Source organism: Galleria mellonella, unplaced genomic scaffold (assembly GCF_026898425.1).
Source record: "Galleria mellonella isolate WM207_F2 unplaced genomic scaffold, CSIRO_AGI_GalMel_v1 utg1386, whole genome shotgun sequence".
Classification (NCBI taxonomy): Eukaryota; Metazoa; Arthropoda; class Insecta; order Lepidoptera; family Pyralidae; genus Galleria; species Galleria mellonella.
In genome coordinates this window covers 819,006-963,184 of record NW_026441994.1, presented here as the reverse complement: position 1 = coordinate 963,184, position 144,179 = coordinate 819,006, and the positions used below count along the sequence as shown (strand labels likewise).

Below are 144,179 nucleotides of genomic sequence, written 5' to 3'. Positions count from 1 at the left end.
TATATTGGCGAGATAAATAGCATACAAATTCTTTCAACCGTTTATGCGTAAATGAGTAACGAATACCCGATTTCCGAATATTTAAGTTCCCATACAAGGGATTTCGGCATGCTAGCCACACTGTGGCCCTTTCTCCATGGTACTAGATTAATAATCAAGTGAGAAAACCCACATATTAAATTTTTACTACTACTACAGCTATATACATGCTGTGTGGTTCCGGCATAGAATGGGCCACCCCTTCCATCTTCCCTTATTTTTGTGAATTCATCACTGTTTTAATGGTCATCTATGTATCACCCTTCACTGTCAAAATGTCACCAACGCCTGTCGTATTCCGTTAGGAGTTACCATACCTTTTTCACCATCTATATATATATATATATATATATATATATATATATATATATATATATATATATATATATATCAGCTCTGCCAACGTATTAACGTTAAAGAAGCAGTTATGTAGGTACTATTTACCTGTGAAAGCATCGCGTTAAGTGCCGATTGTACATTTAAAATAAATGTTCAGTTGTTTTTAACAATAAGAGATAATTACAACGTTGCCATTACTTGGTTATAAACGCTCTAAATTTTGACAACTTCCCCAAATAAAACTCAGTGTGGTCTCACCACCTCCACCCCATCCGTCCCATTGTTTCCGGGCTGCGTCTACCGACGGCTTTACCTAATTTCCTATATCTTAACTATGTATAGAGGGTTGGTACAGATTTGCACACTTGCTTATGCATTACTAATCCCGTAAGGGTAGGTTGTCTCTTTTTAGTCGTACTGTTTGAAGGGGATGCCCGATCTGTTTACTACATGAAGATAATTCTTTACTATAGTTTATTATATGTAACACTTGTACTTAACGCAACTACTTTCAGTGCACTACATTGTAGACTTTTTTTAATATAAATGATAATACTTGTTTCCGCTAGATGGCAGTATAAAAATTTATCAAATTTCAACACAGAAGTTTTGTGTAATGATTTTTTGTACTAAATAAATATTTACCATAAAAAAAAACGACTTCACTTGTGGCAGAATCAGTTATTTTGATTAATTAACCTACTATACCGATTTTGATAACATTTCTATGGGACCAAACTGTGAGTATATCCTTTCTGATAAAAATAAATAATTTTCCAAATCGATTTACAACTGACAAAATTATGAGATAACAAACATATAAATAGTACATACTTGAGAACCTCCTTTTCAAAGTCGGTTAAAAAATATTTCTTGCAAAGCTTTTATTATTGAATAGTTATTATATATCCTGGTGCCTTGTAATACGGGTTCTTCGTATACCCAGTATAGGCACCAGTTCTCTACAACTTTGATGTATCTATGGTATTATTTTAAATGTTTCATTGTACTCAAAAAAGTTGTGAGATAAATAAATAAACGTTATTGTTAAAATAATTACATAAAGCAAAAAATAAAAACTTATAATATTTCATTTATTTTTAATTTTTTTTTCTACGAAATCCAATTCTTTTGTTTGTTTTTGATCCCTTCAGAAAAAAGCGTCTTTATAAAATAACATTTATTTTATACTTTAGCCAGGTAAATTAAAATTTCCCCGGAATAGTGAATAGTGGGATATTCAAAACAGATTAATCCGCTTATCCGTTGATGGGCGCTTCCAAACACACTTCAAATGATAATAAAATATTAAAGTAAGACACTTGGTTTTGTTTTAAATAAAACTATATATATGCAATCCCGATCATATTCCAATATGTTTAAACTAACCTTCTTATTCATAAAAACTAGAACGTACAAATCTGTTTTAATGATGAAATTTTGGGTCCTTAATACTAATTTTATTTAGACTATATATATATATATATATATATTTAGACCAGAGGGAGACTTTGTACAAAAGTCGATTGCTTGGGTACCTCTGTCCCATTCGTGTTTCTACCGTGAAGCAATTATGTTTGCATGGCTGTGTTTCAGTTTGAAGGGTGGGATACGACAGTGAATTTACAGGGTACAGAGGAATAACACCTGAGTCCTTAGAAATGGCAACACATGGGGGGTATCATGGGTGAAACAGTATACTCTGTTATGTCCTTGGTACTGCTCATGACTATAGGCGACGGTTACCACTTTCCATCAGGTGGGCCGTCAGCTTGTTTGCCATTCTAAGTTACATAAAAAAAATAACGAGTACATTTTTAATCTAACATGCAATAAGATCACGGTATGGTCAGAAACTAATTAAAGTTGGAAACAATTAGTGTGAACAAAGCTCGGGTTTGGCTCGCAAGGAACAAGGGTAGGTATTGGCAAGAGTGCCGGATTCACAATATTGTGTAACAATGTAAATATGTAGTGTAAGACAAGAACCGTTGTACAGTGTAGGGTGTGCAGCGGAAAATATATCTACAGTTTTTGTATAAATAGTAAAAAATAAATATAATATTTAAAACTCCCATGGAAACGGACGATAACGAGTCAAAAAAAGAAGAAAAAACTAATCTAGAAACAAGATTCAAGGTAGTACTTGTTTAGACACCGCGAGCGTACTAACGTTATCTCGGCAACACGAAACAAAGTAAAAGGGAGTTCACCATTAATACAGCAGAAATACAGCATCAAAACCACGAATGCAGTTTTTAGAATTTAAAAATCCTTGTACAAAAACATTCTTGTACTTTAATTGTGAATCCGTGGTTTGCATCTGCTTTTAGGGTTCCGTGAATCAGATATGCAGACGTCAATTGCAAAAAATATTTTAGAAATTATAAGTAATATATATATATATATATACACAACTTAGAATGGCAAATAAGCTGACAGTCCACCTGATGGAAAGTGGTAACCGTTGCCTATAGATATGAGCAATACCATGGACATAACAGAGTATACTGTTTCGCCCATGATACTCCCTATGCGTTGCCATTCCTGAGGACTCAGGTGTTATTCCTCTGTACCCAGTAAATTCACGCCATATTCCACCCTTCAAATCGAAACACAGCCATGCAAACACAACTGCTTCACGGTTGAAACACTAATGGAACAGAGGTGTAACTTGTAACCAAGCAAATTACTTTTGTACAAAGTCTCCCTTTGTTATCATTCTCTTAGTTGTATGTTTACACCGACAAACGATAATAGATAATCTTCCCTCTCTCTCCTATCTCTCTTCTCTCTCTCTCTCTCTCTCTCTCTCTCTCTCTCTCTCTCTCTCTCTCTCTCTCTCTCTCTCTCTCTCTCTCTCTCTCTCTCTCTCTCTCTCTCTCTCTCTCTCTCTCTCTCTCTCTCTCTCTCTCTCTCTCTCTCTCTCTCTCTCTCTCTCTCTCTCTCTCTCTCTCTCTCTCTCTCTCTCTCTCTCTCTCTCTCTCTCTCTCATTTTTTTTCCTAAATATCACCCGTGTTTTATTATATATTCGAAATAGTACGGAACTCTCTACGTCCAAACACACGTCTCACTTTTGGTCGTCTAGTTTTTTTTTATTTACTTTCCTCCCGAGCTCGCAAGTACATTATGTTAATCTGCGTACCTCAATTTGGCTCCCGAAGAAGCCACCTACATAATTGATGGAGTGAGCATTCTTCTGCAAATTCCTTGAATGAATTTGTTATAAGAGCGAAATGAGATTCGCTTATTACGAAATCTTGTTTATGTTACGATATTTACTCTATTATATTATTGTACTATATCAGATACTAGTGATCCGTCCTGACTTCGTACGAGTAGATAGAAAATAATCTATAGTCTATGTTATTCGTTGATAATTTTTTATTGTTGATTTTTTTTTAAATCGATTAAGTTGCTTCATCCATTATAGACAAGGAGACAAGACAGGGAGTTTATCCTCATGTCCTATAACCTCAATGGTCGCGTACTGCGCGGTTTTAGAGATGTTTCCTCCCACGAACACTCAGGTTGTGGAATGAGCTCCCTGCCGAGGTTTTCCCAAAAGACTACAGCATGGGGTTCTTCAAAAGGGGGGTAAAGAGGTTTCTTCAGGGTCGGCAACGCATGCGTAATACCTATGGTATTGCAGGTGTTCATAGGCTACGGTAACCACTTACCATCAGGTGGGCCGTATGCTTGTTTGCCATCTCAGTGGTATAAAAAAAGAGACAAGTAAAGAAAAACATATGTTTTTCCTCTTTATAATATTACTATAGACAAGTTGGGGAAAAGTTGCCTGGAGTTGTGAATAGAGTAGACAAAATCGGGGTTGAGTTATTATAGGAGTACATAATATAGTCGTGTGGGATGTTGTAACACATGATAATGGACAATAAGTTGAAGGAAGTTGTGCAATAATGAAAATATTTGTGGATTTGCTTGGGCGGTTTGAGGAAACTTAATAATATAATAAATTTAAAACATTGAGATATATATTTACGCTTAAATACCTCGTTTCCAATGAAATTTTGTATTTGGTTAATATGATTTAAATACGGGAAAAACTATGGGATATAGCTAGTTGGTTACGCATAGTAAAGCTTAAAAGTTGGTCCCAAGAGAATCTATGTTATAGAAAACATATTTTTTTTTTTAGATAAATATATGAGTATAATTTAACATATAAAATAATAAAAAATATAATAATAATAAATAATTAATATATAATATAATATTCATCCCTTGGAAATGGATATATATTTGCGGCGTTTGAAGTCTCTGGGTCCGTGGGGCCCCGAGGCCACGAATCTTTTCAAAGAGATTTCACGCCGGCTGGTCGAAACCTCTGGTGACCAGAAGGCTGGCCTATACTTTGGTCAACGCATTTCCATTGCTATTCAGCGTGGAAATGCAGCAAGTATCCTAGGCACCCTTCCAGCTGGCAGTGATCTCAATAAATTTTTTTCTTTAAATATATATTTTTTTTTATTTTTTAATTATTTATCTCTAATTATATATCTAGGTTATTTATACATCAATGTAATTAATATGTATCATTTACACTTTATATACATATAAATATGATATAAATGAAAGAGTTCACTATTATTAGTTAGGTGCCTTAGATGTGTTTATTGAATTTTGTCTATGAATCCAAATTACAGGTATATAATACAAATGTTTTATTTCTCCATGACCATTTCAAATACGTCGAACTTACTTCAACTTGTTACTCTTTATGTATGTTGTTTTCCTAAATTTGTTTCAATTGAGTGTTGCTAGCGCTATCTATTGATTGTCTAAAGCAACTAATAGCGCCATCTATTGACGGAATAAATATAATATACTTTATTTCGCAATGTTGGCGTTTAACGCCATCTACTGAAATGTTAGTAAGTTAGATATATTATTTTTAAAACAAATTTCTGAATGTTTCAACAGAGGGCAGTAGTAACATTATAAATATTAGATTTAAAAAATATATTTAATTACAATCAATTACAAAAGGTATATGTCTATCTATGATTCTTTTCATTATTATTACTATATGTTTTAGGTAAATTAATTTTACTAATCCTACTTGTCAAATATAATGAATTACATTCTATGAGTCTTTTTTTAGTAGTCATTACAGATTTTGAATATTTATCTTTAAAAAAAAAAACTCCAATATAAAATAAAAAATTATACAAAAAAAAAGGAATATGCTTCACCGTGACAGTGTTTGATCACTGCCGTGACCAGGATTCGAACCTGGGTTACTACGGCCACAACGTAGGGTCCTAACCACTAGACGATCACGGCTATTGAAGCTATGGTCATTCGTGCGAAATAATAGATCCCATTCTGTAGTATGCTTCAATAAATATATTTTAAATTTTTAAGTTAACTTAATAATTCTCTTTGCAATAATTATAGTTTATTCCCGTCTTAGTAATTAATATAGTATGAAATGGTCATATATATTGCAATTTTTTTTATATATTAGAAACACGTTCGAAGATATCAGATTTATATATTTACACGAAATATAATTATTTTCAAAAATTTAAAAAAACCAATAATGTATTTTTTTCTGCTATGTATGTATAATATATTTTTATCATCATCATCATATGGGCCGTTATTTTTGTCATATTAATTAGTAGTTTATTCAGTTATATCTGAATAACACACAAATGTGCATAATTTTACTGGAGAACATGAAATTAAATATCTGCAAAATAAAAAAAAATAAAACACATTATTACCATTAATATTGTTGTTAAAATTACAAAAATAATACGTCTAGTTTAATACGTTATTAATTTAATTAAGATATGTTCACGATTCAAATTGTTGATGGATTTACATTATTTTCAGCCGACTTCAAAAAAGGGGAAGGTTCTCAATTCGATTGTTTTATTTTTATGTTTATTACTCCATTACTTAGTCATTTATAGACCGATTAGGATTTTTTTTTTTATCAAAAAGAATATACTTATAGATTGATCCCATAATTTTTTTTTCCAAAATCACTTCTGTAGTTGGTAACGATCGAAGTTGGTGTTTTAACCGACTTCAAAAAAGACGGGGCGGTATATAACCCTTTCTTTTTTGAAGATAAAAAAGGAAGTCTTCTTTGCTTAAGCTATTTGTATTATACTTGAATCGAGACTGTGGTAAACCGTGTTGGTGGCAAATTTACTCAATATTTTCTTTGATTAATATTATGTATTATTCTTTATTTTGTCACTATTAGTTTTCCCAAATAAACAAAAAAAAAAGATACAAGGACAACCGAACCGAGCAGTCGCGTCAGCTTCATAATAAACACGCGTATAAATAATAATTATGCATATATTTTCATTCAAACATCCCTTTTGCATTGGTGACATAAATCAGCCGGTCGTTGTGCTGTGAAACCAGGACGCCAATCAAACAACCAGATTACACGTTTCGCCTAATAATGCAGACCATTCAGTGTGTACCATAATATATGCACGTTGATAGAAGTGCCTCCGATCACCCCTCACGCAAATTGCAGCGAACTGGACGCGTTCGCGAATCGAGTTCTATCGACGTAATAAAGAAGCGTGTAACTGACCGCGAGTTCGATGTTAAGTCACAATTACAAATTAAAAAAAAAAATATTAAACAAAATATAAATGAGGTTATCCAGTAGCTCCATGCGGTATCCATGACACCTCATGGAACCTATCAAAATATTAACGCTAAAAATAGTGGCCGTTGATGGCTCAACGCTAAGATAGAAATCCTTTGGTCATTTTTTTTTTATCTTTTATGTACTTACGCTAACCAATAAATGTTTTCGATACTATTACAGATAAAAATATAGGTAATAAAGGTGTGCTAGCTGACGCGACAAACATTGTCTGGCTTCCTACCGATTCATGGATTATTGATTTAGTATAATAACTATCCTGTGTCTTAACTTAAAGCAAACAGTGCACTTTATTTTTATTTTATCGTGAATAAATATAGTAATACGGGATTTTTTTTTTTTATATCTTATGATTATGTAAAAAAATTAAACATACAGGTTTAGTAAATAAAATCTTGCAACCTAGTTGTATTCGTGAATCAAATTCCTTCAGTATAATGTAAGAAACATGTAACTGACCGCGAGTACGATATGAATTGTCATTTATTAAATTAAATTAAATTAAATTAACGCTGGCATACTGAAATAACATAATAAAATAATATACGTAAAATTAGTATTAAGGATCCAACATTTACATGCCTATATATAGCAAAACATGTACTTATGTTTTTTATATGTAACACCTTGTATCTCATGTTTCAAGTAAATAATGAATAAATAAATGTATTTTTTATTGGTACATTGACAGTGTGTCATTTGCTGTAATTTAAATATTGTTCCAATATTAAAATCTCAAAACAAATATAAAAATCACTAAATAAATAAATTAATGTCCAAATGATGATTAATTGATTTTATATTATTATATTTAAGTTTTTTTATACAACTTAAAATGGTAAACAAGTTCACGGTCCACTTGATGGAAAGTGGTAACCGTCGCCTATAGACATAAGCAGTAAGTACCACGGACATAAGTTTTGATTTATTCATTATATTTTATTTTCTATTTTATTTTTAAAATTGCAAATCTTTATACAGAGACCTATTAAATGTGACATGTAAGAAAAAACATAATAACTGTTTGGGTCGACGTGATGAATCGTTCTTAACAAAACGGGAATTTATGTTATGTTAACCAGCCGAGGCGATTAATAACCTAGTCTAGGTTTTTTTAAATAAATATGTAAAATATACTATCTGCATAAATTTTGTTTTTTTATCTATTTTTTTTATTTCAGTTGTGGTGGAATGAGATGCATTTTAATTATAATTGGAAAAATATATATATATATATATATATATATATATATATATATATATATATATATATATATATATATATATATATATATATATATATATATATATAGACTTTATTTAAATATATATGGATTTTTCATAAAGTATTCTTACATATTTTAGGCATTTTCTAGGCGTATGAATTGCATTAAATGCATCTAATACTAATAGTGCACAAACAAACAAGAATTGCAAAAATTGGTGTTTCGAATATTGTTTATAAAATATGCTGGTTCTTGTTAAATATTTTTATTTATTAATTATATTAATAATATATAGTAAGTGAAAATGCCGTCTGTTGACTTGATGTAATATATTTGGACTTGTAACTACAAAACATATTAAGTCAAGTTTATAACTTTTATATGTATATTTTGTTTTTTATTAATTTGTTTACTTTTTTGTTGTTTTATAAAAAACTACAATTGTCAATGTATGTAAAAAGGTTTATTTTGAACAAATAATTAAATCGATAACATATTGCCCTCATAATTTACAGAAGAATATTCTTTGTATAGAATACTAATTTTTACCCGCGACTTTGTCCGTATGTCCGAGATATGTTCACTGATAGAGAGAAAAAGTAGCCTATCTATTTACATTTAGGACCTGCCTATTTACATAACTTACGTTGTGAGAGGTTATGAATTTGACCCTAACTGGCATCAAAATTTGTGTCAAGTTTCCCAACTCACGGGGAAATACAGTTAACAAACCTATTTACAGTTATGATCATTACACTGCGTTCTTATCTGGTTTTTTTTTCCTAAATTTGACTGATAATAGAGATTGTTTATATTACTTATTTTTAACCGACTTCAAAAAGAAGTAGGTTCTCAATTTAGTTGTATTTTTTTAAGTTTCTGATAACAAATGAAATATTAAAAGATATATATGTACTTATAAATTGGTTCAGAAATTTTATCAAAGTCGGTTCAATATTGTATTTTATAAATCAAAATAACTGATTTTGTCACAATTGTAATAGTTTTAGTTTTTTGTTTTTTGAAATAGTTTTTTATTAGTAGTTATTTTTTTTTGTGGAATACAGTATAATTACTTCTTTGTATTTATGACAGCCTATTTGAGTATCCACGTTCATATTACAGAGTTTCAAAATAGAATCTCAACTTTCAATCATTCCTTCAAAATCATATATATATATATATATATATATATATATATATATATATATATATATATATTTTTATTTATTTATTTATTTATTTATTTATTTTAAACCGATTGTCACATGTTTAGTACTTCAAAGGGTACGTAAAACGATACTCCAATTAGCCGCGTCAATGGCTTTCGTGTAGAAGAAACGGTGGCCTAGAAACTCTTGACAATAAACTCTGTTGCATTATAAGAAATTGTGGCCTCCATTTTGCATGGTCTAATAGATCTGTAGTAATATTATTTTAATGTATAGGTATTTAATACGTAAAATAGTAGGCATTGTGCAATGCAATAAAATATCGAGCGCTGAGTAAGTTGTTTGTAAACAATAGCTTGTGAAGTATTATCTGATAATAATTAGAGATTTCTAAAATGTCTTATGACTCGTATTTATTAATAGATAAAATATGTTATTCATAAAATTACGACTTGAAAATATGTACAATAACTGAAATTTACTATCGCCTTTTTATCGCTCTGTATGTCTTTAATTTATTATGTCTGAATATATTTTCTTTATGCAAATGAATGACTGAAAATCACATCATTGTCATCATCATTCCAGCCATTATCCGTCCGTCCATTGCCTTCCCCATAGAACTAATGGACGGTGTTGCCAGTAGTTGCCACGTTTGACACATATCAACATTGAATTCAATTTGGTTTTGAAAAAAATATAAACTCAAAACAATTAAAGGTTAAATCCAAATGAGGTTTATTTTTTGTCATTATTTATTACACGTATTGCATCTCCATATTTAGAAATAATGGTATGTCATCGTTCCTCCAATCAAACTGTTTATAATTACTCCTCTCCATGCAAAGGTTGCCTGGAAGAGATTGCTTTTAGCGATAAGGTCGCCCATTGTTTACTCATTGTGATTATTTCTTGTAATTGTTTATATTTATAATAAGTTTACTATTGAAATTTTTTGGAGGAAACAATAAAGAGTATCTATCTATCTATCTATCTATTGTCAAAATTGGGTTGGATTGAACAGTTAATGACTAGTATACGAGTAATGATGACGATTGTCAAAATTAGTTAAGAACTAGGGGTAAAATTAAAAAAAAATATTGGCGAAGATACATACATACATTCATACAAAAAGAAATGCAAAGGTATTTAAAATCATCACATTTTTTTAATTCGGTTGAAGGAAAAAAAAGAAACAAGGGTGTACAAAAAAATGTCGCATACCCATTTCTGCGCCGCGACAGCCGGCATTCATATATCATGATGTATTCAGAGAACGTCTTGTTTATTTCAGCCACATGTAAATGCAATCCTACATTGCTACATACAACACCTCGAGTTACAGCTTTATGGTGGGTAATAAAAAAAAAGTATGGACTCACGAATTTTATATTAAAGTTTTAAAAAATAGGTATTAAATAGTAAGTTTGAAATTATTTCTCAAATATATTACAGGATATTATATGACTAGCGGTCCGCCCCGGTTTTGCACGTATAGATAAATGGAAAGATATATTAGTGCTTTATATAAGTTTTAATATACAATTTTTGATTCCTTAAGTTTACCAGAGGGAGACTTTGTACAAAATTCGATTGCTAAGGTACCTCTGTCGCATTCGTGTTTCTACCGTGAAGCAGTTGTCTTTGCATGGCTGTGTTTCGATTTGAAGGGTGGGATATGGCGTGAATTTACAGGGTACAGAGGAATAACACCTGAGTCCTCAGGAATGGCAACGCATGGGGGGTATCATGGGCGAAACAGTATACTCTGTTATGTCCATGGAACTGCTCATGTCTATAGGCGACGGTTACCACTTTCCATCAGGTGGGCCGTCAGCTTGTTTGCAATTATAAGTTGTATAAAAAAAATGTTACATTATTGTAATTTTCGTTGGGTTTCGTTGGGTCTAATTCTTTTTTAAAATAATATATAGCCTAAATTACTCGCTGATAGATAATGTAGTTTCTTATATGTGAAATATTTTTTAATATTGTTCCAGTAGTTTTCGAGTTTATCCACTACAAACAAACATACAACATATAATATCTTTTTTCTTTATATATTAGAATATACTATAGAACTAATCATCATCATCATCATCATATTATGCTGAATTGCCTAAAATAGATAAAAGAATTGTCGTTACATTGTTCCCCTAAAATATCTTTATATATCGGTTTTCAATGTATGTACTAAATTAACGCTAAAAAAATGACGACCAAAATTCGGCCCGCGTCATAACTACCGCATCACTACCGTTTTAACCTCGAGCTCTCCCAGAGATGGAGTTATCTACTGTTTCGTGTTTTCTATGTTTAATAAATACAGCTGTTGAGTTGTCACAACTGACAACTGTTGTATTCGATCTCTGCCTTTGTTATTACATACAATTAGCTAGTCTTTTTTATGTTTTTTTTTTTTTTTATCTAAATATTTTAATTGGTCTCTTATGAAATAAAATTAATTTAGGTCTAGAATGTAAGTAATTTTTAAATGAAAAAAAAGTTTATATTTCCCGTAAACATTCTGCCTCTATGTCGGCGTTCAAATGTTTAACAATATAGAAAATTTACATATATATTCCACTTTTTGATGTTTCCTTTCATTAGTTATATAACCCCTTATATTAAATTTGTTACAGTAAACAGCATTCAAATGCCTATACCAGGGGTTCCTAAACATTTAAGATAACGGAATGACCACCAAATACCCTTTTATTTTATGGAACCCCATAACAAACGATTACAAATCAAGAACACTGTAATTTAAATATAAACAAAAGCTTTTATTAGAAATACTTTTAAAAGTATAACACTTTATAGTGTCCTTTAATTTTTAAAGTGAATAATGAAATAATTTCGCGGAGCCCTGGTGACTTTTTTTACGGAACCTAAATAATTATTATATACAATAATTGTCCAAATTTATGAATTATTTTAACAAAGTATGAGACCATGTTCATTAATATATAAGAACAAAAGCACCAAATGCATTGCAATAATTTAAATTAGGTAAAATTTACAAAATCCTTTCAAACGTTCTCAAGTATTCATCCATAAATGCAGATCAATTGTCATAAAATGTATTTACAATATAAAATTATGTTGTTTACTAACAGGATTTAAAATAAATGAATCCAACGTATGTATGTATGTACTCAATAGCTCGCCCGGAGCCCTGATTGCAAATGTTTGCACAATTTTTATATTTGCCATTCCACTGTGCAAACATTTTAGTGTGATGTTTGCTTTATATACGATTGTACATTCTATTTGTATTTATTGCGAATATGGATCTTTGATTGATTATCTACAGCGTATAATATTTATGGTATATTTTTAATAGTCTTAATTTTTTTTTATATATATATAAAAAATGAATGTTGTTCAATGGTGATTTTATTACACGTACTGCCATATTATATCTATTCGATCGATACGATCAATATAAAAGTATACTCTATGAGTTGCAAAATGATTGTACTTGACTAATATTAATAATTTTTTTTTTTTGCATTAATACGTTATCTGTATTATGATAGTGTTCTGTTTTTTTGTTTTTGGTGAGTGCATTGGTAAACCTGTAAAGCTCGCCAAAAATATGTGTATATATTATTAAATATACATATTCTAATATATATATATAAGAATAAGAAAAGAAAAATACATTCGAAATAAGATATTAATAAAAAAAATACTCAGTAATATTATTATTTTTTCTTTTTTGAAATAATGTTATTTAACACATAAATAATGTTATACAGATTAATTTAAATGAATGATTTCTGTAATTAAAGTATTTATTTTGGTGATGAGAATGTCATTTTTTTGTCATTTACTGGTTTGTTCATATTAACTAACTATACATTACAGGCTTCTGTCGTGGAAGAAACGGTTCATATTTTTAACTAGAATGTTTTTGGTTATCTGATAAACTGATATCCAAACTGTAATATAACACACAAATAGAACCCACAAATTTAGGGTAAAATTTTAAAATGATTTCGTTGCAATATTTACGAGTTTATTCCCATTATTCTTCGAGCAGCAACAATTCATTTCCCCCGACCCTTGGTTTATTTTTGTGATTTAGTAAATCAAATAAACTTAATTTCAACCGATACCTTTTATTTTCAACCTTATACCCTTATCCTAAGGATCTAAGAATTATTTAGATTTTTTTTTTATTTAAAGTCTAATAATATTTCAACATTTAAGTATAAGGGCGTTATAAAAGATATGTTTTTGGAAACAAGGAACGCGTCTATATATTTTGATGAGGCAACAGCGCTCTGTGCTGATGCCTTTGTAGATATAATGATGGGAATAAAGTATGAAATTTCTTTGTAGAAACCTACAAACACAGTCGCGTTGTAAAATGAATTGTCGGCGCGCGTCGTTCTCTTAGAGCGCAGTTTGACCACTAAGAGAAAATAGATTATGTTGCCTTCGATAAGAAGTGTTAAAGAAACGTGATAAGCCTAAACATAGAGATATATACATACATAGAGACGTATCACATATGACAACACTGAAGAAATTAAAAGTAGTTTAAATTCTTCATATTACCTAGTGATGATGATAATACAGCTCGTAAATTTTTTTTTATTTATTTTTTTATACAACTTAGAATGGCAAACAAGCTGACGGCCCACCTGATGGAAAGTGGTAACCGTCGCCTATAGACATGAGCAGTACCATGGACATAACAGAGTATACTGTCTCGCCTATGATACACCCCATGCGTTGCCATTCCTGAGGACTCGGGTGTTATTCCTCTGTACCCAGTAAATTCACGCCATAATACTACTCGTAAGTTCTCATTGTAACCAATACACGCCTGTGAATTATTGTATTTTACTATACACACTACATCGCATTTCTTTAATCACATTTATAACTGTCATTAAAGGCGCATTTTCTCCTTCTGTACTTTGATTGACACACCGTTTCTACTTGTCAAGCTCTGCAAATTCTGATATGACAATAACGAGAAAGGGTTCAACCCCCGGGTCAACAATAGCTTCATAATAATATTACCTTAGGCCAAAACGTTTAACTGTAATATTTTCTACATGAGAATGTTGTTTATAAGCTACTTTATCAAGATTAGCAACGCAATCTGAAGGTGTATTAGCTATTATCTGTAGTTATATCTATTCTTGTTCAAGGGTATTCGCCTTTGTCATGTCTATTGTAATATAAAGGTCAATAGTTTTAACTATCTTTGCGATTAAATCTGATCCAAAAGTGTTGTTTCATTGTCTCTACAATTGTCTCTGTTCTAAAGCAATAATTTGAAATTCATATTACCTTGCATACCCTTAAAAATTTGGGGGAAAGTGATTGTTAGTAATGGAGACTAAGAATCCCATTGCCAGCAATATACCCAACCAGGTCGACATCCTCGCGGTTCTCCCTGGAAACTGTCATGGTTAATTCCTGATTAATTCATCATGATGGACTAACTGGCCTGTTTTCATTCTCATCGATCACTCTTCACTGGTGCTCCGCCAGCGTATCCCGTTAGTGCGGGCGGGGTTACCATACCATTTTCATCCATCAAAAAAAACCCTTAAAAATTAGGAATCGAACCTATGTAAGAACCAATTTTAATTTTGAATTATTTAAATTTATTATAAAATAAATACTAATTAAAATTAATAAAGTTTTCTTATTATACCTTATAATAATTAAAAATACTTGTATAATTTCAAAATAACTACGAAAATTAAACAATCAACGGTTCCCATGAACTCGATGTGAAATTCTAAAAACACTCAAAATTATATTACTACTGTAACTTCAGTAACCGGTTTTGCAACACGGAAGCACCGTCTCACGACGATTATTCCAGTTTTTGAGAATATCTCTGGCCATGAAAGCTTCGACCCACAGCTGTCAGGTCAACTAAGTTTTCTATTCACCCGTGTGCCATTGTTGTTTCCACAGACTACGCCGTTGCAACTTCATTTTGTGCATAATTCTTTAAAACTATTGTTACAATTTCATCATTCTTGACGTGTTATGATGTGTGGCGATCACGGGAAACTATTTTGTCTCTTTAAAAAAAATGTTAGTTTGAAGTATATTATTTTCAAAAGCATTTGTGTTTACAGTCTTTACATTTAAATTTGTTTAAATTAAATATGTGTTTGATTTGTTTAAATGTAAAATAAAATGTGTAATACTATTTTTCTTTTGTATTGTTTGTCTATGGTCTGAAAATAGCAATGTTTTGTCAGTATGTACTAGTTTACTAGAGGGAGACTTTGTACAAAAGTCGTTTGCTTGGGTACGTCTGTCCCATTCGTGTTTCAACCGTGAAGCAGTTGTGTTTGCATGGCTGTGTTTCGGTTTGAAGGGTGGGATATGGCGTGAATTTACTGGGTACAGAGGAATAACACCTGAGATCTCGAGAATGGCAACGCATGGGGGGTATCATGGGCGAATCAGTATACTCTGTTATGTCTATGTTACTGCTCATGTATAGGCGACGGTTACCACTTTCCATCAGGTGGGCCGTCAGCTTGTTTGCCATTCTAAGTCGGAAAAAAAAAATTAAAAAAATTACTCTCTCTTACTCTTTGATCAGTATTGTCCTATTGTACAATTTCTTAAATTAGTTAAACGACCCGTAACCAAATTTTAGAAGCGCAAAATTATACTATACCCGTAGTTAACCATACGTTTTGTATGATTTATTGGGTACATATAATTGAAATGCGGCGTTACGGCTCATAAATTTCTTCAACACCTTTGATAGTGCACAGCTAGGAGTAAAATCGTCATTGATAACACGTTGTTCTATTGTCGATGTGCGTACGCGCATGCCGTGAAACTAACATTAACCATGTTAGAGACAGATTTATAGCATCTTTTGTTTTGAAATTTTTGTCTTTTTTTTTCTGTATGTAACTTGTATCTTTTTTTTTTAATAATTATGTTTGTTGTAATATAATTGTAAAGATCAGTGCTGTTATTTGTAAGTTTGTTTGGTACAATTATTGACAAACAAATAATTAATTGAAAATAAATTCGAATTTAATGTAATTATTTTCAAGTGATTTGCAAAAAAGGAGGTTCCACCACTTACCATCAGGTGGGCCATATGCTTGATTGCCACCTCAGTGGTATTAAAAAAAAGATTCTCAGTTTGTTTGTGTTTTTTTTATGTTTATTACCTAATAACTCAGTCGATTTGGAAAATATCTTTTTTATGAAATATTTTTAGATAAGTTTTAAATTTTTTCAATCCCGGTTCAGTAGTTTAATTAATAAATCAAAATAACTAATTTTGCCACAATTTATTTATCATTTCTTATCTACTTCTAGCTATACGAGGTAGATAGAGAGAACTAAGCGGAGACAAGAGAGATATTATAAGAAAGAAATTATTTTAATTGCATATAAAGTTTTATTTTGTACGTACTAGTGTTTCTAGTACAATTAATTTTAGGGTATTCTACTCTATGAAATATTATATACTTTGGAATATGGCCTATAGTATATTATAGTTTCGGCACATTCTTTATCTTTTGATATATTGCTTACATAAATCTGACTGGATATTGATTAAATTTAAAGTATTTACGATAAGTACTTACAGCCCCATTGCTAGCAATATATCCTGTCAGGTCGGGGTACCCCTGGAAACCATCATGGGTAATTATTTATGAATTTACCACTATGGGCCAATTGATCTGCTTTCATTCCCACCTATTATGCCTCACTGGTGTTCCGCCAACGCAAATTGATAGCGCAGGCGGGGTTGCCATTCCATTATCATCCTATTTAAAAAATAAACTTAAATTATCAGTAATACCTGAATTTAATCACAATATATTAATTGACTTGTACATATAATATAATGGAGTAAAATAAATTATTTTATTACAATTTTGAAGTAAAATTAAATTGAAATGAATTTAGTTTTGCATTAAACAGTCTTAAACTTATTACAAAAGTCACGTGGTACTATTTTGTCACTTTAAACGATGTAGGCATACAAATATTTAAAATAAAAAAAAAGGGAAAAATAAAATTATGATTCAATTTTGACAATTATATTTCATGTATATAAATGTATTAAATAAATGTTATAATGAAAAATTATCTAAGTTTGTATAGTTATTAAGCACACGTCACATAAGCATTATAGCGCTTCTACCTTTCACGATACGCCCTCCTTATACTGGGTGTCACCCTTGCCAAATATCCTCCAATGGCCGTGTCCTTAATGCAATCTTTATCTCCAGTCCCCTCGTGTCTCTGGTTGAATTACAAAAAAAAAAAAACGCATTCCAAGAGGGTTGCAGTTTTAATGTTAACAATTCTGCTCCGCTTGATTGGGGTCCAAAAATCTCTGGTCTTCTCTTAAATGAATTTGTGGGATTTCGGAAAACTGTTTTACTGATTTTTTTCTGTTTTTAAATCGATACAAACTGCCATATAAGATGTCGAAATTGATTGGGACTATAATGGGAGATATAATTGTATCCATAGAAGTATTTGAAACGTACTACATCATATCATACCATATTGTGTAATTCCCTAATTTTTTTTACTTAATTATCATGCAAATATATATAAAAAACTTAAGAATTTTTAGTACCACTTAAACCTTTTGGCCTTGTGTGTGGCACTTTACATTTTATTTTCAAATAATAAGTATTGATTAAGTAATTAATTTTGCATTTTGATAATTTCTAGTGTATTATTTTCAATATATATGGCACTTAATAATTTAATTTGTTTTAATATGTATCTTGTATTATTTTGTGTTTTATTTATAACATTAAACTTAGATGTGAGCGATCTTTCATGTTCAATATTTATATTATTAGTCATTTTTACATATGTATATGTTATATAAAATTAAATTGATCAATGGATTTTACTGTTTAATTCAAAGAATTACTTGAATGATATATCTAGAGTTTTAATGTGTGTGATCTTTCCTATCTCTATTATGTTTATATGTATTTTAACTGTTTGTATTTATAATAATTTTATTATTCTAGTCTTTTGGAGGAAACAATACAAACTATCTATCTGTCTATCTTAATTTATTATACCAACCAAGGCTTGCATTTTTGTCAATAATCTTTATCTAAAGCTTCTAAATAATATTAACCCCTTCTTTGTTATAAAAACAACAATACATTGTTTACTTTCTGGATACCTTGTTTTATTTTTTAATACATTCACACGAGTAACATGTAACTTGGCTCCTTCACCTTCAAGTGTTGGTTTACAATAGAATTGTCTGACTCAATTAGCTAAGTTTGAAACAGGATTTTTTAATGTCCACAGTCATTCAGTTTCAGTGTATTTAGACCATTGTATGTAATTTATAAAAAAAAAAAAATATTGCCCCCTAGTTTAAGATTTGCATCCTTTAGCATAATACATTGTTTGTTAAGCATGGAGACGTGTAAGGATTACATTTTAAATGCAGTTTAATTGGGCCCCTGCTGCTGCCAAAGAATTTGCACGCTTTTTTCTTAGCTGATGTCAATTTGGATACGTCATGCTGTGTGGCGAACTGTCGGTTTGAATGATTGGAAATGTTTGGCCATTTATCGCGGATTATTGTTGGATAATGGTTTATCTATGGTTTGACTCCGTATAAATTTGTTATAAGAGTTCTTTATATTCTATACAAATGTAGTATGCTATATTAATTGTTGAAATATTGTTCATTTCATTACCGTTATCTATCGACCGGGTTTACAGTTTGTTTAATTCTATAGTTGGTAAGTCGCCGTGTAATTAATGTAAATACAAATTATTATGTATCTCAAAAGATTTTCTTTCTAATATTTTATTTTATTTATTTATTTATTCATTAGTACAAATATGTGTACATGGTGGACTTAATGCTAGAAGCATTCTCTTCCAGTCAACCATAGGGAAGTGTCAGAATACTCAAATGCGGTACTACTAATTATTGATATACATACATACTAAATTACATATATAAACGAATAAATATATATGAATAACAAATATACTTACACATATATGATATATACTATATTATACACGAAATTGAGAAAAATATGAAGCACTTACTGCTCGGATAAAGTAAAAAAAATTATTTATTCTTCATATTTATAATGAGAAAATATTGTTGTTTAGACGATTCAAAAATACTTGGAATTTCATAATTTACATCATATATTATATATAATAAAGTCGAAGTATTTGTTTGATTTGAAATTGAAATTGAAAAATTTGCATTTGATAGGTACGAGAATTCCTTGAGAAAGGTTATTTAAGATCACGATATGAACACGAAAGAAGCCACGGGATACAGTAAGTAAAAATATATTTCACTGCAAAGGGTAATCAATAATACTACCATTGTATTTTTTTATAAAGAACGGAATACAGACTGAATATCGAGTCCCAAATCATTAATCTAAATTCCGCCAATCATTATTGTACAAAGTGACGCAAGTCACTCGAAATGTTCAATGATACGTGCATGTTTCGACACGTAGATATCATTAATATCATTCCACACCCCATAAAATCATTTTCTCGTGCCATTTGCAAGAAATTTGGCATATTCCAGTGTTAATTCTTGCGATGACTTTGTACAGTCGTGTATCTATAATTTTTCATTTCTCAGAAATATTTGGAACGTTACAATTTTAGTGTGGCAGTTTTTTTTTTCATTGTAAAAATTACAATTTTTTTTATTTTTTCGAAGTACGTAACTGTTATTTCTAAGTGTCTATTTTAAATAGTGGTTACGTTGCTTGCTTTATTGTTGCATTACAATTTTAATATAGCAGTATTTTTTTTATGGATGATAATGAAATAGCAACCCCGTAAGTGGCATTGGCATAACGGGGCACCAGTGAGCATGAAAAAGGATGAGTAAGCATGAAAAATAGGTCATCCCATCGTGTCGAATTCAACGATAAATTAGTTAGGATAGTTTCCAAGAGGAACCGCGTGGAGGTCGACCTGATATATTGCAGGTAATAGGGACTGACTTCTACAGACTCAGTTTCTAAATTCACAGATTGCAAAAAAATTGCTATTTTTTTATTTATGTAAACTTTATTAAGTATTATATATGTTTGTTGTTTCCGACAATTGTTTCGACTTCATCCAGAAGTCTTCTTCAAACCTTTATTTTACTAAGATCGTGAAAAAACGAACATAATTTTTAATAATAATATACAATTGTTATTTCTTATTAACTATTCTAGAAAATACCTATATTAATTTGTATTGTAGGTTACGTGAGAAAAGTATATAGATGTTATTCGATACTACGTGCTTTTGTTACGTGTTTTATAATTATTAGAATTTATTGTTTCTCGACTGTTTCAATAGAATACTGTAGCGATTTTGTCCGTAAATACTTCATATTATATATTTTGGGCGGCGGTAGTCACTTACCACCAGGTGAGCCGCATGCTTGTTTGCTCCCTGTGTTGTAAAAAAAATACTATGTGTTTTTAAATATTATTTCACTTAGATTTATCATTATCATTGCCATCATATGAGCCGTCAACTGTTTAATTTAAAATCTAAGCTTATACTCATCAAGGAGCTGCATGCTTGTTTGCCCCCCGTGTTGTAAAAAAAAATTAAAATACTGTACCCAAAAAACCAATTACAATACCAATATCGGAATAAACATTTGATTGGAAAAAGAATCATTTTAATGTGTAAAAAAAAAATTTAACGTAGATGGCGAAAATATAACGTGACCTACATACAAAAATACATGTGGCTCAGAATCGTTCTTTATGGCAGTCTATGGGATGAGTCTATGTTCATCAGTGGACAGATGACAGCTGATATAATGATTTATATCTAAAAGAAAATACTCTCAAATTACTCTTTTTTTAGACTAATAACTAAGTAAATGTAAAATATACATACTTTTTTACCAGAGAGAGACTTTGTACAAAGTCGATTGCTTGGGTACCTCTGTCCCATTCGTGTTTCAACCGTGATGCAGTTGTGTTTGCATAGCTGTGTTTTGGTTTGAAGGGTGGGATATGACGTGAATTTACTAGGTACAGAGGAATAACACCTGAGTCCTCAGGAATGGCAACGCATGGGGGTATCATAAGCGAACCAGTATACTCTGTTATGTCCGTGGCACTGCTCATGTCTATAGATGATGGTTACCACTTTCTATCAGGTGGACCGTCAGCTTGTTTGCCATTCTAAGTTATATAAAAAAAAAAGAAAAAAAAAAACTCCAAGCACTGTTATTCAATAGAAGTAAAGATATCGCGTAATACATACATATACAAAAATTTAAAACCTATTTAAAGACGTTATAAAAATACTTTAAAAAAAAAGTTTTATGGATCTCCTATTTTTAGGTTAATAATTGCATAAAAATTCTCAGCCGCTCCGATCTCGTACCTCAATAAAAATATACAAAAAGTACCGTTATTTAGTACATTAATCACGAGCTTTATCCGCTGCTATGTTATTACAAAACAGTTTATCCGGAGATAATTACACTGTCCCGTATATGAAGGCAGCCATATTTGAAATCATACTTGGACTCAGCCGTGCTGCGCTGGAACCTACAACGTTTTGTTTTTAATTTTAACTTGAAACCATTGAGTGTTACAGTACTTTATTGCTCAGTAGTTTTAGACCGAAGTTTGTGTTAATTTAAATAAAATAATATTTAGTGAAATCAGTAATAATAATGTAAGATTGTGTTGCACAAAAAAAATATTGCCACAATCATAGTCGGTTAACCAGATATTTTGATAGAATTTCTATTAAAACAATCTAAAAGTATATCCTTTCAAAGAAAGATTTTCCAAATCAAGTTATAACTGATGGAGTTATGAGATAACAAACATAAAAAAAATATAACCGAAATAATAACCTCCTTTTTTTTAATTGTCTGGAAAGAAGCGACTTCAATTGTGAGCATGTACGCACACATACACACATGTACACTTTAATAAACGACGAGGTGTTATTTAGATACACTATATTGTAAATGTTGGACTTTCAAAAAAGGAATTATACGTTACCGTATACAATAACATGTAAATCGTTAACGTTCTAAATTCAAATTGTTACGAAAATCTATATTTTGCTTTGTAACAAACAGCTTTTTGCTTTGCAAATTAAAACGACAGTTTCAGTCTTCTCAAAACTAAAATGAGACCAACTTTGTTTTGTAATCAAGTAACATAGTAGTATAAAAAACCAAACGACAACTTTTAAGAATTTTTTTTAAGAAACTTCTTTATTTTGAAAATAAAAATTTTGCTTGCTCCAGAACTATAGTTCTCTGAGTTCAACTATAGTTTCAAAATACGCGTGTAGGCGGTCATGCAGCGTGCCCATCCCCGACGCACAACATGCATGCATGAATATGCACTGACGCGTTGATTGCTCGGACCTGTCCCCGTATCGATCCTATCAAGGGCTTATCCGAGCGGATACAGGGCTATTCATGGGAGATTGAAAATGAAGTCTTCGGAAATTACCTACTAGGATTAGGCTTAATAGTAACTAAATATTATGGTATTTTGACCTGACTGTCCAAAATGGGAGTGTCATGTTTTCAGAGTGTGTTTTTTTATTCCATCATAACTTCTAAATGCCTGAACAGATTTAGATGTATGAGGTATCGGTAGAATCGGTTTTGGTTTGAAGGGTTTGGGATATGGCGTGAATTTACTGGGTACAGAAAAATAACACCTAAGTCCTCAGGAATGGCAACGCATGGGTGAAACAGTATACTCTGTTATGTCCATGGTACTGCTCATGTATATAGGCGACGGTTACCACTTTCCAGCAGGTGGGCCGTCAGCTTGTTTGCCATTCTAAGTTGTATACAAAATAAAAATTAAAAAAAAAATCCTTATATGGTTTCGAATGGTATTGGCTTTTTTTCATACACTTGTTCTTTTTTAACAGACGTGTCTTTCAATTTGCTGAGTAAAATGTATCTTATGTAACCTTCAAAAGCATATTCCTTTTTAAAAGGCCGGCCGCACACCTGTGGTATTGCGGATACTCCTGGGCGGCGGTAGTCACGTATCATCAAGTGAGCCACTACTTGAATTCCCCCTGTACTAAAAAAAAAATTGTATCGAAATACATACATTTTCATGATCAATTAATTTAAAACCATCTTAAAATATATTCAATTAATTTAAACTTAAAATTCAAATTATTACAAACCCTTTAACCAATAAATACGACGGGCACTTTAAAAAGTAATATATTCCAAACCGCCGTCGGATTTCCGGCTAATCGATCCCAGTACATGGGCGACGACCCCTGCCACCTTCGACCACACCGGCTGTGGTAGGTGGTCGCTGTACATTTAGCCACTTAGCGTGACAGTTTTAGCGGTCCAATGCATTAGGAAGCACACATATTACAGTTTAGGAAACATAAGTAGTGTAATTCCGAGTTATTTGTCTTGGGCCAATGTATAAGATTATAGCGGTATACTCGTATTGACGATTTTTTTTTTATAAATAATTTTATTCTATAGCAATGATAATGTTTACAATGCAGCACGTGATCACCATTGTGTGCGCCATTTTTAGGACGTTTTCTGAAGTTAGTTTTGAATTTGTGAGCCTCTATTCGGATATTTAAAATAATAGATTGAAAATTTCATCTTCCTTTATAGAAAGCATTTGGCTTCGATAATTATAGTTAGTTGTCGGAATGTGACATTTTTCTTTCTATCCTAGCATATTCCTTTTTAAAAGGCCGGCAGCACGCCTGTATTGGCTTTGGTGTTGTGAGTGTTCATGGGCGGTGGTAGTCACTTAACATCAGGTGAGCCGCATGCTCGTCTGTCCCCTGTGTTGGAAAAATAATATTCAATTGGTTTAGTAGTAGAGATTTAAAAAATGTAATAAATATACATCTACATGTATATATGCCCGGATTGTAGAGAAATGTAGGCTAGAATACAATCGATTCGTGTTATGGGTAGGCTAATTTTTCAACCTAATAGTAATTGAAATGTGACTTATTTTAATAATTAGATTAGCGACGAATGTTTTAGATACTCTGTCTCTTGTTTTTTTTTTATTTATTCTTTATCGACCACGTTAAATAGGTTAAGAAGTTTTAAATAAATGAATATATTCTACGCTTATACATTACTATGACCGTGTGGTCCCGGCATAGAATAGACTACCTCTTCCTATCCCGTGGGTGTCATAAGAGCCGACTAAGGGAGGGCGAGGGATGGGCAGTAGCGTCCCTCTTAAAACATCTATAAAGCCTGACCACGGTTGCCAATTCGCATGCCAAGCATGGCAACTACTGGCAAAACCCCCCAAAGGGGAGACTTATGTTCAACAGTGGACAGTTAATGGCTGACATGATGATGATGATGTTACGTTACAATAATAAATCGCTGCCGCTTATAACTTGTATACCGTCAAGAAAAGACTGAATCGTCGCCATATGTTACGAAACTGTTATTTAAATAACTCGCCCTACCATTTTTAAATTTGTTTTTAATTGATTGTTGTGACGTTACTAATTATGATTAATGATATATTTAAATTAATTGTTTTGTTATGATATTTTTTATTAGTGTTTTTTTTTCCGTACGCGACTTCATCCGCGATACCGGTTAAAAAATAGCCTATGTTCCTACTCTATGTCAAATACTACGTGTATACAAAATTACATGATGATTATTTTTTTTTGTGGTAAAAATAGATGGCAACCCCGTCTTTGCTTATGGTGTACGCTAGCGGGGCACCAGTGAAGGGTGATAGATGAGAATGAAAACAGGCCAGTTAGCCCATCATGATGAATTCATCAGGTAGTAACCATGATACTTTCCAGGAGAGTCCGCGTGGAGGTCGACCTGGTTGGCTATATTCTAATAATAGCTTACTAACAACCGTTAAAACATCAAGAGATAATAAAGATACAAAGTTACTTTTACATTTGTAATTTATAATATAAGTAAGGGCACTAAAATTGTGAATAAGACTAGTGTTTTACCTACTACTTCGTCTATTTAACCTGAACATATTATATTGATTGACCTTGATAAAAAATAACCTATCTTCTACAAGCCAAGTGTTCATCAAATTCGCTTAAGTAGTCAATACACTAATAATATATTACTTATAGTGCCCTAAGAGGAAACAAATTTACCAGAGGGAGACTGTGCAAAAGTCGATTGCTTGGGTAACTCTGTCCCATTCGTGTTTCAAACGTGAAGCAGTTGTGTTTGCATGGCTGTGTTTCGGTTTGAAGAGTGGGATATAGCGTGAATTTACATGGTACAGAGGAATAACACCTGAGTCCTCAGTAATGGCAACGCATGGGGGGTATCATGAGCGAAACAGTATACTCTGTTATGTCCATGGTACTGCTCATGTCTATAGGCGACGGTTATCACTTTCCATCAGGTGGGCCGTCAGCTTGTTTGCCATTCTAAGTTGTAGAAAAAATAAAAAATAAATAAATAAACAAACTCACTTTCACATTTATAACATTAGTTAAGAATTGTGTAACATATTCGAGGCCTGCAATTAGACAAGGTTATAGAAATCGAAGTGGAAACCGCAAAAACAAATGCAACTGAATTTGCATACTGCAACGCTCGTTACAGATGATAACAAAGCGAATTGTGGTGAAAAGGAAAGTCTAGACGTTTTCGCTTCTTCCATAATTATTATACTAGCTGCCACTCGGAAGAAAGTTTCCAGTGCGTATGAAATTATACCTAGTTTCACCGTAACCTCGGATATTAGGTGTAATAGCAGATTACAAAGGGTGCCGCCACAGTACAACACGTTTTTAACAGAAAAAAAAAACAATGGTTAGTAGTGGAATTAAACAAATGAATTCTAATTGATTAACTAGTGATATAAACTTCTATTATATTGATAATACTCAGTTCAGTAAAAAAAAAAAAAAGAAAAAAAAAAAACAATTATATTGTTAATATTATTCCGTTATTGTGTGTTCTAAATTTAAATATATGAAGTTTTCAAATCGATCCTTCGTGGTGTATTAAAATCGTTTTGAAATAAGAATAGTAAGATTACTACAAAATAATAATAATTATTGTAATGATAAAAGTCGTTATTTTTGCGGACCAAAGTATTGCAGGCGTTCATAGGCTACGGTAACAGGTGGGCTGTATACTTATTTGTTACCTCAGTGGTGTAAAAAAATCCCTTATAAAGTAGGCCTAGAAGATAAAATTTCTAACCTAAAACATTTTTGTATCTAATAAATTGTGTGACCCAATAACGCTGTGTACTGATAATTTTTGCCTCAAAATTAATATTAATAATGATTGTATTGTTAAAAGTTTCGTAAGCACTTACTAATATTACTACTTATTACTATTTATTATTATTTATTACTTATTGTTATTAATCGTGCTTTTTCGATCTAATTACAAGTAAGTTTACATTAAATCTAATGATGATTATAATGATATTATTGTAATGACTCGTCGTATCTTTCAATGATTGTGATTGCGGTGTTGGCGCTCATAATGTAATTCAAATAAACGATTAATCTTACTTGCCTTGTTTTCTTATCAACCTCTTCTGTTTTAAAATCGACTGTAGGTATTGTATTGTGTATGTTACGCCTTTTACGTTATTGGTTTTGAAAATTTTGTGATAACATTTGCAGGTATTGATAATATTACAGGTCATTTTGAAGGTCCCATACTCTTATAAAATTGCTACAAATTCCAGTAGCGAGGTACTCGATGTTTTTCTATTACTACCTATTGTATCTAATACTACCCATATTTCTACTATCCTAAAGAGGGTTGACGTCAGGCAGGCGGCCGGTCGTAAAACTAAATCAAAACCCTGGGGATTATGGATAGATACATTACGTTAACCCAAAAATTTATATAATTGGCTTAAGTGTAGGAAGATGATGACGACTCGGTATGTTTTTCTTTTCATGTAATTTTTTAATTCTTTTAAATTTCTTAAACTGTTCAAATAGCGTAATTTGTTTAAAGACCTCGTCTGAAACCATAAACTAATCACAGCCATGCGAAATCCCGTAATCGAATTACCGACAATCGTTGTTAACAACGCCCGAGTGATTCGCAACCAATAAATAATCGATGCCATCTCCGAGTCATTCGATCGTGTCTAATATTATTTTGAAGGGTAACGAAGAAATGTGGATCGTAAATTCAGTTTAGTTTTGGATCGTAAAGCAATCGAGCCCCGTTGTTAACGTTTACAATTGTAACGCGTGAGTGACAAAGAAGTTACTGAGTTTATGCATCACTTTCACTTAGGGCTTTTTTTTTTAAAGAATTTTTTTATGCAACTTAGAATGACAAACGAGCTGACGGCCCACCTGATGGAAAGTGGTAACTGTCGCCTATAGATATGAGCAGTACCATGGACATAACAAAGTTTACGGTTTCGCCCATGATACCCCCCATGCGTTGCCATTCTTGAGGATTCAGGTGTTATTCCTCTGTGCCCTGTAAATTGACTGCTATATTCCACCCTTCAAACCGAAACACAGCCATGCAAACACAACTGCTTCACGGTTGAAACACGAGTGGGACAGAGGTATCCAAGCAAACGACTTTTGTACAAAGTCTCCCTCAAAATTATGGATGATAATGGAATGGTAACCCCGTCTGCGCTAACGGGATATACATCTATGAAATAATTCTTGTAAGAGGCAGTTGCAGTTGTACCTATACATATATATATATATATATATATATATATATATATATATATATATATATATATATATATATATATATATATATATATATATATGTATATTTTACCAGTGAGTGATGATATACAAGAATGAAAAGGCAAGTGATGAATACACCTGGAATTCAGCACGATGGTTTCCAAGACGGACCACGTGGAGGTCGACTTGTCAGGGTATATTGCTAACAATGGGAATTGGAGTTCGCATTATTAACACTCCCTTTCCCCCCTCTTTCACTTAGAGTGGAATTGAAAGTTGAACAAAGACATTTTGCACGTGAATGGTCAACAAACGGGCCACTCTCGAAAATACTTAAAAAATTTGAGATATGAGTATAGTTTTTATTAGTATTAGGATTTTCAGCATTGACGTCAGTATCGTTGAATCTAAGTCAACGACCCCTCGTAGTGTCCATAAATTTCGCTACAGATCTTTCCAGACTAATTTATTGTCTACAATTCAGCTTGTTGAATTGTCTATGTATATATTTTTTTTATTTTATCACGACATGTGACCACTTATTTCTGAGTAAACACAGAGACATCATCATCATCATCATATCAGCTTTTAAATGTCCACTGCTGAACATAAGCCTCCCCCTTGGGGGGTTTTGCCAGTAGTTGTTACGCTTGGCAGGCGGATTGGTAACCGCATTTAGGCTTTGATGTTTTAAGAAGGACGCTGCTGCCAATCCCTCGGCCTTTCTTAGTCGCCTCTTACGACACCCACGGGAAAGGAGGGGGTGGCCTATTGTATGCCGGGATCACACGGCAAACTTCATTTAACTTTAATATGTTAATCTTAATTTAATTGAAATAGTTGAGTAAAAAGTGATGTAATTGTTCAGAAGTCCACAGTGATTGATTTTGCTAAGTGAAAACCTATGTCGGGCTTTCAACCCTCATCAGGTTGCGCGAATGAATAAATTCTGTAGACGCTTATTTTGGGAACATTTAGGTCATATCGTGCCCAACAAGTAGGAGGTGTCCTAATTCCATATTTAATCTGTAAATTGTATGAAATCGGCTACATACCATTTTATACACCGTTATATTGTATCTAAAAAATATAAGGTTTTTTTCGCAACTCAAAAGTCAATGGAAAAATTGGCAGAGATCAAGTAAAAGTAAGCACTTTAAATTGAAATTAGAATCAAGCTCGAATATACGAATCGGCTCAAAATTTTAGATAAATCAATGTACATCATTGGTGGGAAGGGATTGTTAGCAATGGAGTTTGACAACCCCATTGCTAGCAATATGCCTTATTAGGTCGACCTCCACGTGGTTCCCCCTGGAAATCATCGTGAACAATTCTTGTTAAATTCGTCACGATGGACTAACTGACCTACTTCATCGTCATCTATCATTCTTCACTGGTGCTCCGCCGGTGTACACCGATAGCGCGGGTGGGGTTACCATTCCATTATCATCCATTAAAAAAATATACATCATCATCATCATCATCATCATCATCTGCCAATTTAGGATATAATCTATTCATATACAAATTTTCCTTCAAATCTATTCAAAAGTTTTTGCATGAGAGAGTAACAAACAACCACTCATCCATTCGTCATAATATTAATATGATTAATACTCGTATGTATGTATATTGAGTAGCGAAATAAAAATTACATTTTCATTTATTAATTAGTTTTTTTTTTTATTTCAAATTAATAATAAGAATCTATTAATTATTTAAATACACAAAAAACTAAAGAAAGAAAAGAAGTCCTGTCGTTACGCACTTAAGTGGGTAATGTAATTACAAGTTTTTTTTTTTTTTTATACAACTTAGAATGGCAAACAAGCTGACGGCCCACCTGATGGAAAGTGGTAACCGTCGCCTATAGTCATGAGCAGTATCATGGACACAACAGAGTATACTCTTTCGCCGATAATGCCTCCCATGCATTGCCATTCCTGAGGACTCGAGTGTTATTCCTCTGTACCCTGTATAGTCACTGCCATATCCCACCCTTCAAACCGAAACACAGCCATGCAAACACAACTGCCTCACGGTAGAAACACGAATAGATTCACAAGTGTATTCCGTTAATTATTTTCTGTATTTGTAATAATTGCTTACTAAGAACTACGATGCGTTCCCACAACTCTCTACTCAGCAATCATGAGTCGCGCTTTCGCTGATCATCATACCTTTGCCTAGTACCTACTAAAACGACAATAGTAATGACAAAGAGGCAAATATAAACATAGATATATATAAGCAAATAGAACAGAATGGAAATTATCTTTATTATCTATTGTATATTTTTTTATTCAACACATACTCGTAATAGCAAAAAAGCTGACTTAAACTGATTTATGTATCTTTGTTTAAATTATTATACAAGTAATAACATAATCATTATGTAGTTTATTTATATTATATAATAATGCTTTTACAATATTCTTATATATATTATGAGTGTGGAAGTGAGTGTGTTTATATCTCACCACTTAGCACTTTTAGGTTAACCTTTTTTTTAAGGTTTTAGTTATTATAATCATCCTTATTTAACCATATAAAAAGAATCTTAGCGTTTATAAGGGCAATAGCCAAAACAATAAGATTTTTCTGTGTCTATATCTCTATCTTTATGTTTTACATAATTATATTCCTGAAGGTCTAACTTCTGTATGTAACAACAGTTTGGTTATAACTTGGATCAGTTTACAATAGTTTGTATTAACAAGTTATACTAAAGAATATATCAGAACAATATTGGAACCATTATGTCGCTACTGTTGCAATTCGAGAACATCTCAATATATATATATATATATATATATATATATATATATATATATATATATATATATATATATATATATATATATATATATATATATATATATATATATATATATATATATATATAATATATATATATATATATATATATATATATATATATATATATATGTATAATATATATATATATATATATATATATATATATATATATATATATATAGATTGTAACTGCAACAGTAGCGACATAATGGTTCCAATATTGTTCTGATAAATGCTTTTTAGTATAACTTGTTAATACAAACTATTGTAAACTGATCCAAGTTATAACCAAACTGTTGTTTCATGACTGCATATTGTCACTGGCAATAGATTGGATCGATTTTAATATTAAAATCAAGAGTAGATATGCTGGTATAAACATATACCACCAGAGGGAGACTTTGTACAAAAGTCGATTGCTTGGGTACCTCTGTCCCATTCGTGTTTCAACCGTAAAGCAGTTGTGTTTGCATAGCTGTGTTTCGGTTTGAAAGGTGGGATATGGCAGTGACTTTACAGGGCATAGAGGAATAACACTTGAGTCCTCAGGAATGGCAACGCATGGGGGGTGTCATGGGCGAAACAGTATACTCTGTTATGTCCATGGTACTGCTCATGTCTATAGGCGACGGTTACCACTTTCCATCAGGTGGGCCGTCAGCTTGTTTGCCATTCTAAGTTGTATAAAAAATATATATACATTTTAATCCGCTGTCTAGAAGTATATATGGTATATTTCATTAGTTTTCCTAAATCTTAGATCCAAGTGTGCGAAGCAGCGGGCAAGAAACTTGTGCCAAATACATTTCGATTTAGGAAACACAGCATCAAAATCTTTAAGCTATTCAAATGAAACACAACTCATTCGACATCTGCAAATAGAATCTAACGAGCTCATATCACTTTTTCTTGGCACAGAACCCAAATATATAGCGGTCAAGGATAAATACTGTCAGAAGTGTAAAAAGTACTATTGCATCTGTAATGCTGTTTACCAACTCAATGCAATACAAATGTGTCAACAAATTATGCTAAATCCAATGTGCTAAATAATACTTGCAAATCCAACTGACTTTGTACGAAATGTACTTTTATTAAGAATTGTGCATAACAAATCCTGTGTAGAAGTATATGTAAATGAAAATATGTTGCTTGGTTTAGAAAAAGTAAGCGGAGAAATAGATGCAGGCAGTGACTGCTATACTGTTTAAAGATTTAAGAGTGTTCTAATTTTAAACTGAAAATTGTTACCAACCACCAACATTATTAATGTTGGTACCAATTTGTGCATAAAACATTTAAAAATATAAGTATTAATAACGAAGTAGGTATTACATAACCACTTTAAAACATTATCTTTCGAGAAACTTACACATTAAAGAGACATTTTTAAGAGAGCATACCAAATCTAATGTTTATGGTAATGATCGTGTTACGAAAGTTAAAATATAATCATTCGAGTCGGTAATCGCTCGTTATCTAGTCAACCACAAAACTGTCACCTTCATAATGCAACTCTTTTAATTTAAAGTTTGTATGCAAACGTTGCTACACTGTCATTAACAATACGTCGCTGGAAACCAGTGTAACTTGGTCTTGGCCTACACAGAAGTGGATAGGCAATGCAAGTACCTTTATCATCACCATCATCATATCAGCCTTTAACTGTCCACTGCTGAAGATAAGCCTCTATTATAGGGGGGTTTTGCCAGTAATAGCCATGCTTGGTAGGCTGATTGGCAACCGCAGTTAGGCTTTGGAGATGTTTTAAGAGGGACGCTGTTGCCTATTCCTCGCCCTCCCTTAGTCGCCTCTTAGTACATCCACAGAAAGTGTGGCTTATTCTATGCCGCAACCACATAGCCAGTATTTTTTTCTGATCTAGTTTGCTTTTGGCCGTGGATGGAAATACCTTAATTTATATGAATACTAAACGTGCTACTTCTTCTACCTCGAATCGATGATTAAGGAGTCTACTGTTTTTAATGGCTGATAATGGAATGATCATCTGCTTTACCGGTATACCGTCAACGTATACGTTGACGGAGCGTTAGTGACTGATGATAGGTGAGGATGAAGTCAGTTGGCCCACCGTGACGACTTCAACAAGATGACGGTTTTCAGAAAGACTTCGTGGAGGTCGATCTGACAGGCAATATATGCTAGGAATGGGACGAAAGGGTCTGCTTTTGGTACACGGAAAAAAGTGCAGTATCGACATATGCTGACAAAATGCCTGTGATAATGAAGTGAGGCCAGTTGGCCTATTGTGACAAATTTATCAGGAATAAGCACAGTGATTTCCAGGGGAGACCAAAAGAAAGTCATCCTGGTATGTATTAGAGTTAGTATCCGTTAGCGAAGTGTAATTGGCTCTGAATATTTAGGGGAAATGACATTCCCTAAGACAAAACCTGATAGATGTCTAAAACTTTATTTATTTAGCTGAACATAAATATACTCTTCATCCCCATATAGGGCTAAAAGTTGAGATGCAAATTAAAATTTTGCTTAACAAACATAAATAGCTATTTGACAAAAATATTATAAGCAAATCACGGAAGTAATTCCTGTCTTTTTGTACACTTTGCTTTAATTTTTTATTGTATTATTTAACTCGTTGCATAAAATATTGTATGTGGAAATGTTTTATAATAAAATCGGCTTAAGTTTGTGTTGCTTCACTTTAAAATTACAATACATTATCGAATAAATCGATTACAACCACAAACGAGCTTTAGAATTTGTACATGGCCCGTTCAAAAAGCAGTCGTAAAAGTTTTATGTACTTCAAAAGATGAGTCGTAAAATATTTTCTTTGGGTAACAATCATTTGAGAAGTTATTTATACGTTTCTTATTACTATTTAACAGCTGACTGGCCTTGTCGCAATTCTCTCTCACATTTTACCACGCCACAACATTAATGGATGTTTGATGGGTTGTCTTGAATGGTTTGTAGTGATGTTTAACAAATCGTTTCTGTTTCAGGTAATGTCGTGCGACCTCCGAGGTTGATGGTAAAGAGGTCATGGTTAATCTTCAACTTGGTCAGTAATTATTTAATAGAGAGATGATAATTTAATCGATTAACCAAACAGAACGTGCAATGTAACAAATATTGAGTCATGCCATTCGTCAACGTCTGAGAATATTTAGTTTCTGCACTTTATTGATTCGTGATAATATGTGTAAAACGGTGTTTTTGTAAATGGAATAATGTTTAGAAAAATGAGTAAGATGAGAGTAATGATGAATTAAATTTACAAGCAATATAATCAATAGAGAAATAGTAACATACTTAATAATTGCAGACTAAATTAAAATGAGAAGCAATCGAGTTATAAAAAAATCATTATATTTGTTTTTTCGATATAGAATTCTGTTATAAATTGTCCCATTAGCACTACAAAGTATTATAAATTTACTTTTAATTTCCCATGAAGAGTATAATAGGTACTATCAGTTGTGTCCATGGTACTCTTCGTGTATAGATGACGGTTATCACTTTCCATCAAGTGAGACGTTAGCTTGTTTGCCATTCTAAGCATCATAAAAAATAATATTACTAAAATCATAACTGTAAATTGTGTAAGTACGAGCAAAATAAACTGTCAAAGAATGCTTATTACATGTGGTTAAACTTACATAGTGTTTGCTATTTTAAATTGCATACAAAGAAGTGGTTGTCAGATTATTTATCAATATGAAAATTGTGTTCCACAAAAAAAAACTACAGTTGGGACAAAACCACTTATTTTGATTTAAAACTAAACTGCTAAACCTGTAAGTATATCCTTTACTTTTTACTGACGGAGTAATGAAGTAACAAACATAAAAATATACAACCGAATTGAAAATCTCCCTCTTTTTGAAATCAATACCTATAAAATTCTAAAACATATTAGACCTTAGAATTTAAACAAATTGCAATATTAGTTCAAGGCAATTGAGTGCAAAATCAACATTGTAATGCCAACAGTTACAACCTACACGGCGTACCACAAGGCTTCATTCTAGGTCCTGTGTTTAAATTAGACATTAATATGGTCTCTTTATCTTTAATGTAATGTTGGAAAGAGACGCTGTGTGTTTACATATTTTGTGTAGGACTGCATGTGGGTGCTGAGCGTGGCTCGGAGCGTTTTTAAGAGAAATTGTAGGAAATGTCTGTGTATTTAGTTAATAAAAAGGTCATTCTCTGGGGATTTAGAAGTGTGGGGCGTATGTTGCGCGTGGGACGGCTATTCAATAGAACTCAAACTTTAGTTCACTACTAATTGAAGGTATGCAGTGGATAAAGAGACTAGTTTTTGAGGATGTTTTATATCAACCTTACTTGAGAACGGTTGAACCGATTTGTCCGTTTCATCAATATTGGCCACCCCTTCCTTTCCCGGGGGTGTCGTAAGAAGCCACTAAGGGAGTTTATGGTGAAGGAATGGGTAGCAACGTCCCTCTTAAAACATCACCAAAAGCCCAACAGTACAGTTGCTAACCCGCCTGCCAAGCGTGGCAACTACTGGCAAAACTCCCCAAGTGGGAGGCTTCTGTTCAGCAGTGGATACTTAAAGGCTGATATGATGATGATGATGATGGTGATGATATAAGATGCAGAAGGAACTTTTTTGTTTGAATCAATAAACATATCCTGGTAACGCACACGAAGTCGCGAGTAAAAACTAGTAGCCAATAAACTACGGTAATGATTCTGCCCATTGATTAACAAGATGTTTCATAAAATATTCCATGCAACCAATTTATTAATGCCATCTTACCATCCGTGTTTAAATAGATATATCCTTAAGGAATACCAAGAGTAGTTATCATGTACTTCGTAAGGATGCCATAACCGGTTCTATTCCCGGTTTAGCTCAGACAGTGGGCGACGCGACGGCGTCCCTATAATGGAGTTAACAAACAAGCAGATAATTAAATTGTAATAGACATTCTGAGAATGCTGTGTTGCTGTTCGTGAAATGACTTTATTTTTTAACCGACTTCATAAAAGTGAAAGCTTTCAGTTTGACTTATTTTTTGTGTGTCTTACTCGAATCATTGACAATTCAGAACCAATTGTAATGATTCTTTTTTAATTGGAAGATTTTACTTGTTACTTCCATGTTTACTTTATAATTTTCTATTATTATCTATATCTTGTTTGAATCGAAGCATTTGGCATTGGCCTAATGGGAAACAGGCGTAACAGATATTTGTGTATGTATGTATGTACTATGTAATATAATATGTATATGTATTAACTTTCTCTTCTTTTTTCTGAAGTACAAAATTTTTTCCTAATCTAAAACTTTACTAGAAATGCGTATGTACGTGTGTACATTGAACATTATGTAAGTAACGAAATAAGATTCTCTATTTGTTTGTCTGTGCACGCATTACTTAAAAACCTGAAAGGATTTAAATAATAACATTTAATTATACAACTATATAAGCTGTAGCAATTTCTGTTTTATATTTATATATGTGTTTTGTTGTTTCTGTATTTATACAAAGTTTACTTGTGTAGTACACGGCAACTAGTATAAAATGAGCCGTTATGTTCTTAACAATTATGTTCTAAGCATATTACCATACTCTTATATTAAATGGAAAATATTGGAGTCCGACAGTTCAAAGTACAATAGTTGTATGTTATGCAAAATGTGAACCACATCGTGCTCGATGTCATGATATAAAATTGCACGACTCTCATCGAGATGTGGGAATAGAGCGATGAAGCGCTGCACGTTCTAAATTTAAATATATATATATTGTAGTAGTTTCTAAGCTAAATTAAATTTTAAAATCACTAAAATTTAATGTAAGCATTCTACAGAACAACCAGAGAGCCTACCATGAAATGTTTTCCGAAATTTCGGAGCCGAAAGAAACAAATTGAATGTTAAAATTATATTAATACTTGCCGTTTAAAAATATTTAAAATATGAAAATATTATTCCTTGGGACTTTTATCGTAGGATTTATGACGAACGAAATGTTAAGCTCCACTTATGGGCCCGATTTAGGTGTGAACAAAAACACAAAATTGAGTCCGAAACTTCGGAATTTCATTTCATGGTAAGCCCCCAGGTTATAATGAGCCGTTAATAATATACAATTTTGTTCTAAAACAAATAATATTTGTATATAGCACAGCGATAATTGGATGTACAAAATGTGCTCAATGTTGTGATCATGATATTATATTGCACGACTCTCATCGGGATCTGGAAATAAAGCGATGAAGCGCTACATGTTCTAAATTTGAAACAATAGAAATATTTTTTTGTAATTTTTATTTTACCTTTTAAATTTAGAACAATAAATATTTTGTGCTTACTATAAAAGTGGTATCTGTAGTAATACTGTATAAAAACCTGTATACCACAGTATAAAAAACCTACTTTTGCTATTAATTATGTTGTGATATAAATTAAATACAAAGTGCCTCATAAAAATCAAGATTATAAACCTATATTTAATTCGTTTTTAATACCAATATCCCAAAACCGAGTTGGCAATATGCCGGCCATATAGCTTGAGATTCATCTATCAATGGAGAGAAAAAGACTTGCGTTGCACAGCTGCTGGATAGAGCAATAACTTTAGGTATGTTGCAGAGAATCAGTGGATGCAGGTGACTCAAGACTGTTTACTTAGTGACTTATAACAGTCTTTGGGGAAGATCTGTATGGATAATGACGACTTTAATGATAATTACTAAACCTTGTGTTGTAAAGTTATATAGATAGATGTTTGTTTTCTTTCACGCAAAGATTACTAATCAGATTTGAATGAAATTTAGTGCACGCATAAGCTATATCCTAACTTAAGACATAGGATGCTTTATACATTAATTCACCTTTTAACGATGTCGCTTAATACCGTGAACAATTAAAGCGATGTATTCGCTTTATTTACAGAAAAGGAGCGTGGAATATGAAGTTGGTATGATCTCGAGGTTAATGTCGAGGGCCTGCATAAGTCACAGACATGAAACTATGTTTTATGAACATTCCGTACACGTATATTTTATTTATACCTATATTCATCATCATCATTATATTAACCTTTGACTGTTCACTGCTGAACATAAGCCTTGAGAGGTTTTGCCAGTAGTTGCCACGCTTAGCAGGCGGATTGGTCCACAGTCAGGCTTTAGAGATATTTTAAGAGGGACGCTACTGCCCATCCCTCGCCTTCCCTTGGTCGCCTCTTACGACACTTACGGGATAGGAAGGGGTGACCTATTATATGCCGGGAGCATACGGCCGTAGTAATGTATAAGCGTAGAATATATTTATTTTTAAAACATCTGGTATTTACGATTGGGGTGTTTTGCCAGTAGGTACCACGCTAACATGTGGTGGCGAATTCATTAGGAATTTTTTTTTTTTTGGTGCAATTAAATACATTGGTAACCTCGCCTGCGCTAACGGGATACGCTGGTGGAGCACCAGTGAAGGGTGATAGATGAGAATGAAAACAGGCCAGTTAGCTTATCATGATGAATTCATCAGGAATTAACCATGATAGTTTCAGGGAGAACCGCGAGGAGGTCGACCTAGTTGGGTATATTGCTAGCAATGGGATTTTTAGTCTCCATTACTAACAATCCCTTTCCTCCCATCATTAGGAATTGAACACGATAATTTCCAAGGGGGGCAACGTGGAAATCAACCTGATAGAATCAGGAGCGAAGGGATTGTTAGTAATGGGGAGGTTAGTCCGCATTGCTATCAATATACCCTATCAGGTTGACCTCCACGCGGTTCCCCCTGGAAACTAACGTGTATAATTTATCGTTGAATTTGTCACGATGGGCTAATGGATCTGCTTTTTCATCCTCATCTATCAAATCTTACTGGTATCCCGTCAGTGTATACACATAGAGCAGGTGGGGCAAAGCAAAAGCGACAGCACGCATTCTGAATCCTCTGTATCATTAGACGAGATGAAGTAAGGAGACGAGGCCCGTAGACCAGATCACCATAATTTAATCTGAATAATACAAGAGATTCACAGAGTGCAAAAAAAAACTGATAGAGACCGTCCCATTCCATGTTTCTTGAAAATATTTAAGTTCCTTCACTTTAACTGATCAAAATTACTCTGTTAAAGGAATGCAAAATTTTCAATTTCAACTTGTATGACAAATGTTAAAAATGGTCTGCCTCTAGATTCTAAATAGGTATACAAAATGGCATGCGTGTGCATTAAAATATAAAAATATGCTCGAATAGGAGCGATGAAGGACATTTATTTTTGCAGCCGTATGTCACGCCCACCAATAACCTAGACACAGTTCAGATAAGGTTTCAGTCTAGCATATAATCAGCATTCATATAGCTAGATCGTAGTTTTTTTTTAATGGATGATAATGGAACGGTAACCCCGTCTGCGCTATCGATATAGGCTGGTGGGACACCAGTGAGGGATGATAGGTGAAAAATAAAATACAGATCAGTTAGCCCATCGTAATGAATACGTCTGGATTTCGGCGCTATGGTTTTCAAGGGGAATCACGTGGAGATAGATCTGGCAGGGTATATTGCTAGTAATGAGACTGATTGTCCACATTACTGATAATCCCTCCTCTCCCCCTCCCTAACCAGATCTTGTATCAGGAAGAAATATGTTAGTATAGACATATCGACCCCACGCGGTTTCCCCTAGAAACTATCGTGGTTTATTCTTGTGGAATTTGTCACGATGAGATATCTGACTTTCATCTTCATTTATCATCCTTCACTGGTGCCCCACTAGTGTATGCTGATACCACTGGTGTGGGTTACCATTCCATTACCAGGTGGGGTACCTGGAATCAGAGTTTAATTTTATTTTACAAATAGAGCAGTAAATAACTAAAATATTATAAGACTAAAAATTATAGGCGCCGTCAGAATTGTAAATGAACGACCATTCTGTTAATGAATGTGATTCAGTTTGATAAAGCTCTTCTTAAATTGTCATAGATGAATTTTTATTTTTCATAATGTGTCAGTATTATTCGCATCCTTAGGCTTTTATTTAATTAGTAGCAGGAAAATATTAAGTTTGATTTTATTTTTACTTTATTACGCTTAATCCAGTGCCAACGTTTAGAGATTAGTAACATTGTAGATACAAAACCATAGCGTCTAAATTACGCAGTTATCATAACTTTTAAATCAATGACAATTAATAGAAACCTGACTTTACAGCTTTTCAAATATTTCTTTAAAAAATATGGCGAGAAAAACTACAAAAAATTGAGATTTACTCTTGCGGTGCCTAGAGTTATCAAGTAATTATTTGTCGCTCAAATTTTTTTTATTTTTAGTATAATAATAATAATAATAATATCCGTATTATACTAAAAATAAAAAAAATAATTGTAAAAAAAAGTATTATAAAAGAATGTTACTTATTTGAATTTCATTCTATAGATCGGTAATCCAATCATCTCTTAATATATAATAGTTTATAATCAATGACTCGCAAGTGGGGCACAGCTTTCAAATAAGAGGGACTCTATAATTGCCTTAGAACTTGCTTAACTATTGGCTATTCCAATTTCCAATCCTGTCTGAAACCCAATATCATAAATATTTATTAGTTTAATCAAATATTTATAAACAATTCACAAACAAGATTACTTATAATGATCTTAATACGATTAACCTTGCTCACGGTTATCAAACGGTAAATCTATTCGTCCTCAAACCATTGTGCATACGGTAAGTAAACTTTGATAACAGCGATAACATTCGCGACTAGGGGAGCCGTGCCTTCCCCTCGCCGGCAAAGGCAGTTCACGTCTCACTCCGGCCGAGTTCGTACGTATCGGCTGAGACGACGCGGCATCGGCGCCGCGGCCACCACACGACGTTTTAATATCATAAACAGTGAACCAATCCTTACACAGCAACAGGACTATGATACGTATTACGAATACTAATTAGGACCTGCACAGAACAATAGTTGTGACACAAAATCTAAACAAAACAATAGAATCGAGATTCCGGTCAGTGCCGACGGAAGTGAAGTATTAGAAGCTGGAGAAAATTTGGAAACAAAAATTTGCAAGTGATTATTCAATAGTGCATCGTATTGTTCGAGATCCACGACCTTGTAATGTTAATCGCCCATAAAATTACGATTGGTCATAGTTTATTACATAGCGCAGGTGAATCGGATAGTGGCAATGATCCAAATGACGATAATCAAGACGATATAAAACTTTTGAGTGATGTAAACGTTGGAAATGAAACAACTTTTCCGTTTGGATGTGATGGCACTTCTGTTCAAGAAACTCAAACAAATCAACTGAGTTACATGGGAAAGTAATTGTCTTTTTTTAAACTTGGAATTGGTAATGACAATGTTGGCAGTGAAGAATTTCTTTATGCCAGAGAAGAGGGTGGATTCCCCGAGGTTCTCTCGAATGCCGGAGGCTTTAATGAGATCGATTCGGAGGAGGTCCCTGAGGGTGAAGAGGACGAAATCGCTTGTACTCGTCAACGAGAAACGGAAGTCCGGTGAGTGGTAGTGTATGACCTCATAATAAAAAATAATATCAAATTAGCAGTAACGATAATATCTTGTATATACCTGTCTGCCCTATATGAGCTGTCCACTGCTGATGCATTTTATATGTTATTAATAGTTCTATCCTGATTATCTGCGCACATATTATGCTACTTTTATGTCGGTACATATTGATTTATTAGAATCTCTTATCTGGTTTTTCTTGTATTGAGTACTGCAGTTATTAAATACTATAACTGTAGTTAATATGATTATACACTACGAGTTTATATTCATACCGCAATTTTCATTTACATTATCTAATGAAATCTATCGAAATCTTTTTGTTTGAAAAATATTTAACAAATTGCCTCATGAATTAGTCGGTTCAGAATTATGAAGTCTTGAGTAGCCATTTACCCAAATTAATGCTAGGGAATTTAAATATATATGTTACATGTTTATTACAATTGTGAAATAATATTGAATTAGTACTGCAATACATGCATATTGTATGAATTCATTGTCAAATCAAGGGCAACTCTCTGTAAGAATTAATGAACCGTAAATTATCTTTTAGTCAACAAAAACATATTACGTACTCATTTTGGTGGAAGGTGGCGCATATTTTTCCCATTTGTCATTCATTGTTGATAAATTATTATCAAAAAGCTCAGTTTGGTAGAGTTCCCTAAACGAGATCTAGGGTATTAGCATAAAAATGTAACAAGATAAGTGAAAAAAAGTAATATATTTATCAAAATCTTTAGATCGCAATCTTTAGTTTGTATTTGGTTGGCATGGTTATGTCAGATAAGCACTTACACATCATTGTAACGATGATTGATGGTCTGTAGTCATCTAATGTTAAATGTGACTAGGTACTTTTACATTACATCGCAGAAAAAAATGTCAGGCCGGTTTGACCTGTCGACTATTTCTGTACTTTATGGCAAGAAGTAAATCATTCTGTCATTAGATTCTCGAATAGATAAGTTGCAAAATAATATTGATTTTTCAATTTCGTAATCTTTCAACGATTTTATGTTTATGTATATTGAAAATTTGATCGATGTTCTGCTTTTAACCAACTTCTGAATAATATCTACTAATGTTCAGACTTCTAAAATGAAATGCTTAGTTGGTCTGCAGTTTTTTGTATGTTTGTTACTTAGGGGTACATTACGCAATATCTTTGCGGATTTAGAACTTTTTTTTATCGATTTCTTGTAATCGATGGAATTAATTCCATGTTGTTTACATATTATTTTAGTCACGATTGAAACAGCTCTTTGCGGAGCAATAACCTGCATGTTCAATTAAACATTTCAATACAATTAAAATTTTGTCCACGATACTGTAATGTTATTTTGTTCTAGTATTGCACAACGTAAGGTTGTTTCTGCTGACATCTATGTAATTGATGTGCCGATGATGTAACGAAGTCATTGAATTGTGAGAGAAAATCGGTAATTTACTTCAACTCTAATGTGCTTATTGTGATTTAGAAATCATCAATGCATTATGCATTGCACGTGAACACTAATCGACTACCTATCTACGTAAGTTATGCAGCTTATTTGCTTTTATAGCGACCAGCTCTTCCGTGATATGTTAATACGAAATAGCCGCTAGTGACTTCATCTACGTAATTGGAGTTTCAGAGTTTAGTTTTGCGTTTCTGATTTTTAAATACATTTAGATGTCTGGGATAAAAAGTTTGGTATATTGTAAATTAACCTATTTATAATATTAATATACGTACATTGCCAAGACTTCAACGAAATGGGTACACGTGTTATGACTCGGTGATCTAACAACTGGTGGTAGAGACTCTCGAGAAAGAGAGAGAATCTTGAACTCATTCCTCACTCCCCATATTATACACCAAAACCCAATTCCTACCGGTACTCCAATGAATGCGACCGTATACCTAAAAAGTACTCCTTTCTTCCATGGGAACACACAATCTCGTGATTTCGCTTCGAGGACGTTAGTTTTCTCCAATATTATAAAATGATTGTAAAGCAATATATAGTATTTCATGCATCAATAATGTACAAAATTGTTTAACCTCCGCAAAGGGGAATTATTACAAATTAGATCTTTCTTTATTAGAAGATAATGGAATTGCAACACCATCCACGCTAACGGTATACGCTGGCGGGGCACTATTGAAGGATGACAAGTGACAATGAAATAGCAAGTCAGCTAGCCTATCGTGATGAATACACCTGTGATTCAGCACGATAGGTTGAAGAAAGGACCACATGGACGTCGACCTGACAGGGTATATTGCTAGCAATGGGACTGGTAGTACGCATTACTAACAATCAATTTTCTCCAAAATTAGAATCAAATCTGATAAAGCAGGGGGGCGGGATTGATAGCAATGGGGAGGTAAGTCCCCATTGATATCAATATAACCTATCAGGTCGACCTCCACGCGGTTCCCCCTGGAAACCATCATGACTAATTTATCGTTGAATTCGTCACGATGGGCTAACTGACCTGCCTTTTCATCCTCAGCAATCATCCTTCACTGGTGCCCCGCCAGTGTATATCGTTAGCGCAGGCGGGGTTATCAATCCATTATCATCTATTAAAAAAAAACCTGATAAAGCAAATCTTTGCTCAATCTATAATCTTATAAAGTATTTTTCGACAAATTATTTATTTGAGTAAATGTTCTGGCTTTATTACATTCATTGTAACGAAGAAGTATGCAATACCTGAGTATCTCATTAACATTACTTGATACTTGTTAAGGAGTTTAAAGGTAATTAGTACGCGTTTATTCAGCGATTTCCTGGATTGAATGCTTAATGGTTTCTAATTTCGTATTGCTTTTATCATGATGACCTTTATTATGTATTAGTCGACTTGTTTACTTAACAATTGTTTTATTAATAAAGTCCATAGTTATAGTTTATAAATAGATAACGCCACTTTTTTAATTGTGGAAATTATTTTTTGGTATTAAAATATTTTATAATAGAAAAGAGGATACTGACTGATCCATATATGAACGTACAGCAGAAACCGTGGGATTTAGAATTTTAAAATTTTGCAGATAGGTATTTTGTATAGCGTAAGCGAATAATAAGAAAGGAATTTGAAAATTCTAACTTTAAAGGAACAAAACGGAGATAAAAAATTTGTATGGAATTTCGTTAGTTTAGATGTTAGACACATGAAATTCTTGAAATTGGCTCACGATTCAAAACAAAACCTGCGAGAAATCTAATATCACTCGCAAGCGAAATCGCGGGCAGAAGCTAGTATGTCATATTAATCCGTTAATCTTTTTACAAATATTATAGATAATAACTACTTTTATAGGCTCATATTTTGCCGTAAACAAACGAAAAGTACTCGGCTAAATAATTTAAGATTGTGTTCCACAAGAAAGCGTACTTTAGTTGTGATAAAACTAGATATTTTGATTTCAAAACTAAACTGCTGAATTGATTTTCTATGGGACTAATCTGTAAATATAACCTTTTAGATAAAAAAAAAATCAAATCGATTTATAAATGACCATGAAACTGAACCTCCTTCTTTTTGAAGTCGGTTGAAATGTAGAATTGTGTTACGATAGAAAACACTTTTTTTTATATAACTTAGAATGGCAAACAAATGCCCCACCTGATGGAAAGTGGTAACCGTCGCCTATAGACATGAGCAGTACCATGGACATAACAGAGTACACTGTTTCGCCCATGATACCCCCCATGCGTTGCCATTTCTGAGAACTCAGGTGTTATTCCTCTGTGCCCTGTAAATTTTACTTTTTTCGTTTTTAATCTAGCTGTATGCATTTTTAAATATTTTTCATTAAACCATCGTTAATAGAATGTTTCATTACGTGTGTTTACATTTGATTTAATGTAGCATGAAAAAGGGTCTTACTGTCATGGTAAATAGTAAAATCTTTATAATTGCGCCATCTAATCATTGTATATGTCTAGGTAATCTCAATGAAGTAGTTCCAACTTCGTTATAACTAACTAAGGAAAATACATGTGTAATTGCATTTCTGATTAGAATAAAGCGTTCCATACATGGGATTCAGTTTTATATGTGTTTCACCAGACTGCTTTTCGACTTCGCCTTCTTAGGTTGTCATATTCAATTAAGAAACCGGTCGTGACTTTAATGTTGTTGCCAGTAGAAGCTACTTAGATTTCCTTTTAAATGTTTTTGTTCTTAATACTATGAAATAGTTTAAATTGAGAGATGTAATTATGTATTCAACTAATGAGTTGATACTATTGTTTCTGCACACCCCAATGGGATACAGGCGTGACAGATTTGTATTTATTTTTATTTATTTATTTTATTTACACATTAACACTTAAATAATATAATTAATTAGATACAATCTCTCTTTAAAAAAAATAATATAAATTATACATGTTACATATGACAAAACAACATAATGATGAAGATTACACAATTATATAATAACATTACTATTTTACTTTGAAATTATAATGAAAATAAAAACATATAAAAAAAAACAAAATGAATGTAGCAGTGTTTGTGCAAAGGACTTACTCAATATATGTCGCAGTTTCAAATCTGAAACTACGACCTGTATAGGTATGAATCGATTACAAGGTGCATTATTTTTAGGCGAATTTTTTTTTTTTTTTGAGTGATTACTCAATTCAATTTATTTATTGCATTCTACAATATTATTTTGAAATATCTTAATAATTAATAAAGTATATTGTAGACCCTTTCGGGCATAAAAATTAGAAATGAAATTAAATGGATCAGCGATGTATTTGTACATGTTACAGTATATTTGTATATATTAATATTATGTTTTTTTTATACGTTTATTACTTCATAACTTCGTTAGTTCTAAACCGATTTGGATTTTTTTTTAATCTAAATGGTATACGTATAATTTGGTCAAAAAGAAATTTTATCTAAATCGTTTCAGTCGTTTAGTTTTTATATCAAAATTACTTGTTTTGTTACAATGTTGACTTTTTTTGTGGACCACAATCTTTAATTATTTGTTTAAAATATATTAAACAACATTGTTTTTGGTATAAAAATGCTGTGAAATCTAAAATGCAGACGCCGTGCACTACAGTAAATGATTAATAGAGTTTATGATTCACACATGGTGTTTGTTGACTACGTTCGTAGCATTAATCCCGAGTTCAATGTGAACTGACATAGTTCCCATGGAATAAAACATATTTGACGGATATATATATTTTTTTAATATAAACTTTTAGCAAGTGGGTGTGTAGAGTTTTTTTTTTTAATGGTTGAAAATGGAATGTTAACCCTGTCTGCGCTATCGGTATACACTGGCAGGGCACCAGTGAGAGGTGACAGGTGAGGATGAGAGCAGGTCGGTTAGCCCATTGTGAAGAATTCCACTAGAATCAATCACGATGGTTTCCAGGGGAACCTTGTGGAGGTCGACCTGATAGGGTACATTGCTAGCAATGGAGGTGTTAGAACCCCTATTACTAACAATCCCTTTCCCCCCCGAGTGTGTAGAGTACGAATATACAGTGAACCTAACAACGTGTTACAGCTGATTTTCATAGGTCATTGCTCTGTCTGGTAGGTACAGTACTCTGCTATAAAAGAGCCTTAATTTATTCCCTTCTCATACACTCAGCTCGCCGAGCTTAAAATTAGTTAATGAAGCTTTAATTTTATGTTCCAGTGGCTTTCAACCTGCGTGTGTGCTCATCGTTTCTAATTTTACATATTGGTTAATTTATGCGCTAACGCTAAAGACTGCTAATGGGGACAGGTAGCCCCATTGTTAGCAATGTACCCCGTTAGATCTATCTACACGTGGTCTTACAGGAAACCATCGTGGTTGCACCTAGTAAATTCGTCATGATGAGTCAACTGTGCTGACTATATCTTTAAGGGGGAGAAAGATTGTTAGTAATGGAAACTTTAATGTTCATTGCTAGCAATATAACCTGTCAGGTCGACCTCCACGCGGTGCCCCCTGTAAACGAAGATTAATTATTGTCACATTCTTCGCGATGAACCCATTGATCTGACTTCGTCCTAGCCTTTATCATCTCTCACTGGTGCTGCGCCAGTGTATGCCGATAGCGCAGGTGGAGTTACTATTTTATTACAGTCCATTAAAAAATCTCCATTCTCATAATTTCATTCTTAATTAGTGCCCTGTTTTGTTCATATTTTTTTAATATGAAAGTGGAATGCTGCGCTGTCGATATACACTGGCGCTGTACCAGTGAGGGATGATAAAGGCTAGGACGAAGTCAGATCAATGGGTTCATCGCGAAGAATGTGACAATAATTAATCTTCGTTTACAGGGGGCACCGCGTGGAGGTCGACATGACAGGTTATATTGGTAGCTACTGGTAGATATTAGACCTCATTACTAATGAACCCTTCCCCCCCACCCCTCGCCAATTTAAACGTGTGGACTGAGCCCAAACCTCTAAATTTTCAAATTCATATTTGGATCGTTTAAAAATTGTTGTCCCTTGCTTCGTGCTTCAGACGACATGTTCTTATAATAAAACAAAACGGTTCTTTACGACTTTTTTTATACTTTATGCTGCGGTTTAATTTATTTTTTTATAATAAGTCAAATAATTTTAAACCAATTAACTAATTAATTAATCTAGGGGTTTCGATTGTTAACTCTCAAAGCACGCGACACAATAAAATTTAAAATTACACATTTTTAAACTAACCGCCCACTATTCACCCCTGTTCTACGTAATTTTTTTTTATCGTCTAATTATGTTTTGCACCTGGTCGGCGCGTGCCACTAAATGTCACACTTTACGTTACAATAACCAATCATACCTGACCTCTCACTGTATACGATTTGTTTCACACAACGGATCTAACAACACTGGACATTTATTAATATTTTTTTAAAGCATTCCTAGAAAAAGTTGGCAACCTCTAATTAATTTAAGGGGTAGTTAATTCCTGTTAAAGTATTTCCGTTAAGGGCGTTCATACCAAAGTCGGTCTGTAAATATTCAAAAACAATTAAATAAACAAATAGCGTATTAAATTTATAGTCAGTGTTGAAGATAGACGAAACAGTTAATGTCATCATTTTTGAAGTCTTAATAGTTTCAGTAATATTATAAATGTATAAATTACGCTTAAAAATTTACGAACGAAAATCGCGCGAATGGCTAAACAGTTTTCAATGACATTTAGTACACAGATGAATTATATTTTAGATGTGTAAATAGGTATGTATTTGTAAATATATTTACTAGAGGGAGACTTTGTACAAAAGTCGATTGCTTGGGTACCTCTATCCCATTCGTGTTTCAACCGTGAAGCAGTTGTGTTTGCGTGGCTGTGTTTCGGTTTGAAGAGTGGGATATGGTGTGAATTTACTGGGTACAGAGGAATAACACCTGAGTCCTCAGGAATGGTAACGCATGGGGGTATCATGGGCGAAACAGTATACTCTGTTATGTCCATGGCACTGCTCATGTCTATAGGCGACGGTTACCATTTTCCATCAGGTGGGCCGTCAGATTGTTTGCCATTCTAAGTTGTATAAAAAATTTTTTTATCCCAATTTATGCGAGCAAAATCGCAATTAGAAACTAGTATTATTGTATATTAATATCTATTTACAAGTCAAGCGTATCGAATCAATCCCAATTCGCGACAGTTCATTGAACATCGACGACCTGGAAAATGTATGGAGGTACGCTTCATAATCAAGGTCAGCGCTTCAAATGTTACTAGGTCCTTTTAAAAGAATATAAAGTTCTATATTATACAAATATGTATTAATATCTACTTTTTTTTTTATACAACTTAGAATGGCAAACAAGCTGATGGTCCACCTGATGGAAAGTGATAACCGTCGCCTATAGACATGAGCTATTTACAAGTCAAGCGTATCGAATCATAATACTCCCAACCCAAAGTAGCGGACATGTCTTCATGTATAGCTTTTGTTCATTGAATCATCTATTTTCAAAAATAGGCGACTTACGGTATCACGTGTAAACGAAATGTACTGTGAATAAACTGAACTGGTATTGTTGCTAAATAATGTAACTACAAAATGAGGGTAGTTATAAAAAAAACCAATGACGTTAACCATGTTAGGCTAAGAACTTTTCAAATGACCCTCGTAATATTAGTAAGGATGTGAAATTGAGATTGTTTGTTACCTTATAACACCTTAATAGCTTAACCATTCGCTATGAAATTTGGTACACACGTACTATATGGGATGGAGAGGGATATAGGATATACTTTTTGTCTCTGTCAGTAAACGTGTGTGTGACAGGGTCACACGAACTTAGTCACGGATTAAAACTTGTCAACTATATTTTCAGTGTTGCATGTATAATAATCTATTTACAAAAGCAATGGATTTAGTACTGGTTGGTTGTCGCTTTAATAGCATTAAGAAAAAATAAATACCTGTTTGTTCATCATATATATATATATATATATATATATATATATATATATATATATATATATATATTTCATCTCCATAATCTCCAATTATTTAATAAATATCATTTAATAAAATAATAATAGAAATGGAGAAAGGAAACTAAATTTGAACATAGAATTAAAAACATCGTCATCATCACATCAACCTTTAAATGTTCACTGCTGAACATAAGCTTCCCCCTTGGGGGAGTTTTGCCAGTAGTCGCCACGTTTGGCAGGCGGATTAGTAATCTAGTTAGGCTTTAGAGATGTTTTAAGAGGGACTCTGCTGCCCATCCCTTGCCCTCCTTTAATCGACTTTTGTAATACCCATGGGAAAGGAAGGGGCGACCTATTCTATACCGAGAGCACACAGCCAAACGGATTTCTTTAGTCCAACAAAAACATGTAGATTTTAATGCAAGATGGCAAATTCCATCACTTTACCAGAAAGTGGTTACCATCACAAGTACCTATGCCATATATGTGATAAAGCAATTTACATACAGCATTATATTTTCCATTGTCATTTGTTTTTTACGGCTTACATAATGTTTGTACAAGGAGAAAAACAAGTTTTTCTCTTATCTGATTTTTATGTACATTGAAAATGTTAATTTGTGGATACCATTTCATTGCTCGTTTAATAACAACCTTATTTCAATAGCATTAAAAATTTTAGTTAGACGCAGGAACACTTTTTAACACACAAACAAAATATAAATGAATTTAGAACCTCCAACTTTCGGGAGTCACTTAAAAATTATTCAAATACGTCAGTTTAAAAATAGGCAAAGTCTTAAAATTGTACTTATTGCTGAAACATGTTCGGACTTATTAGCGCTATCAAAAAAGCTGTCAGAGAATTTTGACCTCGTGGGAATTTGGAGATGATGCGCTCGCGAGATTCGCGACGCGAGGCGGTCCAATTCTATTTTTAAATTTTTATCGCTGGCCATGAATATGTGCGAGGAATTTGGTTGATGTTTAAAAATTTAAATAATTCGTACTGTGCAATTATATTTAACGCTGCATATGAGTAACAAACATCCAAACTCTAAAACTTTTACATTTATTTTTTTTATATTTGTGATTAAAATACAGCCAACACCTATTAAATCTTAAAACAAAAACCTTTTCACCTATATAAAGAAGGCTATGCCTATGTACTTTAGACATTTTTGTATTCGTTCTAAGTTAATCTTGCTATTTTGTTGACGGTCCACGTATTGCACATTGGACTAGGTCCAAATATACCAACTTCATGCGGATTAAAATGAATCATAATAATAAGTATTTTGGCGTAATTTGTGAATACAGTTAAGTAAAACCCATGATGTTAGGTAAAATATTATATTTAGGTCTCAGTAGGTACTTAGTTTTACCTCCTTATTCATAAAAACCTCAAACCTCTCATTATACTTATATTGCTGTTGAACTGTTTTGTCCTCCTTATGGCGATTTATTTATTATAAGTAGTTAAAATATAAATAAATGATTGTGACAGATAGATAGTATATCCATGGTTTCATTGTTGTCGTTCCAAAAGATTACAACATAAACTTATTATAAATACTCTCTACCGCTATTCTACGGCGTCGTTTTGTTTATAGTACATTTTTCTATGGTGTATATTACATTTTTTTTCATTGCTCTGCACCTATTTAATCTTTGACGAAAAGTACTATAACTCTGCCCAGGAGTATGAAGAATAAATATACCAAGTTCATGCGTTAAAATGAATCATAATAATAAGTTTTTGTTTCTATAATACAGTTAACATACAGATGTTAGACAAAAATTTTAATGATTAAAGCATTATATTTAGGCATCAGTAGGTCTATTTTACATTCATAAAAACCTCAAACCTCATAACCTATAGTTATTTTTGTTTCTTTCTTTTATTTAGTATATTATTAAAATGAAATAAATAGAAGATAGACCTCTCTACAGATTTATTATAAATATAAAAGATTTTTTAACATTTCCCTTCACTGCTTTGCTTCTATTGATCGTAGCTTGATAAAAAGTATATTTTCAAAAATAATATAATTGATAAAAGAATTTTTAAAATCGGTTGACTAGTTTTTGTGTTTACAGTTATCAATTACAAACAAACAATCAGTTATTTTTCATTATTTATTAGTTCAATAGTTATTTTGGAAATATATTTCATGTACAGATTTGACCTCTCTACAGATTTATTATAAGTATAGATAAACAATTACAAGAAATAATCACAATGAGAAAACAATGGGCGACCTTATCGCTAAGAGCGATCTCTTCCACGCAACCTTTATATTTTAATATACAGTCAGAATTTAATAGATATCTTGTAAACTTGACAAATACAACATCTTATATATATATATATATATATATATATATATATATATATATATATATATATCAATTTTTTTTTTTTTTTTATTCTAAATTATTATAATTTTTTTTTAATGGTTATACAGGTATTATTCTCAAATAATGGTTTTTTCTGAAAAAATGTTTTATTAACTTCTGAGTAATTATTATTGACAATGTTGCTGTAATTTTCAATAGTAGGTATTTGTTTGTTTAATTTTGTTTATATTTGTTTAATTTAGTATTGTCTAATTTTGTGTTTCGTTTACTTGTATTTTATTTTGTGCAAATTCTAGTGGCTACCAAATTACTATTTAAGTATATAATTATGTATTGTTTTAGTTGTTTGTTTGCCTTAAATAAATAAATAAATAAATAAAAAATCTTATCTATAATGTTTCTGGCAAATCAATATCATGTCATTTCATGTACACTACTTCTACTGAATTCCCAATTTAAAAGATAGTTAAAAACAGTGACAAAATAAAATAGGTTTTTAGAAGTTTTAAGTTTTTATGAATTTTAATCATTTGATAAGCAGTGATATGGACTTTGGCAAAATAACATTTAACCCTTCTTTGCATAATGGTGGAAATTTCCATCATAACACTTATTACCAAAAATTATATAAAAAAAACAAGTTCACTTTAAGTTGATCATTGTCTGGATACCTTTTTAATGTCCATTGCAGAAAAAAAACTTAGCTGTCAAATTTATTTTTTTAACTATTTTTCCTTTAATTTTGAACATTAATTATATCACCTCTATTTATTTCACCAATAAGAAAATCATGCAAAGAAGGGTTAATTCAGTAAAATACTTAGTTTTCGCTCTATATAATAAAACGAGTTACTTAGATATTCCCCCTATATTGTATTAGATAACCTTCCCATCACATAAACCATACTATCGAAAATTGCAAAAGTTTCGCGAGCCTTTGCAAAGTCCATAATAAATTCATTTAATGTCTGCTCGTAAGGTTGCGCTGTTATTGATAAGCAGAAGCGATTTTTAGACACGACAGAAACTAAACATCAAAAGAAACATTTTATTCTCTTTTATTAAGAAAGTGTAAAACGTTATATTCTATTTTTTAAAGGCTGTGTTTTGATAGTAATATTACAGCGATTAAAATTGGTCTTTTTTAATGTAATAAAATTTTAAATTATCTATTATTGTTTAATTCTCGACTATGTTTGCGGTTTATTGGTTTGCCCGCATGCTAGTGACGTCATGGCCATTCATAGTTTTATTATATGCATACAATATGACGTCAAAAGTGATTCAAGAATACGAATGAGAAATTTATAAGTACAACGATACGATATGACGCCATGAATTATTTTTCGTCGTTAGTACCTAATCAGAAACAATTGTTTGATGGCATTATTATGTAATGTATTGAAGACGCCTCATTTATGTTGTAAACAATGGACGGGATAATGAAATGGGATCTATGGAATGGGTATGATGACTGCGTTTCGCGACATTCGTACGTCACAGAATTAACATACGATCAACAATTGAAAAAAGGAAAACGATGAAATATGTGATTTATTACATTACAATTTATTTACTACAACTTATTACATTCTAATATTTATTCACGATTTCGTATGCGTAGATTTTGGAATTAGGTAATAAAATAATTTTAACACCAGATTTTAAGTTAGGCTGTCAGGGATAGAACTGTCATTATATTTTGTTATAATATATATATTACTGCTATTATATCCCTTTCAGACCTGAACGATACGGGCGTGAGTTGTAACTTTAAAAAATTCTAAAACCGCGCGCAATTCATTTTTACGCACGAAGCTGAAATAACATGATAGTGAGATTCTAAACCAGCCAATAAGAAATCATTTTAGCGGTTAGGTGGTGCAGTAGTCTCGTGCGTGCCGGCAATATAGCTTGGCTCCAAAACACGAAAATATATTTAATCTGAAAGAAAAAAAATCTTGGGTCTGAAAGGAATATGTTATTCATAAAAATAAAATAAGAGTCTACTCATAGTAGATTATTTAAATAGATTGTATTAGAACAGAAATTATGTGCTCATAAATAACTTAATTTATATCTCATAATAACTTAACAGCTAGTCGCGCCAGGTTAGTGTAGTATTTAGGAAGCTCGAAATGTTTGTCCTTTTTCGATCCATATTTCTTTAGTGAAATGTTTAATGTTATTGTTAGAACACTGCCTTAAAACGATCCTAACGATTTCTCTTTCATCTTGTAGAGATACTTGAATAATTATATATATATATATATATATATATACATATATATATATATATATATATCCGCCATCGCTATCTCTTGTGACAAAGTACTCGGGCCGTCCCAAGACGGCAACCGCGGCGATTTATTAGGGTCAAGGAAAACCTTATGTTATTGAAAAGGTTCCGTACTATATTTTTCAGTCGACACGTGTTTACGTATTGATATGACACTCACGGGATTCCTTCTTGGACCGAAGAAACCCGCTATGTGTATTTGATATTGTATGGAGACATACAGGAAGCCACAAAAGTAGCAGATTGTTTTATTGTATACTTTATTTCGACGTAATAGAGTTTATGATGATTTGCCGTCTACTTATAAGATTAATCGTAATCAGCTTAATAAAAATAGGTATATAAAAACACAATTGTAGATGTCTGTTTGTTCAATCTGGTTTAACGAAGGTTATATATATATATATATATATATATATATATATATATATATATATGTACTAGCTTTTACCCACGATTTCGACTACGTGACCGGGATATGTTATTGACCGTAATAAAAAGTATGTCCCATATAGTGCGTGTATATGGTAGCTACTAAATTTCATAGTGAGTGATGTTCAGCCGTTAAGACGCTATAAGATAACAAACAAACAAACTCACATTTATAATATTATTAAGGATTCCTTCATAATACACTTGTAAAAATATTATTTACTTATCAAATATTGCGTGTTAATATACATGTTTTTATATAGATTTTGCTTCGTAATAGTATCAATCAATATTTTATTGTATTAAAAACTAGATTGAAATAATTACGAATCAATCGAAGTTTCAAATAATCTTCAAAAAAGACCTGGCCATTTATAAACTTGTTACTGTGACCATTAGCCATTCATCCGTGAAATATTTAAAAAGAAAAAGCTGCCATCCTAACGGGTCCAAGACGACGTTCCATTTAAAAAAAAAAAAAAAAAACTTTAAACGCAAGCGTTAAAGCAAAAGCAACGTAGTTTGAAAATGGAACGCCCAGAATAAGAGACATAGAACCAATCGAGAAAGCCATTTGCCACAGGCTTTAGTTGACGTCTGACCTATTTCGAGGGGAGGACTTTTCAGTGCAATTTCCGTTGTCGTTAGCCCCGTGAACGTTAAGTAAAGAAAATATTGAATCTAACCGCAGCACTAGGTTAGTAGGTTATCAGAAAAAGTACTAGATAGTCTTATAATCTAGTTTATAAATTCTGTTGCAGGCATTTTTCTCGTCTATTGTGTCGCCGGATTCTTTCCACACGGACGACATTTTTACAATTGAATCGTATCTATTCTATTGAAATGAAATATGAAATACACAACCGCTAGATCATAAAAAGAAATATTATACTGATACTAAAAATATTTAGGTTTATGTTTATTTATTCTCAACCGGTTTCAATAAAAAAAGGTGGTTCTCATTTTACTTGTATTTTTTTATATTTGTTACCTAATAATTTGGTCATTTATATACTAATTTGGAAAATTATTTTCTTATCTAAAAGTATGTACTTTCAGATATCTATGGATTTATATAAACAATTTATTAAAATCAAATTATTAGTTTAGTTTTTAAATCGAAATATCTAGTTTTGGGAATATAAATCCTTATTTATATATATATATATATATATATATATATATATATTTACTTGATAGAGCTCATGTACTAGATATATAGATATCGTGTATGTAAATCGAGCAGATTGTGCTACAATCCTTCTTTGCAAAATAAATTAAGGTTACTTTGCTTCAGCGGAGTCTAAGATTTTTTTGGTATTTTAAACTTTGCATTGTAAAGACCTGGCATAAAGATATCTAGATAGAGTAATTTACATAGAGTAACTAAGATAGGAAAAGTCAAATCGTACTATTTACATCTTTTTTTTTATACAACTTAGAATGGCAAACAAGCTGACGGCCCACCTGATGGAAAGTGGTAACCGTCGCTTATAGACATGAGGAGTACCATGAACAAAACAGAGTATACTGTTTCGCCCATGATACTCCCTATGCGTTGCCATTTCTGAGAACTCAGGTGTTATTCCTCTGTACCCTATAAATTTACGCCATATCCCACCCTTCAAACCGAAACACAGCCATGCAAATACAACTGTTTTACGGTTGAAACACGAATGGGACAGAGGTACCCAAGCAAACGACTTTTGTACAAAGTCTCCCTCTGGTATCTCGTTCATAGTTTCGTAGTAATAATCACTTGAGAAAATTCTCGAATAACGAATGGCTCTTACATTGAATTTTACAATATCAACATAAGCATCAATAGTACAAGCAATGCACCATCTTGGTACATTATCATTTATAAAGTAATAGCATTGCGCGTACTCTGGACAGTTTAAAGACAAATAAATTGCAACGGATGCTGCGAATGTTAAGAGGAAGTCAGGGCTGCCAACCGCGAGATATAAATAATAATTATTGCCTGTTACAACCAGCCCTATATTTATCATATTAGCTACAAGAATGAATATATTTTATGATGTTGCCACGCTTGACAAGCGCGTTGGCAACCGCAGTTAGGTTTTGGTGACGTTGAAGAAGAAAGAAGGACGCTGCTGCCTATCCCTCGCCCATAAAATTCTCTTAGTCGCCTATTACAATACCCACGGGAAAGGTGGTCCATTCTATGCCTAGATCCCATGGCTAGAATGTACATAATATGTATTATTTACTTGTTAGATTAAAAAATAAAAGCAATTTACCTGATATCTAGGAAATAAGGAAAACTAATATATCTTCCTCTAAATGCATCGTTTATAATCGTATACTGCACATTATTTGCTTATTTTTCTATTAACTACATTAATTCTATATTTACAATAAGGAAATTTAAATGGTAATTGGATTATACAGGGAATTCCCAATATTGTATGCATTGCCTGTAGCTGAAATTTGTCACGTAAACTTATTCTGAGATTTCATTGAAACGTACTTCTTTTATATCGTTTATTTTCCTGTAAAAATAGATAAAAACATACTTCGAATCAAATCTATATCAGTTCTTTAGTTATTGAATCAAAAAAAAAAAAGATAATTTCGTATTAATATATATTATAAATAATTATTATAATACTAAATATATTATTATATTTTTCATATAAACTCTTACTCCCTTATTTTTAAAAATCTCTTATGGACCTTTTTTAACTATTAAAGTGATTTGACACTTCAAACTGAGAAGTTAATTAAGTAGTTAGTATAATGGCAAAATACTACATTAGCTTAATTAAGTTTTACAGTTTTTTTTTTTTATGAAAAAGCAATTATTCTCTAATTTTTTTAAACAGTGGCAACCCTATAAAAGCGGCCCGCCGATAAATCAAGCGAGATATCGACCTCAACACATAACAACTGTAATAAACGGCTATGTACCGACATACAGTACAATAGTGGTGTATTATTTTTGCATTTTTATTAAAATATCGATAAATAATCGCTAAGATTACCACTTGCATATCTCTAAAGATTTATCTACGACAGTTTTAATAATTTTGGTATAATTTCTCTCTGATTGTTATTATAAAGTACTCTTGACTGGTGTAATTGTCAGTATTTACAATATGAACTCTTTTTTAATTACTGCATAATAAATTGAAAGTTAAGTTACTTTCCATTTTGATATTGTATAAAAAAAGACATTTCATTTTAGTAATTTCCAACTTGTTACGCAGCTGATTAACATATCTCTTACTCCATACTGTTTAAAACTATATTATTTATAGAAATTAAAAAATACAGCTCAAATGACTTCTACAAGTAGATATATTTGCTGGCGAGTATGGAGGACAAATCAAAAGATGGGAGGACGATTTACCTAAAGGATGGAGAAAGTCAGCCAGGGATAGAGGAAAGTGGAAGCAATTGGGGGAGGCCTATGTCGACAGACAACCTGACCAACATAATGGTTGCTAGTAAGCTAGCTTAGTAATAAGTAGTATGTAAGTTAAAATAAAATTGTGGTCAGAGAATAAAGGCTTTATTATTATTATTATTACACTTGCAAGCATACAACACATCTGCTCATAGTTTTATTTATTGCAGATTTTTTTATTTATTTTTATTTATTTTAATACTTTATTGTACACATTAGTTATAAAAATATGACAGAGGTAAACAAAAGTACAAAAGCGAGCTTAGCTTATTTATTTCATTATGCAATTTAGAATAGCAAACAAGCTGACAGCCCACCTGTTGGAAAGTGGTAACCGTCGCCTATAGACATGAGCAGTACCATGGACGTAACAGAGTCTAAAGTTTCGCCCATGATACCCCCCATGCATTGCTATTCCTGAGGACTCGGGTGTTATTCCTCTGTACCCTGTAAATTCACTGCCATATGCCACCTTTCAAACCGAAACCCATGTAAACATAACTGCTTCACGGTAGAAACACGAATGGAATAGAAGTGCTCAAGCGAACAACTTTTATACAAAGTCTCCCTTTGCTATTAATGAAAATAAATAAATAATTTTATTATTATAGGCGCGAGCAAATTAAAAATATATGGTATTTAACGTCCATTTGCATTGGGGATATAATAAAAAAAATTTGATGTCGATCAATCCGACTCGATACATTTACACCAATTGGTACAGCATTCCTCTTCATTGCTTACATTGGCATATGCCTACAATACTAATTATAATTCTTACGTAATACATATAAAGACCAAAATTGAACGACTGTTGCAAACTGCCGCCCCGAATTTAACTTAGTGGCTTTCGTTTTGTTACATTGTATGCAATAATTACTCATTTTATAATTTCACTCACAAAGAGCTGATTAAAATGAAGTTGCGAAAAAAATTTTTTTTTACTTTACACGTCAATTCAAAGCCACAATCCTATATCCATAAATGATTTTAATTTGGTTTCTTGATTTTCATGTTTGCATTATTATATGTTTTATAATATTAATAAATAATATAAAATTAAATAGAAATATACCATTTGTATAATTTAATATTGTTGTTAAACCTCATTGAAGTATACTATATCATATCAGCCGTTAATCGTCCACTGCTGAACATAGGCGTTCCTCTATTGGGGGGTTTGCCAGTAGCTGCCACGCTTGGCAGGCGGGTTAGCAACCGCAATTACGCCTTGGAGATGTTTTAGAAGAACGCTGCTGTTCATCCCTGAACCATTAAATTCCCTTAGTCCTCTTAAGATACTCACGGGAAAGTAAAGGTTGACTCATTCTATGTCGAGACCATACGATGAAATTGAAGTAGTCTTAAAATTTTAAAATAGTTTTTTAAGGGTGAATACAAATTTATAGTTTATATTGCAAATTACTATATAAAAAAAAAAAAACGGAATGTACAAGTTGCAATTTTGTATTATTAATTTAAGACAAAAATACACATTCCATGGTTACGGTGCGCGAGCGCACGTGGCTACACCTCAGTCAATCGCAGGAAACGGAAGTCATTGTTAGGCCGCGCCACCGGCGGAATCGTAATTTGCACGATTCAAAAGCACACGTGCTCTCGTTATCGATATATGCAGTTATTAATATTCGCAACACTATTTGTGAGCGTAATCCTATTAGGTATTTAAGTTAATATATTTACAGGCTGATTTCAAAATCATTAGCAGCTGTTCAAAGGGTGATCTACGAGAGAAAATAATAATTTTTCACTAACGGACATTTACTGAATTTAAGATTATGTTCCACTGAAAACCCGATATCAATTAGAAAAAAAATTGATGTAACAAATCTGTAAATATATATTTTCAATAATAAAAAATTTCAAATCGATTTAGTACGGACGCTTAGGACGAGAAGGAACGAGAAAGAATGGAGTTATAAGGTAACAAACATAAAAATATCAACCGAATTGCGAACATCGAAAGTTTCACTACTAGAACATTCTCTTAAAAATATAGCACATCTATTTAGTTATATTTAATAACTTGTAAACTTTCACAGTTAGTCAACAACTAAATGCTGAAACTTAATAAGCAACAGGAGTTTGCAATAAAATCCTTACGTGCCTACCGTCCATAGGATTTAACGACACAAGTGTTAAACGTTTCCTGCGCCTGCGCACAACCGGTTCTCGTTAACCGGTAGTTACCAAGAGCAGTTACTATGCAAGTTTAACCAAATGTAATAAGCATTCTTTGACAGTTTCTTTTGCTCGTACTTACACAATTTACGGTTATGATTTTAATCATATTATTTTTTTATGATACTTAGAATGACAAACAAGCTGACGGCCCACCTGATGGAAAGTGATAACTGTCGTTTATACACATGAATGGCACCACAGATAAGTTAAATTGAAATAACAAAAATATTTAAATAAATAAATATCTGATATTAAAAAAAAATTAAATTAAAGTCTAATCAGAATCACTTTATTAATTAAGGGGCGATTAATCAAGTTAAAAAAATATACGATTAAATTCGATTTAATTGTTATAGTTTATTACGTAGAGTTTTTTTATAGTGTGGTATTCCTAATTGACATCTACTTAATCAAATTACTGAAAATTCTTGTATATTTATAATCTATAAGGGTGTTATTTAAAAGTTTATTTATTTAATAAAATAACCTTTTATACCTCTTTTTCTGTCAGTTGTTTATTTCTTTATTTTATTAACTAAAAATTAATGTTAGTATAAATTCCATTTAAACTTTATATTAAAACTCAATTTACATCACAAATGTTAAGATATTGCATTAAAACATTTAAGACCCTATAATAAGAGTACTTAATTAATTCACAACAACAAATAAAAAAAAATCATAACATATCATTAGTGCGTGCGCAGTGCTCCCCGTGGCTTTAAAAAAATGGGCGTTGCCATGGTAACTGAAACGACTGACTAAATGACTTAATAATGATCGAGAAAACCGAACAAAATCATGCGTCGTAAAACGTGTGATTAGCTATTAAAATATACCAAATAAGGCGGTAAGGGATCCGGGATAGGAATAGGGATAGGAAACGAATCACCGGGATATCGATAAAATAAATTTTAATGCGATTATTATTGAATCCTTAATGTTGATCCTGTGTTAGACGTTAATATCGAGAGGCAATCCCAATAATGAGGGTTGGATTGTGTGAAAGATAATAATAACGCGTTGGTGGAAAGTGAACATGGAAACCGTTATTAAAGATGGACAGAAGAGAAGTTTATGCTACTTCGACCGCAAATAATGTGGATTAAAGAAAGGTCATTGAACTACCATTGAATATTGAACTTTTAAGAATACAAAATAAATTGTTATAAATTGTTCGATTTAAGTAAAAATGTTTAAGTTTTGATATAACTGTGTTACAATGTCAGAAATATTGGTGTTTTATTTTACTTCTTAAATGTGTCAAATACAATAAGTAAATTAAATATCAGGATATTGTAATAATCTATTCTTATAGGTGAATATATTATCAGTTTCTTGCATAAAGTATTGAGAATAATAAATACTCATTAATACTTGTATAACAATTGAATTTTAATCATCACATTAAATACAAACAACAGATTACAACAATCTTTTGTCTAATCTATTTTTATTCTTATACTATAAATCTATTTTTTTTTTATTCAAAACAATTGAAAGTCATCGTCATTAAAATGCATTATTGTAGTAAATTGACCTTCAGAATTATCAACAATTATTTTAATTGATTAACCCAGACGATTAATTTGAATTTCACCTTGCGATAAACGCATATTTCAAGATATTTGTCGTATATTTAAAGAAATTACCATTTTTGAAATATTTTGTTACAACTAGTAAATTATTATTTTGTCAACGTACCGAAATTTGCTGTTAACAAGTGTTGCAGGTGTAATAGTGTCCCTATAATAGCAAAAATTACGGGTTAAAATAAATTCTACAAAGACGCTAAGATCAGTTTTTATGAACTCGAAAATTAAGGCGCACCATTATTGGAGTTTTGGAAGTCGTAAGGTGGATTACCTTCGAAGAGTCTTTTTGCATCAGAAGAGAAAGATTTTGATTAGTTTTCTGTTTTTTCTTCTGTACCCTCCAATTTCTTTCTTTCAAGTTTCTTTACATTTACTGCATCTTCCAATATTTATTATTTCAGCATTTTTTTTTTAAATACAGATGTTTTTCAAAATTGTAACACAGGTCTTTTCAAAACCTACTGCAGGCATCAGTCTCCCATAAAACTGGTCTCACATATTTAATTATATCTCAAGTTGTTACTTTTTACTACCTTTTGTGAAGATAAAATAGACCATACGTTCATTAAAAAAAGCGCATTTTTAATGACACTTCTCTTTCGACTTCGACATCAAAATGTAAATAATTTGTCAATTTAGTGTTAACGATTGTCACTTTCCACGAAATGGGTGGTCACTAAAAAAATTTTTAATAAATATTAATTTATTTTTAAATTTAATGATGAACTCCGATCAGTGAATATCGACTACGGATCATCACTAACCAAGATTAGGGTTTCGTTCCGTTCACCGGCGTACAATGCTCATGATCTTCGCGAAGGGAACTCACAAAGGAGTTCTTGCGAATGGCAGATGTTTTGCAGGTAAATCAGAGCAGCAGATGCGTGTAGACAATGTATCCGACGAATACGGCCTCTTTTGTTGGCATTTAATTAAATTATTGTCCTGCCAAGTTTGAAAAACACTTGAAGATGGTATAAGATGTCAGTCAAGTCTTAGGGTTTTGTTATTGCTGTATTTGCGTTTTTAACGGGCTTCAAATCGAAGTATGTTTATGTGTTATGGGATATCTTCGGCAATCGTGAATCGACTTCAATATTTTTTGTCATTATAAATAAAAAAAATTTTTTTTTTCTTTAAAATAGTACTGTAGTTCTAAAATTTAAACTTGATTAAAACATATTTCTATTTTATAAACTGTATTGTAATTCTAGAAAATGTGATTAAATGGAGCAAAATTTTTGCAAGTTTAAAAAGTAATGTGCAATTTTTTTCTGAATCATGAAAGCGGATCCGTAAATTGGGCCATGCCAAAAATATAAATTGAGTGCACAAACACGTGCACGTAAATATCCTCAAAGAGAACGTCTTTACCTAATTTTTTTCCTTAATTTAAAAAAATAAAGCAAGTAGAATGTGTTCCGCAAAAAAGTGACTTCTTGTCAAAATTAATGTTGTTAATATTAAAACGCACTAAAGAACGACGAGTTCTTTTATATATATTAGATTTAAAATATTTGAATTTAGTATATAAAATTTTGTAGAGAAAATGGTTGCTTTAACAGTTATAAAATGGATTTGAGGCGTAAATTCTATCGATTGTAAAAATAAATATCGATCGAGATTGTATTAGTTTAGGTGTATACTTATGTTTGGAACTAGATGGCACTGTGTAATACGTCCAATAGTATTCATTTCTAGTTCGCCTTGTTCCACGAGCACAAGACAGATTTATTTCAACCGTAAGCAGCGACAACCGTCGCAGTCTCATTTCACGCTCCGCAGCGCATTACGCAAAACATGCCAGTGTTTTTTGTCCAACCCTTTTTCTATCACGATTTCAAATACACAAGTTTCCCCTCGCATAAATTTAATATTGTGGGAGGACGCACATTGCGCTTCTTGTTTTTAGAAACAAATGATGCGGCGGTTTTGATGGCATTTGGACAAGGTTTCATAAAGTTATGATCTGCCTATTAATAACACAGCCTGTCTATTAATAAGCAATTACTGCTGCTGCGTTTGTATGATATGGATGCTTTCCGCACCAGAATGGTTAGTTGTGCACATGTGTGACATGAAGATCTTGACTTACTCTTTAGATTATTTCATATATTACTCCTTAAATTGGAATATATATATAAACACAACCATTTAATAACAGAAATTACCTACATCATTTTACTGAACTAAGTGTTATTTTTGCGAAAGTCCATGTCACTGGTTATTTGATTAGAGTTATTTTGTTTAATTCCGCTACTATTAGTATGTGTGCGACTGCAAACATTCGAAGATTGACAACCAGAAGTTCTACAATATTAGCCATGAATATCCGACTGCCATTTCGTCCACGCGCGTTTTGCGACACGTGTTTAGTAAACGTCACCACTAAACGTCTAGATACTTCTGGACGTTTAGTGGTGATGAATAGTCTGAGATTGGTGGATAATATGGAAAGTTGTAGAACTTCTAGTAGGTAACAATGATAGTAGTCAATCTTCGAGTATTAGAATCGCATTTGACGGTAGCGAAATTAAACAAAATAATTTTGATCAAATAACCATTACTTACTTTGGTTATCACACATCAGACAGACGTACCCCTGCAGACTTCAAAGCCAGATGACTTTGTGCAAAGTCATAGAATAAATAACTACTATACTGTGAATTAGAAGCGTCTCCCTCCCGTAAAGCTAGGCTACGAGTAATTATAATGTGTGAGTTATTAACATAAGCTGAAATGGGGTAATCTGTCTAGGTACTACAGAAACATATATAGAACAAGACTTGAAATTTTAACTATATCATATCTCATTTTGCGCTTCAATAAATTTCATTTGAAATGGTAACACCAATAAATTTTATTTAAAATATCTCACACGAAACGTGCTCTCGTTACTGTAAGCTAAATATTTTACTCAGTTAATAATTTCATACTACCCACACCCAATAGTCGTAAATGCCAAAAATTTAAATATGGAAACGTTTCTAATTTAGAGAAATAAAAGCGAAATCGCGTGTTAAACTAATTACGGTATAGCCAGGGTCGATAGGCTATTTCGTGTTTTGATTCGAGGAGCGGTCCGGCTAGAGTGATGTCAACTAGTATTTTAGTAACATTTCGTGTATATTAATTGGCCTTGGTTTAACAATCACTATTTTATATACAATGTGAACTACGCGACAAGCATATATGTTACGTCTAAACGAAGAAACTTCCATATAGAAGAAATTGCTGTATTTCGGTAGGTTTCGATTCGTGGATATGATAGGACTGGCAATGTATGTGGACCACAGCCAGCATTAGAGTCAATGAACACATTAAGATTTTTAAAACCCCTTATACTCTCCCCCTTTACCAGAGGGAGACTTTGTACAAAAGTCGATTGCTTGGGTGCCTCTGTCCCATTCATGTTTCAACCGTGAAGCAGTTGTGTTTGCATGGCTGTGTTTCGGTTTGAAGGGTGGGATATGACGTGAATTTACTGGGTACAGAGGAATAACACCTGAGTCCTCAGGAATGGCAACGCATGGGGGGTATCATGAGCGACACAGTATACTCTGTTATATCCATGGTACTGCTCATGCCTATAGGCGACGGTTACCACTTTCCATCAGGTGGGCCGTCAGCTTGTTTGCCATTCTAAGTTGTATAAAAAAAAAACTTTATAGCATACATATGCCATTGTATTATTTTAATACTTATGAAAAATTCGTGTCACGAATATTATTCTAATATCTGAAACCCGTTAGTAATGAGATCGAACAACCCCTTTGCTAACAATACACCCTATCAAGTTGACCTCTACGTGGTTCCCCCTGGAAACCATCATGGTTAATTCTTGTGGAATTCGTCACGATGGGCCAACTGACCTGCCTTTTCATTCTCACCTATCATCCCCTCACTGGTGCCCCGCCAGCGTATACCGATAGCGCCAGCGGAGATGCCATTCCATTATTATCCATTAAAAAAATTTGAAACCTCTCAGTTTTAATGAAATTTTGTAATTAAATATTGTTGGCTCCAATTATGAGGTACAGGAATGTTTTTATCCCGATAAAAAGAAATTGGTCCTTCAGATGGCGGTAGGGAGCAAGCTTTGTAAGGTCATCTAATATTTTACCAATTTTGACGTACAATATTCATCCTATTCTTATGTTAAACTTGTTGAGCTATAGCCAAGTAATGTAGGCAAATCTTTACATGTTTTGTAAATCTGTACGATTTGGAAACGGTAAAGGTAATGAACACCGACTTTAGATGCTGACTGTACCATGGATATCATAATATATAGAGAGATGAGCAGCAGCGTCCCTCTTAAAAAATCTCTAAAACCCGTAACTGCGATTGCCAACTTGCCTGCCAAGCGTGACAACTGCTGGCAAAACTTTTAGGGAAGGCTTATGTTCAGCAGTGGACAGTTACCGGCTGAAAATAATAAAAATAGATTCTGTAATTTCCATCTTTGATTGATCTCTCAATTCTCTTCATCTCTGATGCAACGCTTGCTACTTCCTATCAGGTAGGCTGTTAGCGTGTTTGCCTTTGCCGTTTCCAAGTCGTATTAGAAAACGTATGTACCTTACTCCCAATATAACAAATTGTAAACATTTATATAAAAATTAATAATAAATATTTAAGTAAATGAAATATTAATTAATCTCTGTCAATGTTTTTTTATGATATTTATTTATTCAAATAAATAAATTGATTGTAGAAATAAAAATATCAGAAAGATTTCTAAGTTTTACTAGATTGTGTAATCGATTGTAAGATTAGCGTGTCCAATCTCCCGATTTGTTTTATCGCCACGACAGGTGGATATCGACAATCGATAAGTGCAGCTGCGCAGCGGAAATACTTTATTTTTAAAATATTTATTGTTGTGTTGTGTTTTTTTTTTTATTTTATTTGCACATTTTAGGGAATTATAGTGCAATATTACTATCAAAAATCTATTATAATAAGAATAAACACTTTCATTGTTTTCATCATCGTCATCATATCAGCTGTTAACTATCCACTGTTGAACATAGGCCAACCCCATAAGGGGGATTTTGCTAGTATTTGCCACGTTCAGCAAGCAGATAGGCAATCCCAGTTAAGCTTTGGTGATGCTTTAATAAGGACACTGCTGCTCAACCCCCAACCATTAAGTTTCTTTAGTCGCCTCTCACGACACTAACGTGAAAGGAAGTGGTGGCTACATTCTATACCGGGACCACCGGGTTTAAACCCGGTGCTTATATTATATAAATAAACACCCATGTAAATCCCATAATCAAAAAAAATAGGTTTTTACGTATTTTTTTGAAAATATGCTTTGAATACCAATAAATTATTTTTATAAATTGTATTGATCAATTCTACAATATTAAATAAAACGTTAACTAATAATATTTCAGGAAATTTTAAAAATCTATATATAATAAAATGAAAGTAATTAATTTTCAGTGTTTTCATGTTGCAGTTGATCAACATGTTGGCCTTTTGCTTCCCGTAGATACTTTAAAATTTCTTCATAACACCTCGTTCGCACACATGGCCGTATATATTTAAATTCTTGAGCCACTAACAGTCCGAAATACTCATTTCTTTTATCCTCTTCTCCATAAATTAAGCATTTAGAACAGTTTGTTTCTTCTTTCAGTAAATTTTCTTTTACTTTATCCTCGTTTTTTTTATTTGTTGCGACGACGCTGGGTAAATCATCTGGACACTGGGTCTCACTATCGCCAAATATATTTGGAGATCGGCTTCGGCTACGGCTTTGCAGACATTTTTTTCTTTCTACAATTTTAAATTAAATTTATTAGAATAAATGCTTCGAACACACGCGATCTAAGTACCTTTTGTGTTTATTATACCTTACCTACCTAGGTATAAAAAGAGTACTTAAGTAGATTTTCTTTTATTAACTGTTTTATACGAAGATCTTGATCTCTCAAATTAGCATCCATTTTACTTCCAGTGATTATCAACTAAATTAATAATCCACAAAGTATTAAATAACGTTTTTATGAAATATTTAGCACAAAAACAATACCCTTTAAATATCGATCGTCAGTAACTGTGGCTGACTTACCTATATTCTAGCAAGCAGGACTGCCAGATGTGAAGGGGAAATCCCCAATAAATTGTTGCATGTGACTGATGATGTGAGCATGTTCGTTTCATAATAAAAATGTTGCCAGGTAACCAAAAAGTCGTATGTTTTGTGCGAATTACGATCATAATCTTTACGATCGTACATTAAAAAATAGACAAATAATAGTATGAGTACGATTTAAATCGTATATCTGTCAACCCTGCTAGCAAGACAGCGACAAAATCACGTTGCATAACAATGTAGCCCAAGCTTATATCTTATGAAATATACGGAAGAGATACGGACTTAGAAAAAACAGAAATGTTGTTCTTTGTGGAAGTCATTGATGAAATTCTATGTATTTTAGCCCGCAAACTTTCTTCAAACAAAAACAGCGCCATCTAGTATCGAGTTCTGTAATTATCTCTTTGTTTATGGATTTGAAGTAAGACCGCCACGCATGCAATACATTATGACTGGGGATTCCCCTATTCGTCGACGCTGAATATGAGGCGACGACAATCACTGTCAAACGTGTTCACTATTACTCTGACTCTGGTAACGTGACTTCCTGGTAACGTGTTAGGTAGGAAAAGCAGTAAAAAAGTGCATATTAAGGGAGCAGATTTGAAATAATATTTATACTTAACAAGAAATAATTAAAGGTAAGTGGATTTTTGAATGATACAATTATATCATGATCACTTAACAATTTTAACTTAAAATTAGATGTATTATTACAAGCTTTTATTTAGCTTGCGTTATGTAAATAAAAGTATGTAGGTATGTTCGTATGTTGATGCAATTATCCTCAATCCTCAACCGACTGGGATAAAATTTTCCATACACGTTTATTTTGGATGATAGTGCATAGTTAGCTGAGAGTCGTCATTGGATAATAATGGTGGATAGCCTAAGATGTGTACTAGATATTTATTTTTAACATAATATGCGTAAGTACCTAATCGAATTAAAGAAGTTGCTGAGAAAAATACAGAACAATACGATAATAAACTAGCGTCTGCGTTTAATCCTCCGATCCAGGAGATGTAATTTTACAAAGGTTTTTTGTATTTATTTTATTATTTTTTTAATAAATTTATTGTAAATAACAAGAAATAATCATTGTAAAAAAATAGGCACTCTATTGTTGAATTTTCGTCAGACCAACTAATCATCGTTCATTTTTTTAGGTTCAATGGGGAGACCTAAAGATTTACGCATATGGGAGCACTACCGTACTTTACCAAACAAGTCTGTTTCTTGCAAGCTTTGTAATAAGGTCTACAAATTCAGTAATGCTGCCAAAATGCTTCAACATCTTATCACTTGTCCAAAATCTCCAGAAACATTAAAAGACTCTATGAAACTTATAAAAGATAGCTCGTCCAAAACCAAAATGTCTGGACTGTCAGAGATAGAGACAAATGATTCTTTTATAAGCCCCTCGTCGTCTGCTAACACTACAATAAATGCTGAGTTTCAAGACACCGATGATCATATAAAAACAGAATTAGCGAGAGCTATATTTGTAACAGGGACGCCATTATCGATGGTGCAACATCCTTTATGGATACAATTTTTCGAAAAATTGCAACCAAAATTTAAAATACCTTCACGTAAAGCTTTAGCGACAAAATACTTAGATAAAATATATAGAGAAATGCGTTTTGAGTTAAATGAGGAACTAAATGCTTGTAGTTACTTACACCTTCAGTGCGATGGCTGGTCTAATTTAAGAAATGAAGGAATAATAAACTTTCTTATATCAAAACCTCAACCTGCATACGTTAAAAGTTTGAATACAGAAAGTAATCCTCACACTAGTGAATACCTTAGCCAAGAAGTTGAAAAAGTAATGAAAGTGTATGGAGCAAATAAGTTTCTTGTACTTATTGGCGATAACGCTAGAAATATACAAAAGGCATTCGAATTAACAAAACTCAAATATCCACATGTTGTTCATCTCGGTTGCTGTGCACATATCCTTAACTTGTTGTGCCAAGATATTGTAAAGATACAAGAAGTAACTGTGTTTATTATGCAAGCCATAAATATAATAAAAACTGTTAAAAGGAGTCAACGATTAAGTTCATTGTTGATAAAATCAAGGCAGGGTGAAGATTCTACACAAACACTAAAATTGCCTTGTGCTACAAGATGGGGAAGTCATGTTACTTCGTTAAAAAGTTTGAAAGCAAATAAGATAGCTTTGCAAATATTAACAGTTAGAGAAGATGTGGTAATTTCAAGAGATATTAAAGATTTAATTCTAAGTGATGATTTCTGGACGAAGACAGGGGTAATGTATAAGTATTTTGGAACCAGTCACTGAAAGCATATTTTACTTAGAGAGCGACCAGAATCGTTTGCATCGCACATACATTACATTTAGAGATGTACAAGCTAAGATACGTTTTGCATTAAATGAGATTTCGACATTGAGCGAAGAAAGCAAACAGCAGATTCTAACATCAGTATCTTCAAGATGCAATATGGCAATGAGGCCAATACATTTTGCAGCATATATTCTAGACATCGAAGGGGCATTCGACAAGACTCTTTGCCAGTATAAGTCGAACTTAGCTCAATGGAGGAAATAACACTTAGAGAATGGATATCTAAATTTAAACAACAGCTTAAGTTTGTCAAATGTAATACCACACGATTTGGCGTGTTATAAAGCTAAAGAAAACTTTTGGGAATATTTGTAAATGGAACTCATTAGATAACGATTGAGCCCCTAATATGGTGGAAATAGGTATTTTTTCCACTGAGTTAAGCAAAGTACTCTTCGTGATTCTATCAGCTCCCTTTACATAATCGAGAGATGAGCGTTCCTTTAATCTCTGGCTACATACAAAAACAAAATTAATCATGTTCAACTGAAAGAACTGAAAAAATTTCATTCATTTGTTATAACTGGAATCTTAAACATAAAGCTGAATGCGAGGACATTCAGTTTAATGAAGAAAATACCTTAGTTTCTTTCATTGAGCAAGTAAATGAACATAACAGTTTAGACGAAATAGAGCCTATCGAACCTATACAATTCATCGCTTGTAATAACTCTGAATCTGACAGTGATTGACTGTAGTTTTACATTTTAATTTCATCTCTTTCTTAATAAACTCAAAATCAAATTAAAAGTTTTTTATTCTGTAGGCTGCATAAGAATCTTGTCTATGTCCAGTAGAGTGGACGTCTTGCGGCGGAGATGACGATGATGAAGTACAAAATCATAAACAGCTTTCAAAAATTTGGGTGTTTATGTCAGCGGCTGCATGAAAACAGCTCCTAAACCCAAAACACCCGTTTTTTACCCACCAGACTTTAAACCCACCCAGGTGGATTGCCCATCTCTAGTGGTGGCCCATTCTATACCGGGACCACACGGCAATTTCATTCCTTTATATTATATAAATAAATAGTACAATGTAAATTAATTAAATAAATCATAAGTTCACGAAGTTTTCGACTTCTGCTTTGAATACCTTTCTTAATCACTATAATGATAAGTACATTCTAAGCAATTACGATAAGTGCATTCTAAGAAATTTTAATTAGTGAATCCGTGAAGTAGCTGTGTTTGCATGGCTGTGAACGGTTCAAGGCTGGGATATGGCCTGAATTTACTGGGTAAACATGAATAACACGCTTGGTCCTCAGCTCAATTTTCCAATGCGAATGTGTTGCGAAACAGTATACTCTGTTATGTCCATGGTACTGCTCGTGAATAAATGGTTATAGCATTAGATTCTTTCCATCAGCGGGCCGTCAAAAACATGTTTGCCAACAAGACAAAAACAAACTACATAATTATTAATTCACTGGAAGAAATTCTTCCAATAATATTCATCCTCCTGGATAAGCTTGGCATATATTGATATTTATATTAAAAGTGAATGTAAAAAATTATTTAAATAAATAAACAGGTTTAGAGAAACGGCGTGTCAGAATCGAGCCCATTGTATTTTGTCATGATTCTAAATGCAGTTTTTGTCGAGCTAGCTAGCTGAGATATATAGATAGATACATTTATTTGCCAGAGCATTGTTTTTACAGATCTTGATTTTTATTGTGAAGTTACAAACGTTCGCCTTATAGTTTAACGACTATCAAAACATTGATGGATAGGTACATGTTAAAAACCTGACTAAACAATGTATTTTGGGACAATAACGGGTCATTGTCCATTAAACAAACATCTATACACAATGGTGTCGTAAGACAATTTATGTCGAACTTAATGATCGAGAAATGGCAGCTCACGTCCCTCTTAGAATGTGAGGCTGTCGTTCCTAACTCTTTGCCATGCCATAGGGGTGAAAAGGGATTGTTAGTAATGGAGAACTAAGAATCTTATTGCGCAATATACGGAACCAGGTCGGCTCCACGCGGTTTCCACGAAATTATCATGGTGAATGGCCCAAATGAATTCATCATGATGGAAAATGGAGTCCCTTTCATTTTCATTCTCATCTATCACCCTTCACTGGTGCTCCGCCAGCGTATCCTGTTAGCGCACGCGGAGTTACCATACTATTTTCACCCATAAAAAAAGACCCCTCTGCCATGCGTGGCATGTACTGGCAAACCCCATCTATGGGAGGGCCTATGTTCGCCAGTGGGCAGTTAACAGCTGATATGAATAAATAAATGTACTTTTATGTATTGAAATATGAACGCTAACAACCTAAAATGATAACAGCAGACTTGAAAATAGCTATCACTTTACATTAATTTAAATCAGAACGTATGCTCAAGCGTTTATTAACGCAAATAGCGAGATAAAGTTGTAAATTAACCGAGTTGAAAGCGCAAGTGCTGACAATATAGCGTATTTATCACTGTTCCTGCCTGATTTGACAGAGACATGGCGCCGAGCGTGAGTCAAGTTAGGCGGTGCAAGGCATAAACTGTTCCTTCCTTTCTTAACTATCAAATTTTGTGATTATTTCGTTCTGAATTAATCACGATTGGCCAACTGATGACTTGCTTTCATACTCACCTATCAACCCTTACTGCCCCGCCAGTGTAAATGTAAGCACAAGTGGGATTACTATTCCATTACCATCCATTTCATCCATAAAACATCCAGTTAGTGGAGGAAAGTTGAAGATAGCCTCTGTAGTCTATATATATATATATATATATATATATATATACATATATTATACAACTTAGAATGGCAAACAAACTGACGGCCCACCTGATGAAAAGTGGTAACCATCGCCTATAGACACGAGCAGTACCATGGACATAACAAAGTATACTGTTTCGCCCATCATACCCCCCATGCGTTGCCATTCCTGAGGACTCAGATGTAATTCCTCTGCACCCAGTAAATTCACGCCATATCCCACCCTTCGTACCGAAACAGAGCCATGTAAACACAACTGCTTTACGGTTGAAACACGAATGGGATAGAGGTACCCAAGCAATCGACATTTGTACAGTCTCCCTCTGTTAACTAGTATTGTGTGCTCCCTACTAGAAAGTATCCTGGTTAGTTCTTAATGAATTCGTCACGATGTGCGACGGGATAGATGATCTGCTATATTCTCAGCCTTAACCTTACTTAAACTATCAGTATATGCTGGCGAGATATCAGCAAGGAGTGATAGGTGACGATGAAGACAGTTCAGTTGGTTCGCAACAATATCACTGGAAACGAACCATCATAGTTTCCAGAGAGGATCACGTGGATGTCGACCGGACAGGGATATTGTTAGTAACAGGGCAGCTAAAACCCATTGCAATCCTTTCCTCCACGAGGGTGTAGATAAAACCTATCTTTTGATTCCAGAATTTTCTTAAAATTCCCTTCTTCTTCTTCACTTCTAGTAAAAGAAGACCAGCTCTGTCTAATTTGGGACTTTTTCTTCAATTTATAAAATGATAAACAGACTACCGGTCCACCAGATGGAAAGTGATAACCATCACCTATAGAATCTAAAAGAGTCGCCATTGTTACCCTTGGCACTGTGCATATATCCAGTCTATTTATTTATTTGTACAATAATTAAGTACGAGTCATTCTTGTCTCTTTATATCATTAACTATCCATTTAAGTCCTTCCGTCTGTAACCTAAGCCGGAAATTAGTAAATAAATCCCTTTAAAGGAATCTTCTCACTTGACAACTTTGTATGTATTTAGTGCAAATACACTCATTATCGCATATGCAATCTATTTTAAAGCATTCCGGTTGTTATACTGTTCGCATGCCATTATAAGACTTATTAGTATCGTAATGAGGTCTTATATTGAGTGATGGTGAGTTTTCTTCTAAGAAACATGTTCTCAGCCGTAATGGATACAACAAATTGCAATATTCTACATTTATCTTACACGTCACGTAATGACGTCATTTGGTGTCTATTTTTAATATAACTGTATTTGACTAAATGCCATATAATTTTTGTTTTATTTTATTTTATGCGACTTAGAACTTTCAGCGATGTGTAGCGAAATGTAGAAATAAAACCCTTATACAACCCATGATGCCCCGGAATTTGGCTTTATACAAACGTTTTTTAAAATATGAATGTCTTGCAATTTTATAGGAATTAAGCTTGACTCAATTGACTGGGAGTTTTAAGTTTTGTTTTTTTTTTTTGTGAATGTTGATGGAATGGTAACCCCTCATGCGCTATCGATATACATTGGCGAGGGACCAGTAATGAATATGAGGCTGAAGACAATCAGTTTTTTTATTGGATGACTATGAAAGGTGGGTGGGGGAGGGAAGGAATTGATAGTAATGTGGACTATCGGTCACATTGCTAGCAATATACCCTGTCAGATCGACCTCCACGTGGTTCCCCTTGGAATCCGCCGTGCTGAATTCTAGGTGTATTCGTAAATAAAGGCTAACTGACCTATTGTAATTATATCCGCATTGCAACAAATCAACGCCAAACATTGACATCTTGTTGTTTAGACAAAAGCCATTTTTAAATAGGTCTTCACGAGGCCGTTTGTCCGCAAGGCTGAGTATTGTCTAAGTTATTACAAAATACTTGCAATAGACGAAAATGGACATGTCAAAGTCACTTAAATCCCACTGTTTTATTACTAAGTAAGTTTTAGTTAAGCCTCTTCAAAGAGGTCGTCTTTTCTGAATACTGGCAAATTTGAACCTAATTTGATAATTATTTTTTATTTTTTTTCATGATACTTAATATGCAAATCTGACAGCCCACCCTCGTCTCTGTATCTAGTCGGGAGGGGGGGGGGGCTTCAAACCCCTCCATTTTCCTCATTCATATTCTATATACGCTTATTTTACTCTAATTAAAATTTGACTTACAAGATTTTAACTAAAATAAAAAGCTTATTTTAGATCAACATCTTTAGGAACACCGATATGTATGTATTAGTTACTAGATAAATATATTTTTGCGTTTAATCTATCTCAGATTAAAGCCTATTTATCGTCATAACTATGATATAACCTCCACACGTCCAGTCTTCCACGTGTGGACCGAAACTGGACGTGGCCATTGTTGCTTCTGGCTGTTTATCCATTTGACATTTGCCTATTGAAACTGCCAGTATTGGAAGGCTTTTGTTTGATTTGTGTATTCCGTTCAAAAGAATGATATGTGATCAAAGAATGAATGGGCAGACACGTGTCTCTATTTAAGAGTAGATCTTGAAACGACATATTGGCATATTTGCGTTTGAAAAAAAAGGTTCTCGATTCGCCCTTAATTTTTTTTCTGTGTGCATGACATATGTGTGTTTTCTTTTGGAAGATATAAAGAATATCTATCTATCTTTGTCAATTTGTCAATTATACACCGATTATAAAGATTTTTTATTATAGATAGAGTTGACTCATGTTGGTCTTGTATTTAATTTGTTATGTTGTTTTAATGTGTTTTTTTTTTTTACGTAGCATAATTCATTTATTTTAGGAAATAATAATAAATTACTCTTTTTTTAAAGCTCATTCTTTGCCGGGACCACACAGGAATAGAGTATGTAATAGAGTTTAATTATGAAAGTGGATAAAGCTAGAGATAATCACGTAGACAGAGACCATTAGGTCTGTCTACATAATTATCTGTAACTTTAACTACTTTAATAACTAAACTCTATCTAACTAATGTTTTATCTGGGTTATTAATAAATATATAACAAGGCAGGAATCCTTATAAGTTTCAATCACGCGACAATGTCAAGTTCACGTCTCGTGTCATGTTTCAATTAGCATCAGGTTTATGGAATTCACGTACGAAATTAAATTCAGGCATCTTATTTATTTTCACGGTATTTTCCTTTACGAGGGGAGGTTTTTCAGTAGTGGACAGTTAGTGGCCCATATATATATACATACGTAGATAAAAGAAAGAAAAAAGAAAAAAAATATTATTCTTTGCTTAATTTCACATTAAAAAAAACACATAATAAAAAAAGCATTTAACAATAAACAAAAAATAATGAAAAGAATAAGCACTAAAATGGTGTCACTTAGCTATATGCCATGTTTTTTTTCAAACATGACGCTGAGCTTAAGAGAGGATGCTGATTGACTGATTGGCCCATATAACATTGATAAGCCGAAACAGCTGGATTCTGAAGTTTTGCATTGGCAATTGAGGTTCTCTATGTAGCCTAGGTAACAGTAAGAAAGGAATTTTTAAAATTCAACCCCTAAGGGTGTAAAATAGGAGTTGAGAATTTGTATGAAATTTCGTCAGTTAAGAAGTTAGATACGTGTAATTTTAGATTTGACCTCTTGGTTTAAAACTAAAATTATTATGCGTATTGCCTTTTGAAGGATTCGCCCCTAAAGGGGTGAAATAGGGGATGAAAGTTCGTATTTTATAAATTTCCTTTATATATATATATATATATATATAATCATTACATCAGCTGTTTACTGTCCATGGCTGAACATAGGCCTCCCCCTACATGTTTGTGTGTGTGGAGGTTTTGTGACTAGTTGCCACGCTTGGCAGGTGGGTTGGCAACTTAAAACTAAAATGAATATGTGTATTGCCTTTTGAAAAATTCGCCCCTAAAGGGATGAAATAGGGGATGAAACTTCGTATTGGCGAAAGCAAATCCGCGTGCTGAGCTAAAGCTAGTGTTATATAATTGTATATAGATACATAAGACTGGACGCGCCGTAATCAACGCTAGGTATAATGTTACGACATGGCCGGGAGGGTCTACGTAATGCTTTTAGGGTTTCTGTTACATCACAAATACATTAGTGTGTTTAATTTATCAGAGATTTGGTTTCGTATCAAAATTTCGGATTCACTGAGTGTATTTTGATATTGTAACAATATTGTTTCTATTTACTATCTGTGTTCACGCTTGGTCTATTAAGGCGTAAGTACGGATCACAATAATATTATTATTTTAAAGACTTATGTTTTTCGACTGTATTTTCATCATTTTCCAAAACAGTATACTCTGTTATGTCTATGGTACTGTTCATGTCTATAGACGACGGTTACCACTTTCCATCAGGTGGGCCGTCAGCTTGTTTGCCATATATTATATAAAAAATACGAACGTCACTTCAATATTGTGCAATAAAGTGTTAAATAAATAAATAAGAAATAAATAAATTAGCGATTGTAACACGTAATATATATACGTAAAAATAAAACTGGCATCTACAAGACGTTTAAAATAAAAAAAAAAAAAACATATGAATCTCGATATGTTCAATATAAGTAAAACTGCAAAGCAATCTCTTTGATGCACGCCCCCTCACAAATAACAGTATTTTGTTACAAATAGGACAAAGTCCATTTGTTCCAAAAAGGTTAAACGTAAAAAAGAACATAATATGAAGTGTCGGCCATCTGTCCCATAAGTTGACTTATTCAAAATGTACCGCAAAAATAATAAGTCTTGCGGTACAGTGGAGTGGACACATGCTGTGTTCAGGCCTGTAATTATTTTATCATAGGATCATTTTAAATTTGTTTCGATTTATTTGATAGTAACTAGCGACATCTATCTGTCAATGATTCGACGATCTTGTTGCTAGCGATATCAAGACACCACGCCGGCATACACAGACCATCAGTGTATGCCGGCTAAAGAACCCAGCGACCCGGAGGTCGTCGCCTCCGAAGTAGAATCCGGGGTAATGGGGTACACTCCGAGGCCCCTACCTCGCCCGCGCCCACACTTCTGGCGGGCAAAGAGAAGACCGTGTTGTTGTTATATCATTATTCTGATGGTAGTAATAAACACTATAATGGTTTCTTTGTACCATTTTGGTACGGAATCTTAAAAAGGGGTAAGGTGTAACCGACGGTCACCATAGCCTACTCCGTCAGGTGAACAGTCGGTTTGTCGTTCCAAGTTAAAATAAAAATCCTACTTTTCATTATGAATATAATTTGAAATTGGGTTCTATAAAAAGAAACCGACTTTAGTTGTGGCAAAATCGGTTACCTCGATTTAAAATCTAAACTGCTAATTTTGATGAAAACTTCATAAGACCAATCTGTAAGTTGCCGTGTGGTCTTGCCATAGAATATTCCCATTCGTGTTTCTACCGTGAAGCAGTTGTGTTTGCATGGCTGTGTTTCGGTTTGAAGGGTGGGATATGGCGTGAATTTACAGGGTACAGAGGAATAACACCTGAGTCCTCAGGAATGGCAACGCGTGGGGTGTATCATGGGCGAAACAGTATACTCTGTTATGTCCATGGTACTGCTCATGTCTATAGGCGACGGTTACCACTTTTCATCAGGTAGGCCGTCAGCTTGTTTGCCATTCTATGTTGTATAAAAGAAATAAAAAAAAAGAATAGACCACCCGTTCTTTTCCCGTGGAGATCGTAAGAATGGACTAAGCGAGAGATTGGCAACAGCGTCCCTCTTAAAACATCCCTAAAATCCTAACTGCGGTTGCCAACCCGCCTGCCAAGCGTGGCAACTACTAGCAAAACCCCCCAAGGGGGAGGCTTATGCTCAGCAGTGGACAGTTAAAGGCTAATATAATAATGAATCTGTAAGTAAGTATATCCTTTCAGATAAAAAAAAAATTCAAATCGATTTAAAACTATCGGAGTTATGACTCATAACTTATGAGGTTTGTTACCTATATACGAATAAAAAAATATACATAAATGAATTGAAAACTTTTTTTTTAAATAGGTAATAAATGCGAAAATTTGTAAAAGTGGATATTAATTTTTTTCACTCAAAAACTACTGAATGAATTTAAATTAAATTTTGGTACATATATGGATATTTTAACTTAGAACATAAGATATACAATATTATATACTGATTTACACGAGCGAAACCGCGGGATGTATCTAGTACAAATATAAATATTAGATGCTAGTCGCCCTCTAAAATGAAAAAGCTTAAAAGTAATAAAGTATTATATCTACTTCCTACATTATTTGTGCTGTCTGGCGGGTACGTAATCCGAAGTTATGAAAGACTGTTTGAGATGTCACAAAAGTTATAACACCTGCATCTTACGACCGATTCTGCTAGAGCCACGATGTGTTATTTTAAAAGCGTTCATACCAAAGTTTAGCTTAATGTAGCAATGTTGGAATTATTAGACAATTATCAAATTTATCGTGTTTTCTTCATACTTTAATCTCGAATCCTTCAGAAAAGACACTTAGAAAGTCAACATAGTGCGGTCAATCGTTGAGAGTAAATCATTCTTTTCGGTTGATCATATTCATGGATTATATATATATATATATATATACATAGACAATATATATGTATATAAAAAACAATTTTCAATATTTTTTTAATGTAAATTAATGTAATATTTGATAATTACCAGTTTAACTTACGTGTAATGAGATCGAGAGAAAGCTCGAATAGTTTCGGGATCAATTCGTGATCCTTAATCTAGAGTGACTGTAACGCTCATGGCCATCGGTGAACTAAAGTATAATAGCTCTTAATAAAATTTTTATTACATTAACATTTTATTTCCCATTAGAGAACTTTTTTAAGGAACCAAAAGAAATATTGTTAAAAGTTGTCAGAAATGGCAACGCATGAGAGGTATTATGGGCGAAACAGTTTAGTCTGTTATGTCCATGGTACTGCTAATGTCTATAGGCGACGGTTACCACTTTCCATCAGGTGGGCCGTCAGCTTGTTTGCTATTCTAAGTTGTATAAAAAAAAATATATACAAAATTAATGTCAAATATGAAGTGGATATTGCTTTTATTTCGAAAAACATAAAATTCAAACCCCCTCACTGCTGACAATCGTGAATACGATAAAACAGTTATTTAACACCTTTACGACGCCACGAAGTGAGCGCCCACGGGCGGGACATTTCGACCCATGAATTTTAAAACCCTTATGACCAAAAAGACCCCAAAGTTTACACTTGATTTATAACTCTCCGAATAGTAATAAAGTTAATTTATTACGGGAACGGGCCGGTAATGATTACGGGTGAATGCTAACTCGTTGGACACATCGGTAAACTTATGTCGTATTAAAATGATTTCTTGTAATCTTGCAGTACAAGATTGTTAATTAATTTACATGTTTTTACAATTTTTTTATTATTTACTTGAAAAGAGGAGGCTCTTGACCTTATTTTCAGGCAGACAAATACACAAATATATAAAAGAGAATAACATATTATTTTTAAATGACTTCGAAATGGTGGTAGTTTTTTATTCAACCGGTAATAAATTTTTTTAGGACTTCAACAGGGGGAGGTTCTTTCAATTATATTCATTTTTCATACATTTTCATTAATTCATTCAATTTCAGTATGTAATTATTTTTAACAATATAAATGGGGGATTTTTTTTAATTTAACTATATTTTCAAGCGACATACAAAACGAGGATATTTCTCGTTTAATATATAATTTTTCGGAAAAATCGAGACAAAAAGAAAGAAAGAAGCAGTAGAACAAAGGTTCTTGAGTGGAGATCCCGTACGGGCAATCGCCCTGCTAGATCACTAGATGAAATGATGACCGCAAAAGTATTGCAAGAACTCAACGTATGCAGGTGGCTCAAGACCGTTCCATCTGACAGTTTATGAGGGAGGCTTCCCCATACCCTACCATCTTTAGAAGTGGACAGATAACGTCATGTTGAGGATGAGACAATTTTTTTTTATTCTTTGTCCGAATAAAAAATTTACCCAGAACTTCGTTTATTACGAAGTTTTAAGTTTCGGCGTAATAGAGGAGGTCGTAAATACAATTTTAATGTTATTTAGGTAACAAATAGTTAATAGGAAATATTAAATAGTGCGGATATACCATAAACAACTTTCACTGCTATCCCGTTACTTCCTTGTCTATGGTTAGAGAAACTGGTTTGTCATAATATTGTTGCGATGAGGCGTGAATGCAACGCGATTGCCTATTGCAAGACTTGTTATTAAATAAAATGATGTAAAAAATTGCTGTTACCAATTTTTTTAAATATTATAGTGTCACGTAAAAATTACTACACGAAATTGGATGCAGTTCTTCAGTTATAGTCCTGAAGGTCTAACTTAAAAACTGGTTTATTTTTGTCTCAAGAAGTGCTCATTGATTTTTTTATACAACTTAGAATGGCAAAGAAGCTGACGGCCCACCTGATGGAAAGTGGTAACCGCCGCCTACAGACATGAGCAGTACCATGGACATAACAGAGTATACTCTTTTGCCAATGATACTCCCCATGCATTGCCATGCCTGAGGATTCAAGTGTTATTCCTCTGTACCCTGTAAATTCACTGCCATATCCCACCCTTCAAACCGAAACACAGACATGCAAACACAACTGCTTCACGGTAGAAACACGAATGGACAAAGGTGTCCAAGAAAAAAATTTTTGTACAAAGTCTCCATCTGGTGGTGAATCTTCTATTTCTGAAATGCACACGTACGAAGTAGCGAGCAATACGCTAGTACATTATAGATAATGTTATAAATAAGTATATGATAATGAAATGACACATTATTAAAGTATTTATTTGTCGCCTGGACCTTTACGGTAGATAAATATAACAGTGCACATAAAGTGCATAAAATTATGCATTGTTATTAATATTATAAACTAGTTGTTCGCCTTGGATTTATACAGGTGTACTAATTAAAAATCATCTGTCTCACTCACTCACTTTTCTATGAAGACATGTTTAAAGCTTATTTTTTTCATTTCCATATTATTTTTCAAACATGTTTTTCCCAGTCGATATAAAGATTTTTCTAAGTAGTTACAGACGTTGTAAAGTGATGCACTTATTATTCTGTAGTAATTCGGCAGCTGATTTTAAATTATATAAATATAAGAACGAGTTCGTTTTTTTTTATCTCTTCTAATATTTTTGTCCCTCTTCGAACCTTAAAACAGCGCAACCAATCGACATTAATGGTGACATATGTATTTTATCCCGACCATTTGTAACGAATTTGTAAACAAAATCGTAGATTAATGACATTTTTTTATTTATTTGATATTGACATCGTCATTATATTCATATATAATTTAGTAGAAAAATCTGAAGTTTTATTCCTGTTGCGCCATCTATGATTTCGTTACTAAACTGTTACTTTCTTTTTCTACTGGTCTCTAGATGTCGCTATGTGTACTCGAAAATTAAAATTGTTACGAATATGAGTAATTGATAATATCAATTAATTAATAATTCACTTTTTCATCTTACAGATTCATTCGTAAACAGTCAAGAATGGACGGCGGCGAGAGGAGTGACAGAGCTCAGGGTCGGTGTGCTGGGATCTCCAGACAGTGGGAAATCTGCTTTAGTACACCGGTATTTGACTGGAGCTTATATGCAGGAGGAGAGTCCAGAAGGTATAAAAATATTAATAATATATATAAGTATTAATATTTTTATAATAATGATTTTCATTATTATTATATCGTAAATATACTACATAATTCAGCGCCATCTAGTGATTGATCATGCAATTATTATATAATTATAAAAGTTATAATAGATGGCAGCACTAACCATCTCATGCTTTACCTTTGTTTTCGAAATGTGCTTAAATTGTTTTCCTAATAACAGTATAGATGGCGCTTATTGTATTTTTCCTAAGTTCATTGATCTTGCAGGGGTGTACATATGAAATCAGTTGTATGTACATAACTTATATGTATCTCCCTCCTGCGGGTTGTGCGTAGGACTTGTTGCTAACCCAGTCAACCCACACTACAAATTGTACTAGTTTATACACAAATCAATATTAATATCACAACATAGTTGAACACAGTCGTGCGTAGATTAGAGGTGAATACCTTTAAACGTATTGTTAATTAGATGGAGTGATAGGGTTGTACTATAGGTAGATTTAAGTGAAATGCTCATGACCTAAGCGTTTACTATGTAGACTCAAAATATCTAAGTCCAAATCCAAAAGAATTTGGATGATACCAGAATTTTAATTAAAATAACGGGTCAACTCTAATAAGTTTAATAAAATTAATCTGTAAAAAGGTTACCCGCCTCTGGAGTAAAATGGTAAATTATGCTAAATAATTGTCACAGGATAATTTATTAATTAATGGGATGAATAATGGGAACTAATCCATCCAGTTTGTTAGCAATATATTCCTGGTAAATTCGTCATGATGTGCTGATTGACCTGATTTCATCCTAACCTAAGTATCTTACTGGTACCCCGCCAACGTATACCGACAATGCGAGTTGGGATTACCATTTCATTATCATCATCCGTGTATGATGAAGTGATAATACAATGTGTCATCACATCTTTCCATCCCCAGGATTTTACTGGTGACTAAGGTTTTTTTTGTAATGGATGATAATGGAATGATAACTCCGCCCGTGATATCGGTACACACGGACGGGGCACCAGTGAGGGATGATAGGATATAATGAAAAAGGATCATGTCAGTTAACCCATCGTGATGAATACACCTGGAATTCAGCACGATGGTTTCTATGGGGAACCGCATGGAGATCAACCTGACAGGGTATATTGCTAGCAATGGGACTGGTAGCTCGCATTACTAACAATCCTTCCCCCCCCCCGTGCTCCTTATATTAGGATTTCGGGGAGACTTCAATTATCATTATTTTTAATTATCGCCCATTGTTTTCTCATTGTGATTATTTCTTGTAATTGTTTATATTTATAATAAGTTTACTATTGTAATGTTATGGAGGAAACAATAAAGAGTATCTTTTTTTTTATATAACTTAGAATGGCAAACAAGCCGACGGCCCACCTGATGGAAAGTGGTAACCGTCGCCTATTGACATGAGCAGTACTATGGACATAACAGAGTATACTGTTTCGCCCATGATACCCCCCATGCGTTGACCTCAGACTCAGACTAAGGACTCAGGTGTTATTCCTCTGTACCCAGTAAATTCACGCTAAATATATATGTATATATATATATATATATATGTGTATATATGGTATATGGAATGATGATTATGAAGATGAGATAAAGAAGGCTATTGGACAGTGATGAGGTCTTCGTTTTCAGGTGGTCGCTTCAAAAAAGAAGTAATCATCGACGGACACAGCTATCTTCTGCTTATCCGAGACGAGGGCGGGCCCCCAGAGATGCAGGTTAGTGTTGCCAAATAAGTGATTTTATTATGAAATTATTTATTTTATTTATTTTTATTTTTACTTTCAATAGAGTAGATATAAGTTTATAACGAAATTGTGGACATATCCCTTGAAGGGATTTCTTACAGGCAAACTTGTAGACCTGAAAGGAAAAAGTATCAATAGAAATTAATGCTTATGATTAATGATGACGAGGAAAAATATTACTAAAATGTGTACTGAGTTTATTTTTATTAAAAAAAAAAATTCATTGTAAACCCTGATAAAGTAGGGACTACAATATGGAGTACTTCAAAAAGGGTATTTAAAGGTTTCTATATGGTTGACAACGCGCACGTGACACCCCTAGTGTTGTAGGCTTTAGGCTAAGCTATAAGCCCGTCTGATGGTATATGACCGTTTACCATCAGACGGGCTGTGTACTTGTTTACCACCTTTGTGGTATAAGAAAAGGTAATTATTTTTTTATGCAATAACAATGACAAACAAGCTGACGGCCCTGATGGAAAGTGGTAACCGTCGCCTATAGACATAAGCAGAACCATGGACATAACAGAGTATACTGTTTCACCCATGATATCCGCCATGCGTTGTCATTCCTGAGAACTCAGGTGTTATTTCACTGTACCCTGTAAATTCACTGCCATATCCCATCCTTCAAACCGGAACACAGCCATGCAAACACAACTGCTTCACGGTAGAAACACGAATGGTATAGAAGTGCCCAAACAAATTACTTATTATTATTTTTTTTTATTAAATTCTAATATTATGTGTGGATATCATAATAAAAACTATATAAACGGAGACGGCGAAATACCTAGAATTATGGAACAAAACATCACATGAAATATACACAAAAATATGAGTACAATCGAATTGTGATTGCTTTCTATTTGTAGTTGTTAAAATTAATGTTAAATTTTATTTAGTCAATTAATCGTTATGATATATTATTTTTAAGACATATATATATATATATATATATATATATATATATATATATATATATATATATATATATATATATATATAGACGTCATTAAAATGTATGTATGTATGTAATGCTCTTTTCCACTCAGGATTTGCTGGAAGACAACTTTTACAGAGTTAAAATCGTCAGTTGTACATGTTTATAATAATAATAATAAACTCTTTCTTGCGCACACAAGAGATGTATACAAGAAGGCAATATATGCACATTGTGTATAAAGGATCTATTTATACAGAATGTGCATATACAAAAAGCGGTAGGGTTTCCACGCACTTTAGAAACTCAATTTTATTCAATAGCGTGTGGAGACAAGGAAATAATTGGAAATCGATTTAATCAATAATTCAACAGTACAATATTCAAGATTAGGGTAGTCGCGTGTCGACAACGATTCGAATAATACAAAGCGTCGATCTCAAACTTCAGATAGGGAGATACTTAATCGAAAATCCTCTGACCTACTGTACTAATGCTAATGCTATTAAATATTACTTTATTGTACATCATCATCATCATCATATCTGTCACGCCTGTCTCCCATTAGGGTAGGCAGAAACAATGGAACGCCAAATGCTTCGATTCAAACAACCCTCTTTCGCTTCTTCCACATTCATCAATCTTGTCATACACGCTCGTCGGTTACGGGTACTTTTAATTTGGCCCTTCTTCAGCACGTCGCCTTTTTGTACTTATACAAAAATTACATTGTTATAATTTATATTAAATGAAGATGTACAACAGGCGTTAAATATACTACTACATATACTAGCGACCCGCCCCGGTTTCGCACGGTTGCCATACTGATACTAAATAGCGCTGCCGGCCCATTAGAAACCTCTAAAATTATCAGTGTTTCTCTACTATATTATTCATGTGTTATACATATAAACCTTCCTCTTAAATCACTCTATCTATTAAAAAAACCGCATTAAAATTCGTTGCGCAGTTTTAAAGATTTAAGCATACATAGGGACGGACAGACAGCGACAGCGACTTTGTTTTATATAATACTATGTAGTGATGGTGATGATATAAAATTTTTAAACTTTATTAATTTTTAAAAATTATTGCATTAAATTATAATTCTTTCCATACGAAATATAATTGGAAGATTGTTTACCACAAAAAAAAAAAACCTACTATAATTGTAACAAAGCAAGTTATTTTGGTCTAAAAGTTAAATTACCGAACCGATTTTAATGAAGTTTATATAGGACCAATATGTAAGTATGTCGTTTCAGATAAAAAACAGAATTTTTCAAATTGGTTTTCAACTGACGGAGTTATGTGGCAACAAACATAAATGAAAATACAACCGAATCGAGAATTCTCCTTTGTTTTGAAATCGAAAGGGTCGAAAAGAAATGCCCTAAAAAATATTTTGTAATGCGTTTTCATTTTGTTTTACGATACGGTTTTATAGTGCCGTAACGTTGTACGGGTGTAAAGAGTGAAGTTACAATACTATGGAGTGAACAATGAAACCGTACCCATTAGTAGGTGGTAGGGTTGTTTACAAACTTAACAATGGGTAACTATATATGTTAAACATTACATGTTTAATATATGTAGATGTAACCACCGATTTTGATAATTTTTTCAAATCGATAAAGTGTACCCTCGTGCTTGTATTATACAAGTAGGTACTATATTAATTTTGCCATCGTAATATCTTTTTTTACCTTTGTCATAACTATTTTCCTTTGATCATAAATCTGTATGTATCTAGCCTGGAAATAAATCTTAATATATCCATGGTACCGCTCATGTCTATAGGCGACGGTTACCACTTTCCATTAGGTGGGCCTTCAGCTTGTGCTTCAGCTCCCATGGACATAACAGAGTATACTGTTTCGCCCATGATACCCTCCATGCGTTGCTATTCCTGAGGACTCAGGTGTTATTCTTCCGTACCCAGTAAATTCATGCCATATCCCACCCTTTAAACCGAAACACAGCCATGCAAACACAACTGCTTCACGGTAGAAACACGAATGGAACAGAGGTACACAAGCAATCGACTTTTGTACAGTCACTGGTTGTGTTTCACCAATCACTATGGTTTCCAGGGGGAAACGCGAGGAGGTCGACCTAATAGAGTATATTGTTAGTAAAAGGGTTACTAATTCTCAGTACTAACAATCCCTTCCCCCCTATAGGATGGATTTAGGCCATTTTTATCCCGGTTAGTACACATATCACGGTCATGCGGACGAAGTCGCGGCTAAAAGCTAGTACTTCCATAATTTTACTATAATAAAACATTATAGTAATTAATAATTACGTGAATCTTATAACAGTCCCTTCATTACGTAAAAACCATTTATTATCTAAGCAGTGAAGCCAAAGTTATTTAGAATCGTGTAGTTACATAATGACAGTCATCGGTGTCACACATATTGAATTGAAAGTGACATACCTAAGAGAAAATGCTTCGACACACGACGGACTTTTTGTCCGCCGACAAAATTTCTCTTCGTTCTTCCTATCCCTTTATTATTTCCTTCTTATCCCTTTCAGACCTGAACGATACGGGCGTGAGTTGGAACTTTAAAAAATTCTAAAACCGCGCGCAATTCATTTTTACGCACGAAGCTGAAATAACATGATAGTGAGATTCTAAACCAGCCAATAAGAAATCATTTTAGCGGTTAGGTGGTGCAGTAGTCTCGTGCGTGCCAGCAAGATGGCTTGGCTCCAAAACACGAAAATATATTTAATCTGAAAGAAAAAAAAATCTCGGGTCTGAAAGGGGTAAGCCGCTTCATCAGCGTATCAGCCTTTAACTGTCCACTACTGCCTTTTTTATAATCTATAGCTAAAGAAATATTTTTTGTAAGTATATTTTTTTAAATTTTAGGCCCAGTAATTTCGGTGATGAGGGAAACGAGGGAACGGTCAAATATCGCCAGTTTTTTTAAATAACTTTAAAACTATTTTTAATTTTAAAATACATATGTGTACCAAATTTCAACTTGAGCAAAAAATGCTGTGGTAGGGTATTTTTTTTATGGGTGAAAATGGTATGGTAACCCCGCCTGCGCTAACGGGATACGCTAGCGGAGCATCAATGAAGGGTGATAGATGAGATTGAAAACAGGTCAGTTAGCCCATCATGATGAATTCATCAGGAATTAACCATGATAGTTTCCGGGGAGAACCGCGAGGAGGTCGGCCTGGTTGGGTATATTGCTAGCAATGGGATTCTCAGTCTCTATTACTAACAATCCCTTTCCCCCCTGTGGTAGGGTATTAGGGTTCCCTTTTTTTCTTTTGCGGTACGGAACCCTAAAAATGGACCCAGTAAGTAGCGGTAAGAAGCAAAACAATGTTTGCCGGGTCAGCTAGACAATGGACTAAAATATATACTCGATATATATTCAAACAGATGATAGGATAATAAATGTGACGCATGTCACGCATTCATATGGGTATATTCACATAAAACAGAGTTTAACCCGAAAAGTTCGATTATGTCAGAGTTTCTCAAACTTGTGACTTTACACCTTATTAGACTTTCTAGTTTACGGCCTAAACCTCTTAAAAAAAGGCCTTTTCAAATATATAACAATTAAAGAGAGAAAAGTAATAGAACATATGTGATAAATGTTATTTCTATTATTTAGTTAATTTTGTGTATATAGCAAATATTCGAAGAAATTTTGCTCAAGAGTCTATTCCTGTATTTCATCTTTGACATGATAAAGTGCGAAATACTCACTCTCACATATGATTTTTTTTACATAAGATTCAGTAATAGAAATTTTGTCATTTTTTTTTTGGATAATAGGCAAATATATTTGGACCAGAATTCCGCAACTTCCACAGCACATTTGGTCGCCTTGTTAAGGTCCTCGTCCGTGCAAGATGAAAACAAGCTGACGCTCCCCAGGAGATATAACCCCATTTCACCAAGTTTTACCTGATGGAAAAATGATTATCAAATGCAACTCGCCACCCGGGAGCGGGTGGTCAGCTGGTCGAACAAAATCTGGGGAAGCAGGATGTATAATACCATTAACTGGTAACTGTTAAGCTCGCCATTGTGCATTTGCTTACCTCTGTCATATTTTTTATGTATTATTAGGTGTACAATTAAGTAGGCATCGGTAATATTCGTACCGCTTTGATATCTATATATTGGGTCTCTGGAAATTGATGGTGGAAAAAAGGTCATCACCTATTTCGATATCGCCTGTACCAATCAGATATCTCTATTCGTGGTAATCGTATGCTTCATTTTAAGATTATATATTGGACAATCGATATATAACTTATATATTATCGTATATATCTTTTATTGGGCGTGTATATGTAATCTTTGTCAGATCAGTATTCTACGTATGACGATTGGGCATTGCAATATATAGATATTGCTGTAAATTACCCATCGTTTACGGTTTGAATTCGTGTTTCAACAGTGAAACAGTTGTGTTTGCATGACTGTGTTTCAAGTGAATATTGACAGAATACAGAGGAATAACACCTGAGTTCCAGGAATGGCAACGCATGGGGGGTATCATGGGCGAAACAGTATACTCTGTTATATTCATGGTACTGCTCATGTATGGGTGGACCGTCAGCTTGTTTGCCATTCTAAGTTGTATAAAAAAAAAATGGTTATAATAAATTATAAATAAATTGTGTACTCCAAGTGGTAAGCGTACTTCACTTTGACAACCCCTGAACAACATAATACCTAACAAAATGCAACGCGAGTGCCCGTTAAAGAGATGCACTGTAAATATCGTAAAAAAAGCTAAGTGATCCGTAAATTTGGTACGATACGCTCGTAAAACGACCGCATGTTAGCGTAAATAACGTAAAACGTATGCTTCAATGAATACGTATGTCTATTAAAACGTGAAATCCCATAATCCCCTTTTATATCACCAATCGATAGGCGCGTCCTATTTTCGTTTATTCTTTGTTTCGAAACAAAACAATCTTGGTGGTGTAATAAAATTGTAACTGGCCGATGTGTTCACATGGGTGATGTTTGAGAAAAACTAATGTGAACTGACTAACTTAACTAATCATGTATTTCACTGATCTAAAATATATGCCGCTGGGGGTATCAAGGGGTTGTTAGCAATGGAGTTTGACAGCCCCATTGCTAGCAATATATATCATCACCATCTTCCTATCCTTATCCCAATTATTATTTGTGGTCGGTGTAATATGATTTTATCCATATTACTAAAGGATTTGGTTTATAGTTTTACGACCGGCCGCATGCCTGACGTTAACCCTCTTTGGGAATGCATTTGTTGGTGGTTTCCGCCACTTACGGTTTAGAGGAAAGGATTGAGGAAAAAGGGAAGGGAACGTTGGAAATGCGTACAGGAAATTAATAAATGACAGGGATAAGGGACCTATGTGGGAAAGGAAGGGAGGGGGGGACACTGCAGTTGCGGAAAAGACTGAGACACTGCAGCGGCTCTGGGGGGCCGGGCTCGCATACCGTTTGCCCTTAATCTAGAATCGAACAGATTTCTAGAGAACACCAAGACAATATTGACAAGACAATATTAAAATAGGGTGTATTGTTAGCAATGGTGCTGTTAAATCTAATTACTAAGAATCCCTTTCCCCCCACATACATAGGGTCAGTTGCAGTTATGTTAAAGCGATGGATAAGATTGCCTCAGAACCGTGATAAATAGAGCGATAAAAAGTAGGTGTACGGGGCGGATGTGGGCTGGTTAGATAGATATGTTGAAGCAATTGACTTGTATAAATGCAAACATTTGGCGACCCAAATGGATTCCCCCAACACACATAGCGGAGGGCGTTTCTCGAATTTCTAAAATGTCTCTCTACGTTGATCTATTTACAATAAAACAAGTCTATCAGTGCTCTAACAGCAAATTACATTTAGATAATCCTTGCTTAGTTTTTGACTAGAAATAGTACTGTGTTATTTGTTTGTGGTGTTTATTTACTTATTTATTTATTCATTAGTACAAATATGTGTACATGGCGGACTTAATGCTGAAAGCATTCTCTTGCAGTCAACCATAGGGAAGTGGGGGGAAAGGGATTGTTAGTAATGGAGACTGAGAATCCCATTGCTAGCAATATACCCAACTAGGTCGACCTCCTCGCGGTTCCCCCTGGAAACTATCATGGTTAATTCCTAATGAATTCATCACGATGGACTAACTGGCCTGTTTTCATTCTCATCCAGCGTATCCCGTTAGCGCAGGCGGGGTTACCATACCATTTTTACCTATAAAAAAAAAACCATAGGGAAGTGTCAGTATACTCGATACTAGTAATTATTGATATACATACATACTAAAATTACATATATAAACGAATAAATATATATAAATAACAAATACACTTACACATATATGTATTTGTTTAATAATAATAATAAATTCATCTAAATAGCGACAAATACAGCGATAGTTTAAGAAAACGTACTAATAATTTATCCTGAGAACATTTAATATTCCATACCTATAGTTTAATATTATCACCTGTTCTTTGTCTTTTTCTAAATGTCTCCTACCCAAAGGTTGTTTGAAAGAGATTGCTTAGCGATAAGGCCGCCTTTTATATCACTTCTCATTATTATTCACTATATTTTTTTTAATTAATGCAATAAAATGTAAAATAAATAAATATTACCAATACATTATTATAATGTCCGCATGCTGTTGTAAGCGGGAATGATTCCAATTCAGTTTAATTTGCAACATGTTGCTGCAATGCTGTGTGTGTGTGGTTGTGTGTGTGTGCATGCGTGAATGCGTGCATGCGTGTGTGCGTGCATGCGTGTGTGCGTGCGTGCTTACGATACAATACCATCATCATCATCATATCAGCCGTTAACTGTCCAGTGATGAACATAGGCCTTCCATAGGAAGGTTTTGCCAGTAGTTGCTACGCTTGGTGTGCGGTTTTGATACAATCCAACATAATAAGGAGATATTGTGTATTATGCGTATAATTTTATTCTATTTAGGAGCCCAGTTCTAAAACCACAACTACTGTACCCATTTAAAATTTTAATATTAATATTTGTACTGTGACTTATGAAACTATAGTTATGTTTTTACGAAATAAATTAGATTTCATCTCATTTAATTATACCTAATGCGTCAGTTATAATTTATCTGCCAAATTTCTCTGCCAATTGTACATGAACCAAATGTAATTTTAAATGACATTTAAAAGACTTTAAACTCCGTTAACGAATCAAATCTCTAACCGTATTACTAGATATTATACCAGTAACAAAAATTAAACAATCGTAAATTGTAGTTTGTATTAAATCAAAGTGCCTCTAACGTTTTCCAATTAACAGACTTTTATTGAAAAACAGAGGAAGCTAAATTGAAGAAAAAGGAAAATAGGCCCCGCTTGCTTTTATAGGTTTAACACAAAAGAAATAAGGGAGAAAATGAATAAAAGGAAAACAAATAGTCCCAGACAGAAATGGAATAACAAAGTTGTTATGAGGTTCCGCCTCCGATGTAATAAACTCATATTCGACATTTATACTAAAACAATAAAATTGTTATAATTTTTTTATTTATTTAAACTTTAATGTAGAGTATAAATGTATATATGCATATAGCGGACTTCCTAATCATTCATTAAAAAATAGACGGGTTGGCAACCACAGTTAAGTCTTTGGTGATGTTTTAAGAGGGACGCTGTTGCCCATTCCTCGACTTTTTGTAATTATATATCCCAAAGGGATTTCATCGACAGGGAATTCAACCTCACTCGCTAGACACTGATTGGTCACGTACAGTGCGGTTGCAGAGAAGTTTTCACCCACGAATGTTTAGACTTTTTTTTTATACAACTTAGAATGGCAAACAAGCTAACGATCCACCTGATGAAAAGTGGTAACCGTCGCCTCTAGACATGAGCAATACCATGGACATAACAGAGTATACTGTTTCGCCCATGATACCCCCCATGCGTTGCCGTTCCTGAGGACTCAGGTGTTATTCCTCTGTACCCAGTAAATTCACGCCATATCCCACCCTTCAAACCGAAACACAGCCATGCAAACACAACTGCTTTACGGTTGTGAATGGGACAGAGGTACCCAAGCAATCGACTTTTGTACAAAGTCTCCCTCTGGTTTAGGCTGTGGAATGAGCTCTCTGCTTATGTTTTGTCTAGAGACTACAGTATGTGGTTCTTCAAAAAGATTCTATTAAGGTTTCTTCCAGGTAGGCGAACTACATGTAACACACCTAATGTTGCAGATGTCCGTAAATACAATGATCGTTTATCTGTGGCTGGGCTATATAAGCATATGGTCTTTGTGGTATTAAAAAAAGAAGAAAAAAATAACATGATTTGGAAAACGACATTTTTATATTAAATTCAAGCGTGTTTTTTTATATTAAAGTTGACCACAATCAAACGCAAATATGTTGAATCCCCCATATAGTGTTATCTTATCTGTGCCCAAACTCAAACCCAAACATCACTTTCGAGACATGTTTCTTTTTTTTGCCACAGAGGTAGCAAACGCCTGCAATACAAGGGGCATTACGTGCGCATTGTCAACCCAGAAAAAAAACTCTTTACCCCTTTTTTTGAAGACTTGCATGCGGTAGTCTCTTCTGGTAAATAGTTAAATTTAATGGATTTCGACTTTTGTATATACTACCATATATAGATATTTTACTGAACTAGGCGTTATCTTGCGATATGGACTTATATCACTGGTTTTTTCATTAGAATTATTTTGATTAATTCCGCTACCATTAGTATGGACACCCAAACTTCCAAACCGTAATGTGTGTGAACAAAATGGCAGTCGAATATTGATAACCAACATGGAAGATTGTAGAAATTTTTGGTAGTAATAGTGGTGGTCAATCTTCAAGTTTTGGCAGTCACAAACACACTAATGGTAGCGGAATTAAAAAAAAAATTCTAACCAAATAACCAGTAATATGGACTTCCACAAAATAACACCTAGTTCAGTAAAATACTTTTGCCATCAGATGGGCCGTTGGTATATTTGTTAAACTGTGATATAGATATTTATTTGTTTATTTTTTAGTTTTGGTAATGTGTGCAATGTGAGTTTAATGCTAAAAGCAAAATACTCTTTCAGTCAATCTTAGGGAAGGTATAGAAAACTCGAATGCAGAACTAGCATTAATTGATATACATACTTACAGTTATTAGATCGTCTATCTTACTTACTCGTACCCTATGCCCCTAATACTGCACTCTACTCCCAAACAATGCACTCAATATAACAGGCATCCCGCCACCCGTCTCAAACAGCGACGACGGGATGCCTGAATAAATGTACGTGGAAATTAAAAAAAGTAATGCAAAACAAAGACTATGCCTCCTCATTACAACAGCCGCCCTTCGATTATCGATTGACAGAAATCTGAATCCTCGATTAATCCGAGCACAGCTTGTCAAGCGGTCGTCGAACCCACTTATAAATTAATTAAGACGACAATAGTTCCAGGATCTGCTGTGCTAACAGAGAGCAGACTCGTTCATATTTCCAACTCAATTTGTTAGTTCCATGCAAATAAGGTGCAAGGAACGCTAACAAATCTGTTTACAGATAGGAAAATAAAAAGAAAATGGCCGTGCGAGTCGGACTCGCGTAATGAAGGCTCAATGTTTTTTTTTTAAATATCTTCCATGACAGATTTTTTTAAATATATCTCATCTCAGACTTCACGTACAGTATGGTTTCAGATAAATTTTCTTCCACGAACGCTTAGGCTGTAAAATGGGTACCGAGGTCTTTCCTAGATACTATAGAATGGGGTATTTCAAAAAGGGTATATCAAGCACACACGCATACACGCACACGTACATGTGCACACACACATTCAGAACATTAGATTATAATCTATTATTACATAATTCCTTTTACCAGGGGGGGGGGGAATTGTTAGTAATGCGGACTAGCAGTCCCAATGCTAGCAATATACCCTTTCAGGTCGACCTCCACGTGGTCCCCCCTGGAAACCAAGTGTATTCATTACGATGGGCTAACTGACCTGCGTTTTCATTCTCGCTTATCATCCCTCACTGGTGCCTCGCCAGCGTATACCGTTAGTGCAGTCGGGGTTACCAGACCATTATCATCCATTAAAAAAAAATCCTTTTACCAAAGGGAGATTTTGTACAAAAGTCGTTTGCTTGGGAGAGGCAGAGGTATCTGTCCCATTCGTGTTTCAACCGTGGAGCACTTGTATTTGCATGGCTGTGTTTCAATTTGAACCGTAGAATATGGCGTGAATTTACAGAGTACAGAGGAATAACACCTGATTCCTCAGGAATGGCAACGCATGGGGGGTATCATGGGCGAAAGAGTATACTCTGTTATGTCCATGGTACTGCTTATGTCTACAGGCGACGGTTACCACTTTCCATCAGGTGGGCTGTCAGCTCGTTTGCCATTCTAAGTTGTATAAAAAAAGATATTTGTAATATCTGATATATATATATTGGAATCTTCTGGACATAGATGGACACCCATTGCGATATCGCTCATACTACTCGTAGTTGGATATCTATATTCCTTACAACCCGGTTTTTCTTTTCGATATCATATATTGGATAACCGATAATTGGAATATGTCTGTTATTGGGCCAATATATGTTTTTTTTTTTTTTTTATACAACTTAGAATGGCAATCTATACGGCCCAACCTGATGGAAAGTTTCTTTATAGATATCATATATTGGACATAATCGATAATTGTTTCGTCCAATATATCCATGCGTTGTCATTCCTGCGGACTTAGTTGTTATTCCTCTGTACCCAGTAAATTCACGCCATATCCTACCCTTGAAACCGAAACACAGCCATGTAATTACGAGATATATTTACTAGACACAAAGCTAAAGTCCAGAACGCTTGTTTTCTGTTGCAACCTCTAAAGTTACCTATCTACCTATTTACAACTATTACAAGCTTGTGCAATGGTCGAGTTCAGTAAATTTGATCCCAGTTCCAATCAGACGTTGAAAGTTTAATTGAAATAGGTATTCCAGTCGGCAACAGTATAACGAGTTTTTGTAGATGCAGTTGTTTTCAAGTATTTAGTATTGCTGGCAAATTACCTGTTGAAAACATAACTAATTCGTAAAAGTTTTATGACTTCTGATTCTTACACACGTGAACTTCGCTCTAATGTAACTCTTTCTCTTTTTCTCTGTCTCTCTCTCGTTCTCTTTCTCTCTCTATTCCATTACATCACTCTGCTTTGCTTTCTAACTCCTTTAATTATGAAGCTTCTGGAATGCACTACCCTTTGATATAAGACAAGTGTCTAACAAATTTGCTTTTTACAAAAGAGCCCATGATCCTCTTATGAAGAATGTGTGAAAGTAGTTCGTTATCATCACCTCTGATCTCTATCATTCATTTATTTTATTGGTATTATTATGTATTATAATAATATATGCTTGTACATGTATGTATGTTTCATGATATATATCTGTATATGTTAATAATATTTCATCATCATGATGATGATCCATGTCAGCTCTTAACTGTCCACTGCTGAACATAAGCCTCCCCCCTTGGGGGTTTTTTGCCAGTTGTTGCCACGCTTGGCGGATCGATTGGCAACCGCAGTCATGCTTTAGAGATGTTTTAAGAAGGACACTGCTGCCCATCCCTCAACCAGTAAGTTACTTTAATCGTGTCTTACGACACCCACGGGAAAGGAAGGGGTGGCTCATTCTATGCCAGGACCACACGGCTACACGGTCAGATCAATTACTAATTATTATTTGAACTCGAAATAGAGCTGAAAAGAAATAACTAAAAGAAATAAATGTAAGTCTCGTAATTATCTACTTCGTGGTAACCTAAAGAAGCTTTTATTGTAATAGTATCTGAGCACTTTATACTTTGGCAAGATCATTTTAAGGATAATTTATTCTGCTACTTACGTTGCTAACCGACTAGGTCCTTTATACCTACCTGTCTTTCTACGAAATAGGTTTTATATCTCAACACAATATTATTTCTTTTTCCATATTTATTTACGTAATTACCACGAATTGCTTTTCATGAAGGGACTGTATGATATTAATTTAAAATTACAGAGTAATTTATATGATCACACAAAAACGTATCACTGAGAGAATTAGTAGGTGGGAGTGCTTTGATCCATCTCCTGTGGCCACGAGCCGACCAATTTCCCGCCGCCCTGGCGAGGGATTAGATTAAACCCCTACATGACGTCACCGCATTAGGCCAGATTGCCCTGCGACCCGCGAACGGATTGTCCCGATATAAAACGCTAAATATACTCCATCTACTTGGTGACGCGTGCGTGTAGTGACGTCACTTTTATTCGATCACCACCCATGCGATTTTTAAATTGTAGCAATCTTGAAACGTTAGCCATTTGAATTTGGAATATTTAATATTCCTCTCTCCATTCTTTCTTACTAATATAACTAACGTTTTTAGTTCGTTTTTTTGTGCTACTAGGAGAACAACGGATTTTTAGTTCCATTTGTTCTACTAGTTGAACTAAATCGTAAAACAATACGGATATAATCTTTTTTTTTTTTTTGCGTAAGGAAAATTCAATAAGTTGCGATGATTTTTATTACATGAAAAGCTGATTTTTTAAAGCCTAATGCAATAAAATTAATAATACAAATCATTGTGTAAGTATGTCTTTGTTTCTTGTATTTACTTGTCCTCAACAGCACTGAACAAGTTACAATCAATTTTAGAATGATTAGAATGATCGAAGCATGAATTTAAAATTTCACAATTTTAGGGCCGAGAATCGAACTTAGAGCCGCAGTCAAACGTTGTCCAACTGAGGTCTAACTGTTTATCGATTATATAGATTTTGTAAATAAATATATATTTATGTATAAATATTATTTTTTTTTAAAGAAAAATACATTATTTTTACTCTGTTGTGCCAATTCGCCAATTTTCTAAGTCGAATTCGTTACTTCGCGCTCATGAAACATTCAAGATGCGGTTAGAGACTTGAAAACTTTTGCCGATATTAAAAAAGTATTACTACGGTTTTCTATATTGAATACCGATATTTGTGAAAGAGTAAAAATACTTTTACTTATGGCAACACTATAAAATAATGGCGCGAAAATTATTTACAGAATATGCACCTAGTATGGGCAGTTGGGGATAGAATACATCATAATAGTCGTACCAGAGGGAGACTTTGTACAAAAGTCGATTGCTTGGGTACCTCTGTCCCATTTGTGTTTCTACCATGAAGCAGTTGTGTTTGCATGGCTGTGTTTCAGTTTGAGGGGTGGGATATGGCGTGAATTTACTGGGTACAGAGGAATAACACCTGAGTCCTCAGGAATGGCAACGCATGGGGGGTATCATGGGCAAAAGAGTATACTCTGTTATGTCCATGGTACTGCTCATGTCTATAGACGACGGTTATCACTTTCCATCAGGTAAGCCGTCAGCTTGTTTGCTATTCTAAGTTGTATAAAAAAACCTATTTGATGATTTATTTTAGGCTGTATGATTTTTATCTTTGGCTTTTACATTTTTGGTAAAAAATACTGCAATAATGTATATATGGTTCGGTTTATAGAAAAATAGAAAACAATTTTTTTCTTAAATTCGTGTAATAAATACCTTTGCCCGATTTTTTGTTCGCGCATAAAAACGAATCAAACCAAACTAGACTATTTTAATACTTCACACACAAGAATTTAGCTCCTGTATACAAAACTATTGTAGTAATTATTTAAAGGTTTAAAGTTCCCAACCTGCAACAAATTTATTAAAAATAATTAATTGCCATCTTAAATGTATTTTATCAATCTAATTATTTACACGTTTTATAGTTTAAGGATGTTTAAAACAGAGTCTCTGTTTGTATAAATTAGTAAAAGTAGGCCTTATCTACTCGTAATTAGGTGTACTTACTTCGTCATAGACCAAATATATAGTAATACCACAGTATAAACAACTAGTCCTTACGCTGTGGTGATACCATAAGAATATACCACAGTGTAAGGAGCTAGTTTTTATAATGTGGTAATATAGTTACATCTATGCACGAGTAATGAATTATTACACGTGTAAAGACTTATTCCTAAATTTATTCCGCTTCGTTTAAGCCGTAATTCCACCCAAGTATTCCACGCTGAGTATTCGCTCCTCGGGTTAGAACCGCAGGGACATTGTTCTTGACAGATTTTTAATGAGAGTACAATTTACTCTCAACAGCACAAAGACTCTAAATCATAAATATATAAAACAATCCCAGATACACAAACAAAGAAAACTACATTGAAAACAGACCGCATTTCACATAATTTGCACTCATTTTTAATCATCCGGTGAAGTTTTTTTTTTTATACAACTTAGAATGGCAAACAAGCTGACGGCCCACCTGATGGAAAGTGGTAACCGTCGCCTATAGGCATGAGCAGTACCATGGACGTAACAGAGTATACAGTTTCGCCCATGATACCCCCCATGCGTTGCCATTCCTGATGACTCAGGTGTTATTCCTCTGTACCCAGTAAATTCACGCCATATCCCACCCTTCAAATCGAAACACAGCTATGCAAACACAACTGCTTCACGGTTGAAACACGAATGGGACAGAGGTACCCAAGCAATCGACTTTTAAACAGTCTCCCTCTGGTGTTTGAATTTAAAGATGTCAAAATATTCTTATTTTGCAAAATGCACTATCTAAATTTATAGTGTGTTAATATTTTCGTAAATACTTATTATACATATAATGTTACGTTATTGCATAAATAAATAAATACATTTACGTGTATTCTTATCAACATTGCTCGACTAGTTTTTTCTTTTTTTTTTTATAGGCATTCGGTCGCCATTTTTACGACCATTTTTACCAGAGTCATATACTATAAGAGGATCGTAACTCGATAATTATTATTTTTCCAGAAGAAACATAGAAAGCACAGCACAATCATAAAAAAAAAAAAACAATTACGCATTGTTCCATCCCGTATTTATATATACTCAAACTATAGTTCTCCAATTTAAGCTAAATGTTAAGAACAAGGAATTACATAGAAGGAGTGATAAAATTGTCAATTCATAGCAGGCTAGTGTTATAGAAAATGTTATACGGCTGTATAACCCTACCAAATTCAGATACAACCTGATTGTATACTTTCTACATAAACTATGTCAAATATACAATTTAACCTAGTAATGTAAAATTTGTCTATGACATATAATTGACATATCAAACATTTTCTATAAACTAGTCTGCTATGAATTGAGAAAAATAACAACTGATGGTGTATCTTTCGTCCTCTTTTTACTAATTATATTTGCATAAGAGGAAAGGAGGAAACCATATCATTTACAGTTTTTATTTTATCATTCCTTCTATGTAATTCCTTGTTCTTAGGCTAAATGTTCACCGTCCTGTAGTTGTCTATGGTAAGTATTCTACTTCATTCATGCCTTGTTATATTTGTTTTTTAAATATTCGGCTTAATTTTATTTCTACCTTTTTATTTCAAAATTAAAATTGAATTCAACGATCAATCAATCAACATAAACTACTGGCAAAACCCCCAAGAGGGAGACTTGGAGATTTTGCCAGTAGTTGCCACGCTTGGCAGGCAGATTGGCAACCACAATTAGGCTTTGAAGATGTTTTAAGAGAGACGATGCTGCCTATTCCCTGCCCTTCTTTAGTCGCCTCTTACAACACCCACGGGAAAGGAATGGGTGGCCTATTCTATACCGGGACCATTTGACAATTAGTCATTTTGTAAGCATCTATTTAATAAGACGCTATATCGTTCTGTTTATCAATGTGAAATAGTTTGTTAAAATCGTAATCTCATTGCCATAGTTGAGTAAAAATGGCGTCATTCACCACTATTTAATGCGTGTGTCATTAGCCATAAAACGCGCGACTGTGGCGTCCCCTTTCGAGCGTCCTGTTCTTTGTGAACCGTAATTGTTCCTCTCCGACCTACTTACGTGCATCTGAACCTTCTAAATATTCCCAACTTGGAATTTCATTTAACTTGATGCAAACAAAGCTTTATTGTGCAATCCCTTTTTCTTTTTAATTATAAACAAGCTCCAGAGTATAAGGTATACCTACAGAGTATAAAAACACCAAGCTATCTGCTCCATTTATTAAGTTTCTATTCACTTTTTTGACTAAAAAAGCGTTATAAGTCTTCCAACGTAGAATAATCTTTAATTATAGGATAGTTTTCAGATATAATACAATTTGTTTACTTTTTATTCCACTTTTAAAGAATTTAAAAAATATATATACTGATATAAAGTACAAATGGCGGTCTTATTGATAAAAAAAATATATCTTCTATCTCTTTTAGATGACCAGCTTTGGGTAGAGAAAATAAAGACGGTAGCTATTTAATTTTCAACCGACTTCAAAAAACAAAGACGTTTACAATTCGTTTAGTTTTTCCTTTAAGTCTATTATCTCATAACTCCATTGTTTATAAACCGACATGGAAAATTCTTTTCATTTGAAAGGATAAACTTTCAGATTGGTCTCTCATATTAATGTTATCGAATTCAGCAGTTTAGTTTTTAAGTACAAATTTTTTTTTTATACCACTGAGGTGGCAAACAAGCATACGGCCCACCTGATGATAAGCGGTTACCGTAGCCTATGAACACCTGCAATACCTATATTACGCGTGCTTTGCCGACCCTGAAGAAACCTCTTTATACCCCCCTTTTGAAGAACCCCAATTTGGTTCTGCTACGTTTATAGTCGGTTTTTTTTTTTGTGCAATAAAATCTTAAATCATGTGTTAGTAGGTACATTTATAATTTTTATTAAAATACAATTAACTTTTTCATACTATTATTAGTTATTATTATATCTAATTCTTAAAATATGATATGTGATATATAATACTAATATTATATTCACACATAAATGTATAAAAAAAATATAAATATATCTAATATATAAAATTATCGTGTCGCGGTGTTTGTTACCAAACTCCTCCGAAACGGCTTTACTGATTTTTATGAAAATTTGTGTGCATATCGGGTAGGTCTGAGAATCGGCCAACATCTATTTTTTTATACCCCTTAATAATAAGGGTGACTCACCCCTAAATATTTTTTTTATTTTTTTGACATTTTTTTTTATTTTTATTTTATTATGATTTAGCATTGAAAAATACACGCAAATTCAAATTTCCACGCTTTTACGATCAACCGCTGTTTTTTAATCGCAATTTTTATATGTCGCAATATGGTTGCAAGATGACAATCGAATATAATAATTGTAGTACGATAAATATTTATGTATAGTTCTAGAAATAATGTATATGGTAAAACAACGTTTGCCGAGTCAGCTAGTATATTTATGTATAAATGCATATACACTGTAGTACTTGTAGGAGATTGAACCCTAAACTAGATCAAAGATCTGCATCTCAGGAATCCAAGGAAGTAAGGTAGGTATATTAATAGTTAAACTCTCTCTCTCTCTTCTATTTTCAAACCTAGCTTTCTTCATTATTATAATTTACAAGTACCTTTTTGAAATTATAATAAAAGCTTGGTTTTACCTTTGCTTCCCCTAAAAAAGCTCAGGGCTAATTTGTTAGAGAGCTTATAAATTATAGATGAATTTTATTTCACTTTCAAAAGATTCCACAAAGAAAATACAATACATAATTGATGTTGATATATTGTAATATATATATATATATATATATATATATAATATGGTATATACTATAAATATTAGAAATTTTATCATAATCAGTACAATAGTTTATTTTTATACTAGAATAAAAACCTGCCTTTGACAAAATACAAGTTGGTTTTTTTTTTGTGGAACACAATGTATAATTTTCATTTTGTTATATTTATTCCGAGGCTCGAAGAACCGGCAATCGATGCGGGAAAAAAAGGTTCTCGAGTGGCGACCGCGTGGGCGAACGCAGTTTAGGCCGACCCCCCACTAGATGGAGTGACGACCTGAAATCCATTGCAGCGAGTCAGTGGATACAGGTCGCTCAGGACCATTCTTTATGGCAGTCTATGGGGGAGGCTTATGTCCAGCAGTGGACGGATAATGGCTGTAATGATGATGATGATGATGATGACTGACGGCCCACTTGATGGTAAGTGGTAACCGTCGCCTATAGACATGAGCAGTACCATGGACATAACAGAGTATACGATTTCGCCTATGATACCCTCCATTCGTTGCTATTCCTGAGGACTAAGGTGTTATTCCTCTATTGTTTTTCTTATTTTAATTACACTGTATAACTTGTATTTATTTTTACCTAGATATACGTATACCTACTAGAATTATTAATTACTCAATAGAATAGATTATCAGTGAAAACATAACTAAAACTTTTTAATTGAATATCTTTGACAAAAATAGACAGATTACCTTTCAGATTAGACACAAGATAATATCTACGGTTAGCTGACAATGCCATGTAATCTGATGGAAAGATAAATAATGTATGTACTTGTTTGCAGTCTATTACAAACACATTTTGTATTATCTAAGTAATGTACATGTACTCGTATGTTGCCAAAGATAAAGTTTGTATTTAATTCGCTCTATTTATTTCCTCGATTTCGAACATAAAAAAGTCAACTTACTAAAAATGCTAATAATTATTGTCCTACTTAATATTTCATCAAAAACAGAGTAAAGTGATCTAAAACCTAGGTATTAAATTAATAAAAATACGAGTAGAATTACTAACTACATCAGATAAGGCTGCATGGGCTTGGTTTCCTTTGCCTATCCAGCAAAAAAGGATAAAAATTATTCATTCATTATCTTTTTAACATAAAAAAAATTTCGAACATAAAAAAGTCAACTTACTAAAAATGCTAATAATTATTGTCCTACTTAAATTTTCATCAAAAACAGAGTCAAGAGATCTAAAATGTAGGTATTAAATTAATAAAAAATAAAATTACTATCTACATCAGACTAGGCTGTATGGGCTTGGTTTTCTTTGCCTATCCAGCAAAAAAGGATAAAAATCATTCATTCAATACCTTTTTAGGTAATGAATGAATGATTGTGCTGTCAAATTTCGACATTTTAGGGTGGTATATGCAATGGATAGGGTAAAAGGCATTGTCGCCGGACATGGCTAGGGCGGTCGCGTGTGGCGCCATTCGTCGTGGCACTATTTAATTATTAATGTCTACTTGTGGAATTATTATGTACATTGTTTATGTATGTTGATTTACTATTATTAATCAATAAATTATGTATATCTTATGTGCCTAGTTACGCTATAACATGTTTTCATCTTCCGTGATATTTATTAGTTAAGCATATGAATTAATATGATGCAGATATAGCGTGGTCACGTGGTCGTATCACTCTGCAGGATAAGGGTCTTATTATAAGCGTTTTGCAGATAAAATCTTGTAAATTGGTACTAAAATAATTTAAAATTGTGTAGCACGATAAAATCGACTTCCTTTGTGGCAAATCTATTTATTTTGATTTAAAAAGGTAAACTACTGAACTTATTTTATAAATAAAAAAATTACAAATAATTTTTCAAATCGGTTTACAACTGGCGGAGTTATGTGGTATCCTTCCTAAAGTCTCCTTTTTAAAGTCGATTGAAAACAAAAACAAGTAAAATTCATTTGATTCTCTATATACTCGTAGACTGATGTATGAAACATTACGCAAAAAATTATAAATTGTAACAGCATTATGTAATTACCTACTGTAATTATGTACGATAATATTAAATCCAGATGAAAATTGTAGCGGGGTGAAACCCCCCCTCGCCCCGCCCCAACGTTGCCAGTGAAATCGAAGGTATAAAGTTACATAAATTGAATATGCAAAAGTTAATTTAACAGCACTGACATCGATAATTCGAACTTTGTTATGTAAACGATATAATGTTCTATATTTATGTTATTCGTTTTACATCTCTACTAAATTTATATCGGAATATGAAATAAACTTAAAGCGCTCATTATTAATTGACTTATAATGCTTCTATATAAATTACTAAGTAAGATTTATGGGTTTTGTTTTAAAGTTTTAATTTGCAAAAATAATATTAAGTATACAAAGTAGCTGTGATTCATCATCATATTCAATATTTCTTTTAAAAATTACTTGAAAATATGTATGTTGTTTACACACAATTTATTCCGACCAGTACCGGAAATTGGTTTTGCTTCTACTTTATAAGTCTTTTATCAGGTGACGAAAATTATGTATATCAACCAATAAAATTAAATACTGTTAATTCAATTCAAACGAATAAATAATACAGTGTCAACAGTTCAGATTACAATATTAGTTGATTTATGAACACTTAATTACGAACGTATTTTTATTGAACATTACGTTATATTTACCTAGAATTGAAGTAATTTTTTTTATACAACTTAGAATGGCAAACAAGCTGACGGCTCATCTGATGGAAAGTGGTAACCGTCGCCTATAAACATAAGCAGTACCATTGACAATAGAATATACTGTTTCACCCATGACACACCTCATGCGTTGCTATTCCTGAGGACTCAGGTGTTATTCCTCTGTACCTTGTAAATTCACGCCATATCCCACCCTTTAAAACGAAACACAGCCATGCAAATACAACTGCTTTACGATTGAAACACGAATGGGACAGAGGTACCCAAGTAAACGACTTTTGTACAAAGTCTCCATCTGGTGAATAATAAATAAGAAGAAAATTATTTTATTTACTTCATTTTGCTACTGGTTTTGTCCGTATAAAATGAATATGTTTACTAACTAGGGTAAGAAGCAGCCTATGGCCTTCACCATCTCATATAGTACGTCGATATTATAGTGGTTAGTGAAGCTGCTAAGGCGCTAAGAGATAGAAAATAAACTAAACATTTTTTCAAATTTACAAAATTAGTAAGGATAAAGATTTATTAAAAAATACACAAATATGGCATGCTATAAAATTCTCATAACTGATTGTTCAATTAGTTCTTTATTTTATTAAAGAGACCTTGTAGTATCAAAATATTTTTTATATATTTATAATAAGGTTTGACTTTTATTATACCATTTTGATATGACAAAACTACTTGACATACTATAATGAAACTTGACAAAGGCTTCATATCATAAACTTATAAAGCTATTTGGGTAATGGGTATATATAAAGTTCATGTGAAGTTTCAACTTTAAACATTATTATGTAAGAGGTATGTTAAACAAACACTAATTAAGAAGATTATGTTCGAACTTATTCGAACAATTTATATAACAATGATTGGCGTTGAATATAAATAACGTCTATAAATAAAACATTACTTTGTACTACTACAGAGGAAATAAACCCATTGCTTTATTTTCTATGAATAAATAAATGACTGTATTTTTGATCTTATATTTTTTTACTTCTATTTGCGAAAAAAAAACTGCTTATGTTTTCAGATATTCTGTAGACGATATATCGATTGTTTATTATATACATACATATCTGTCACGCCTATCTACTATTACAGTAGGCAGAAACAATGGAACATCAAATGCTTCGATTCAAACAGGCCTTTTTCGTTTCCTCCGCATTCTTTAATCTTTTCATATACCCTCCCAAGTTACGTGTATGTTTAATTTGACCTTTCAGCAGGTCGCTTACTCGTATTTGATCAGCATAATCGTTCGTTCGTTCTAGAGCGGCTCTTACTAACATTTCTATTCATTCGTGCTCGTTATATGCGATCGTAACAATAATAAGTATAATCTGATCTTTCTCTTTGAAAGATTTTTCGATATTATAATATCTAATAAGCTATTAAATATCGTATAGATATAAAAAAACATGAGTTTTTATATTTTAAGTCTAGTTAGTCTATCTTAAAATTCATTTATCTAATGCCAGACTATCTTCAATTTTTAACAGTCTATTGAAGTTGTGTAACCAAACGTAAGAAAAGTCAATGAAAGCAACAGCGCACAATGGGCTATTTCAACTTCAAATTTCAAGTTTATTAAAGTTGTCTTTTGTTACTATTTCGGCGGGAACAAATGCTTTTCAATTACAGATCCATATATATTATGGAATATTACTTATAAATTAATTAAGTCAAAATCCTTTTTACTAAGTATTATAGATGGTAAAGTATAGTAAAATTATTAATATTAAAGTTTTCGTATAAAAAACGAAGGAAAACAAATAATACATACATACTCGTATCTGTCACCAAATGCTTCGGTTCAAACGATCCTCTTTAGCTTTCTCCACAATTACATTCAATATATTTGTTTAAAAACCAATTTAAAATAGAATACGACCTATCTACCTAATCGAAGCAGCAGACATCAAACAAAATTATTCCAAGCCCACCTAGATGACACTTTTATTAAGACATTACAAACTTATTAAAATTCAATTGTTCTCGGATCATATCGCGCGAACTTAAAGCTAATAACCGTTACTTCACATTGAAAGTGCGTTGATCTCATGGGTCATTGAGTACTTCTAAAGGCTCGCTAAGTCATCGCACGAAGCTCAAAAGATTTGACTGGCTATACTCGTTGAAAGCTTGGGTCCCTATGGTAGTTTGGAATTCAACTGTGTGCTCTGAATTTTAATTAGATAAATAATGAAAATCGTCATAGTTTGAATATACATTATATTCCCTTTTGTACGAAAAAATACCTAATATTTATTTATTTTTATTTATTTACACTTAATTGCGCCAAGTAAAAAGAGAAATAACAAATACAGTAAATATTAATGAATTAATAATAATACTAATACCTAGTTCATACCGAATTAGAAACGTCAAACTTTTGCTATTGTTAAAATAAAGTGTAACATCTTTAATGTTATGTAATTTATATTCATTTACGTCCCCCAATCTCGTTAATAGATGCCTATTTATTACAAAAACTTTCTTGTTATTTGATAAAAGCCAGTGCTTTTCCGTCTCGTGAAAGTTTGATGCTAGATGAAATATACCGTGGGTGTAGGGAGGAAATTTTGGACGTACGTGTTACCGTTGCAACGTATCGTAGTCGCTTAGTTATATTTGAGATATCTGCATAGTACTTAAATATTGTAATTTTATAGTTTCAGGATTTTAAAAGATATTTGTTTTTTCAACTGTTACATGTAACTGAATGAAAGTAATAAAAATACATTGTACTACTTCACTCGTAGTTGTATCGAAATGTTAAATTGCTTATAATCTTCTAAATATGCTATTAAATGCAAACAAAATCCGACCGATAGTACCAAAGGTTATTGTGTTTAAACAAACAGACTTCTGCATTATTATATTAGTATAGATTGTAGAAAAACCGTGCGGGTGCTACATTTTACCTACTGATAAGGTACCTTTCAATAGGTATACATTAATTTGCATTGGAAATTTGGAGCTCCACGTTGTACGTATCATTATACTTAACTAGTGTCGATATGAATATAGCATTCATTAAAAATCGAAAGACTGACTTGTTTTTCGTATAATTATATTAACCATATGTTTGCATTAAGATACACCTTCCTAGCTAGCACAATTTTCCACCATAAATATATCATTACTGGTGTATATGTATGTACAAGGATTGAGTAACACAGTATGATAGATTTATTTTTGAACACTTGTCGTTCCCAAAAATTCTTACAGTATGCAAAAGTCTACAGATGCCGGATTATCCTTATTGAACAGGACTACTATATTATATATTTTATATATTCCAGTTGTGTCTAATAACTCAGAAAGTGGTAACACTAGATTCCCGTGCTAATGTTAGACTTTCACAGGATAAAGGTTGAAAAGTTGCAGAATGCTGCTAATGTGAGTGAGACTCAAGAATGCCAGGGGAGTCCGTGACACGAGGGAGCTTGTTACTCGTAGTTTGCGGGATTCGGACGTTGATAAATGTTGGAAAGTTTCAAAAGAAAGCATGGTATTAACCTTTTGGCGAAATATGTTATTCTAAAATAATATGTAGTAGATTTGCCGTGTATTCCCGATATAGAATGGGTCACCCCTTCTTTTGCCATGGATGTCTTAAGACGACTAAAGGAACTTAATAGTCGAGGGATGGGTAGTAGCGTCTATCAAGCGTGGCAACTACTGGCAAATTTCTCCTTGTAGATAAGACCTATGCTCAACAGTGAAAAGTTTACCACTGATACAATAATACTAATATTAGTAGAGAATATAGTAGAGGTAGAGTTTGAATATGAGTGAAGGTATTTATTTATTATTTCTTAAGGATAAGAATATTAAAGTATATATATGCCATACATATTTCTAGAAATTATATATTAAAAATAATAGTTCGTTAAAAATAATGTACCTATCGCACTTTATATAATTGTAATATACTTAGGTAATTTATCTTTACTAGGTATTACATTATATTTTTATTAATCATTCCTTTTTGGGTTATTACAAAATTTTGATTCTATGAACCTTTTTAAATATGCTTACATATTAATTTCCAGGTAATAAGTTGACAATGATAACATTGTTTACCCTATTGAATGAATGATATTTTGGGTTGCTAATGTTGCCATGTTACATTGGAATAATTATTCCAAATTTAATCTAAAATAAAACAACAATTATTGTACTTACATTTTTTGTTATTTCTTAATAACTTTGATGGCCAATAACCATAATAATCGGATACTCATGAATTAGAACTAAAATATAAAGTTATTTCAGTTGTAATATAACAGATTTGTGAAAATTACGTATTAGGTGCTAGCAGCCGGATATAATTTAATCAGTAGATAGGGGGTTCTTTAATTAGGTCGTAATTTTGCTGTACGTTTTGTTTGTTAGGGGCCCCTGGCATTTGTTACGGTCTAAACGAAACACGACTATCGATTCACACTTTCTGCAACATTAAATTGTATTTTATAGTTGAAATAAAACTCCGACACGTGGTTACTTTAATTAATGTGACAAAATAAAACGACTGTTAATGTAAAATAATTATATTTTTTATTTCATAAGAATTAACTAGAACTTTCTTAGAATGGTGGTAATGATATCTGAGCTCAAATCTTGATATTCTGAATTGTGATTTGTAACCTGACTGTCTCAAAATGTTTCTTGTCTGTTTTTTTCTTCTTTTTAAACGATTTTGGCGATATAGTAGTTTCTTTGTTTTACCTTCTGATAGTTCAATTCAGTGACCAGTCAATACTAATAACAACTAGTTCTATTCCGTGTCTTTGCCCGCTTGAATTAGTATATAGAGTATTCTATATGTTAAATTGTTAAGCTGGGATATGTTTTATCTGTGTACCATTCAACCGTTAAAGCGTAATTGGCTAACAAACATTCAAACATCCAAATATGTTTACAAACTTTCACATTTATGGTCTTAGTGGGATTATTATTGGATTGTGTATATGAAGCTAAATGTTCTTTACGTTCTAATGTTATTAATGGCTTGCTACAATAGTTTATTCGTCATTGCTGACAAACAGATTTGACAAACTGACCGATACTTTTTAGACACATCGTTTGGTCACGTTTCTTTTGCTGTTTCAATAGGATCAAAGAAACTGTAGCCTCATTCATCTCAGTACTAACTATTGTACGTTTTGTCATGCATTTGTTGGTACTCTTTTTACCATGTTATGAAGCTCGTTTTGTGATCGATTCTAATTTATTCTTTTCACTGCTACGGATAAATGTACAGATAATTAACTGTATTTACAGTAACACAATAATATCGTTAATTTTAATTCAATGCTATATCTTTAATTTAGTTTAACATTCTTATTTAGATTGCTATTTACTATTTAATGTTATTATATATATATATATATATATATATATATATATATATATATATATATATGTACATTTGATATGTAAGTATTATTGTAGTCCCCATAAAACCTGTACTGAGAGACTAGTAAATTTTTTAACGAAATAAAAAAATTATAATACTTAAGTACTTAGATCGTTTTTATTAAATCTTATTTGATTATCAATCATTAAATAATGTGTATAAGATAATGAATGGTAGTAAGTGAAGAAACGATTATTATCAACATATCAAGAGTTAACTAATTATTTTATTTATGGTATCCACCGTAGTGAACGTATTCACAATATTGCTGCAAAAGTATCACAGTACAAAAACAAAGGTGGGTGAGAGTAACTTAGGAAAGGATCACGTCCTTATATCAGGTTACCTGCCTGGACATTCACGCTTCTATTTATGCTATTGTAAAAAAGAAACTACTCATAAGCATATAGGTAAGGCCCGCCCGACGTGCTTTGTTCAAGACGCACCCCAGCTTTGTGGGGGCACAACGAGAACCTGTTTCCGAGTACTTTTACAAGACAACAAAGGGTTTTAATTGTGTGCGGTGATATGCACTATCGTAATAAGTCTAAGAGTTATGTTAAAAGCGAAAATAATAAAAGGTTACTGTGTAATAGGTACGGTAGTTGCGTATTTTTGCAGTAACGAAATGTGTCATGTTAATGCAATACGATTACACCGGATGCTTTATCAAATTGTTCGCGGACGAACATAGTGTTATTTCTGATACAGTGCTCTCAAAAGATAACACAAGTGAAAACAAGCATTTTGATACTGTTTTTCAATATATTCGTAATTACAAATAGTACAAATTATGGTACAAAGATAACTTTATAATTTTTTTAGAATTGTAGTTTATGTACATACCTACAGTATATATGCAATACGAAACCAAAAGCGAAAGTTTATGATTTTTTCTTTTCGTTGTTCATTTGTTTATCAATTTGTGTGGTCAGGTTTCATTTAAAGACGACAGGAATGATTGATAATGAAATTCATGGTAATGAAAATTTTATAGTATACATTGAGTAAAATTGAAAACAAAACAAAAAATACCTAGCTTGGAAATAAATGTACAACACAAACGAAAGTGAGTATAGTTAGTTTCTAATATATTTGTAAATACTTAAAGCAATTTCGGTCTATATAAAATGGTATATATATTTTATTTGTTCTCTCAGTAATTAGTTTCGGTCGGTTTTGGCTTTCGCGTATTCGGATATGTACTCAACTGTATTGTAGGAAGGAAACGTAGATCAAATAATTACCCACATTCCAGGGAATACTAGAATATTAAACGGCCCATTCATTTCGAACGGTGACTGCACGCACTCTAGCCACGTTCGACTACTTCCTCGTTATTTTAATTCATGTCTATGTGCGCTTTTGTAATCGAAGATGAAAGTGTATTTTCTATATTTTATTACATTTTAATAGGTCTTTGTGTCTTTCATATCCTTTTATAGTTTTTATTCAAATAATCTTATTTTATATTTCTTATCTCAGCCTAAGTCTTTGAATGTTTCATAATCATGTTTTTATCATTTTAAAAATCATCATTTGCTTCATGCTTCTTAGGGAACGTAAAATCTTCATCCAGTAAACCACATCAGAGGTCTTTGTGTGAAAAGAAAGTGGCCTATAAACTCTTGACACCAAAAGGCACTACCCTTATATGCGTGTTTATAGTATAACAGTTACTTAAATGTAATCTGATGTATATTTTTTATTTGATATTTACTGTTCCATTAGATGAGTGATTATTATTTATCCTTGTTAAACCCATTCAGTGCGAGCTCAGGGCGTCTACGATCTCAAGGTCTGAGAAAGTTAAGTGCCCGTCGTCGAGCATTACCTTCTCAGTCCCTAAAGTCTGTTCTATAATACTCGTATTACGAAAGATTATTGTAACTGAAGTGTTGAACTAAGATGTAGCCTGTTGTCAACTACTATTATGTACAAAATATGACATACTTTTATCAGTAAAAAGAATTGTCGAATTTCAGAATTTTTTATCGTTCATCTGAAAGGGAATAAGTATTAGTATCTTAGAATCATATTTAAGGACACTGGGACAATTTAGCAAATTTTTAATGTTTGTATAAATTCACTTAAGGTTTTAGGTAAAGAACAATATTTGAAATTTCACAGGATAGTGTATCCAATAATTTGTTATGAAAATATAAGTTTATAATAATGAAACATCTATTAATTTTTGACCAGTTAAAGACTTCGGTTCGGAATTAGAAGTTGAGAGTTTGTAGATTTTAGTTTGTTGAAACAATTCGTAAACAAAATAGGTAATCTCTGTTATCGATTACTATAGTTCTAATTTTAGTTATTATAGATATTCATGCATATCAGATATTATACACAAGAATAGACTCACTATATTGCAGGCTTCTATATGAACACAGTGCATTTATTTCTGTCTCTTTCAAAAGTGCAAAGTTAGGGGGTGTGAGCGAGATGGAAATTCCGAAAGGTTTCGCCGCCTAACCCAGAAGACGCCCGCCCGCCCAGTTGGCACCGGTGAGCTGCCCTGAGCACCCACGTTACTGTATCAAATTATTTATTTCTGAAATATATATTCTAATACTTTTGCCACGTAATCTGTTATTGTATGTTTTTATATAATACACAAATCGATAGGTAAGTTTCTAGCTGGTTCATCTTTATACTTTTATATTATTTACTAGTTATTGGAAGATAGTAAAAATCAACTGTTTTTCGTTTTTGTCTTGTTATAGTGCTTTTAAAGGTTACATTTTGAATACGTGTTGCATGATAACTAAAATATTGAAAGTAAGTTAGATTATAAATTGTTTAATTTTATTGTTTCTCAAATAAAAAGTGTTTTTATCAAATGTGTTCGAACGAATTATTTAAAACAATTTATTTCATGCATCGTCTAATGTATTTCAATAAATTTGCGTGTAGGGTGTAACAGTAAACTTTACGTCAACATTTCACGGTTACGATTATATTACAACATGCAATTTAGTAACTAACATATGATTTTGTTTAGTTTACACATTATATTGTGTATATATATAATTACGCTTCTGTATTAAGTATCTATATGATTACCACGTATGTACTTATGATGCAATGCCATTATTAAAAAATCGTATAACATCAAATGAACATAACGTATATTTTTTTTTGTTATTTTTGAAATACTAGATTGTTTAGTTTCGCTTTTTTGGAAGTGTTTATTGATATACTTTTTGTTTAATTTTAATTCTCTTTCTTGCTTATGAAGCTTCAAAGAATTGGTTACGCTATCTAAAGATTATTTCCCTTTTACCACACTGGCAGTCTGATGGCGGATGTCGCCTCTCATTGCATCAATTGTTGTTCAGAGAAAAGGGTGACACCCTCCTACGCACGTAGATACCCTTATTCATCTGGAAACTCAGCCTGTTACACACTTTATAAAAATCTTTTGCTGTACTTTTTATTATAGTTTATTTGAACGAATATAAGCACGTATGTGTTCTTGTGCTTCAATTTGTTTATTATAATAGTATTTTAATAGTAATTAATAAACGTCATTATTGTTCGGGTTATCTACTATCTTAATTATTTAATTTAGTTGGCATACCGACTGTGTTGTGTAACCCTTCTATTCTAAACCCTCGTGACTGCAAGCAAGTTCCCCTCGTAATTATAATACCTTTAAAAGAAGGGTGCGGTTTTTTGCCACACAACATTGCAAAATATACAAGGCTTATCGTTTACAAAGGTATATCAATTTTGGTAACCTTGAAAGTATTATCGTGCTAGGTATATTTATAGTGGTTTATTATTTTGATTAATTTTCCTTTTTTCTTGTTCCAGTTCACCGCCTGGGTCGATGCCGTAATCTTCGTGTTCAGTCTTGACAACGAAATCAGCTACAATACTGTTTCAAATTACTTCAATAAAATGTCCCATTATAGGAATTCAGCGGAAATTCCAATCATATTGGTTGGCACTCAAGGTAATTCTCTTTTACATTTAAATGAATTCAATGTTTAAAAGGCATCAACAATTTGTATTAGTCTAAAATGAGCGTAATAGTTAATTTTCTATCAAATGATTGGTTGCTATTCCAGATGCCATAAGTGAAAGTAGTCCACGCGTTGTGGACGATAACCGCGCTCGCAAGTTGTCTAACGAACTGCGAAGATGTTCCTACTATGAGACATGTGCTACGTACGGCTTGAACGTGGAGCGGGTTTTTCAAGATGGTAAGTAGACATAAAATGATAGCAAGACCACTTTTATCTATGTTATATTATCACGACTAATCTGTAATTGATTTTTGTTATTTACATTGATTTACAATATTCATTATAGTTATTCACCAATATCGAAGAAGATCAGAATTAGAATCTTGGATTTTTTATGGGATGATAATGGAATGATAACAACGCCTGTACTGTCGGTATATGTTATCGGGGCGCCAGTGAGATATGATAGAGATATGATTTTTCTATTTACATTGCGCTGCTAGGTAATATAATACAATAAAATCATAGAGGTTCTTGACGTTTAAAGGGGTAATCTGTTATTATTTACATTTCTTTTTATTTTTACGAAAAGTAATAATTTAATATTTTTAGGTGTACCTAATTAAAATTTCATAATACCTATCATCATTAGAATAAAATAAATGCGGTATGTGTTAGGTAATTATGCAATCGGTTTGTTTGTATAATTAGTAAATATATAATTCTTTACTTACACAACTTTTTGCTTTATAAAAATATTTTAATCAATATCTACTATTTTTTGTAAATTTAAAAGTGTATGAGAATGTATAATCACAACAAAACCCATATTTGCAAAACACGATTGCAAAATTGGCAAAAATACGTATTGTCGCCTAATAAACACACAAAAAATACAAGCAAATTGAGATCCTTTTGAAGACAAACATAATTACTTAAATATTTTAGAAACTAACGTTGTAAATGACATTACATAATATAATGGTAATTCTTTTTATTGCTATTGACTCGCGTGCCTCATGATGAGATAGTGAATAGGCCTGTATAGATAGTTCAGTATACTAGTTGATCTTGTTTCGACGCGGGCGGGGAATTCTAGCGCGAACAGTGGTAACACCGGCCCCCAGCTGCGCGGTCGTTCGTTTCGTTCATTCCATTCGCTTTGTTTACATTTTTTTGACGATAAACGCTCCTTTTCGTTTAATTCGTTTTTCGTATTTAGAGGAATTTTCGAATTCTGAATGGAGAAATGGATAAAACACTCATTTTTAAGACTAACATGTCACCGATAGGTAGTCTGAGACGCCGGAGTACTTGTTACAATATACAGAGAGCCGAAGAACGCGATCGTCGAAAATCAGCAAAATTCGAATGTGCGTGAATATTTTTTTCAATTTACCGTTTCGACGTGTTCCTTTTGCGATGTATTTTCGCTAACGGAAATCGTTTTGTTATTGGGTGTTTGTGCGGTGTTTTAAAATAGTGTATTGTGTTGCAGCATGCCAGAAAATCGTCGGCACACGGTTGTCGGCGTCGTCGCAGTGTTTATCTGGCTCTAGGCCGGTAACTCCACAGCCCCTAGCTAACTCTCCAAGCCACAACCATTCTTCATTTCTTTATAAGGTAAGATCGCTTTTTTATTTATTAAATATAGGGCCACTCACACTATGGTAACAAATAATTGTATAATTGTACAACCTACATTTTTTATCAATAATAAAGCACTATATAATAGTAAAAAAATAGGAAACTCAAAATAAAATCCTATATTAACCCACCTGACCTGAATGGTGATAGTTTGTTATATCCTCTTATGGGGAGAGACTTGTCCCCAACAGTAGTGTGTTATGGGAATATTAAGGATTGTATTAGATAGTGAGATAAAAAAATCAACAGACATTTCAAGGGACTTGACAGCACGAAAGTATAATGAAAAAAAATGTGTGAAGTGTAAACATAAAAGAGGTTTAGTTTCTAATAGGGTTTTTAGGATATGTTAGGATCATTCACCTTCACCGTGTTGATATCAAACTAAAATATTTAAAATGAAACTACTAAGGGAATCCACTGACCAAATTATTTAATGTCCATAAAATACAGATAATAATGTTATTTTAGGTTCAAAATAATAGTATTTGAAATAGTAAGTTACTTACAGTCCTATAAATAAATTTTTGTAGGATAGTTTTGTTCTCGGATAGAGTTTTCAAATAGAATTTGTATTCACAGTTGTATGTACACCTCATTAGGTCAAATTTGCCATAAATTGGCAAGAATAGTTTCATATGTGTGTGTTCAGTTACACTACTTTCCCCATGAATAAATTCAAGCTGTAGGTATATTTTTGACACCAATTCTAACATTCCAAATTTAGTGCACAACTGTTTATTCAGATGTAAATATTTTTTTTTTGTAAATTACACATATTTATTGGTGGAATAAAGTTATAAAAATATATTTCTTTATAAAACCATTGTGTATATTAAACTGAGCACTTAATTATAGTTAATAGAGCTTAATGAAAATGTAATCTGATTAAAAACTGACCCGATTGTAAGACAGTCTGCTCATTTATTTATTTATTTATTTATAGCAAGGCAACAGATTACAAATTAATACATTTATAAAATAAATATTACATAAAACGGCATTAAATTTGCACTCCAATAACTGCTCTGCTTAACATTTGATGTTATATACATTAAAAGAAAGAATCATATTCGATTATAATACAAATAGTTTTTTTTTTTTATTTATTTTATTTATAGTTATTACAATTTATTTTAATTAAAAAGTATTACAATAATGTTTTAATCAAAAAATAAATTAAATAAATAATCAGTCATATTTATGATGCATACTCGACCCAAAGGTCCCCATGACACTTGTGGCATTTTTTTTTAAATTATATGATTTGACTGTTTTCATTAATTTATTTTATTAATTTCTGGGCTTTTTTTATACCACTGAGGTGGCAAACAATCATACAGCCCTCCTGATGGTAAGTGGTTACCGTAGCCTATGAATACCTGCAATACCAGAGGTATTACGTGTGTGTTGCCGACCCTGAAGAAACCTCTTTATCCCCCTTTTGAAGAACCCCATGCTGTAGTCTCTTGGGAAAACCTCGGCAGGGAGCTCACTCCATAACCTGGGCTTATTTCTTTATAACAGTTTGTAGTAAGGGTGGGTAATATAGGTACAATATCCCTTTAAACTTAATCTTGCTGATTACTCTGTTTGAGTCATAGATTGTTTTTTGCTCTTCTATTACAATAAATTGTTTGATATAGTAATATTTTATTTATATTTGTATTTATTTATTATATGTATATATTTATTTTGTATATATTAGTCTAATTATATGATTTTTCTCTATTCAAAAATGTATATGTGTTTCTCGGTTTGCCCAATGGTTGACTGGTAGAGAACACCATGCAGTGTGAAGTCCGATTAATGTACATATAATTTTAATGTTCATTAAAGTTTAAATACATAAATAAAATATTTATATACATATAGGTCTGATATTTGACTGATAGGGACAATATTGAAATGGGTGATGACCATTTTTCTAACATCAATGTCTAAAATAACCCAATATATTTATTTTGGCACAGTACCACAATTGCCCATGCCTAGTTTGAAGGATGGAAAATAGCAGCAAAATTACAGGGCAAGGAGGCATAACACCTTCGTCCTCAGGAATGGCAACAATGAAGGATACCATGGACATAATAGTGTTTTTTGTTATGTCCCTGTACTGTTCGTGTCTATAGGTGATTGTTACTACTTTCCATCAGGTGGGCCTTTAGTTTGTTTCATAGCCGTACCTGGGGGGGCATTGAGGGGCAATGCCCTACCTTAAAAGGACCAGTGCCCTACATTAAAATGAAAGGCCTCAAGAAAATTAGACAGATTCACTTTTTCTAAATCGCTTAATTATGACTTCTGCCCTACCAAAAAGTTATTTTGCCCTGCCTTATACATGGGTCTAGCTTATGGCCTTGATTTGTTTGCCATTCAAAGTATAATAAAAAAAATAACGTGGATCCTTTTATATATCTTTTAGTAACAAGTGATTAGTAAAACTCGACATACCTACTGGTCGACTGCAATTTCCTCTTTTTTGTTTTAGTTTTACGAATGTCATAAATAATGTATTAGTGTATAAGTTTTCAATGGGTGCTCATCTTTTCAATGCAAATACATGGTGCAAACAATCCAACAATGTCTAATGCATAGATAGCATATGGAGCATATTCCTTTTTAAAAGGCCGTCAGCACACCTGCAATGTCGTAGGTGTTGTAGGTGACCATGGGCGGCGTTAGTCACTTACCATCAGGTGAGCCGCATGCTCGTTTGCCCCCTGTGTTGTAAAAAAAAATGCGTGTTATAATACTTATGCAGTGAGCTATTTTATTAGTGCTTTTTGATAATGGGTGAGAATGGAATGGTAACTCTGGCTGTGCTATCGGTATATGCTGGCAGGATACCAGTGAGATATGATAAATAGATAGATAGTCTTTATCACTTTTAATTTAATTTATTAAAAAAAAAATCGTTTTGCTGGTAATAGGAGCCGCCTCAGCTGTTGCTATGTATGCACACCTCCAGCGAGATGTACCTATATAGCGCTGATTTTCAGGTGGCTCCTTAACTCATTTAGCTTTAGCATGCGTGCGGATCGCCAATCTCCATTTCTCGGATGGGCGACTCGATACACTTAACAATAAATAAATAAAAAATTATAATCAAAGCTAAAAAAAAACAAACAATTTTTTTTTCTTTTTCTAGTCTGCTAATTGGCAATCTGTCCTTATAGAACAATAATACAATCTGCTGTTTGGATGTCAGGTTTAAATCTTGTTAGAATATGATGAGGCCAATCTATTAACCAGCTTTCAGTCTCTGTAAATCTTTCTACCAATCCTTGGATGCTGTGTCTTTTTAATTGAGAGAAAGTAATGCTTCCCGATCCCTGTAATTGAGCGGCCAATTCATTTCTATGGCTGTTCAATATGGACTGATAGTTTTTGCTGAATGTCTCGATTTCCTGTTTTATCGTTTTCAGTTTGGTGTCCCCGTATACATAAATTTATTACTTATATATTGTGGTATATTAAGCATGTTTCTTATTGTCTTACTTTGGAACCTTTCCAGTATTTCTATATTGCTGTTACTAGCTGAGCCCCAAAGCTGTATGCTATATGTCCAAATAGGTTCGATGATGGTTTTGTATATGGTCTTTAAAAAAACAAACTAGATGAGGACAAATGCAGGTCAGTTAGACTATCATGATGAAGTTCACAAGAATTAACCATGATGATTTCTATGGAGGTCAATCTGATAAAGTATATTGCTAGCAATAAGGCTGTTAGGTCCCATTAATAATAATTCCTTTCCCCCTATTTGGTACTGTTGTGCATATTTCAGTTGACAGGTCATATGTAGTCTGTCCATCACATGCTTCTCTGCCTGCCTCATAAGGAATTGGCATGAAGCCTTGAATATTATACATTGGAATCTAATTTACTTATTATATATGTTTAAATTTTAATGCACAAATATAAATAAGTGTACATATAGTGGACTAATTCTATTTAATTTTTGATGAATTTATCACAATGGGTCAACTGATTTATTTATTTATTTTATATATTAACAGTCTGTTATTTAAAAAAATAATATTGAATAACAGATTTTTAATATATTCGAAATAGATATTCGACCAATATGGGTGATATCGAAATGGGTGGGATCTTTTTCCTTATCAATGTACAGAGGAACCCGATATATAGATTTTTTTTTATACAACTTAGAATGGCAAACAAGCTGACTGTCCACCTGATGGAAAGTGGCAACCGTTGTACCATGGACACAACAGAGTACACTGTTTCGCCCATGATACCCCCCATGCGTTGCCATTCCTGAGGACCCAGATGTTATTCCTCTGTACCCTGTAAATTCACGCCATATCCCACAGTTCAAACCGAAACACAGCTATGTAAACGCAACTGCTTCACGGTTGAAACACGAATGGGACAGAGGTACCCAAGCAATCGACTTGTATAAAGTCTCCCTTTGGTAAATAAGATATTATATCGGTATCCATATAACCCATGCCTAATCCTTAATCCATGATTAATTGTGAATTTAATTTCTATTTTCCAATCAACTAAAAAAATATAATTTTTATTTATAGTATAAAACCTTATAACACTAAGTAAGTGTATATTTTTTTTTCGTCGAGTTTTTAATTGTACCTATTGTAATTTTTCCTGTTCAGGTTTCTATTTTTTTCTCATTGTTCAGTGAAGAAATCGTTCAAGTGATGTAATTTCGTGGCCTTGTGTTGGAAAATGATCCAATAATCTTAGTTTTTTTTTTCTAGTTGGATAGAAAAGTCTGTTTTATATATTTATCTAGTGAATTGGAACTTTAATTAATTAGAGATTTATTTTTGTTGATCATTTGTATTATCTATATTTTTATATTTGATCTGTGTAGATTATTCATTAAGATTATATTATATATATAATAAAAACTATTGAGGTCGGAAAGGAAGAAATTTTGAGACGCGATAAGCTTATTAACATCATAATAGAAGGCAAGGTAGAAGACAAGAAGGGTAGGGGGGACACTAAAGCATAGTTACATTAAGAAAAAAGTGGGTGTCGTGATGTGAAGAAGTACTGAAAATCGTAGTGAGTGGCAAGAGCTCCACCGACAAGAGCACAGCTCTTAAATATATATATATAATGTGTGATAATGGAATGGTACGCTACTCCTACTATATCCTACTATAATATACTATATACTCCTACTATAGCCTACGCTATCGGTATACGCTGGCGAGGCACCAGTGATGGATGATAGGTGACGATGAAAAAGCAGGTCAGTTAGCCAATCGTGACGAATTTCACTAGAATTAATCACGATAGTTTCCAGGGGGAACCGCGTGGAGGTCGACCTGATAGGGTGTATTGCTAGTTATAGGGAAATCAGGCCCCATTACTAAGAATCCCTTTCCACCCATACAACCGCTTCAATAACTTCAGAGACAAACGAACAAACCTTACAAATTTACAACATTATTGGAGAAGTATAGATTCTGAACAGGTTAATATGTGAGGACAATAAAGTGTATTTTTTTTATACCACTGAGGTGGCAAACAAGCATACGGCCCACCTGATGCGCCTGCAATACCAGGAGTATTACGCCCGCGTTGTCAACCCTAAAGAAACCTCTTAGCCCTAAATTTTGAAGAATCTCATACTGTAGTCTCTTGGAAAACCTCAGCAGGGAGCTCTATCCATAACCTGAGTGTTCATGGGAGAAAACATCTCTGAAATCGCGTTGTACGCGACCACCTAGGCAGTAGTGTATGACGGTAAACTCTCTGTCGATGGCAAGCAGTATGATGGTAGAAAGGTAGTGAGATGGTAGACTATCTGTTTTTTAAATTAAGGAAAATGCTTAGAATCTATCTGTATATGCTGAAGTGGTATTGGTGAGGAATGATGAGTGAATGGCTTGTCGTGAGATATTCACAAGAAATCGTGGTTCCCAGGAGGACCGCGTTTATGTCGACCAGAAAGGATATAACGCTAGTGATGGCGCCACTAGTCTATTTTACTAACATTCACTACTCTCATGTTTGTATTATAATTATCTACTTTAAAGTCTCTAGACTTAAATAGACATTATTTTGCCTTTTATTGAATAGAGGAAGTAAGTATGTGTGGGTAGTAGTTAACTATCTAATTTAACAAAACCAAATATGTGAATGGAGACCAAGGCTGGTTAATTGATGCGATCGAAGGTTACATATGCCATTGGTATTGGTATGGTTGTAAGAATAATTAGATTGGCTAGATGTGACATTCATGTAGTTTGTGAATGATGCAATGGCGTTAAGATGTACTCTCCTCGTCAGATTCTGCGTAGCCTGCAATGGTTGCACAAATTTATTCGCATTTGTAAAATGGTTTTGTGATATGATAGATAATTTATTTACATTACTTACAGCACACAAATTACAATAAAAAAAAAAAAAAAACATACACATAATACACAGTACAAGAGATAAAAGAATGAAAATAAAAAAGCACAAATAAAAAAAAAACAAAATATATAAACAAACAATCTCCTTTCTTTCCCTTCCTTCATGCGTGTGCCATAGTAACACAAAATGGTCACAACTCAGTTTATTGCTTTGCCCTTAAAAGAGCAAAACACTGATATTCTGCTGTGGCCAAGAGTCAGTCGCGAAACTCCTCATTAAAAATAACAATAAAAAGAAATATAAATAAACTGCATTGTATGTGTCCATTACATTCGCCTTCATTTATATCATGGTATCATGAGATTCATGCGATACACGTGCGCGTGAACGAGATGCCCGCTCTCACTGCTGTCTGTTGATGCCAGCCCTGACTGAATGGGACGCGAATTGGACGCAAAAGTTATTATTATTGAATTATGGGAGTGAGAGTTCGGTTACTTCTATCTATATATTTAATCTTATGGTATAAGTATTACAAAAGATTTCCAATGGCTCTGTATATCCCATGTGGGTGTCATTGACTATTGACTTGCGTTTAGTGTCATTATCGTCTTATCAATCATTCACATCTAATTTTTTTTATTCTCACGGATATTTACTTATAGGAGGTATTAGCCGATTGGTATACTTCGACTGTTGACCTCAAAATTTATACGGTCCAATTGGATAAACTTGGGGGGGGGGAAGGGATTGTTAGTAATGGAGACTGAGAATCCCATTGCTAGCAATATACCCAACCAGGTCGACCTCCTCGCGGTTCTCCCTGGAAACTATCATGGTTAATTCCTGATGAATTCATCAAGATGAGTTAACTGACCTGTTTTCATTCTCATCTATCACCCTTCACTGGTGCTCCGCCAGCGTATCCCGTTAGCGCAGGCGGGGTTACCATACCATTTTTACCCATCAAAAAATAAATCGAGCGACGGCGATGGGCTCGCCCTCTGTCATGATAGATCTAATATTAAGCTGTTAAAAATGAAGGAATATAATGACGTCAATGTCTCTGACTACTTCATCAGTTATTATGGTCGTGAGCATATTTTATTTATTTTTATTTAACGTACAAGTTAGGTTGCTTAGTACATAATAGGCTTTCACTTCTGATTTTTCCTGTTTTCAATATTGGTTAAACCTATTATAAATAAAGAAATACAATGTGACAACCCTAATGATTAGTGGACACGAGTATGTTAGTGAAAGTTATTAATTTTAAATAAGTTTTCACCTCTATACCTATGTAATCGGTTGTCTTATAGGCCATTAAATATTCTGACACGAATTTATTGTCTACGCATAATTTGTGAATATATAAAATTGTAAAACAACCATAAGGTAATGTGGATTAGCTTGTATATTTTTTTATGATTACAACTTGTTTTAGTATGATAACGTCGCCCTTGTTCGCTTTGTTTTTATGTGTAATTAAAAATATACAGTATGTTTTTTTATTTTATACAACTTAGAATGGCAAACAAGCTAACGGTCCACCTGATGGAAAGTGGTAACCGTCGCCTATAGACATGAGCAGTACCATGGATATAACAGAGTATACTGTCTCGCCCATGATACCCCCCCCCCCCCCATGCGTTGCCATTCCTGAGGACTCAGATGTTATTCCTCTGTACCCAGTAAATTCACGCCATATCCCACCCTTCAAACCGAAACACAGTCATGCAAACACAGCTGCTTCACGGTTGAAACACGAATGGGACAGAGGTGCCCAAGCAATCGACTTTTATACAAAGTCTCCCTCTGGTATGTATATACATATAGCCTGTTATAATAAAACTTAACGAAAATGTAACCGAGTTTTAATGAAAGTGTGATAGAAATATTCTCTAAATGAAATTAGTAAGAAATGGAAACAATCAAGTAATCAACGCGCGCGTAATGCTCCTAGTATTGCAGACGTTCATAAGCTACGGTAACTGCTTACCATTTGTTTAATGGATGGTAATGGAGTGATTACCCCGCCTGCGCTAACGGTGTACACTGGTGGGGCACCAGTGAGGGATGATAGATGATGATGAAGCAGGTCGCTTGGCCTATTGTGACGAATTCAATAATAAATCAATCACGATGGTTCTTAGGGAGAACCGCGTGGAGGTCGACCTAATAGAGTATATTGCTACTAATGGAATTTTTAATCTCCTTTACTGACAATCCCTTCTCGCTTACTATTAGGTGGATTGTGTGCTTTTTTCCACCTCAAGTTGGGTCAATTGTTTATTTACATTTTCATTAAATTTTTTTTAAATTTTTTCTCTACGTAGACATCAAATTAGTGATAGGTCGATAAAGAAAATAAATATCAAATCTTAACTTATTTATATCATTATTTTTTTTTTTCGAAATTCGTCGTACGCATGCACGACGATGTCGGAGAATCCTCTCAGGTAGACATTTCATAAAAACAATCTATATTTTCAAGAACCAACTGGTTTGGCCGTTTCGCTATTTGGTCCCACTATAGAATAGGTCCTCCCTTCCTTTTCCGCGGATATAAGAGAGGGCTAAGAGGACTTAATGGTCGAGGAATGGGCAGCAGTGTCCTTCTTGAAAATACACAAAATTCTGTGGTTGCCAACCCGCATGCCAAACGCGGGAACTACTGGCAAAGGGATTTACGTTAGTAATGACAGATTGAAATGATAATGATGATAAACCGTTGCTAAGTTTTTGATCAACCAGGTTCTGTTATTACTTCTTTCTCGCCGGAAACTATCATGGTTAATGGTCTTGATGGATTCATCAATGAGCTATCAAATGGTCTGTTTTCATTGTCTTAGTTACAGTGACGTCGACTCATCGTTTGTTATATTAGTATATATGTATATCTCAATAGACAATGAGCTATCAAATGGAGACTAAAATCCCATTTCCCAACCAGAATGTTAGTTACAGTGACGCTATCATGGTTAAAATTCAAACAACTGACTCATTCTCATCGATTTATTATATTAGTATATATGTATATCTAATAGACAAGTTATGTAATTGGCGCCAGTGAGTTAATGCGGATAGGTTTAAAAAAATTTTTGAATTAATTTGTCATGTAAATATTTCCGCTTTTTATTATTAAAAGGTCATTAAAGCTCGCGGACTACTCTTTTGTCACTTTCTATTTATATTACGTATATATACCTACTAATCACCATAGATATTTCAATCTGCTGATTAACATTTGTTACGGCCATACTTGTTGGTTTTTCAGTATGATTATGTTATTAAAAATAATGGATTGTGTTCTGGAGACCTCTTGAATATGATGCCTATAGCCACCTTTCACCGTCGTACCGCTCGTCATCGCCAGGGAATCCATCCCCACATCTTGGAATCGAAATGTTTACTCACTTATTTGATTGTATGAATTTAGTTGTTAATTTTCAATTATCATACATGACTCGAACAAAGTATTTATCTAACTTTATCTAATGAAATGAAATGAAATTTATAAGCTAGTAACATTGTAGATAAGATGTTGCATTTGTCAAGTTTCCTGGATAAAAGGTCCATAAAAGGAAGATTTTATGAATTAGAAAATTTAACTAGAGCAGTATTTTTGTGTGTTTGTTTATTGTATCAAAACGATACGCGGTATCTGATAACAATCTGATATCACACTGCACTAACATTCGTATATATTGCACAAAGGGAAATTGTTATTTTGGAAATAATACTTATTTGTCATCAGTACTAATACTGTATTTTTTTTTCTTTATTTGTCATTATTCTAGAAAATGCTATATAATACTATATTACTTTGTAGTTTTTAAAAGAGACAGGGAGACTGTACAAAAATCGTTTGCTTGGGCATCTCTGTCCCATTCGTGTTTCTAGCGTGAAGCAGTTGTGTTTGCATGGCTGTGTTTCGGTTTAAAGGGTGGGATATAGTAGTGAATTTACAGGGTACAGAGGAATAACACCTGCGTCCTCAGGAATGGCAACGCATTATCATGGGCGATACAATATACTTTGTTATGTCCATGGTACTGCTCTACTGTACTCTACTGTCTATAGGGGATGGTTACCACTTTCCATCAGGTGGGCCGTCAGCTTGTTTGTCATTCTAAGTTGCATAAAAAAACAGTTCTTAAAAGAATGTAAACATGTTTCTGGTATGTTTCATTATGTCTCTATCATATCAGTAATTGGACTAAATGCGTATGTTGTGATAAGATTTAAAATGTAAATAATATAATCATGGATATGTGTGGTAAATTGTCAAGTCATAGCTTTATGTTTTAATTTAAAAGATAACATTAAATATCCATTGACGCTTTCAAGCAACAAGTAGAAGATTATCTTCTGTCTATCTAATTGGGTTTTCATTTTATAAATTGGCATTGTTTAAATATTTATCCAACTATTTATGTTACTGTTTTTCCTATACCTATAATTATATATATTTCTTCTAGTGTTAAGTTTATATTTTATATGAATAGATTTATATATTATATATTTGATTTATATATATAATTGATGGACTCACGTATGTGTGCCTCGGCTACGCTTCGGCCCAAATTTGCACGTCCGTCCATCAATGCCTCAGGCCGCTGCAGTAATGTACTATTCCTTAACATTTTACTTTCTTAATTATACAATATTATACCTACTTGTATAACAATTATCCCATTACTCTAAAGTTGTTTTGAAAAGATTGATCTCAACAATGTGACCGCTTTACTGTACTTCTGCAACTGTATCGTTACATTTATGAATTGTCTTGCTTATTCCCTATACAATATAGGGGTATGATGCAAATAAAGTATACTCATTCATTCATAAATCATATGGCCAGGCGACTCGATATATTAAGTCTCAGTTTCGAGTTTTACTTCTGGTTTACATTGCTTAGTTTCTTAAGTTGGCTCTTATGACATCGTGGAGGTAGAGGGAAATGGTGACGTATTTTTACTTTGTCGTCACCACAGATATTTACACTTCACTGTAATTTATATATCTACACATTACGCATTTTTATTTTACGCAAAATTACATAAGAGGAGGAGGCAACAGAAAATTTACTAAGAGTTTGAAGTTAATTTTAATTCTTTTACAAAGTACCAGCGAAATATCAGCGCTGTGGGCACTCAGCAGCTTAATGCTGATTTGGATACCTTTTTACCGTAGAGGCACGTGAAATTATAAATTCATAAATTATGTGCTTGTAATGGTGAATAAATTAATAATTGTATAAATTTTTCATTCAAGGATTCGCTGCCTCGTGGTCACCACACGCTTTCAGCGTCATCCCATCACCTTCACCGCGGAGCACAATCCTTCGATGCCTCATCAAACAGCAGTGGCATCTCATCCACCCACGTCGTCGAGATCCACAGCACAAACGGATCAGATACCTCATCCCGATGGGGAAACTCGCTCGGGAGCCACGGGTCCTCATCGGGCCTGGTTTCCATTGCGACGGAGAATAATAACGTCAAGTTCACAGCTCCACACTGTCTGGACAATCTCCAGCCCATCAAGGATCCCAAAGATCTGCCCACACCATCCTCTACGCCGACAACATCGAGGAAATCCAGGAGAAGATCGAATCTCTTCACGCCCTCGAAAAAGGGTGATGACAGATTGAAGAACGGCGAGCTCGGTTCTGGCCGCGCTATTCCACTAAAACAGGGATATTTGTATAAGAAGAGTAGTAAAGCTTTAAACAAGGAGTGGAAAAAGAAGTACGTCACTCTTTGCGATGACGGCAGGCTGACGTACCATCCAAGTTTGCATGTAAGTATTTTAGCACCAAAAATTTTTTTTTAATATCTCCTTATCCATAGATGTTTTACGCCTTTTTGTTGTACTAAGTTCATCTCTTCGATTTCTAGTGGTACTTTCAGCATGCTTATTAATTTTTTTTACGTTTCTTAATTACAGGATTACATGGAAGATGTGAATGGTAAGGAGATATCATTGCAGTATGTGACAGTGAAGGTACCAGGACAGAAGCCCAGAGGGTCTAAATCTATCATCACAACCGTCCCAGGCTACAATGGTTACAGTAGTCTGGACATCCATGACAGCATTGGAGGGTTGTCACTCGGTAAGCATAGTGTAAACGCAATTTATCACCTTGTCCATGATACTGTAATGTTATCTATACTACTAAGTCTAGAAAGCTGAAATTTGGGACAATATTTTGTAACGTGAACATCTATTAATATTTTTTTTTTTTATTTTAACTTAAAGAGGACACGTGAAACCACGCATGTCTCGGGAAACAGCCATTATGCTATTATATCAGCCGTTGACTGTCCACTGCTGGACATAAGCCTCCCCTATAATGGGGGTTTGCCAGTAGTTGCTACGCTTGGCAAGCGGGTTGGCAGCCGCAGTTTGGCTTTTGGTGATGTTTTAAGAGAGACGTTGCTGCCCATTCCTCCACCATAAACTCCCTTAGTCGCCTCTTACATCACCCACGGGAAAATAAGGGGTGGCCCATTCTATGCCGGTACCTACACGGCGATTTTTACATTGCCTTGTAGTAATTAAAAGAAAAAAATTACTAAAACAGACCATACATTCCCAGGGTACAAAGATAAACCGACTCGGGTGACCGACAAAGCGCTGATGTCGGCGTTCGATGCGATGAAGGAGCCTGCCTCTGGTCGACAGTCGCTCGCTTCGGAGGTCGAGGTGGGCTCCACCAACGGCGCGGACAAGGATACGCCCCACGTCAAAAAGAGGCATCGGAGGATGAAGAGTAGCAGTGTTAAGAAGGACGGGGATGAAGGTGCTTTTTTAATTTCTTAAAAGTGTAATGTAATGTAATGTAAATAGGACTCTATTTTTCGCACTTAGCCTCTCTCTCTCTTTTAAAAGTCTAATCATAATCAGGTACTTTATAGCATAGAACGGTAACTTTGTCTGTGGTTTGCAGGTTTGAGTCGTAATAGTGAGGGGTGTTTTTTTTTTATACAACTTAGAATGGCAAACAAGCTGACGGCATACCTGATGGAAAGTGGTAACCGTCGTCTATAGACATGACTGACATAACAGAGTATACTGTTTGACCCATGTTACCCCCCATACGTTGCCATTCCTGAGGATTCATGTGTTATTCCTCTGTACCCTGTAAATTCACGCCATGTCCCACCTTTTAAATCGAAACACAGCCATACAAATACAACAGCTTTACGGTTGAAATACGAATGGGAAAGAGGTACCCAAGTAAACGACTTTTGTACAAAGTCTCCTCGTCATGTCAGCTCGATTGGTTCATCCTGATGGATTTATCAAGAATTAAAAGTATGGTTTCTAGAAGATACCGTGTGGAAAACGATCTGATATATTGCTAGCAATAAGGCCTTTACTAACAATTCTGAAGGAATTCATGTTCAGTTATGGGATGCTTGTAGGCATGGGTAATATGGATATCGATCTGAAATCTATATATTGGGTTCTAGACATTGATGGCGGAAAAAAGGTCATTACCCATTTTGATATCGTTCGGATATCTATTTTCGAATATGTTAAAAGTCTGCTGTCCAATATTATTTTTCGGATAACAGACTTTTAACATATTCGTTATTGGACCAGAGTATACAGATATTGGAATTAAAATATATAGATGTTGCTATATATTATATATATATTATCCACCCTTAGATGCTTGATTATGATTTAAATGACTTATGTGTATTTTCGACGAGAATATTTGTCTAGGTTCAGGATCGACCTGGTTTCTTAGCTACGATTGACGTCTGTTATTTTTACCTTCGTGTTATTATTACATTGCAGATGGCGATGCCGCGACGTCGTGCGAATTCACAATAGTGAGCCTGGACGGCAAGCGGTGGCGGTGGGAGGTGGGTGTAGGCGCGGGGGCTGGCGGCGCGGGTGCAGGGGCGGGGGGTGGCGCGGGGGGCGGCGCGGGCGGCGCGGGGGGCGCGGCCGCCGCCGAGCGCGACGCCTGGGTCGCCGCCGTCGAGGCGCAGATACTCGCCTCGCTGCAGGGACGGGTGAGTGCAGCTCTTGAAATGTGACAACCCTATTTAGTAGGAAAGGGATTGTTAGTAATGGAGACTGAGAATCCCATTGCTAGCAATATACCCAACCAGGTCGACCTCCGCGCGGTTCTCCCTGGAAACTATCATGGTTAATTCCTGATGAATTCATCATGATGGGCTAACTGGCCTGTTTTCATTCTCATGTGTCACCCTTCACTGGTGCTCCGCCAGCGTATCCCGTTAGCGCAGGCGGGGTTACCATACCATTTTCACCCATAAAAAAAAACATATTTAGTAATGTTAATGGAGATACATCCTTTAAATAGAACATCTTATTAGTTGCCGTTAGGCCATAACTAGTTTTTTTTTTTAATATGGATAATAATGCAATGATGGCTTCGCCTCCGCTTTTGGTATACGCTGGTGAAGCATCAGTGAAGGATGATAGATGAGAATGAAAGCAGATCAGTTGGCTCACTGTGATGAAATAATTGAATGATTGAACCACGATGGTTTTCAGGAGGAGCCCTGTCGAGTATATTTTTTTATAAAGGGTGAAGATAGAATAATTTCTCCTCCTGTCAGGGACCGTGTTGTGGTCAACCTGACACACTATATTACTAGCAATGAGGTCGCTAATTCCATTACTAATAATATCTTCTCCACCTAGAGGGCGTGGGGGGGGGGGGGGCTTCCTGAATGTTGACCTGATAGGGTTACATTGTTACTAATTATTATCAACTAGCTGTTGCCCGCGACTTCGTACTGCGTTTCCGTCGTTTTTCGTAAAATAAGTAGCCTATGTCCTTCCTCACGGTTCAAAGGTCTTGATGTAACAGACACATTTCCCTTCACTGCTCTGCTCCTATTGATCGTAGCGTGATTAAAAGTATACTATGACCTGCCCAGAAGTACGAAGAATAATTGTACCAAGTTAATCGTTAAAATCTGTCGAGTAGTTTTTGTTTCTATAACGAACATACAGACAGACAGACAAAAATTTCACTGATTGCATTTTTGGCATCAGTACCGATCACTAATCACCTCTTGATAGTTATTTTGGAAATATATTTCATGTACAGAATTGACCTCTCTACAGATTTATTATAAGTGTGTAGATATAGATAGATGAGTGGGGGTTCTTTTTTTCGATATTATATATCGGATAACCGATATATTAGGCCAATATATTTACGATTATTTATAAATAATGCAACTACAATATATAGTTATAATCGTGTTTCTACCGTGAAACAGTTGTGTTTGCGTGGTTGTGTTTTGGTTTGAATGGTCGGATATGGTAGTGAATTTACAGGGTACAGAGGAATAACACCATCCTTAGGAATGGCAACGTATGGGGGGTATCATGGGCGAAACAGTATACTCTGTTATGTCCATCGTACTGCTCATGTCTATAGGCGACTGTTACCACTTTCCATCAGGTGGGCCGTCAGCTTGTTTGCCATTCTAAGTTGCATATAAAAATATATTATCCTTACATCATATTATTAGCGTATTAGCTGCTTAAATGTACGAATGCTACATGGTTTGTGTGGTCCTCGCCGCAGACGTCCCGGCATCCGGTGCCGACGGGCGCGAACTCGACGGGCGAGGTACGCGCCACGCAGTACGTGCGGCGCGTGAACGGAAACCATGCTTGCTGTGACTGCGGCGCGCCAGGTAACATGCGCTTTTTAGTTCTTATTGCTGACCGCCTCGGTGGCGCAGCGGTGGGCGCGTTGCTTTGCGTGCTGAGGTCCCGGGTTCGAATCTCAGTCGGACCATCCCTTACTGGAACCCTATCTATGTATATCGATAACCCAGACGGGGTTACCATTTAATTTTCACTAATTAAAAAATAAACAATATTAGTAAGAATTAACAGATAGATATATTAATTATTACTTATTTCTTTATTAAGTTTCGTAAGCACATATTTTAGTTTAAATTTGAGGAATAACACCTAAGTCCAGTCCAGTCCAGTCCATTTTCTAAGTCCATAATTAAGTTTCTAATAGCCAAATATTGTATTTCCAGATCCAGACTGGGCGAGTTTGAACCTGGGAGTGCTGATCTGCATCGAGTGCTCTGGTATACATAGGAATCTTGGATCCCACATATCACGCGTACGCTCTCTCGACTTAGACGAGTGGCCGTAAGTATCACTCTTAATAATTATATGTATCATTCAGTTATTCATTTATTTGAATGAACTTATGTCGACCAAATAGGCGACGTTCTGAAGAAGGGCCAAATTAAAAGTACCTATAACCGGCGAGCATATATGAAAAGATTGATGAATATGGAAGAAGCGAAAGAGGGTTGTTTGAATCGAAGCTTTTGATGTTCCATTGTTCCTGCCTACCCTAATGGGAGACAGGCGTGACAGATATGTACATATTTATGTTTGAACTTAGGTATTGCATGCAGGTGGATGCAGGTAGTTCAGGAACATTCCTTATGGCTGTCTATTGGGGAGACCTATGTTTAGCAGTGCACACATAATGGCCGAGATGATTGTGATATAAATACTAGCTTTTGTTCGTTACTTCGTACGCGTAGATAAATAGAAAAATCAATGAAATAGATTACTTATGTATCAAGATAAAATATGCATCAATTTTTAAGTTAGACTTTCAATATAATTGTGAATGTGTGAGCAGCATCCAATTTTGTGCAGCAGTTTTTTGCATGATCCTGGAATAAACATACTGATAGACAGACAGAAATTTTAAAAATTATTGTTTTGCAGTTAGTCAGTGGATGCAGGTGGCTTAGGACCGTTCCTTATGGTAGTCTTGTCAGATCTTATGAAAGTTTAAGTTTGCTTTGCTATCGTGAGTATGATACAAGTGCTAAGAAATTTGAGTTGGGTTATGATTAAATTTATCATTAATCCAATGTCAAGCGTGATGATTACACTACGTGGTTTGGCAGTGGATGATGAGGAACGGTTAATACGATGATGGTGAAGATTATTTTGGTTATTAAAATCCCATAATTTATTTATTCAGTATTTCCCATGTACAGATGTTGTGTATTATATATATATATATATATATATATATATATATATATATATATATATATATATATATATATATATATATATATATATATGTATATATAATTTTATTATATTAATGTAATTGTACTAATCAGTGTTGTTTTATTGCAGGTTGAGCCATGTTAGTGTAATGGTGTCAATGGGCAACACTCTCGCTAATTCAATATGGGAGGCGGACTTAAGGGGCCATATTAAGCCAATTGCGACGTCGAGCAGGGAAGAGAAAGAACGGTTAGTTGATTTAATATATATTCTTATGTTTTATAATGAGAAATTGTGTAACAAACATTTAAACATTATCAAGTTTCACTTTTATTACATTGGTAATATAAACAATAAAGTGAAAATTGTGAATAGATTGAATTGTATTCATAGATAAGACGTAGAATGTTTGTAGTCTGATGAACAAAAGCTTGTGTTTAAGTTGAAATTTTATTTATTTTTGGATTACTAGGAAATTAAATAAAATACTAATTACTAGGAAATTTCACATGGTACAAAGGTAGTTAAAATTTTTTCGACAGCAAAGTGCGTATTTCTTTCATATGATTAATAGTAGTGGAAAATAATCTATGGATAATTTTATAACTTCTTAGTTTAATAAAAGATTTATCTTTATTAATAATTCCCTAGATAATATTTTTGTATATGTTTTTGTTAGTATACATATGAGGTAGAACAAATTGTTGGGTATCGCTGTTTCGTTTTATCATGTGACAGTAATAACGTATATTATTATTGTTTTCTATATACAATAGTTCGATATTAATTTATGTACACATAAATAATTTCATTTAATGTATGTACACATATTTCAGTAATGATTTGAATTCAATTAGAATGTATTTATTGATATATTCATTTCTCTCACAAATATTAAATATATGTATATGGACGTGTTTCCTTTATATTGATATTTTTTATATTTTAAATTAAGAACAGGGTTTTTATGCAGCAATATCAAGCACGTGCGTTACAGATTAGTTCTTTAGGTTTTTTAAAATTAGAACAGCAGTGTGATCATGCATTAAACGAAGTGCGTGTACTATAGTCTAGACTTTTTATTTTTAAAATTAGAACAGCGTGGTCATGAATTACAAGAGGTCCGTGTAGCATAGTATGACTTTTGATTTTTAAAATTAGAATAGGGTGGCCATTATATTTTTTTAACGAAGTGTGTTTACTATAAGTTCAGACTTCTTATTTTCAAAATTAGAATAGAGTGGTTATGAATTACAAGAGGCGCGTGCACGATTATATGACGTTTTATTTTTAAAATTAGAATAGTGTTGTCATTATATTATTTTTTTTATTTTTCAAACTAAGAACATGTAATATTTGAATGTGCGCGTAACAGATGGATCCGGTTGAAGTACGAGCGGCGCGCGTTCCTGGCGGCGGGCGGCGCGGCGGGCGGTGGCGGCGAGGCGCTGCGCGCGGCGGCGGCGCGCGGCGCGGTGTGCGTGGCGGCGCGCGCGCTGGCGGCGCCGGGCGCGCGCGCGCCGCCGCCCGCCGAGCGCGCCGCCGCGCTGCGCGCCGCCGCCGCCGCCGGGCACCTCGCCGCCGCGCAGCTGCTCATATGGGTACGCACCGCATACATGACGCATCATATTTTTTTTTCTCAAACACGCTTGGTAATGTGAGCATTATTGTGACAGTCTTCTTCGAGATAAATCGAACTTGCGGTACCGTACTGGCCAGATACAAGCGGGCAGCGACCGGCAAAAGTTGTATGAAAATCCATATCTATAAATTACTATGTAAACTGATATCTGTCCTGTAATTTAAAAATGGTATGACCTTTTACTTCAAAACAGGAGGTAACTAATAAAAGGTTTTATTTAAATTTCGAACTGGCTTGCAAATAGAAAGCTGTTTATTTAAAAAAAAAACAAAGGAGTATTATGGCGCGTGAAAAATTATTATTGTGCGTTATTCGTCATTGAATTTAAAAAGTAAAATTGTGTTTTTGATTTCCGCGCATTGTTTGAAAAAAGTATTATACAAGCTTTTGCACGTTCATCCATCAATGCCTCAGTTGCAGGCCGCTGCAATATTGTACTATTTATCAAACACAAGGTATGCTCTGGTTGCCTATAAATGTAACAACAGTTAAATTTAATCTACCAGCGTATTGTACTGAAATGTTTAACTGTATCTTATATTGGTAATCCTATAAATAAATAAATAAATAATCATTTATTTATTCTTTACTAGCTGTTCCCCGTGATTTCGTCCGCGTTTTCGTTGTTTTTCGTAAAATAAGTGGCCTATGTCCTTACTCACGGTTCAGTGGTTTTGATGCAACAGACACATTTCCCTTCACTGCTCTGCTCCTATTGATCGTAGCGTGATGAAAAGTATATTATAACCTACCCAGGAGTATGAAGAATAATTGTACCAAGTTTCGTTAAAATCTGTCGAGTAGTTTTTGTTTCTATAACGAACATACAGACAGACAGACAAAAATTTACTGATTGTATTTTTGGTATCAGTATCGATCACTAATCACCCCCTGATAGTTATTTTGGAAATATATTTCATGTATAGAATTAACCTTCTTAAAATATCACCAAAACCTAACTACGTTTGCTGACCCGCCTGTCAAGCGTAGCAAATACTGGCAACCCCCTTCATGGGGAGGCTTATTATTCAATAGTAGACAGTTAACAACCATAAAAATCCCATAATCGTGTTTTTTTTTTTTCAACTTAGAATGGCAAACAAACTGACGGCCCACCTGATGGAAAGTGGTAACCGCCGCCTATAGACATGAGCATAACAGGACATAACAGAGTATACTGTTTCGTCCAAGGACTCAGGTGTTATTCCTCTGTACCCTGTAAATTCACGCCATATCCCACCCTTCAAACCGAAATACAGCCATGCAAACACAACTGCTTCACGGTAGAAACACGAATGGGATGAAGTCTCCCTCTGGTAAAATCGTCGTAATCGTCTGTTACGACGCCCATAAAAAAGAGGTGGCCCATTATATACCAGGATCACACGTCAATTTTAGATATAATACATCTTAATAAATACAACGTAATGTACATAATATAATGTACAAAAATTTAAAAGAATAACTGTTGAATTTTTTTGGCACATTTAAAAAAAGACGTATAAAAGAGCTTATTTACAACTCTATTTAAATGAAAAATGACTCGAATTTGAATAGAAATATAATATTTTAATTTATTAAGGTGAAATCAAACTGGGGCTAATTTTTATTTTCTCTTTTACAGCATAACGGCAACCCGAACTTCCCAGACGCGGACGGTCACACGTGCGTGTTCTACGCGCGAGCGGCCGCCAACCATCTCTCAGGCATCCCCACACAGTACCCCAAGAACCTCCAACTCACCTGCCCCCTGCACCCCAACCCCCCGGCGACCTCCACGAACAGTTCCAGCACCAGTTCCACGACCTCCACGTCGAGTAACAAAAGCTCTATAAAGAATCCGGAACCGGAATGTAACTGTATCATATTCGAGTTACTAAACGCTCAGAGTGCTTCGAACGCGCTAGTGGAGTTGCTTATAGGACTGCAAAATAACCAGTACATGAACGGGTACGACGGCTTGAACGGCAGTGGTATAACAAGTTCGTTCAGCCACGTGACGTTGGGCCGGCCGTCGCTGGGTCCTAATCTATCGCTCACGAACGGTAAGTGCGGCAGTATTGTTTAAACTAATTGTTTAAACAAACTGTTTGGAATTTGTGATCGATTCTCTAAGAGATTGCAGCTATATAGTTGGGTGCATCGAATTTTGAAACTTAACTTGAAGGTAATAGAGTCTCTAGTGCTAAGCGGTCAGTATCGTCATTTCTTTTTAAATCTATCACGAACTTTGTTCTTCAAGTCATTATAAACCTTAATTTACAGATTTAGAATTTATATTTTAATGTTTTTCTACTTATCGTAGCATTACCTTTTTTTTTTTAATGTAGATCCTAAATAAGTGGAATATTTGATTGGAATGTTTTGGCCTGACGTTTTTAATCCTACGATTTCCAATACTTTATCACTTAATATTACGTACGTAATGTATTTGTAATGATAACTGACTGAAATGTTAGGAGAGAATTAATGTTATGTAGTTACCAAATTACTTAAATACACAGCGTTTTTGTGCCCACCATAGGTCATGGGGACTTTACATTATCGAATAGTCATAGATTGTGAGCAGCTCTGCTCAATTTGTTGATTACTTCTGCGAAGCTGCTAAGAGATTGTAAATAAAAATATGCGACTGACTGTCCAGTGCGCACTACATCTGGAATGTAATTCAAGTAATTCTAAAAAAAATCAACGGTCAATTTCATTAGTGAAATTTAGAAAGAAATATTTCGCAAAACCCGCGTTATAGTTCAAATATTTGGAGAAAGTTATTTATTAATTTAATTTAGTTTTAAAAGTTACGGTTTAGGCGAATGTTAGACGAGCAAGCGGGTTATTGTAAGTATAGTTAACCGCCCTGATTTTATTCTGGATTGGACAAAGTGCTGTATTACAGTATAAAGTGGTTTATGTAAATAGTTATGCAACTACAAGTACAGACAGCAAAAAAATTCTTTCACCAATCTCTGTGTTTATTCATAACTGTGAGTTTTTATTATGGAAAAAAACATTTTTACATGTATATTTTTGTATATATATCAAATTTGCGAATTTAAATTCACAAAGCCCGAAAAATATGTCGTCGATATTACGATAGCTCATGGAAAATGTATACGTTAATTAGACAATTTGATGGGCAGAAAACTAGTCTAACACGGAAGAACAATCCGGAATTTACCGGAAAACATGTCGGTATGTATTTGTATAATGTATAATAATGATAAGGAACTAAATAAATGAAATATGAATTTGCTAAAACTCCCGATTGAGTTCCAACATTTCCGAATAACAGTAAAATAGATTTAGGTATTTATAAATTATAAAATAGTTGCAGGATCTCAGCTCAACGCTACTTAGGGTAAATTAGGGTAATTTATATTGATATTGTTGCTTACCCTTCATCCCTTGGGTGTATTTGTGTACTTTGTTACTTGTGTATTTGAGTACAATATTTCTTCTACGTAGATAGGAACTTATTTCTGCGTTATAAGACGTAAACAATACGTAAATACAATGTAGAAGTTGATGTAATTTTTGCTGCAAGAATTTTCTTTCCAAGTCTGCGTTTTATGTTAATTTTGTAATAGAGCATTGGAATTTAGTCAGGTGTTCGATTTTGCACTTTAATGTAATGTCAAAGAGTTTATAATTACTTGCTAGCATGTTTTTATACTGGTTCTTATTAAAAGAAATAGCAGTCTTTTCTAGGAGACTTGAAAAGTAGAAAAGAATGCTTTGACATATTTTGCTACTAGTAGAAAAAAATGGTAGTGAAACTATTACAATGTATTGTATTACTTGTAGTAATTGTTTCATTTTAAACAGTTAATATAATTATATAAATTGGAAAGAGTTGTAGCAGAGCCATCTAGTGGAAATTACGGCAAGTTAGTTACGAATAAATTAAAATACATTCCATTAAGATAAATGTTTGCCCAAGGGTCAATATAAAATAGTTGATGTGATATACCTAAGGTTTTCCCGTAATAAGCCAAATGTACTGAACCCTCCTGTGCCTATTTAGGTAGTTTCGCTTGATTACCTAATAATAGATTGAGAGCCTTCATAGATGAGAGATCTAAAAGAAACCATTCATTTATCGACTTGATTATAATGTCAAATTAGAAAGTACTTCTTATTTCCTCTCAAATATCAACCTTATGATGTTAAATATTAAGGTTCGATGTTAAATGGAAGAAGTTGAATTCAAACTACTTGAATTAGTTCTTGATCTATTATTGAGTATTTCTGATTTATAATAAAACTTCTAATGCATCTATTAGTGTAATTTTGCAAATGTAGGATAAATTACATTGTAATTGGTTTAATTCAATCAATAAGTTTTTATTGTAAACGTAACTTTTCAGTCGGCTACATAGCATTCTGTATTTTATTCTCTTCAATATAATAGTTAGATTTGTTTGTTACATCTTTGTGTAAATCTATCGATTGAATATGATATTTTTTCATTGTTACAATAAAAAAAAAAATCTACTTTTATTCTGTTAAAAGTTATTCGTGAAGTTAGCTCGTGTACTTTAATTATTACAGTGTCGATTAAATCGTATTTATTTTTACTTAAATTTTGTAAAAATCTAAAGGAATGTTTAAGTTTTTTTATGTAAATGTTAGCAATAACCGATTACCGACGTCAGTATTTGATGGTATTGTATAGAATGCACGTTTCGAATAGCGCACTTTTTCCTTTTAATGTAAAATGTATTTTTAATACTTATGTTGATATTTTATTGCTAATTTTAAATTCGTTACCGACACCTTGGTTCACAGTTTTATTGACAATTATTTTTTTAATATGTTTTTTTTTGTTTGTGTATATTTTTTTTTTGTACAGGCCAAAGAGCTTACAATGTAAATATTGTATATTGCGGCTACGAGTTCATAGCTGTACCCTAATAAGTCTTTCGTTACTGTAATTTTAAGAGATTTGTTGATGTTCTTTATCTTGTGCAAAATAAAGTGTAACATGAGACACATTTATGACTTTTATTTTTTTTATGCTAAGATTTTTTAATCCTCTATATTATCTACCCAATGGGTTATCTGGAAGAGATTACTTAGCGATAAGGCCGCCTTTTGTATCATTTCTCATTAATATTTACTGTATTTATTATTTTTTCACTTGGTGCAATAAAGTGTAAAATAAATAAATTTTAGTAAATTTATATGCGCCCCTTTAATACTATCGTTATGTTGGCCTTGAAGAAGGCTTTTTACATGTTTATCCAATAGGAAAAAATATTTTAAGTAGATACTTGTATGATTGCGTTACCACATTAATGGGTTAGAATGAGATAACGACTTTTGGCGTCTTACTTTTTTTTATACCACTAAAGTGGCAAACAAGCTTACAGCCCGTCTGATGGTAAACGGTCACTGTAGCCTGTGGGTGCCTGCAACACCAGGGGTATCACGTGCGCGTTGCCGATCCTGAAGAAATCTTAGTATACCCTTTTCGAAGAAACCGATACTGTAGTATTTAGGGAAAATCTCGACAGGGAGCCAATTCCACAGCCTGAGTGTTCGTGGGAGAAAATTTCTCTGAAAACGTACTGTACGTGACTATCTAGGCTCAAGCGTGTGAGGACCGCCATACTAGAGGGAGACTTGTACAAAAGTCGTTTGCTTGGACACCTCTGTCCCATTCGTGTTTCTAACGTGAAACAGTTGTGTTTGCATGACAGTGTTGCGGTTTGAAGGATGGGACATGGCAGTGAATTTACAGGGTACAGAGGAATAACACCTGAGTCTTCAAGAATGGCAACGCATGGGGGGTATCATACGCGAAACATGTCTCTCTCTCGTGTACTCTGTTATGTCCATGGTATTGCTTATGTCTATAGGCGACGGTTACCAATTTCCATCAGGTGGGCCATCAGCTTGTTTGCCATTCTAAGTTGCATAAAAAAAATGGCGGGCGGTGCTCTTACTCGTGTGTGTAAACATAAAAATTTACCTACAGAGATAGATAGCTAGATAGGAGATAATCTTTATTGCTTCTTCCAAAAGATTACAATAGTAAACTTATTACAGATACAAACAATTACAAGATATTATTACACAAAGAAAACAATGGGTGCTCTTATCAATGTATCTGAGACTGAGAATCCCATTGTTAGCATTCCTATACGTTTCCTTTTACTTACTTTAAATAAAATACTGTAATTTCTGTCGTTATTGTTCACAAGTTTAGGGACTGAATCAGAATATATTTAATAATGTCTCAATGTCTGTCTCTCTTTATGTCCCACTCAACGGGTCCACATTGAGACAACTGGTTAGACTTCATTTGGGATCGACCTCCACACGGTCCCCTGGAAACCATAGTGATTAATTCCTATTGAATTCGTCATGATATGTCAACTGACCTGACTTGATCCTCGCCTATCATTCTTCACTGGTGCCCCGCTAGGGTATACTCCGCAGGCGGAGTTACCACTTCATTATCATCCATTAAAAAGGCTCCTGACTGACCCTATTAGGAATTATTGTTGTGAGCATATTATTTACTTTTTCAACTAGCTTTTTACCTGCTAGTTATTGAAATCGCTGGCGGAAGACTCAAAAAATACCAATTTTATAAATATAACAAAATTTAATTCTAAAATTAATTATTACAATAATAAGTGTCACAATAAATAGATGTGTGATCCGTAAGTGAAGTCATATCGAATCAAACATAAGGGAAATGGGTATTTTTGCTGCGGGAATTGAAATGCTGACTCGACGCAGGTGTCTTTCTCGGTAGCGCACCTTTATGCGTCATGCTAGGTGGTCCGATCTGATCGCCGTTGAGGGTGTGTCGTAATACTTGATAGGTATCTACTATAAAATGCTACTTCGTACACGTGACTTTTAGAAGAAGAAAAACCCGTGATTTATAGCATTTATAGACGGCGTATCAAGATAAATCCTATACCAGATTTAAAGTTAAACTTTCAGGAAAACAACTATCAACATAACCGCATTAAATTGATGTGGTACTTTTTGTGTTATGCCGGAACAAATATATATACAGACAGATAGACAAAATATCAAAAAAATATTGTTTTGACTTCCATTGGTCTTATTAAAAACTCATATCTATTTTTCTTTAATACGTCCTAATATCGTCTTGTCGTCCCGGCATATAATAGTCCACCCCTTCCTTTCCCGTGGATGTCGTAAGAGGCGACTAAGGAAGGGGAGAGATGGGCAGCAGCGTCCCTCTTAAAACATCTTTAAAGCCTAACTGCGGTTGCCAATCCGCCTGCCAAGTGTGGAAACTACTGGCAAAACCCCCCAAGAGGGTGGCTTATGTTCAGCAGTTGATGATTAAAGCTGATATTCCAATGATGATGATCTCCTAATAAGTACAGATCATCTAGATTTTTGTACATGGGAATTAATTATATTATCTACATTTAGTTATAATTTTACTCATATACAGTGTTATTTTTTAAAATGTCTGATCTTGTATTGGGTCAATGTATCGGCGGAGGTCAACTTTAATTTCCTCGACAATCAATCTTCAGTCGCTAACGTCGTTTTGCGAATTCGTTTCAAGAGCTTTATCGGTCAATCGTCGATCTAATTTGCCGATAGTTGACGGAGACTTTGGCTCTTCCTTTATTCTTTTAAAAAATGTTAAGAACTAACTTTTTGCCCGCTGCTTCGTACACGTGGATTTCAGAAGTTGCGAAATCAATGAATTAGATCATGTCTAGTTTATTAAGATAAAACAT

General features: G+C 33.6%; 1 protein-coding gene and 1 non-coding gene across 4 annotated transcripts; one reads left to right on the top strand and one right to left on the bottom strand.

Moving 5' to 3' along the window:
- Positions 1-5,614: 5,614 nt before the first annotated feature.
- On the bottom strand, positions 5,615-5,686 carry Trnah-gug (transfer RNA histidin (anticodon GUG)). Its single transcript has one exon. It is a non-coding gene; the product is annotated as a tRNA-His (tRNA).
- Positions 5,687-40,760: 35,074 nt separating this feature from the next.
- On the top strand, positions 40,761-141,431 carry LOC116413141 (centaurin-gamma-1A). Of its 3 annotated transcripts, XM_052903273.1 has the most exons (15): positions 40,761-41,497; positions 83,018-83,164; positions 84,833-84,918; positions 115,558-115,699; positions 115,815-115,949; positions 117,211-117,335; positions 129,000-129,527; positions 129,675-129,840; positions 130,327-130,530; positions 131,538-131,758; positions 133,315-133,426; positions 133,784-133,901; positions 134,925-135,044; positions 136,171-136,396; positions 138,062-141,431. In XM_052903273.1, the coding sequence occupies exons 1-15, from the start codon at positions 41,335-41,337 to the stop codon at positions 138,503-138,505; spliced, it is 2,937 nt and encodes a 978-aa protein (XP_052759233.1). In that variant the 5' UTR covers positions 40,761-41,334; the 3' UTR covers positions 138,506-141,431. The 3 variants fall into 3 exon arrangements, with proteins under 3 accessions (XP_052759233.1, XP_052759234.1, XP_052759235.1); XM_052903274.1 differs by lacking the exons at positions 40,761-41,497; positions 83,018-83,164; positions 84,833-84,918 and adding an exon at positions 114,245-114,366; XM_052903275.1 differs by lacking the exons at positions 40,761-41,497; positions 83,018-83,164; positions 84,833-84,918; positions 115,558-115,699; positions 115,815-115,949 and adding an exon at positions 116,806-117,085.
- The last annotated feature ends 2,748 nt before the right edge of the window (positions 141,432-144,179 follow it).

Excerpts from the sequence above, each read along its gene's own strand:
- LOC116413141 (XM_052903273.1), top strand. The coding sequence starts at position 41,335 with ATGACAATGTTGGCAGTGAAGAATTTCTTTATGCCAGAGAAGAGGGTG. Across the intron at positions 117,336-128,999 it reads ATTCTTCATTTCTTTATAAG|GATTCGCTGCCTCGTGGTCA; the intron begins GTAAGATCGCTT and ends TTTTCATTCAAG. Across the intron at positions 129,841-130,326 it reads CATTGGAGGGTTGTCACTCG|GGTACAAAGATAAACCGACT; the intron begins GTAAGCATAGTG and ends ATACATTCCCAG.